We start from the raw sequence: 144,179 nt of genomic DNA, 5'->3' as shown, positions 1-144,179 counted from the left end.
CCTCTCATAGACAACCTGACATGCAAAATTCCAGAGGAAGCGAAGGACAAACTCTTGAGGGAGAAAGAAGAAGACATCATATGCCCTGAGAAACCGGGAGCTTCATTATTCTACCTTCGGGTGAAAACAGAACATGTCCTTGAAGGGGGAATAGTGAGGGTTATGCCTAACGTGGAAGGAGAACATGCACAGCCAGAGAGACCACCTCCAGTGATAGATAACCTCGAAGGACGCCATGGCGAAGAAAGACCAGAAATGAAGGAGGGAAGGTCAGAAAGAAAGGATGCAAGAGCCATCTACTGGGTACAACTAGAGCCATGGCCTGAGCCGTTCAAGGTGGAAAAGTGTCCTGACACTAGACTACGCCCCAAGGAAAAGAAGAAAATTCAGGAGACTTACAAGAATCACAAGAAAATGAGGGCAACCGTGAGGGTAATGTGCCCTTATAAAAATCGGTGGAGTGTAAGAAGAAAAGTGTGATCAGGATCCCCAAATGATGATTTTTCCTATGACATGTTGTCAATCTCTGAACTGATCAAGTTGGGAAGAAGCTAATCCCTAGTTAATCCAGTTAATTGTTTGGAGAGCAACAGAACCTAAGGATGGATGACTGTAAGGAGGGAAGGAAGCTGTCGGGGCAGAAAGTATTACTCCTCACGTCTTGGGGGACATCAAAGCAAGATGAAGACAATTTTCAGTTCCGCCAATCCACCACAGGGGAATCACAAAGTTTGAAGGGAGTATCCGGATCTGTTACTTCTTCACCTTAAAAGTTGAAAAAAATATAATCAGCAGTTTGTGAAGCGGGAGAAACCCCACTACGCATACCCAGCCTGATCAAGTAAATAAGTGTTTGTTGGAAAATTCTTGGAGATCTACTTACTCAACCAATACTCATTAGGAGCAAGGCACTTGACCAAACGAGTGGGAATAAATGTTTTTTAAGTCTCTTTAGAAAATCCCAAAAGAGTTTTATTTTCTGAAAAAAAGAATATATTATGTTTTAAGAAAGAAATTTTGGACGTATCTGAAAGGAGTTCTATTTAAATGATAAGCCTTTAATTCTCGGAAGGGAATCTCCAACCAGTACTCCACAAAATCTCTTATTTTGTTTATTATACTCTTGGGTCATAAATTAGCTAAATAAGTTAGGGGTAAAATTGAGGTAAAAATTGTTTTTAACCGAAAGAGGTAAAAAGAGGAGGAAAAGTGTAGAATTTTAAAATTCGAATTTGGCGCAGGGAGTTGAACGGTCGCTGACATCATGACAATCGTTCCTTCTCCTTCCTCCACCTCTATTAATTTTTCTTATTTCATCTCTCTCGCCTTTTCAAAGTCTCTTAGCAAACCCTTGACATTCCCAAATCTCCCATAGTTTTAATTACCGCTTCTCAGTTACAGGGAAACCGCTCCGACACAAGTGATGGCGAAATCATCTGCCTCAAACCAACCCCAGGAACCGTTGACCAGGCAGCAGAGGTCCCATTCGACACCCGACCTGAAGCCTTAACACCTCCAACCCCCCAATCCATGATGTCGCCAGCCAGTAGTCCACAGACGAGTCGTACCTGAAAATTATCAAGGATATTATGGGGAAGTTTAGCCCCACTGGAAAGGTGAGCGAGTTCCTCACCCATATGGCTGAAGAAATCAAGAAAGAAGAAGACCGTTCATGCCCACTCCCGCTAAAATTTGAGCTCGCAACGTCTCCCGTCGGAGATCCCACGAAACTGTGCGGGGAAGATGGAAAGAACGATGGAAACAACGACGACGAACAAGACCCGGAGATAGATATAATGGAGGAAGTGGAGGAGGCAGCGCAAAAACTAATCGAGGAGAAACCTGCCACACAAGTAAGAGAAGTGGTAGACATAGACGCAAAGGGGTCGGGAGAGGATGACGAAACCCTCAGCGAGAGGGCAGTAAGGAGGAGTTTCTGAGCACGGAGGAAACTAGACACAGAGGAACCCAGAACCCTGAGAGAGGAGGCCGCAATCTTGGCGGCTGCAAAGAGAGAAGCTGCAGAGAGATAGTAATCCGAGAGGCCGCTGTCGGCCACACCAAAACAACCCATCATCGAGAGGAGGAGCAATATATCGGGGCATTTGAAAGACAGGAGGTCGATCTAGACCAGAAACTTCTGGAGGCTATGGTCAAGTTCACGGACCCAAAGTTGAAAAGGAACTGTGCGGGGAGAGTGATGGAGTCGAGGCCGGTGCAATCCGGAAGAAAAATTCACATCCTGTCCCTTCGGATGATCGGAGTTAAGGATCAATTCCTCAATTACATCAGAGGAATAGGTTTTGGTTGGTTACTAGTGTACGCACCTTGTGAAGTGCCGGTAAATTCTGCGAAGGAGTTCTTTACATCCATCCATTTTGAGTACACGACAAATTTAAACAAAGTGTCCATCTATTTCAGAGTTTTCAATCAAGAAATGGCTATGAGTCTTAGGGAGTGGTCATTAAGAATGGGACTACTAAGTCCTGAGGAGGATAGTGAAGGAGATTGGTCGTTGCGGGAGATTGGCCAACCTAAATGCACGGTGGAGTTCAACACGGAAGAGGCATGGAATTTGATAAAAGCTGAAGGTGCAAACCCCTTCAAAACTAGTGAGTCCACCTGGGAGAAAATTGCTGACCCTGTCTTGAGGATGACACATCTATTTTTAGCCCACAACTTCCTTGGACACTCAAACACCACTATCACCACAATAGAGTGGTATTTCATGTGGTGCATGCTCAAGAAGGTTAAAGTGCATTTATGCAACTGGTTGGCTCACTCATGCCACAAAATAGCCCACCATCCAGTCCGTCATATGTATGCCTGCCATTTGCTTGGGGCATACTTAATACGGAATGTGATGCCCAGGATAAACGTCCCAGAATCCTCTATCGTTATGTGTGAAGATCCGGAATTGTTCAACATAACGTATTTCATCAACCTTGGCATTATTGAAAGGAAGGGGGAGGCCCTGGTGTTTTGTGATCAGAGGAGGAAGGTGAAGAGAGATCGAGCGAAGAGGACAGTCACCCAGTACTAGCACGGGAAAGGAAGACTGCCTCTGAGGAAAGGTCTGACCCTATGGAGGTGAACCCGGAGCAGTCTAAGGAGAAACCACATTCACCTATGACGAGGCTAGGGACTCCTGAGGCAAGGCCGCAGTCTACTAAGAAGGGACGAGAGGACACTGAGGAAAAGTGGCAGAGAATAATTGAGTTTACGATGAACAAATTCAGTGAGGCAAATTAGAAGAAGCATGAGTTACTCGAACTTCAGAACGAAAACATGACCAATGCCCTATCTCTGATCGAGAGAATGAATGATCTGGAGGAGTCGAACAACCATATCGCACAGCAGCTGTTGTCCTCAGCCTCGACTTCAAGGGGAAGCCAACCACAAGAAGCTAGTCCAGATGATGCCCTTGCTGGAACATCGAAGGAGAGGAAACCAACCACCAGCCATTTACCATCTGCACTTCCACCACATCGGCCAGGAGGGCCAAGTCAGCGAGGCTGTCTGGCTCCTCTGGGAGCCTGAAGAAGAACTAAACTAGTCAAACCAAGTAAATTTTACTTTTGGTTTTAAGTTCTTCTTTGTTTGTGCTGATGTTTATCCTGTATATATGTTTGCTTCTCTGTTTTGTGTGATCTTTTCACACTTAGACCATTGCTTGGTCAAAGTGTGAGAAGTTTATTTGTAAATATGTTTTTTATTATCTCTTTTTTTGTTTACCTTCTCCCACTTAGCCCATTGCACAGTCTAAGTGTGAGAAGTTTTTAGTACATAATATGTCTATATGTTTTTGGTTCTTATGTGTACTTCTCCCACTTAGCCCAATGATTGGTCTAAGTGTGAGAAGTTTGTATGAAACTTGATAAGCATGCTTGGTTTTGAATATGTGTTTTTGCCACCTTCCCCCACTTAGCCCACTGCTTGGTCTAAGTGTGAAAAGTTTGATTTTCCCTGTTGAAGCACTGACTATCCTGTTTTTCACTTCATTAAGTTTGCTTGAGGGCAAGCTGAGATGAAGTAGGAGGGGGGAAAGTCAATGTAGTCAGTTTTTGAAGCATGTTTGTTCAGTTGACCTTATATGTTTTGGATATGAACTGGTTTTTAAAAAAGAGGCAGGATTCCCTTAGTAAGAGTGATTGAAGAAATGATGCATGTTGATTTGTGAGTTTCCGTCCTTTAATAAACTAAAATCTGTTTGGATGAAGTAAGATCGATAAAAATGCTTTAATCTAAATCTTCTGTGAAGCCCTCTAAAATGTGAGTTAAAGGCCTAGAGTAGAATACTTTCTACTATTAGATGATAAGAGAGGCCGCCATTGATGCTTAGAGGGAAATGACACAAGCTACCAATGACTAAAGGCAATAGGATCAACCAGTTGAGCTTAATTCTTTCAAGCCAGATGGACCTGCCTCACTGTAAAGGCACCCCTAGCTACACCTTTTTGAGCCTGAATTGCAGTTACCCTTTCTTTTGTAAACCCCTAGCTTTCATGTCATGTGAACAAGGGGATAGACTGGGGCAACTCACCATCCGTGGTAAGAGATAGGGTGTGAAACAAGGGAGCAAAAAAATATATAGAAAGAAAAAGGGCAGGAAACCTTGTAACCTGACCTAGAAAAAAAAATTAAAGAAAAAGGAAATTAGAAAATGGGCAAGAAGAATGTATAACCTGACCCACAGAAAAAGAGAAAAAAGTAGAAAATAGAGGGCAGGAAATTATGTAACCTGACCCTAAGAAACAGTTAGATAAATAAGGCCAAAATGGCCAAGGGAATCCCCCGGGGTAAAAGTTTCAGATTGTATAAAGGGAAGCCATCCTAGTTTTGTCCCTAAGTTCACATGTCCTTCACACTTCTGCATACATCATGAACTTAGAACCCATAGGATCTCACGTTTATACGCTACAACCCCTACCCCATTACAACCTAAATAAAGACCTTAAGGAGTTAGCTGCTGTCAAAAGAAGTCTAGCATCAGTGGTATGACAAAATGAATGAGAGAACTGTCCTAACAATTATAGTGAGGATTGAGTGACTGAGTGAATCCAACAGTTGGAAGATAGAAGCTATCTTGACAAACGGACAAGCATGAATAGGTAGAAGAGGGAAGGGAAAGGAATCTGAGACTGTAGACAATTGGATTAACCTTACGCTTGTGGAGACAATCGCCAAACAACATTAACCAGTTCTGTCTTTTCTGTCTTGTCTTTCTTTTTACCTGTAAATGTGTTTAGCTCACTTACATGATTTTCCTTTCTAAGTCATGTACATATTTGTGTTAATGCTTTTAAATAAGAACCATGCTTGAAACTTGCCTCTTTTCTTTTTCTTTTCTTTCATACTTGAGGACAAGTATGGGTTAAGTGTGAGCAGTTTGATGAAGCTCGTTTCATGCATGTGTTTTATCAGAAAACTGCATCAAATTTTGTAAACTAACGTCTAATTTTGAGTCAGGTGTGTGTGTAAGTCCGTCATGTTCAGAAACTGAGTTGATCAACCGGGCGGATGAATGGATCAGGAGAAGGAGCCAAATTATTGCACAAATGGATCAAGTTGAAGCAAGACACGCAGCGAAGCACCCAATGAAAAGACTAATGTGTCGCACAAGAAAAAATCATCAAGGGCAAAGGGTAAAGATGACTATTCAAAGAACAAATGCCCTAAGGATCCAGACCTCATGCCTTCCTATAAATGGAGATAGAGAAGGAGGAATGAGGAGCTTGGATGGGTGTCACTCATTAGTTTTCAGCTCTCTTCTAGAGTTGGAGCTCCGAACACTTCATCTTCTAGTTTTCGCATACACACTTGGTCCTATTCTAGTTCAGTCTAGTTTAGTTAGCTTTTGGTGGTAGTTTTTTGCACTGTTATCGTTCTGTTATGCTATTCCACTTTGAGAAGAAGTGATGAAACAATTTCCTGCTTTCATAGTTTGTTTTCAGTTTACTTTTGGATGTTATCGACTTTTGATGTTTTGCTTTAGTAGATTTGAAGTTATGTTTTCATTTCCAGCTGATGTGTTCTGTTTCATGCATGATACTTCTGATCCGCCTTCAATTTCTGTTTTCTGGCTCATGTCTTAGCTAAGATTGTTTCGTTGTGCTTGATTGAGTCAGATCTGAAGTTTTATCTCTGAAGTTGCCTTAAGATGTTTATATCTGGGTGTTTGTGTTTCATTTCTGCATGATTATGGGTTAGTTTCTTGTTTACGCAGTCGCAGTTTAGATCTTAGGAGTGGATTTAATTCTATGAGTTGTTTGGATGTTTCGTCTTCCGTAACATTTTCAGATTTGTTCTTTGCTATGTTTTTCATGTTGATTCTGTGAAGAAGATGAAGTTGTTAAAAAATTTTTACTTTATTATACACTTTGCAGGGGACTGACAGACCCCCCGTTTATTCTGTTTGTTCATTTATGGAAAGTTCAGTTAAGTTGATCAAGTAGACTAGTTAAGCTTTTATGAGTTGATCAGTTTAGTTAGTTTTAATTTCTCAAGTCAAGCAGTTAACTTAACCCACCCCTAGAAAGCGTGGCTGCAGTCATTCCCATTTCGTGTCTCGCAAGCAAATGTTAAACGCGTCATCTCTGTGGGTTAAGGTTTTGAAAAGACGCTTTCGAGTTCTTGTTTTCATGTCACCCGAGTAGGAGTAGGTTGAGTTGATCAGGCCAAATCTTTAACTGGATCCATTAACCTATTCTCACATGTAGAAGGGCACACAATTGGCTAGCCGAATCAGTTTGACAATCCAACTTGAGCAAGCCACAATGATAATAGAATGAAGAGAGAATCAGAAGAAGCGAAGCGAGTCTTTCATTCATGCTCACGGTTGCCCAAGAGCTCCATTTCAAGGTGGGCATGGCATTTACTGAGCATGCGCTACACAATCGTGCGACGGTGATGAAATAACGATACACCACCTTCAAGGCCATCTTCCATCACAGGGGTGTATGGTGGGCTTCCCTACGAAGTCTATCGTCGCTCCTGAGGATGTATGGGTGAAGATCTTGGAGGTGAGCAAATGTTATGTACCTCCCTTATTGTGGTTGGATTATTGATATTTTGTATAACACATTTACTCGTATAGAAAAACCCTTTCGCCGAAGCTTTCTATCACAAGGAAGATCCGGCCTACTCAAAGCTTACATGTTTGTTCGGCCTTAAGGATGTCAAAGTGGAGGGTGCAAAAGAAGTGATCATCATTTCGAAAAACACTGAAGCTCTCCCAACTAAAGAAATTAACAAGACGGTCCTTAGTGATCAAGAAGAGGAGGTTACTCCCCTGCCGTTTTTCCACCCCCAACGGTCCGCCGTAAGCTCTTCGAAGACAACAACAAAGCTACCGACAAAGAGTCGACCACAAAGCTAGGCATTTTCCTCATCGACCTTGCTCCGGACGGCCAGTTACGGACAAGGGTCGAAAAGGGTAGGGACTTGCCAAAGCCGCAAGATGTTGGCCCCTCCGCGAGGTCTCCCTACGCAAGTTCGTGCGGATCCAACTCACTCATTGGGTGGTCACCGCACCTCCGCAAGTAAGGGGGCGCAATGTGTGTGGTCGAGACAGAATAAATAAAGTAAAGAGAAGGGTGTTTCCATTTTTAGTAATGGGTCATCTTGGTTAGGACAAACCAAAAAGGAAAGTGAGTCATCTTCAATGGGACAGAAGGGAGTACATTATATTGTGACTAACATTTAAACATTCACATTTCTAAGTTTGCAGTAGAAAATATCATCTGCACACTCAACAACATCATTGGAAACATGAAATTTATATTATTTATTGAGTTCTCACATATTCACATGAGCTCACAATTTCTGCAATTAGTAGGGTATTATTTGTAATAGTTAAACAGAATATGAACCATCAACAAAATACCAAAATAAAATAATAATAATTACACAACAAAGTCTATGTTTCCCGCCCAAAAGGGTATTACAGTAATTTCAACCAACCGCCATTTTTAAATAGTATAGATATCTTCAATAGCTTATACAGTGAGAGTAGATGTAAGTGTATTCATAGTGAATCCTGAAAATTTCAACCCATTTTTCAGCCCTTTTTCAGCTGCCAATGCTTTTAAATCTATAGTCCGCCTCAACTTTTAGTCATTTAAATAATTAAATTTTAGTTAAAATTATATTAATTGAATTCGTAAAATAAATATCAGTGAAAAATGCTACTCCCTCCGTTTCACCATAGTTGAGGTGAAACTTTTCGGCACGGAGTTTAAGAAAGGGATGTTGAGTGTGTTGAATAAATAGATAAAATAAGTAAGAGAGAGAAAAATGTGGAGAGAATAAAGTAGAAAGTGAATAAAGTAGAGAGGAAAAAGTAAGAGAGAGTAAAGTAAGAAAGAGAAAATAATTACTATATATGGAAATGACTCAACTATGAAGAAACTTCCCGAAATGGAAAAATGACTCAACTATGAAGAAAAGGATGGAGTATAATTTAAAAATGAAAAATTAGTAATGGGTCATCTTGGTGAAATGGGCTCAATATGGTACTTACAATTTTAACTTTTCTTAAATTATTATCAAGATGTTATCAAGATGACTCAATGTGTGTGGTACTTACAATTTTAACTTTTCTTAAATTGTTAACTTAGTAACTCATCAAAAAAGTGTTGACAAACTTAGAAATTTAAGAAAGTTAGCAACGGATCACACTTCACATTGTGATTATATAAAACTTTTTCTTGATCTCTTTTACTTTACTACTGTTATTTATAGGATCACCATCCACAACACTATTTCAACTACATTTTCTCATTTTTTTAAAAATTTTATCCCTAGATAATTTATTTTTATATGAAAGAGAGAATATCAATTTTTACATAATGCGTAGTATAGAAGTACTCCCTCCGTCCGCCATTAGGAGTCTCATTCCTTGGTGGCACGGGTTTTAAGAAATGTTAAGAAACGTGAGTGGAAAAAAGTTAATGGAATAAGGGTCTCACTTGTATATACTCCCTCCGTCCCGCTTTAGCAGTCCCGGTTGAGTCGGACACATGTTTTAAGGGGTATTAAAGTGTGTAATATGATGTAGTGGAGGTTGGGTCCCACTTTTAAACAACTTTTTTACTTTTTTGCTTTTAAGTGTGTAATAAATAAATGATTTAGTGGAGGTAGGGTCCCACTTTAAATGATGTAATAAATAAATTGATGTAGTGGACATCAATTTTTATGCACCGAGTTCAACCGGGACTCCTAAAGCGGGACACCCGAAATTGATCAACCGGGACTGCTAAAGCGGGACGGAGGGAGTATTAGTTTTAAGTGAAATGTGAGTGGAATGAGTTAGTTGAAGGTGAGACCCTGTTACCATTTATGGTAAAAGTTAACTGGGACTCCTATTCACGGACGGACTAAAATGGAAAAACGGGACTCCTATTGAGATTCCTTAACATTTCACTAACTCTCACATTCCACTAACTCTTTTCCACCCACTTTTCTTAACATTTCTTAAAACACGTGTCGCCGAGGAATGAGACTCCTTATGGTGGACGGAGGGAGTATGAACTAACTAACAAATTTAAAAAATTCTATAACTATGCATCAAATATTGAGATTTGAATATATAATAATTTTAAAGATAAACCTTAGAACCATCATTTTTACATCTTGGATAAAAAGTATAAGAAAAAAATTAGATGTAGTCAAGATTGAACCTGCATTCATGATTTGATTGTAAACTTGTGTAGTGACTATTGCTTTTTTAGTTCATTTAAAGACATCCAATAAATTGGAACTATATAGAGAATATTAACATATCTCATGCACAAGATAACATGCATAAATAAAGAATCTATTAGTGGCTAATTACCTAATTACATCTTAAAAAAACTAATTATATAAGGTGGGCTTCTGATGCGCCTGAGTTTGCAAAATGGCCCAATTGGAACTCATTTCAATCAATGAGCCCGGCCCAGCCCACTTCGTTTCACTGATGCCCGGCCCAATTAAAAACTCTACTCATAGGTCATGGCCATAGATGGGAGCCCTCATGCGAGTACAAATCTTCACGCACAGGATATATGATCATTTTGTTTGATTAATTCTACTAAAAACTTATATGAAAGGAAAAATATATGATAATGTTTTTTAAAAGTTGTTATTGTAGTTTGTTTTTTTAAATGCCAATTATAAAAAAAGAGAGGCAGCATAAATTATTGTCGGATTTGATTAAGTCATTGATATTATTTCCTTTCATCAACACAATACATCAAGAAGAGCTATGCATCTCCGAAAGCCATTCAAGGACTAGTGTGGGGTTCAATACATATGGGACCGACAAAATCGATTGCGATGACGAGCAGTGGGAACAAATTGTCGCGGTAAATCTAATCTCCTAGTACATTTTTTGTGTTTGAAATTATGAATACTCCCTGGTTTATAATAGGCTCTGTTCATAACCAACACACATTTGTAAGCTGACAAGGACACTAAGTTCATGCGCACTAAGTCGTGGCTCTTTTGGGTGACATGGAAATCCATATTTGGGAAGGATCGAGCTGGTGGTGTTGGTGCGGAAGAGATGGATGTTGCGCCTGCTCGGGCTAGAGCACAAGTCGCAGATGGGAGCTAGGTCAACGACAATTATTACAGCCCTAGCTTTGATGATTTTCCAGTAGATGAGAGTCAGCCTCTTGAGGACGATCCTGAGATCCAAGACAATACTTCTAGAAATAGAGGAAAACAAGCTTCCACAAACAAAGTTCACCAAAGGCCACAAACAAGGGTCAGACTCTTTTCTCATGGAGTTTCTATCTAACCTTCATGCCGAAACTAATTCAGAACTGGAAATGATACCTGCAAGGATTGGGTACAAATTTGATCTTGGCAAGGCGAGACGGGAGGTGTTTTATAAGCTAGGTGATGTTGATGGTTTAACACTCAAGTAGAGGTATGAATTGTGTAAGTGATAAGGCTCGTTTCATGCATTGGTTTTTGGTAATATTACATGCTTTTTTGGGGAGATAATGCGCAAATTTGAGATTAAGTGTGCAGATATTTGCTGGGTCAAGTAGATGCTGCAAATTGACCGAGCAGATGCAAAATGAGCAGAAAAGGAGTAAAAAGTGTCAAAAATCCGCTAGGTCAAGGAGAATTATCAGGAGAACAGGTGTGTGAAAAATCTGCCGGACCCAGGAACGCACACAAATTACTCGGGGCGGGGAAAATAGATCAGAAAAAGTGAAGAAAGGAGCATACTTAAAAGATTCTATTTTAAGGGTACAAACGTCAAATCATGAAGAACATACCCTAGGGATTCGAGCTTGAAGCCTCCCTATATAAAGGGACCAACATGAATGAAGAAACGGGCGCTTAACGCTATGGTAGTTAGGTAGGAAGTTCTCGGTAGCGCTTAATGCTATCATTCTCGTAGTTTAGGTAGGAAACTCTCATAGGCGCTTAATGCCACCGCTTTCTTAGCTTAGTTTAGTTTAGTTGCTGATTTCTTAGCTTAGTTCAATGGTTTCGATGATGGAATTGACAACTACGACATTGGATCCTTGCTTTCTTTACCGCTTTTGAGACGATGTAGTTAGATCTCGAGTTTCATCGGAGGAATTGACGACTCCGCCTTTGGATCTCGACCTATTTCTGGTTTTATGAAACTTTGGTGTTTATTTTCATGTTGATGATGCTATTTACTCATGTTTCTTGGATGCTTTTCGCAATTGGTGGCTTAGATGTTTAGATCCATGATGTTTACATGATTTCCAGTAGTTTAGAGGTTGAGATCTAGTTGTTCACGTATTCGATTTCTGAGATTTGTTAGTTTAGGTGATGCATGCAAGGTTAATCTGTGTTTATTCCGCTTTCTGCTAGACCTAGTAGCTTAGATATGTTAGTTTAGGCTTTAATTTCATGTTTAAATTTAGATTTGAGATTGCTCTGTTTTCATGGTGTTTAATGCTCTGTTTTGTTCTGTATTTCCCGTTGGATTCATGAAGATGATGAAGTTTGCTGGTAGTTAGAATCAGATCTGCTTTAGTTTGTTAGTTGCAGCTTTCTTGTCAGTAGCTATTTAGGGAAATCTGTTATGTTGCTTTTCTTACGCTCTGCTGTCTGGCTGTTTTAGGAAACTTATTTGCTTGACCCAGGAAATTCGGTGAATGTTCCAAAGTTAAATTCAGTTTCGAATCATGCATGCATTTATATTTCAAGCAATTTCCATTCTCTGGACCCAGTAGATAGAATAGATTAGGTTTAATTTCCCAGGTCTAGTAGTTAAAACTCAACCCTCTCGTTGTGTGGCAGTAGCCGATCATTTTTCCGATTGTGTCGTAGAAACAATCTCGAGTAGTTCCCTAGTCTCAGTGGTTCAACCCCGCTCTTGCCGCTTATACTTCGTAATATTTGTTGCATTAGTGCGAAATTATAAATCTTGTTGAAAGGGGGAACACGTGCATACGACACACGTGCAAAAATCCTCTCTTCAGTAAGCTAAAAATTTATTTTTAAATTATAGCAGATTCCACTTATAATTATTTTATGAATTCAATTAATATAATTTTTAACTTAAATTTAATTATTTAAATGACTAAAAGTTGAGGCGGACTACAGATTTTAAAGCTAGATTTGGCAGCTGAAATATGGGTTGAAATTTTCAGGATTCACTATGAATACACTTAGATCTACTCTCACTGTATAAGATATTGAAGATGTCTATACTATTTAAAAATAACAGTTGGTTGAAATTACTGTAATACCCTTTTGGGCGGGAAACATAGAGTTTGTTGTGTAATTATTATTATTTTATTTTGGTATTTTGCTGATGGATCATATTCTGTGTAACTATTACAAATAATACTCTACTAATTGCCTAAATTGTGAGCTCCTGTGAATATGCGAGAACTCAATAAATAATATAAATTTCATGTTTCCAATGATGTTGTTGAGTGTGCAGATGATATTTTCAACTGCAAACTTAGAAATGTGAATGTTTAAATGTTAGAAATCGTGTATCAACTCCAAATGCAGATGATGGTGTAAAGAGTAATGAAATTATTATCATGGAAATTTATATAGTTACCTTTCAGTTTCTCTACCTTAAATCCCTTTATAAACTTTGATGTTACATACTTTACAGATACATTGTTTCTCTTCCTTTAATCACTTGATAACCTATGCATAAAAATGGAGTAAAAATGGAGTTATTAGTATTTCAACTAATTAAAACTGAAATCCTAAATTGATAAATTTGACCAATATTTTCTGTAATCACAGAAGAAAGGGTACTGAGATAGATTCTGAAAATCTTTATCGACTATACAAATAAGAAGGGCTGAAATAAAATAGAAAAAAGGTGGAGGCTATTACTGCAAACATACAAATAGGACCGAGGAAATACTCAGAGCATCTCCAATAGTAATAGGTCAGCCATAGGCTAGCCAAAACTCCTCCTGTCACATCATCAGCACTAAAAACTCCTCCTGCCACATCATCAGGACAAGCAACTAGACAAGCAATAGGCTAACAATAGGCTAGCCACAATAAACAAAATTATAAAAAACAAATAATTAACAATCACACAAAATACGGAATTAAATTTACGACACAGATACGGAAAATTCAATAATAATAGTAAAATTAAAAAAAATACATTAATTTAAAAAAAGTACATTAATTTTAAAAAACCCCTCTTCCACACACGAGCCTCCGCCTCTGCCTCACTTCTCGTGGCCGTCGCCGTCGTCACCGCCGTTGTCGCCACCATCCGGGACCCCCAAATCTGCGGCATCTGAGCCCTCGTCAGAGCCCCCCAATTGTGCCGAGGCGGCATCCAAATCGACCCGCATACTCTCGAGCATTGAGTGAAGAAACCTCTTCTCCACGGGTCAGTTGCCGCCCTCCATTTAGCTAAGATCTTGTGCATCTGAGCCCGCGTTTGTTGACGTGCGAAGAAGGCGAGCTCGGTTGGCAACTTGCCAACAGGGAGGGATGCTGACTGGACCTCCTAGGACCCCTGGGCGACCCCCTCGCTACCCGTTGCGCCCGCCTTTGACCAATCAAGCGAGTGTGGCGAGTAAACGATGGAGGGGACGGGAACTCTTGAACATCCTCGGGGAGGTCGTGGGAACAGCCGCTGCTGCCGCTGTAATCACCGGCATAGTTCAGTCGCAGCTTCTTCGGCCAACCAGCATCGACACCTGCCCGAAACTTCTCGGAGTCCATCAGCACCTAATAGCAGTTCCAGTAGGTAAACTCCTAATAAAGCCCGGGCACGGGGAAGGCTTTCTCCGCTATCCTCCTACAGTCCTCGTCAGTTTGGCCACTCGTCTGCATGCTGAGGGCGTTGGTGTACAAGGCCGAAAATTGGGAGACCGCAGCCCTGATTCGGTCCCACCCCTTCCAGCACTCCTCTCCGTTGTGTGGCCTCCCCTCCAGGAAAAATGCCTGGTAGGCTGCTGATATTTTAGCCCAGAAGTTGACGATCCTCTGATTGTTCGATTGGAGGGGATTGAAGTGTGTAAGGAGAATAGCAAAAGTGCTCGTGCGTGCGTCTGGTGTTATACTAGGTCGAGATGCCAAGCCCTATGAATTCACTAGATCACTTGGTCTAGGAACTCAAGAGAACACAAAATGCTCTGTCGTTGGGCACACTAAACTCCCCTTCAAAGATCCCTCAACCCGAATACTATGGATTAGTATAGAGAAGCAGGGGTCGATCCCACGAAGATGGACACGTAAAAAAACATTTAGAAACTTTGGACAAGGGCGGCTGCTGCCACGCAAACTGGGTTGAGGTTTAACTATGACTAGACCTAGGCAAAAAATGTAAACACACTAAACTCCCCTTCAAAGATTCCTCAACCCGAATACTATGGATTAGTATAGAGAAGCAGGGGTCGATCCCACGAAGATGGACACGTAAAAAAGCATTTAGAAACTTTGGACAAGGGCGGCTGCTGCCACGCAAACTGGGTTGAGGTTTAACTACGACTAGACCTAGGCAAAAAATGTAAACACTAGACCTAGGAAACTGTAAACATGCTGAGATCAAACATTATCAAGACTACAGGATATTAAATTCCCTTCCAAGACCGTGCAAACGGCTACCTAATAGAACCAGACATGAAGCATATAACAGTGGGGACCATAATTCCAGAATTAGCAAGTACGGTAGAAAGGCTGCAAATAACAAACTGAAACTCTAACTAACAACGACATGCATTTTTTTAACTGAATCGAAAATGCAGATGAAGAAAACAGAGCACGTACCTAGACTCGAACAGAATATAAAAGTTGGGTCGTCCGAAACTTACAACAAATCGGAAATAACACAGATCTACATATACTAGACGGAATGAAATAAACACACGAAGGATAGACATAAATTTAAACCAACTCTGCTCAGATTTACGTCGGATGCTTAATCCACTCCTGATCCAAGCGATCCCAACCAAACAACAACCTCAATCAACTCCATATCTTCCGATCTAACAGATCTACTCCGATCAACACCGAATTCAAATGATTCCAATCAACTCAGCTACAACACCGAATTCAAACCTCCGGTTCAACCACCAACAAACTCTGATCAACCCGATCCAGCCATTACTCTGCACAGATTCAGTGAGCAATTGCGAAACGCATCCAACACAAGTAAACTAACTCAAACTCCAGAAAATCACAGGAGTGAAATAAGAAATCAACATCAACGACATAACAGAAAATTAAACTTGCATTAAACACAAAAAATATTCGGTAAAAATAGAGAGCAGAGCTCCGAACAGCGAAGCTCGGTGAAATCCACAAAATACGAGAAATAAACTGGAAATTAATTCTTCGCCCTCGACAGGACGGTGTTACACCAAGATGGAACTAATGTAAACAGGAAGTGAACCCCCGAATTTCCCAAAGAGAACCCAAGTGTGTAAGAGAAAAGTGAGCTCCTAGCTACAATGCGTAACGAGGCCTCCACCGAGAAGGCCCCTCTAGACTGCATGCTTCCTTCCTTATATAGGCGCGGACATAATCTTCTAGAAGCCTTCGTAGAAATCTCCATTCTACCCTTCAGCTCCGAGATATCCTCCGTCTTGCAATTTTCCTCCACAATGCTCACTTCTTCGCCAGTTTCCTCGGACATGTGATTGTCCTCTTCTTTTCCTGGACCTGGCGAAATTCTTCTACACACCTGGCTTAAAACGTGTGTTAGACCCAGTAAATCCACGAATTTATCCCCTAGACCTATGCATGAAATTAGCCATATCAAACTGCCCACACTTAAACCATGCTTGTCCTCAAGCATAAAAGACAAGAAAAAGAAATAAGGCGAATTTCAATGCACTGTTCCCAAGAACGACTCTACAAGCAAAACACAAACAAAGCACCGACTCCTAGACCTAGACAACTACAGACTCACAAAAGAAAACAACATACAAGGAAAAACAAAACACAACAGATAAGCATGAACTAGTTTCAACTTTTAGGCTACCGTCCCCACAAGCTTAAGTCCTATCCGATCGTCTACAGTCTTCAAATCCTCCCCCTTCCCTCTTCTACCTAAACGATCTGTCAGTTTGTCAAGATAGCCTATTGATTTCACAGTAGTTAGGTTTGCTCGATCACTCATTCCTCACCAGGGATGTTAGGATCGAAACGCTCCAAAGTTAAAGTTAGACCACTGATGCGTCGGGTTATGAGAGTTTCTCCTTCTTACTACTCTTTTTCCCTATTGATTTCCTGGGTCAAGTTGCGATTGCATTCCTGCCCAATTTTTTTTAATTTTTTTTTTCTATATATATATCCCTTTTTCCCCTGGACTTTGTCCAGCTTATACCTCCTTTTCCTGTTCTATATTTTTTTTCCCCTGGACTTCATCCAGCTTATACCTCATTTTCCTGGACTTCGTCCAGCTTATACCACCAGTTCCTGGACTTCGTCCAGCTTATACCTCCATAACCCATTTTTTCTCCTTTATACTCTACTCCCTAAGCATCAAGTGGCAGCTCATTTTTACATGTTAGCTCAAAGTGTTTAGGCTTATAACTCGCTCTTATAGTAGGGCTGCACAGCTAGGTTATCTAAGGCCTTTTCTATCATCCTTACTTCATTCAGACCGCTTTTAGTTTATTAAGGAAAAAGGCATCAAAGTTGACATGTATCCTATCTTCAATCGCTCTCACTAAGGGAATCTTGCCTTATTATCTCACTAGCTCATGCAACACACAAAAATGCTAGACCTAGAGACTCTAAGACTCCTATTTACAAAAACAAATACTGCACTTACTCCCTCCCCCTCCCACTTCACTCAAGCTTGTCCCCAAGCTAGCCTAGTGAAGTGGGGAAATAGGGAAGTATGAACAGTACAAAACAGACCAAACAACACAAACAAACAAACAACGTGCATAAAACAAAACAAACTTCTCACACTTAGACCGTACAACGGGCTAAGTGGGAGAAGGCGCAACAAACAAAATCAAAACATGAAAAAACAGAACAACCCATTCTCACACTTAAACCAAGGATTGGGCTAAGTGTGGGAAGGTGCAACACATATATACAAAATATAGCATGCTGGTCACAGACAAACATAAACAGAAAAGGAAGGAAAAACGAAAAAAATAAAAGAAGGAAAAGTAAAAGTTACTTGGCTCTGGGGGGTCAATTCGGGGTCTGGCCTCCGCGGGAGCCAGACTTGGGCGGGGCGGATGGTTGGGTCACTCTAGCTTCCTTCTTTGCCGGTGAATCCGGCTGTGCTGTCATATCCTCACTCTGTCTAGGCACAGACTTTCTCACGGTCAAAGGTTTAGTCGCGGACGGGGCAGTTAGAGGCTTTGTCGGCTGGGGAGGCTTCTGGAGAGATAGACTTCCTTGCCCTGTCGACTTAGAAGCGCTGCCAGGGCCAGGAAGCAACTTCGGTGCCTTGGGGAACCTCTCTTTAAACCACTTCGCCATCATCATCATCAGCGAGACGGCCTCTGCCATCCTATCAGTGTGCTTGGACGACGTTGCCACAAGATCAGTCATATATCCCTTGAGGGCCACGATCTCCTCTCTGACTTTCCCGACTTCCATCCTTACCTCGGTTACCTCCTTCCTCACTCCTGCGACTTCTTTCCGTACTTTCTCAACATCTTTATGAACTTTCTCAACATCGACACTGTCCTTGACATCCACGACCTCCGATTCCTGCTTCACCTGGACTTCTGACCTGTCGACCTCATAAAAGCATACCTCCTTCCCATACATGATTAGAAGCCCCTTGTTGAAGAAATATTCGACATTGAAAACCTCTGGGGGCATGCACATCTCCACATCTCGGCATGATTTGGCTATCTTCAGTATTATGTTGCGTTGAAGGTATGCCCCTAGGAGGTGGCATGTGTACATGTGCCTGGAAGGATTGGCGGCCATCTGATGGCAAGCCTGGGCTAGCCAGTAGCCCAGGTGTACACGGACTCCCTTGGCCATACACCAAGTGAAGTATAGGTCGGCTGCGGTCAAAGCAACATTTGCGGTTCCTATCAGATTATAACTGATGAACTTCTGAGCGAAACGCAGGATCTGGTTGTCAATGTGATAAGCCTTCGAACAACTTGTTTTAAACTGACCCACCTTCGGGTGGGTTATAAACTCCCACGCGCTTTGTGGTTTGAAACCCGGGGTAAACTTAGGCGGACCCACCATCCTGTCATTCCACAAGCCCTCATCATCCTGTGTGCGCGATAACAACCCCATGCGGAGCGACCACTCTCGGATGCTCATTTCGTGCTCCTCGTTGAAAAGACGGAAGGTAATAGAGTCAGCATCCAGATCAGTTGTAGACTTCAAACGAAAGGTTGAGAAAAACTCACGTGCTAATGTTGTTGGGACTTCAAAAGAGCTGTGCTTCAGCAACCAGTCGAAACCGATCGCGTCGATATACTCCCGGAATTCATCGTCGGAAGCAATCTCCTTCAGCTCCGTGGGATCATATCTCTTTTCGGACTTCGCATACTTGCCCCGGGCACTCTTCTCTTTATACGTTGCTGCACGCTTGGGGTCAGTGAACTTCCTCATTGCATCCAGTAATTTCTTGGTTAACCAAATTTCTGTAGGCTCGAAATTGAGCTCTTCTTCAAGTTCCTCTTCGGAGTCGCTAGATCCAGCAGGGCTATCAGACTCGGCAGCACATGGAACCTTTGCGGTTGGAGGAAGAGAGGTTTCAACATATTTCCCTTCCTTTTTCTTTCCTTTTTTATTTCAGACGCCTGGCGGCGTTCTTCCTCGTCACACTCCCCACCACTGGGTCTAGGAGAGATGTCCTGCTCACGGGCTGCAGTCTCTGGACCCAGCGCTTCTCCTTCCGTCTGCTGAACAGAGTCATCAATTTCATCAATCAGGCTCCAGCGAGCGTGCTCCGAGCTTCCCTTTTATTTACCGGTGAAATCGTCCCCTCGGGGACATCAGTCAAATCCACAATTAGATTTACCCTCTCGTCGACGGGTTCCTGTACATCTTTAGTAACGAGGGCCTCTCCCTTCTCAGACAGCAAAGGGGTTGCCCCCGTGATATAAACAGGGGTTTCCACCCTAACCAAATCTTGTTCATTGTGGGTCTCAGTACCCACAACCTTTTCAGGGGTCCTCCCCTCATCATCGTTCTCAACAGAGACTTGGGCCTCATCGTCCCCAACTTTTTCTAGGGTTTCCCCCTCAGGATTACTAGTAGAAAAAACAGAAGATACACCCACACTTTCTAACACAACACGGGTTTCTCTCTCAACGACATCAATAGCAGCAATAACTGGGGTTACCCCCTCAGATGCACCATCAGCAGTAATGGCAGAGGTTTCCCCCTCAGAAACATGGTCTAACCTTGGTTCACTGACCGCCAAAAGCTCCAAACCCGTAGCCAGATCCGCTTCCTCCTCAAGTACGTTTACGGCAGTTGTTCCGGCTACACTGGTGGCTGGTTCGGCCATTGAATGTACGGCCTCCGGTTGGGGTTTCGCAGTCTCTGAAACTTGTGGTGGTGGAGTGGTTTTTCCCATCATAGTGGTGAGCATGGCGAACACTGCGTTAGATTCGGCATATCCAGAGGTGCTTCCTGTGTTTTGTGTGTTCTCCATGGCTGAATCTGTAGAATTTCGCAAGAACTCGGAAGAAAAAATTCCGTCGATTAGGGTTAGAGAGAGAATTTGAGAGAGAAAATTTAGGGATTTTTTTTTTCGTAGAGAGAGTGAGTATGATATGGAAAATTAAAAAAAAGAGCACGGTTATAGCCTGTAGGTATGGGAAAGGACGATTTTGCAGGTGGTTGCAGGCGTGACGCGAGCGACCGTACTCCTCCCCATAAAGTTACCTTTTGAAATTCGAACCGGTGCTAACTCCCTCCAAAATTTTACTCCTCAACTCCCTGCCCCATGTCAATACTCTCTGCAATATCACACTTAGAAAAACATCAAACTAAAAATGAAACGCCAGACTCCCAGGTCAAGGATATGACAGTATAAAAAAATTCCCTAAGGAGTCTGCGATTTCGAAAATATTTTTGGAAGATTATTTTTTATGATTTGTTTGGGTTTTCTTGATTTAAGGAAATCATTTAAATATTTACACTAACCTGTACGGAGACATCTCAATAGGCGTCTTATATGCTGTCCTGTAAGCCCATAATGCGTCGTCAAGCCTCTTACTCCAGTCTTTCCTTGACGGATTCACTGTCTTTTCAAGTATAGCTTTGATCTCCCTATTTGATATTCCCGCCTGGCCGTTAGACTGAGGATGATAAGGTGTAGACAGCCTGTGGTGGACTCCATACTTCTTCATCAGAGCTTTTATCGTACGGTTCCGGAAGTGAGTTCCTTGATCCGAAATAACAGCCCTAGGAACACCGTACCTGTTAAAACTGTTAGCCCTAAGAAATTTTGCCACCTCACCAGCTTCGCAAGATGTGGTAGCTTTTGCCTCTATCCATTTCGAAACATAATCCACCGCCACAAGTATGTATGCATTCCCATATGAAGATGGAAATGGACCCATGAAGTTCATTCCCCAGACGTCGAAAATCTCACAAACGATGACAGGGACTTGCGGCATTTCATCTCTTTTGGAGATTCCCCCTGTCTGTTGACACCTTTCACAATTCTGACAGAATTCGAACGCATCCTTATGCAATGTAGGCCAGTAAAACCTGCTGTCTAACATCTTCCTCGCGGTCTTCCTTGGTCCAAAGTGACCTCCACACGCTAGAACGTGGCAATGATTCAGCACATCCCTTTGTTCCCACTGTGGAATACATCTCCTAATTACTTGGTCAGCTCCCATCCTCCATAGATACGGGTTGTCCCAAAAATAGTACTTGGCTTCGCTTTTCAGTTTCATCTTCTGGGCCCAAGAAATTTCTTGGGAACTGGGCACTTCTCTGGTGACCAAGTAATTTGCTAGGTCTGCGAACCACGGCTCAGCGTTTATCTGGCATTTTCCTTTTTCAGCATCTCCTGGACCTGTTACTGCCATTATCTCTTCCCAACTGATAGGTCTGGGCGAACTTTCCAGATAATATAGATGTTCCTCCGGGAACGCATCAGGTATTACTTCGTCTGTTTCTCCCTGGTAAATGCGACTCAAGTGGTCGGCTACCTTGTTCTCTGTTCCTTTCTTGTCTCTGACTTCCCAGTCAAATTCCTGTAAGAGTAAAACCCAATGGATTAACCTTGGCTTAGACTCCTTTTTCGCCAGTAAGTACTTTATTGCAGTGTGATCGGTGAAAACTATCGCCTTAGACCCCAGCGAGTACGGGCAAAACTTCTCAAATGAGTACACAACTGCTAACATTTCCTTCCCCGTGGTGTCATAATTTTTCTGGGCCTGATTGAGCATTTTTGACGCATAAAAAATCACATAGCTTTTCCCATCGACTCTTTGACCTAGCACCGCCCCTACTGCGTAATCACTTGCGTTGCACATTATTTCAAAGGGTAGATTCCAGTCGGGTTCTCTAATAATGGGAGCAGATAATCCTTTAACAGCTGAAAAGCCTTTTTGCACTCCTCATCGAAAACAAAATCGACATCGTTATGCAACAAGTGAGTGAGTGGCTGAGCAATCTTTGCGAAATCCTTTATGAACCTCCTATAGAATCCAGCATGCCCTAGGAATCCTCTTACTTCTTTCTGATTTGTTGGGTAAGGCAGTTTTGAGATCACATCAATCTTTGCTTGGTCTACCTGTATACCTCTTTCTGATACCACATGCCCTAGGACAATTCCTTCTGGGACCATAAAGTGGCATTTCTCGAAATTCAAAACCAAATGTTTTTCCTGGCACCTCCTCAACACTATATCCAAACTTGCCAAACATGAGTCAAATGAATTCCCGTACACAGTGAAGTCGTCCATAAAAATCTCGATGCAATCCTCTAGGAGATCCGAGAAGATACTCATCATACACCGCTGAAAAGTGCATGGCGCGTTGCACAGACCAAACGGCATTCTTCTGTAAGCATACGTTCCGAAGAGACACGTGAAAGTTGTCTTCTCCTGGTCCTCGGGATCCACGTAGATTTGAAAATACCCACTATATCCGTCTAGGAAACAGAAATATTGCTTGCCCGCCAACCTCTCCAACATCTGGTCAATAAAAGGTAGAGGGAAATGGTCTTTCTTAGTCGCTTCATTTAACTTCCTATAGTCAATGCACATCCTCCACCCAGTAACTAGTCGGGTGGGCACCAACTCATTCTTGTCATTCTTGACCACCTGTATTCCCGACTTCTTTGGTATCATATGTACTGGACTCACCCATTCACTGTCTGGTATGGAATAAATGATACCTAGGGAGAGTAGCTTCAATACTTCCTTCAGCACCTCATCCCTCATGTTAGGATTCAATTTGCGTTGATGATCTCTGCAGGCTTTTGCTCCCTCTTCTAGCCGAATATGATGCATGCACAGATCTGGACTGATTCCTATCAAATTAGAGAGTGTCCACCCAATAGCCTTCTTGTTCCTCCGAATTACCTTCAGTAGTTCCTCTTCTTGTCCCTCGGTCAAGCTACTGTTAATAATCACAGGGAAAGTTTCATTCTCCTCTAGATACGCATACTTGAGCACCTGGTGGAAGTGTTTTCAGTTCTTTCTTGGTGACATCTTTTTCCTGGGTAAGGGATTTTTCTCTATCGACTCAGTTGTTATTCCCTTCGTAGACTCAGTAGAACTTTCGATGCTCACCACATAAGGTGTCTTCCTTGATCTAGCTAGCTCCGGGTTCGTGCAGAATTCCAGAATTGCTTCGGCTAGCTCCTCATCTGATAACTCACTCGTGTTCATTGCTTGACACCATCCTGCTACTTCTCTATCAATAGCATGACTCATCTCAGAATTCGCAATCGCTCCTGCATTAATTCGGTCTCAAGATATTCCTGGACCAAGGGGTTAATAACATCTATAGCATGCAAATTTTCAACGTCAAGAGGTTTCTTCATTGCCTCATCTATGTTGAATGTATATTTCTCACCATTGTAATCAAGGTAAATGGTGTCATCAAAGACATCAATGATAGTCTTAGCGGTACGTAGGAAAGGTCTCCCTAAAAGTACTCCGCCAGACTCTGCAGACTCACTATCACTCATCTTAATCACATGGAAATCAGCTGGGTACAAGAAGTCATGTACCTTTACTATCACGTTCTCAAGCACTCCTTCAGGACAAATGCATGACCTGTCTGCCAATTGGATCACAAATTTTGTGTCCACCATGCTTACCCCTAACTTCTTGTATATAGAAAGTGGTAACGCATTTATGGATGCACCTAAGTCACACATAGCATGTTAGATTTTTACATCACCAATAAAGATGGGCAAAGTAAACATACCTAGATCATTGCATTTCGAAGGCATCCTCCGCTTCTGAATTACCGCGGACACATTCTCGCCTATCAGAATTTTTCCACTAGGTCTCGCCTTACCAGCTATAAATTCCTTGATGAACTTGCTAAACACTGGCAATTTCAGAGCCTGTAAGAATGGTAGATTGATTTCCAGCTTTCCAAAAATGTCCATAAAATCTACCTGCTCATCCTTCTTTTTCTTTACTCCCCTCGGCTTGGGAATGGTTTCGGTCGCTTCCCTATTCCTGTAGAGCTACCGGCCGAGAATTCTTCGACTTCTTTCTTCTCCTCCTCCCTTACCAACTCTGACCCTGGATCGAGGAAAAATGGTTCAGTTTCTCTAGGCAATGGTTTCTCCAAATCTCCTGCCCTGAGTTCATCTCTAATCATGGGATTGTTTGCAGCCAAGTTCCTCGGTCTAGAGGTTATACCCTCTGTCTCCTTGCCCTCGGTAGGATCTGTGACTTCCTTCGGTCTCATTGCTGGGCCTTCGTACCCCTTCCCAGACCTTAAGGTAATTTGGCTAATATTGGTCCTATCAGACGGTTTTACTGAGGCGGGAATTTTACCCTTATTACCTCGCATGTCACTCAAGGAAGTAGCAATCTGTGACAGCTGTCTTGCTAACATATCCATTGCCGCCTTTTGTTCTTGCTGAGCATCCTGAAGCTTGTGGACTACGTCATTGTTCGACTGTAAGTTATTCTGCATGTGCTGCTGAGAACTGATGAGGTCGTGCACCATTTCATCAAGATTCCTTGGTGGCTTAGAACTCAGTTGACTGGGGCCGGGTCCTGCATTCTAGTTTGCTCCACTTCCTTGGGTCAGGCGAATATTTCCTTGACCTGGGTAGGTGGGTTGGAAATTCCTTTGGTGTGGTGGCACATAAGAGTTCCCCTGATGGTTTTGATTCATGTTTCCCCAGTTCGAGTGGTCTCCCTGGTTCCGATTGTTCCAATTGCCTTGCCCTTCATGATTCCTCCAGCTGCCCTGCCTCTCGGGCTGAGGTGCAAACTGTATACTCTGTTGTAGTCCTGGCTGGCTCTGTTCGTTATCAGACCATTTAAAATTTGGATGATTCCTCCAGGGTGCATCTCTTTGTCTCCCGGGGTTCCAACTTCCATTGGGATTCCAACTCCCCATCGCATTCACCTGGGCCTGGTAATCTCTTTCCTGGGATCCGTAATATTGTTGAAATTGGGACTCTCTTGGACCAGGCGGTTTCTCCTTCTCCGCTGGCGTTGGCGAATTAGTTTTTTCGATAGCATTCAAAAGATCCTTCTCGAGTCTATCTATCCTTGCCTCTACCTTATCATCATCTTGTTCCCTCAGTGCATTCGCAGAACCTCTTCTCACAGCATTCCTTGGACTATCATATGCCTTCTTGGCATCTATCAATTTCCCCAGAATCTCTCGTGCCTCACTTCCTTTTTTTCGTGTAAAATTCCCTCCGCTTGAGGAATTCATCAAGTCCTTCGACTCAGGAGTCGCTCCTACATAAAACAAAGAATAGGTCTCTGCCTTTATCATCCGGTGATTCGGGCATGCATCCAACAATCCTTTGAACCTTGACCAGTATTGGCTCAATGACTCGTCATAGTCCTGTTTGCACTCCACTATCTCCTTCTTCAGAGCATTCGTCTTGTTGGATGGGAAGAAATAATCTAAAAACTCCAATTTAAAGTCTCTCCAAGTGCGGATAGAATCCGGGGGTAACCGTAATAACCATGTGTTGGCCTCCCCCTTCAGAGTGAAAGGAATCGCGCGCAAGCGATAGTCCTCCTCCGTCGCATCATTTGGCCACTTTTGGATGCTGCACAATTTACTGAATTCATTCAAAAACTCGTACGGGCACTCACTTCTTCGCCCATAAAATGTCGGTAAGATGCCGAGCACATTCGTCTTGATCTCAATGGACCTCTGACGTGGGTTCGTCACTATGGCCTATGCTGGCTCTCCATCTAAATGGGCAGTTAGCTACCCTATCTCCGGATCTGGGTCTACTACGTGCGCCATGACTAGTTCCTCTGTTTCCCCTGTTTCTGACTCTGTTTCCGACTCTGGTGGTGACTCCGGATCTTCACGTCCTGACTACGCCCAAGATTTGTCGCTAGTAAATCCACTCGGAAACGGATCTCACATGGTGAACCCTGATCTGGTGGTTACCGTGGAGGCTGTGTCCTTGACCTGCCAAATGAGTTGACTGTGCTCCCACCCAGACGAGTTACTCCCGTGAGTAGACCGTGAGCCTCTGCTCATAAACTACAAATAAAAGGAAAGAAAATAAATCAAAACTATATACGCCAAAGACTCTAAACACTAATACAAACTACGCCATCCATCCCCGGCAACGGCGCCATTTGAAGTGTGTGAGGAGAATAGCAAAAGTGCTCGTGCATGCGTCTGGTGTTTTACTAGGTCGAGATGCCAAGCCCTATGAATCCACTAGATCACTTGGTCTAGGAACTCAAGAGAACACGGAATGCTCTATCGTTGGGCACACTAAACTCCCCTTCAAAAATCCCTCAACCCAAATACTATGGATTAGTATAGAGAACCAGGGGTCGATCCCACGAAGATGGACACGTAAGAAAGCATTTAGAAACTTTGGACAAGGGCGGCTGCTGCCACGCAAACTGGGTTAAGGTTTAACTACGACTAGACCTAGGCAAGAAATGTAAATACTAGACCTAGGAAACTGTAAACATGCTGAGATCAAACATTATCAAGACTGCAGGATATTAAATTCCCTTCCTAGACCGTGTAAACGGCTACCTAATTGAACCAGATAGGAAGCATATAACAGTGGGGACCATAATTCCAGAATTAGCAAGTACGGCAGAAAGGCTGCAAATAACAAACTGAAACTCTAACTAACAACGACATACATTTTTTTAACTGAATCAAAAACGCAGATGAAGAAAACAGAGCACGTACCTAGACTCGAACAGAATATAAAAGTTGGGTCGTCGGAAACTTACAACAAACCGGAAATAACACAGATCTACATATACTAGACGGAATGAAATGAAAACACGAAGGATGCATAAATTTAAACCAACTCTGCTAAGATTTACGTCGGATGCTTAATCCACTCCAGATCCAAGCGATCCGAACCAAACAACAACCTCAATCAACTCCATATCTTCCGATCTAATAGATCTACTCCGATCAACACCGAATTCAAACGATTCCAATCAACTCAGCTACAACACCAAATTCAAACCTCCGGTTCAACCACCAACAAACTCTGATCAACCCGATCCAGCCATTACTCTGCACAGATTCAGTGAGCAATTGCGAAACGCATCCAACACAAGTAAACTAACTCAAACTCCAGAAAATCACATGAGTGAAATCAGAAATCAACATCAACGACATAACAGAAAATTAAACTTGCATTAAACACAAAAATATTCGGTAAAAACAGAGAGTCGAGTTCCGAACAGCGAAGCTCGGTGAAATCCACAAAATACGAGAAATAAACTGGAAATTGTTTCTTCGCCCTTGACAGGACGGTGTTACATCCAGATGGAACTAAAGTAAACAGGAAGTGAACCCAGTCGTGAACCCCCGAATTTCCCAAAGAGAACCCAAGTGTGTAAGAGAAAAGTGAGCTCCTAGCTACAATCCGTAACGAGGCCTCCACCGAGAAGGTCCCTCTAGAATGCATGCTTCCTTTCTTATATAGGCGCGGACATAATCTTCTAGAAGCCTTCGTAGAAATTTCCATTCTACCCTTCAGCTCCGAGATTTCCTCCGTCTTATAATTTTCCTCCACAATGCTCACTTCTTCGCCAGTTTCCTCGGACATGTGATTGTCTTCTTCTTTTCCTGGACCTGGCGAAATTCTTCTACGCACCTGGCTTAAAACGTGTGTTAGACCCAGTAAATCCACGAATTTATCCCCTAGACCTATGTATGAAATTAGCCTTATCAGGGATCATCGCAAACACTTACCCAAGCTTTGGACAGTGCGACGTTCTCCACATCTGTCCACTTCCTGTGTGCCGGGTTGTCGTCATCAACCGGCTGCGACGACTCGCCGACCACCCTTTTGCCCTTCCCCTTGCCCTTCTTCTTCTTTGGTGCACCCCGAACCCGCCCTACTCCCCCCGTTTGAACGGGAGTGTCCGCATCCTCGAGATCTATCCTCAATACCTCTAAGGAGAAAGTCTCACACCCAGTGAACTGCGTCTCCGATGGGTCGATGTGTGCGAAGAAGTAGTCAAAAAATCAAGACTGGGGCGATAGACATTGTCCCCCCCGGCGTCCCCTGCATCCCCGACTGCCACCCCGGCATCATCTGCATCCCGGCTGCCCACCCCGGCATCATCTGCATCCCGGGTTGCATCCCCGGTACCCCCTGCCCGCCCTGCATCCCCTGCCATCCCGGCATACTACCCCTTGCTGCCATCCCGGGCATCATCTGCTGCCAAGGGTACATGTTGTAGTACTCGGCCATCGGACCCCATCCACCTCCCACGGGTACCTTGAGAGTTTGTGACCCGCTCTTCACTGGAGTAGACTCGTTGTTGTTCTCCATTTTGCTTTATTGCTCTTATACATAAATTAAGTGAGAGAGAAAACTCGTTAAAACAAGCGGTGCGAATGAAAATGACGTGCAAATCACGTATATATAGTGTTTCAAAAATTAAAAAAAAAGTGTTGGCCGATCGCCCGCCTACAATGGCGGCCAGCCGATCGGCCAGCGCATCGAAAAGCGGCGTGCGCTCGCCGAAATTCTCGTCGTTTTTCCGCTCGCCGCCTATAATGGTTCGGCTAGCCGGTCCGCTAGCCTCCATTGGAGATGCTCTTAATATCTTATGCATTTTCTTGTTTAAATTTGTTGGTTTTTGGCAGGAAATAAGAATTTATCACACTTGGCTGCCACCTTACTAATCCGGTTGATCCGAACCCGTCGGCCGTCGAGATCGGCCACGGCCGAGCCTAAAAAAGAGGCCCTAAGCTTGGCCTTCCAAAATTGTAATAGGATAGGGTCATCCGTAGTTCTCTTCCCTTCTCTTTTTTTTTTACAAGAGTAGTCGAACATCTTAGTTCGGGAATGAAACTCAAGACATATTCACCTCGAACTTCTTATGTATATTCTTTCCTTTATTCCCGTCATTAGGTATTTTTTGTAATCTAACACATAGCTCGGAGTATTCAGCATTGTATTTCATTTACTTACGGAAATAAACGCGCGAGCATTCATTCTTAAATCGAACTTTGCTCCCTTTTCATTTATAGTTCGTAAAAAGAAAAAAAAAGGTCGTTACTCGAGCAGCCAAAACACACGAGCTATGATTTCATGGATTTAACGATAACTAGGAAGTGACATGAATTCCTTAGTTCGGTGAAAATCTTAAAAGCTACGTTAATTAAACAACGGGTATTACAATAAATTCGCTTTCGAACAACGATGACGGAGAAGTCGCGGTGGTTGAGGTGATGGCGGTGGAGGATGAATTATTTGACGGCATTGTTATTGCCGTCTAGGGTATTTAGGTTTGGTTTCGGTGATTTAGAGTACGAATTTGGCGTTCTCTGTGAAGGTGTGGTTGTGCCGCGAGTGGCGGTGGCGGTAGCGGTAGCGGTGGCAGTATTCAGCGGCGTTTAGGCGCCGCTAGGTTTTCCATCTCATTGTCGGTGGGTGTTTTTGAATAATGAGCATTTTTCCTTTTATATTTCTTAATGTTATATAATGTTTAAATGCCCAAAGTGTAGTTTACTTAATTTAATATGTGATATTTAGGTTATGGTAATTGATTATAAAAAAATCGTTTGGGCCTATTTTATTGTTATTGGGTTGCTATTTAATTTTCAATTGGTCCATGGTTTTCATTTATTTGGGCTGTTTTAATATGAGATTTTAAGTTATTTCATACTCCCTTTGGACCATTGGTTTTAATTTATTTGGGCTGTAGTTTTACTTCTTATATTTGGGAGGCATTTTTTATTTTTGGCCTGTTTTTACTTAATATATTGTATATAAGAATATTATGAGAAAATTATTATTTTTTGTTTGAAATTATTTGCGTTATTTTTAATGCAGATAGTTTGTTATAAATTTAATTATATATCACAAATTTTGATTATATTAACTTTGTGTTTGAACTTACTAATTTTAATTTATTTTTGTGTAGCTAATGTAGGTGTATCTGTTCAAACTTCAATAGCTACGAGTGGTTTTGTTCCTGATCAAACTAATTCATGGATGGGACCTGATAGTATCATTTGTTCGTCTATTGTTAATCAAAATGGAGGTATGCTTTTTTTTAAAATTGAATTTTTTTTAATATTGATCGAGAATGCTTTTATTTGTGTATATGAATGCTAAATTCTTTTAATTTTTTTAATATATTTCTGTTTTGTTAATATTTTCTTTTTACTCTTTTGTAGAATATTGGAATATTGGCAATGCTTTATTAAATTGAGACTGGTCGTCTACTGTTTGTTAGTAGAACCCAGCAAAAAAAATTACATGCTAAAATGTATAATGATTTGGCGGAGGCTGTACTGCGAGGTGAGACAGATGATTCGATGCATGGTAAACGAATCATTCTGCCTCCCAGTTTTGTTGGAGGTGCAAGATATATGATCCAGAATTACCAAGATGCGATGGCTATTTGTAGATGGATTGGTTATCCAAATTTGTTTATTACATTTATGTGTAATCTGAAGTGGCTAGAGATTGTTAGATTTCTTGGGGTTAAGGGATTAAAATTAGATGATCGTCTAGATATTGTACGTAGGATTTTCAAATTATTTGATTTTTACTTTTTGGTCTTTACTTACCGATATTTTTTATTTTTTCATTTTATTTTGTATTTATTTTTTTTTAAATTCTTTTGTCTCATGCATAGCATGGGTGTTAACACTAGTCCATACAAATGATTGAGAACGACAGGCATGGGATTTTGGAAGGAAAAAAAATTGAAGAAATTAAGGGGGGGAAAGAAGAAAAAATTATACACAAAATTTGCACTATGCAATTTTTTATATTTTTCATGACATTTATATTGTAACAATATTTGCATATAAGTTTAATCAGGATATATAAATAAATATTCACAATTGCAAATAATAAGAAATAAGTAACAATTAAATGTAAGAAATATAATATAAAGTTTTTTAATTGGATATAATTTTTTTATTATTCAGATAACAAAATTGCTAACTTACATTGAAAATGGGTTGAGTGAAATTAATGTGACGCTTCGAATTTTCGTTCCTTTCTTTCAAGATAAATCGGATTAATTAGTATTCCCTCCCTTCTATAGTAATGAAGGCATTTCTTTTCGACACAGAGATAAAGAAAAATTGTGTTAGGTGAGTTAAGTAAGGGAGAGTAAAGTGAAAAATAAAAAAGGTAGAGAGAATAAAGTAAGAGAGAGTAAAGTAGGTATGGAGAAATGTGTTGACTTTTACTAAAAATGAAAATTACTCTATTACTGTGGAACGTACCAAAATGGCAAAATGATTCTATTACTATCGAACGGAGGGAGTATTATTAATTTTCTAGTGGGAGCCGTGTGTGGCGTAATTGTTGGAAATTTTGTGGATGCAAAAGAAAAGAAAGTAAATTAGTGCACTTCCTTGTGAAATAACTTAGGAGAATATCTTTGGAGAGATAAATAGTAAAGGACTACACAATCTTAATGATATGTGTCAGATTTTGCATACACAGTAATTACATTTTGAAATACAAAAGTGGAAGCTACAACTTAGCATCCAAGAGATTCCAAACTATAAGTACTTGGATACTAGTCTATTGAAGCAACTAAATCAAGTAATGGAATGAAATCCTTCTCTTTCCCCCTTCTTCTCTCTATTTTCAGCCTCCACAAGGCTCCAAAGGGACAGCCCATAAACCTACAAAACCATCCCTACCCTGCAAGTGAAACACAAGAAGGGGTTAGAGGATTCTCACTAAAAAGCTAAGAAATGGAAGCTTCACAAAAATAGCAATGGGAGCAATGCAACATGTAATCATTCTGCCAAGTCCAAGGAATGGACAACAACTGAGATATTCCAAATTTCCCAACAAGGGAGTAGAGACAAATAGTGTTTAGAACATGAACTCATAGTAAGCCCAAATAGGGAGAGCTCATGCAGGAACACATGCATATACAGCCATGAAATCAGACAATCAAGGCTGGAGGACAGCCATAGAAACAGCCCCAATGTATACACCGAAATAGGCATAGATGGCCTACTTACAAAGCTCAAAAGAGAGCCAAGATACAACCCAAAATAGAAGGAACTTTTCCCAAAAATCTGCCACAAACAGCCAAGAACGGAGGCTATATAAACAGCCCCCTCACCACTCCCTCCTTCCCATATTTTCGACACTCAAGGATTGCACAATCGCAAGGAGTGCAGCGAGGGGGAAGGTAACTCGGGATCAATCCACAACCGAGAAAGGCCACCACGCAAGGTAACTCGATAATCCACCCTCTGTATCATGATAGGCAGCAGCCAAGTGCATAACTCCAAGAACATAGAATTTCACTAAGAACACCACAGGCATCTCAAGAACATAGAGTTGTAAGGTTGCCACAATACTATAGGATAGCTACTGCCAAAACCACAAACATAAAGTTTCCATCATAGATCACAAAGAGTAAATACAACAATCAAACTCTCTCCAATCAGAAAAGATTTTCACCCATAAGCTGTTAACCTAAGATTCTAAGTTTAACGGTATAATTAATGGGGAATGGACTTAGCTTTATTACGAAGAGGCGGCGACGCCGCTGGAGCGATAGCACGAATGGAGGTGGCGCGCCTTGAATCTCGCCCGAACAGCAGCAACAGCCGAAGCCCCGCAGGCAGCGGCTCTGCTCGCCGAGACTGACGGCGTGGGTGCGACGGCGGACCCCGGAGTTTGAAAGGATATGGGCTAGATTAGATTAATATGGATTAAATAATTATAGTTGGGCTATAATTATAATTAGTCCATAAGCCCAACAATCATGAAACCCTAATGACTCTTTGTCTATATAATGGTTATTTATTCTCCATTGTGGGGGATGAAAAATATCGTAACATTAGAGAGAAAATACGTAAAGCTTTGTAGAGAATTCCTAGCTTTCTCTATAGAGCGATTGTACCGATGAATTGTTCCTGCATCTGATCAGAATACACGTGGACCTCGATAGTAGTGGATTCAACTTGCAGGACACAATCGTAGAAGAAAACACAACAACAAGTAAGATTTAGTTTCGTTGTGTTTTACATGCTCAACTTGCAATATGATTATGAATCTAGATCTGTTATTCTTGTATGCAATTTCCGCTGCGCTCATTAGATGAACACAAGAATTCCTAACAGTGGTATCAAAGCTCGGGCTTGATTCATAATTTGTTTTGTAATTTGGTTATATGTGGACGATTTCAGAAATCAAACCTTTTGTAATTGGTTTAATTGTTTCGACAAAACTGAAATTGGATTTCATAGAAGATAAATCAGATTACAAACCTTTAGATTACATAAATTAGATTATGTCCGCTTCTTGCTTTGCTTGTCCGTTAGTATTGCTGAAATTAGATTTCAAAGACGATAAATTAGATTACAAACCTTTAGATTACATAAATTAGATTACGTCCGCTTCTTGCTCTGCTTGGCGGTTAATATTGATTTTGTTGCAATTTTCGTGTTTTGGAATAATTTCGTCTCCTGACAGATTCACCAATATTGACTCAAAATGGTTATGATGATTCACTAATATTATTTATATATTGATGAGAGGATGGAGCCTCAATTCTTGGCAAGAGACGAAAAATTGTACATATAATATTAATTTGGAATTAATATAGATCATAGAGTTAATAATTAATTAGATTAATAGATTGTGATTCATCGTTATTATTTTAAATAATGATATTGTGTTTCTAATATTGATTTTGAATTAATCATGTACAATTATTATAATATAGATTATTATTTAAATTCATTAGTTCGATTACTGAATACTAATAATAATAATTATATTATTAATATTAATTTGGAATTAATATTAAATATGTGATTATGTTAATTTAGAATTAATACATAAATCTTTAAGTCCACATTTAATTAGAGAATAAAATTTGATTTTATTCATTGAGCATTATATGATATCTTATGTGATAAGCATGCTATTTGATTTTATGCTTATTTATTTCAACTATAGTAGTTAGAGACTGTTTATTGTCTGGGTAGGCGGCGCCCAGTATGTGTAGTCCGTGTTATACTATGTCTGGGTAGGCGGCGCCCAGTATTTGTAGTCCGTGTTATACTATGTCTGGGTAGGCGGCGCCCAGTAATTGTTTGAAATTTAATATTGGATATTATATTCACAAAATTAGTATCACAAAATTATTCCCCACAAAATATAAGTCTTGTTTTGAAACAAACGCGTCGTCCATCACAATTGTTTGATGCTCCTAGCCTTTTCGACCACGAGTTTTACGCCCTCGCGTTTACTCTAAATCTACAAGGTTTAGGCTCATTCATAGATGCATGGTTGGCATCCTGTGATGGGGTTGACTTGCTTAAATTATTTTGAGTAGCCCTCGCAACCAGAATAATTTATGGACGTATATTAATTAGATTAATAAACCAAGAATTGTAAAATTGTTGTTACAATTGGCTTGGAGGCCTACCTGGTGATATTATTGTAGTCATCAGCCCTCGCAGAGGCTGCAATAATATAGACTTGGATCTTGGACCACTAAAATTTATATTAAATATAAATTCATATTTTTATGTTCGGGGGACATAATATATGTTAAAATTAGTGGGAGCTAATCAATACAATAAACTCTTGTTTGATTAGTGATGCGATTGTGATCTTTGTATGCTTTTCTAATTTGCTTTTCGTTTTATTTTCTGTTCAGATAATATGTCAAACTTATCTTATGAGTGTATGATGGAAACAAACAAATTGACTAGGTCAAATTTCACGAAGTGGCAGAGAGACTGCCCAAAACTCAAGGCACAAGGTGCAATGAGTGGGAGCTCAGCTATGTTTGTGTTCACAATCCTGGGTATTGGATACCGCTTGTGGTTCACACATTTGTAATAATGTGCAAGGTTTAATTGACAGCAGGAAAGTGAGGCCTGGGGAAGTAGACCTACGTGTTGGAAATGGAGCAAAAGTTGCTGCCGAACGCGTGGGAACTTATAGATTAGATCTTCCCTCAGGACATAGACTAGATTTACATAATTGTTATTTCATTCCAGTTATTTCAAATAATATTATTTACATTCCGATGTTGGACATCGAAGGTTTTTCCTTCCATTTTGCAAACAGCAGGTGCTCGTTTTCTAATAATGGATTGTTTTATGGAAATGCCTCTTTAGAGATTGGATTATATATGCTTGAATGCAAACAGGATATTCTCAATGTGCAAAATAAAAGACTTAAGCTATGTAATACGGATAATGCTACTTATCTTTGGCATTGTAGACTTGGTCATATCAATGAGAAAAGGATAGCGAGATTGAGAAAGTTAGACTATCTAAATTCATTTGATTTTGAATCATATGGTGCTTGTGAATTCTGTCTCAAAGGAAAGATGACTAATAAGCCACTTTCTGGGAAAGGGATGCGTGCTAATGATGTGCTAGAGTTCATCCACACAGATGTGTGCGGACCGTTTCCAACTCAAGCAAAAGGTGGTTATTCGTACTTCATTACTTTCACTGATGATTTGACAAGGTATGGATATGTGTATCTTATGAAACACAAATCTGAGGCCTTTGAGAAATTTATAGCGTTTAAGTGTGAAGTTGAGAAACAACTTGGGAAAAGTATAAAAACTATTCGATCAGATCGAGGAGGGGAATACTTGAGCCGAGAATTTCTTGATTACTTGAAATCGCATGGAATTCAGTCGGACTGGACACCTCCTGGTACACCACAAATGAATGGAGTATCTGAAAGGAGAAACTGAACATTATTAGATATGGTTCGATCCATGATGAGTTTAGCTAGTCTTCCTTTATTTCTCAGGGGTCATGCTTTATTGACTGCTATTTACATTCTGAATAGAGTTCCATCTAAGTCAGTTGAGAAAACACCATATGAGTTATGGAATGGCAAAAAGCATTGTCTTAACTATATGCGGACATGGGGTTGTCCTGCTTTTGTTAAGAAACAAATGACTGATAAGTTGGAATCTAAAAGTGAGAAGTGTTACTTTGTGGGATATCCTAAACAAACTAGGGGATACGATTTCTACTGTCCTGAAAATCACAAGGTGATAACATCAAGGAATGTGACGTTTCTTGAAGACAGTTATGTCTGCAAGGAACAAGGTCAAAATACAGTAGATCTTGAAGAAATTCAAGAATCACAAGTTAACAATGAGGATGATGTATTGTCAAATGGTTTGAACAATAACTCAGTGGGAGTTTTTGATGATCTATTGGGAGGGGAAAATACTATTAGAGGAGACCTTAGAGGGACTCTCGAAGAACCTCCTCAAGACAATGAGATGCATCAAATACAAGATGATACAATAGTTGCATCACCTCTACCTCAAAAAGATCATAGTGATATTCCTGGGCCTACTCACAATCAGAATGAACAGCCCGAGCCAGAAGAAAACCAACTCAATTGGCCTAGAAGGATTCGTCGTGCACCTGAGAGACTGAATCTAATGGTTGAGAACCAAGATGATGAAGTTGATTTAGATGATGATGAGCCTAAGACCTATACCGAGGCGGTGTCGGACACCGATCGAGAGAAGTGGCTTGAAGCCTTGGTATCTGAAATGGACTCGATGTACTTCAACTTAGTCTGGGAACTAGTTGACTTGCCAGATGGGGTTTACCCCATAGGTTGCAAATGGATCTTCAAAAAGAAGAGAGATGCAGATGGCAAAGTACAAACCTACAAGGCTAGGTTAGTGGCAAAGGGTTATAGTCAGCGCGAAGGCATTGACTATGATGAAACCTTTTCGCCAGTTGCTAAGATCAAGTCCATTAGGATATTACTTGCAATTGCTGCATACTACAATTTCGACATTTGGCAAATGGATGTCAAAACCGCATTTCTCAATGGAGAATTAGAAGGCGATGTCTATATGACACAGCCAGAAGGTTTTGTATCGAAAGAAAGGCCGAGTGCAGTGTGCAAGCTAAAGAAGTCCATCTATGGACTTAAGCAAGCTTCGAGGAGTTGGAATATTTGTTTTGACAGAACAATCAAATCGTTTGGTTTTGTCAGAAGCAAAGAGGACCCATGTGTTTATAGTAAACGCGAGAATGGAAACGTTGTCTTCCTCATCATATATGTTGATGACATCTTGATTATGGGAAGCGATCGTTCCATGATGCAATCCGTGAAAGAATGGTTGTCTAGTTCCTTTATGATGAAGGATCTGGGTGATGCTTCCTACATCCTTAGAATCAAGATCTATCGAGATAGACCGAATAGGATGTTGGGATTATCACAATCCACTTACATAGACAAGTTGCTAAGGCGCTTCTCAATGGAGAATTCTAAGAAAGGTTTTCTTCCTATGGGACATGGCATTGTATTGTCAAAGATTGTCCTTCTAATGACAAAGAAAGAGACAACATGAAAAGGATCACGTATGCCTCAGCTATAGGATCTATTATGTATGCCATGATTTCTACTAGGCCAGATGTGGCCTATGCGCTTAGCATGACAGGCAGATTTCAGCAAAATCCTGGTGAGGAAAATTGGAAAACCGTTAAGACTATTCTTAAGTACCTTAGAAGGACTAAAGAATATTTCTTAGTCTATGGTGGACAATCAGAGTTATCAGTTACTGGGTACACTGATGCTAGTTTCCAAACAGACCATGACGACCATAAGTCTCAGTCTGGATATGTTTTTGTCCTCAATGGTGGAGCAGTGAGTTGGAATAGTTCCAAACATGGTACAACTGCCGATTCCACCACCGAAGCCGAGTATAATGCTGCATCTGAGCTGCCAAAGAAGTTGTTGCTTTGTTAGAGTTCGTTAAAGAACTGGGTGTCATTCCGAGTGCCAATAGTGCAATACCTTTGTATTGTGACAACACTGGTGCTGTTGCGCAAGCAAAAGAACCCAGAACTATGAACAGGAACAAGCATGTTCCCAGAAGATATCATCTGATCAGAGAAATAATTGAAAGAGGCGACATAAAATTAGAAAGAGTACCCACTGATGATAACTTGGCTGATCCTTTCACCAAATCGTTATGTATAGCAAAACACAACAAGCACTTTGAGAGTTTAGGTGTTATGCATGTTGGTAGATGGCTTTGAATCAGTGGGAGTTACAGTTTTATATGTCTTAGAAACATTTTGTGTTGAGACAATATTACTTGATCACATTATATGAAAATTTTATTTCCTATGGGTTTTGTGCACTTATTGGAATAATTGTTTTAAATGTTTGATTTTATTCTAAATATTTGTTCCCTTGAATTGTGACTGTCGTTAATGGTGTGAGACATTAATGATATAGTATAATTCTAAAATAGCCCTAACCAATGATCATCAAGAATGGGATATTGGTGATATGTTATAGGTTAGCATGTGGTTTGCATCACATTCTTCGAGAATGTAGTTGTTCTCACAACTATGAGATATTAGATACTCGTGATGGACACATGGTATACTTTGGAGAGTATTGGTATACCCTACTATTAAAATGTTTTGTTGAGTGTCTACAGTTTATTAGTACATGAAGTATGTAATAGTCCTTGGATCTGAGGTCATTACACATTTTGTTTGTTGAGTGGTGTGCTTTGACCTTGTACAACGTTTTGCCTCCCCTCGGAGGATTAAGACACGGACTTGCGTTGGGTACATCATAAGATAAATGGAAATGGTAGTTGAGCCAAGAATGAGATTCATTCCTCGATTAGAATTTCGAGAGAACACTCAAATTCTCTATATTACTTGACCATTAAGTCATTGGCCAATGCAAAGATATATTCAATTAAAGCAATTGAATATGATCGAATGGGTCATTTAATGAAGATGAGATAAAGTGATTGAGCTATTTGGATGACACATGACAAATCTTAGGCTCAATCGGGTGGTTCGTGAATGAAAGGATATTACTATAAACTTTGTGTAAAGGCTTGTTTACCGAATTCACGTAAACATCCTTCATATATCGAGCTACGCTGCCAACGCAGTCTAGGAGTTTTGTGCACACTTCGATTAGATCGTCGTCGATAATGAGGGCATAAAGGGTCACACTATAAGTGTATTTTGATCCGCTCAAGGGTACAAAGTTGGAACTGCGTATTATATCTAATGCTAGTCCAAGTGGGAGATTGAAATGATATGGGCTAGATTAGATTAATATGGATTAAATAATTATAGTTGGGCTATAATTATAATTAGTCCATAAGCCCAACAATCATGAAACCCTAATGACTCTTTGTTTATATAATGGTTATTTATTCTCCATTGTGGGTGATGAAAAATATCGTAACATTAGAGAGAAAATACGTAAAGCTTTGTAGAGAATTCCTAGCTTTCTCTATAGAGCGATTGTACCGAGGAATTGTTCCTGCATCGGATCAGAATACACGTGGACCTCGATAGTAGTGGATTCAACTTGCAGGACACAATCGTAGAAGAAAACACAACAACAAGTAAGATTTAGTTTCGTTGTGTTTTACATGCTCAACTTGCAATATGATTATGAATCTAGATCTATTATTCTTGTATGCAATTTCCGCTGCGCTCATTAGATGAACACAAGAATTCCTAACCTAAGATTCTAAGTTTAACGGTATAATTAATGGGGAATGGACTTAGCTTTATTACGAAGAGGCGGCGACGCCGCTGGAGCGATAGCACGAATGGAGGTGGCGCGCCTTGAATCTCGCCCGAACAGCAGCAACAGCCGAAGCCCCGCAGGCAGCGGCTCTGCTTGCCGAGACTGACGGCGTGGGTGCAACGGCGGACCCCGGAGTTTCCACGCGCAACGGAGAAAAAGAGCCGGAGAGAGTACGCGCAGCGCCAGGAACGCCTCGGCGCCTGCCAAGGAAATTAATTAGTATGGGCCATTTCATTGTTGGGCTAAGTCCAATTTAATAATTTTAGCATATTAGACTGCCTCAATTAAATGGTTGGCCCAAATTAATAGTTGGGCTGCTTATGATTAAATCTTGGGACTACTTTTTAGTTGCACTAATTAAAAGTGCTTTGGGCCGAGATGTTAATGGTTGAGTTGGAATTAATTTAAGGATTTGAGCTTGGAGCTTGAGTGAGTGATTAATTAATTCCCGGATAAGTTAGTAAGTTTCCGAAGATGGGAAAATGATGAAGTTGGGGACGCAAAAGCAGACCGGCGTCGCCCCGCGACGCCATGGGCGGCCTTAAGAAAATTCAAAGAAAAGAACTAGAAGGGATTTTCCAAGAGTCCATATTAAAAATAAGTGCCCAAGTAATTGTGCTAGAAAAAATAGAATTTCTCAGATTTAATTAAAGTAAATAATTAAATCCTGCAAAGTAGTGAAGCCGGGGTAGAATTAAGAAAATCCTATAAGCCGAGACTAAGATGTAGGTGCTATCCAATAGAATGCATGCATTCTTTTCTCAAGAGAAATAGTTCAAGTACTAATTAGCGTGCTACACTATTTATTTTCAAAGGATAAATTGCTCAAGGGCAAGTGAGGCCAACGCGAGTATTTGAGTCGAGGATAAGCATTCTAGGTGAGCTTTCGTTTAATATCCAGCACATTAGTGTGGATATAAAACAAATACTTGTGAAATCATGAAATATCATATTTTCTCAAAATGGAGCTGTGATTATTTTCAAGTTGTTGTCATGCCATAAAATGTTTGTTTTGAGGCCTATCTGTTGGGGCTATATGCCTGCGGGTTTCGGCAACGCCAAAACTATGTAACGAATTCGATTCCCAATGGGACGACAAATCCTATTCGGAATAATGTGCACGAGGGCTGTGAGCCATCCAAGAGGGGTTGGCCGGCTATAGTGTCCGTGGAAGGTGGCCACCTTCACGGTACACGACTTACGGATTTGGTATGAATTTGAAGAACTTACACTACAATCGGACTTTTGAGATCACAAAAGAATTTAGTATGCTCGGGCTTTTTAAGAAAAACCCGGGTGTGATACTGTTGATGGATGACAACTATATAATGTATGTTTTGCTTTTCAGCACGTGTCCACTGAGTACTCATGTACTCAGCCCTGCATGTATTTATATATGTGCAGGTTGAACGTCAAGAGGAAGGAGTATTGATTAGAGTCGATGTTATTCAATAATCAAGTGGATTTTCCAACGATTTGTGTCTTCATACACGAAGCCGTTTAGTAAGGACTTATTCCGCTATGCTTTTGCGAAGTGAGAATTGTAGAATCTCACCATCGAACTCTGATTTATTTGGTGAGAAGTTTATTCTATTTTCAAGACCATATAATTGAATACTTGACTTCTATTTCATGATATCAATCGACTCGGCCTTTGTGCAAATTCTCAAATTCTACCCCTTTTCTTCCCCGCTTTTTTAAAATCCTTATTATTAGTCGCGATTTACTCGCTTTTGCCATCCTTAGCAAAATGCAGTCGTGACAATTAAATACATCCTCCCCCCACAAAAATAGTCTACCTGTATTTTAGAAACATTCAATACATTTTTTTTTTGAAACATTCAATACAAAATTTCCGTGTGGTTAAAAAAGTTTGTCCCTTAAAATTAGTTGACTTTTAGTTAAAAAAAAGTTTGTGTTACTCCCTATTAACATTATTTCAAATACTCCCACCGCATCTCAAGGTAGTAAAAAATTATTTTATTCTTTTATTTACTTTACTCTACTCTATTTTAGCTATTTAATAATCCATTCGTCCCACTTTAGGAGTCACAATTAATCATATTTGGCTGTCCCATAAATAGTAATAGACTCCACATTCCACTAACTTTTTTTCACTCACATTTTATTATAAAACTAATATATAAAAGTAGGACTCATATTCTATTATATTTTTTCACCAATTTTCCTTTATATTTCTTAAAATTCATGTCGAACTCAAATGAGACTCCTAAAGCGGGACTGAGGGAGTATCATTTTCTCAAAATACGTGCACAAAAAAGTAATTCAATTACCTTGGGACGGAGGGAGTACTTACTTTTTTTTTCTCACATACTTTACCAATTATACAATAAAAATCATATTAACCTAAAGTCTATAATTTTTAAGAAGGTTCATTACAACAAAAATATTACTTTACAGGTCTATTAAAATAAAAACTAACTGGGACTTATAAATTTGTTTTGCCTTAGTTTTTAAGTTGGGAATTTTTATTTATGTGTTGATAAAAAATTTATTTTAAATAAATCAACTGGAATATTCATTGTTTTGTGTTTGCAGTAAGCTTCGATATTATATTGCTCATACTACTACCGTTAGAAATTCTTGTATTCATCTAACGAGAGCAGCGGAAATAGCATACAAAAATAAAGATCTAGATTCATAATCATATTGCAAGTAGAGCATGTAAAACACAACGAACCTAAATCTTAGTTGTTGTGTTGTTTTTTTCGATTGATTGAATCCTGTAAGTTGAATCCACTACTATCGAGGTCCACGTGTAATCTAATCCGATGCAAGAACTATTCCGGTACAATTGCTATGTATAAGAAAGCTAGGAATTCTCTCTACAAAGTTTTACGTATTTTCTCTCTACTTTTCCATTGTTTCTCATTCTCCACAATGAAGAATAAATAACAATTAAATAGAGGAAGAGTCACTAGGGTTCCATGATTATTGAGCTTATAGATTAATATAATCATAGCCCAATTATAATTACTTAATCCATATTAATTTAATTCTAGTCAATTTCCTTTCAACTGCTAATTATAATTTTATAGTAATATTTTTTCTTTGAGAAGTGATAAACTTCTTTAACCTGCTAGTTCAATACCTTAATCCATAATTTCTTTTCTCTTATGTGAACGCTTGATTTGTACTACTTCCTTCGTCCCGCTTAAGATGACACATTTTCCATTTTAGTTTGTCTCAACTAAGATAACACATTTCCTTTTTTGAAAACATTCTCTCTTCAATTAATACACCAACCACTTTTTGCTCATTTCTATTAAAATATTCATCTTTCTTTCTCTCTCTATTTTAATACTTACACACATCTTTTCTCTTTCCAATTGAACACTTTAACCAATAACTCCTAAAATCTCGTGTCAGTTAATAAATGTATCATCTTAGCCGGGACGGAAGGAGTACTTCATAGCTGAATATATGAATCTTTAATAAATTCTAGTTTTGCACATGAAATAAAAACATGTCTCTGAATATACGGACTTTCATCTGTATTCATACTTTACGTGGCTGCCAAATAATTCTAAATTAACGATATAATATTGTGAGATTTGTACTTCATAGCTAAATATATGAATCTTTATGAAATTCTAGTTTTGCACATGAAATAAAAACATGTCCTTGAATATGGACTTTCATCTGTATTCATACTTTACGTGGCTACCACTTAATTCTAAATTAACGATATAATATTGTGAGTGTTAAACGGTAAACAGAAAATTAGATGTGAAGTAGGGATGGAAGTAAGTGCATAATGTTGTAGATGTCCTTAATTACTGAATAAATTCATTAAATGAGTCCATTGACATTTACAATTACTGAATAAATTCATTAAATGAGCCCATTGACATTTACACATAATGAAGTAGGGTACTAATTAAATACAAACTGTAAATATTGTATAAGTTTCAAATTATGATCTGTAACGTTAGAAAATGTCAACAGATGAAAAAATCACAGCAACAAAAATGTCAACATATTATCAACACAATATCAACCATAACATTGTGTTGGTATTTTTTGTTGCTATTATTTTGTCATTTGTTGATATTTTCTAATGATCCAAATCATATGTTGAAGTTTATACAATATTTAGAGTTTGCATTTGATTACATTTTCTAATGGAGTATAGCATAATTATAAAAAGTCAGAACCATTGGCTACGATTAATGTCTTAAAAATGTACTGGAGGGGCTAGATTCAATTAGTTCGGATGTAAACAAGTGATTGGTCCGATCCAGTTTGTATGTAAAAATAAGTGATTAATCTAGTTGTTTAAAGTTGAAAATATTGGCTGATTTTTCATAAACACATTACTTGTCCCATAATATCATCTTACGTAAAGGTGCCTGATTTTTTATTTCAATTACGAGTTAATTAATGCTAGTGTAAGTAATATTTAGTATGTGTAAGCTATCAAACAATGAATTGGAAATACAATATATATTGGAATGAATTAATTAGCCATTTATAATTTAGATCATTTATGAATTTCGCTATCTGTCTCACTGAAAACAACATAAAAAAGAATGGTAGAATTAAGGGGTCCACAATTATTCAAAATTTTTGGGCATTTTCCAATCTACTTGATATTTGATGGAACTAATTATGTAGGTCACCAGACAAATTGGAGGCCATTACCAACTGTATTTTGAAACACTATCACTTTCTTCAACACAATAAACTAAAAATTAAGCATCTTTTCTTGTTGTTGTTGTTGCTCTATATTAAAATCTAGAACTATCTGATTCTATAACAACCCATTTAATTTTCCTCCTTAGTGCCATTAAATATTTTTTTGTGGGCGCTAGGTAATGATTAGAAGCTCATGAAGACTGACAAAATAATACAAGTTTAATAGTTTGATGCAGGTGACTGTATGGAGAAGTAGAGCGACAATTTGCCAGATTTAAGTAAATTAGAGTTGAGATTATTCATTGGAGTGTGTTTTTATTATTTTAATGTTTGTGCAATTATTGTGTTTATAGTCCAAACTAGAATTTTAACGTGATACACTGCACCTGGAGAAAAAGCTAATGTTATTTCAACTTCAACAGAATACCTATCTCATAATTGTGCATGAATTTGGTTTAATTTGTTTTTATTTAATAATTAAGCTGGAGTATAGTGAATTCCAAGGTTAAAAATAACGCCTTTTTATGTCTCTTCGTGTTCATTTGTAGCCAATCAAGCTCTCTTCTTATTAGGGTCTGGTTTATAAACTGTTGAAGTAAATAAATGACGGGAAATAATTTTAAATAAATCACTTCTTTTAATAATTATATTTCAGAAAAAACCACATTTGATCATGAATCCATGGAAATTGGACCATTACAATTGGTTTTCTAACAGATTCAGTGTAAGATGGTTGCAAATAGTTTTTAGAATAATTGGTCAGTAATTTATTGTTTGTCGAAGTCAACTAGAATTTCAGCATGAATTTTAATTCTAAAGATGTGGATACTTCATTTGCTAAAACAACTAATGATTTTTCTACCTCTAGATTTTGCGGAAAATCTTCACACTTTTGTAGTTAATGCATTGATATCCTTCCTTTAACTAAAAGCATGCATTGTCTAAAATTTTATGTCTTTACCATAGCATGTCTTTACAATAATAGTAATAATATGCATATTTCTTACTTGTTTAACTTTATAAGTAAAATTGTTGAAAAGAAATCACACAATCAATGTGATTGATTCAAAATTGATTACATTCCTTAACTAGAATAGAATCACCAATGATCTAGTTACCATATGTAGCATTTATATATTTTATAAACATGTAACCCTAGCACATATTGGATCAATCAATGAGAATTACCTCCTCTAGATTCCCTTAAACGTTTCTTCATGGCATCAAGAGCAGGATGATCCTTTGGCTCAGAAAAAAAATTCATCATAGCCGTGTAATACCCTTCTCGGCCTTTACCTAAAACCAAAACCCAAATCTCATCGAAAATGTCAGACACAGACGAGGAAAAACCAACAATCGAATCCTCAAAATTGAGGACAAGCAAGAGCGTCACAGTGGCGTTCAAATTAAACGGGAAGAACTACCCGTTGTGGTCGCGATTGATGAAGGTCGCGATAGGAAGCAGGAGGGGATATTCGCATATCCAAGACGCACCCCCCGAACCAGGCAGTAAAGGATACCGAGAATGGGAGGAGACTGATCTCGTAGTCTTTTCGTGGATAATAGACAATATCGAGCACGATATTCTCTCCGACTTCGCTCACCATCAAACGTCCAAGGCATTGTGGGACAACTCGACCTTGAAACATATTACCGTCGTCTCCACGGATTGTGGGTGAATATCGATCGAACTCAGAAGCAACCGGTCACGTGTTGTGACAAGGGAGTCGGGCAGTACCGACAGCACGCGAGTGACAAGCGGCTTATCAAGTTTCTCACGGGTCTGAACCAGGAGTACGACCACATCCGACGGGAAATCCTTAAAGAACAGCCATACCCCTAAGTCGAAGAAGCCTACGGATGGGTGAAGAAGGAGGCGGCTCGACAGAAGATCATGCCACCGGCATCCTCTCCACCCACCGGAGACTCCTCTGGCTTAGGAAGCGCCGATGCATCATCGGCGGAGATAGGCTACGGATTTGGAGCACAGAGGGACCGACCGAACCATCGGGGAAGCCAACAACCCCCGCCACCAGCCAGAAACACATACCAGACCGCCGGAACCGGAGGGAGAACGGACAAAAGCAAGTTGTGGTGCTCCCACTGCGGGAAGAACAAGCATACAAGGGAGACGTGTTTCCTCCGAGTAGGGTTCCCCGAATGGTGGGACGAGAAACAAAAGGCACGAGCGCAGGGAAAGCTCGCCGCGGTCGGAATTGCGGAGAACAATCCGCGACAGAACCCATCGAACCAGAACAGAGACGGGGCAATTAGAGGAGGGAATCACACCAACAACCCTCCCCAGCCAGAAATCAACGGTGGTAGTGGTGGCGGCGGCGGAGGGGGCATCCGAATCGGGAATTTCGTGGAGCGGACTGGAGCGACGACGGAGGGTCAACCATGGAACAGCGGCGCCATTACAGAAGGTAAAGGGTTTGGTCGATTTCGATCAAACCCTAACAAACCCTTCACCTTGCATTTTAACCCTCTAACTTTCCCGAAATATCATAAAATACCCCATGCTATTAAAAAAGGAACCCCAGACTCCTCATATTTCAAAATGCCGCCCATACCTGTTAGAAATTGCAGTTTGACCCCAAAAGTTGACCCAATTGATACTAAAAACCGTTTTGCACCTCTGATAAATATTTCCGCTGCATTAAACGTGCAAAATAGTGATAGAATTGATAAAAGGGGGTGGATTTTTTATTGTGGAGCCACAGATACCATGACTCCCGAACGGACAGATTTTAGTGATTTTAGTGAAGTCACCAAAACCTATATTAGAACTGCAAATGAGGAATTAATTAAAGTAGCAGGGGCGGGAACCATAGAAATTTCTCCAACCCTTCGATTATCAAACTGTTTATTTGTACCAAGCCTGTCTCAAAGATTGATGTCAGTTAGCCATGTCACACGAGAACTAAATTGTACTCTCCTGATGCACCCAAATTGTTGTGTTCTACAGGATATTCGGACGAGGAAGATTGTTGGGCGTGGCACTGAGAACCAAGGACTCTACTACGTGGATGGGGTAGCTAAACATGGCAGTGCAATGCTAGCTCATGGATCTGCGAGAGAAGAGGCTTGGCTGTGGCACAGAAGATTAGGGCATCCTTCCTATGGTTATTTTCAACTTTTGTTTCCAAACTTTAAAATTCCTAAAGATTTTTCTTGTGAGACATGCGTTTTGGCCAAGAGCCACAGACAATCTTTTAAACCTTCCAATACCCGTGTGAAATTTATGTTTGAACTTGTGCATGCTGATGTGTGGGGTCCTGCGCCCGTTATTGGGGGAAAGGGATTTAGATATTTTGTTACTTTCATTGATGACTGCACTAGGATGACTTGGGTTTATTTTTTGAAACACAAATCTAAAGTTGCCGATAAATTTGCCCTTTTCTTCCAAATGATTCAAACCCAGTTCCACACCACCATAAAAGTCCTTCGGTCAGATAATGGGAGGGAATTTGTCAATAGTGATATGTCGGAATTTTTTAAGAAAAATGGTCTAATTCACCAAACCTCGTGTGCCTATACACCCGAACAAAATGGGGTCGCTGAGAGAAAGAATAGAACAATCCTAGAAGTAACCCGGGCCATTATGATTGACTCCAAGATCCCAACCTTCCTTTGGCCAGAAGCCGTGGCAACCTCCATCTATCTCATAAACCCATTGCCCACAAAAATCCTCAACAAAAGAACACCCCTTGATATCCTCTCCCAACAAGCCAAAATACCCGAATCTCATAGCATGTTACCTAAAGTGTTCGGATGTACAGTCTATGTCCATATTCCCAAGCATGAAAGAACAAAATTTTCTCCGTGTGCTACTAAATGTGTTTTTGTGGGATATGGGATAAACCAGAAAGGTTACCGATGCTTTGACCCAAGCACCAAAAAGATTATCACCACTATAAACTGTTACCTCTCGGAAAATGAGTTCTTCTACCCTCACCACCTTGGCAGCCAGGGGGAGCAAAATCCTGAAACTAATCATGGGGACTGCCTAAGTTGGTTTGTGTCACCTCCAAGTCCTTCAATTGCGGAACCTCCAGAGACTATAGCTGTCGCTGCCGCCGAGCACGCCTTTCCACCAGGGTCTCCTCAACCACCTCAAGATCAACCTCAACCGATATCCCAGGTATCTCCTATACCAATGTCTGAAGGAAAAACTGTAGTTGATACTAACACCGCAGAAGAAGAAGAGGGGGAGGAAGAAGATAATACTATTGATAGTGACACTGGGAAGTATGTCCTTCCCAATCGGAGTACTCGTGGCATACCTCCAAAACGATACTCTCCCGAGAAGATCGGTACAAAAAGCAGATATGGAGTTGCAAATTTTGTTCAAGGAAATTTGAGCAAGATGGCACGTGCATTTGAAGCGGCGCTATATCAGGAAGTGGAAATTCCCCAAACTGCCGAAGAGGCAATGAAACACAGGCACTGGAGAGAGGCCATGTTTATAGAGATGAAGGCATTGATGAAAAACAACACATGGGTGAAAGGAAAACTGCCAGAAGGAGTCAAGGCCGTAGGGTGCAGATGGGTGTTCACTATCAAGCGAAGACCAGATGGTTCAGTCGAGAGGTATAAGGCACTACTGGTAGCAAAGGGATACACTCAAACATACGGAGTTGATTACGCCGAGACTTTCTCCCCAGTAGCAAAGATCAACACAGTCAGGGTACTATTCTCAATCGCGGCAAACAGAGACTGGCCACTCCACCAGTTCGACGTGACGAACGTTTTTCTACGTGGTGAACTGCCTAAACCAATCTTCATGATTCCTCCCCCAGGATTCGGAAATGAATTTCAGCCTGGAGAAGTGTGCAAGCTCCAGAAGACGTTGTATGGACTCAAGCAATCTCCAAGGGCTTGGTTTAGTCGATTCACCGAGGTGATGAATAAATATGACTACAAGCAGAGCAACTCAGATCACACATTATTCATCAAGAAGAAGAACGGGAAAATCACGTGTCTCATCGTATATGTTGACGACATGATCATCACAGGAGACGATGAAGAGGAGATCGGTGAATTGAGGAAGAACTTGTTCAAAGAATTTGAGATGAAGGATTTAGGTCCTCTTAAGTATTTTTTGGGGATTGAAGTTCTGAGGTCAAAAAGGGGGATCTTCATTAATCAGAGAAAGTATATCCTCGATCTTTTAGCAGAAATAGGAATGGTAGACTGTAGACCGGCAGACACTCCAATGGTACAGAATCACGGACTACAGATAGTGGAAGGAGCAAAGCTCACAGACAGGGGGAGATATCAGAGGCTGGTAGGGAAGCTTATTTACCTGTCTCACACTAGACCTGACATAGCGTATGCTGTGGGAGTAGTAAGCCAGTTCATGCACTCACCACAAGAAGATCATTGGGAGGCAGCTATCCGAATTGTGCGATACTTGAAGGGTACTGCGGAGCATAGAGTGTTATTCGAGAAACATGGGCACTTGGAAATCAACGGCTTCACTGATGCAGATTGGGCAGGAACCCCAAATGACAGAAAATCCACGGCAGGGTACTTTACGTTGGTAGGAGGAAATCTGGTCACTTGGAGGAGCAAGAAGCAAAAAGTGGTCGGCACTCTCAAGTGCAGAAGCTGAATTCCGTGGAATCAAAAGTGGCCTCACTGAGATACTGTGGCTAAGGAAACTCATGATAGACCTTGACCTATATGTACCAAGACCGTGTAGACTGTTCTGCGACAACAAGGCTGCGATTAGCATCTCCGAAAATCCAGTTCAGCACGATAGAACTAAACATGTGGAAGTAGATAGACACTTCATCAAAGAGAATATTGAAGCCCATATTGTTGAATTTCCATATGTGAAGTCGGAAGATCAGTTGGCCGACATTCTGACCAAGGCAGTAAGTTCCAGATCATTCAAGGAAGTATTAAGCAAGTTGAGTATCGGAAACCCCGTTACTTAACTTGAGGGGGAGTGTTGGAAAGAAATCACACAATCAATGTGATTGATTCCAAATTGATTACATTCCTTAACTAGAATAGAATCACCAATGATCTAGTTACCATATGTAGCATTTGTATATTCTATAAACATGTAACCCTAGCACATATTGGATCAATCAATGAGAATTACCTCCTCTAGATTCCCTTAAACGTTTCTTCAAAAATGAGTAGAAAAAATTAGTTGAATGATGCCTACTCTTATATATTGATTTTATAATAAAATATGAGTTTAATGAAAGTGAATTAGGACATTTAATGAAGGACGGATGGTAAAGGAAAAATGAGACATTTAGTGTCCGACGGAGTGAGTATTTTTTATTAAACATGAAATATATAGTATTATATCTTAGACATTCTTAACCCCTTACAAATTAATTTGAGTTTTAAATGTCTAATTTAATCTATACTGTTTTTTAATCTACTAGGATTTCTTACCCTAAGAATTCAATTGATATGTTGGATATTCAGAATTAGGGACGTTTAGGTCAGTCGATTTCTTTAATAATATTTTCTTTTGCTTTATTTTCTTGAGTACTTCTGATCTCGGAGGAATTATTTTAGATGGATTAAAAAATGAAAGGAAAATTTTAAATTATTCCACCTAATAGAAAGCGTTACTAGTCATCCACTATACAGTGGCAGATTGCTGCAAAATGTTGAAACGGTAAAAACATGTATAAACCTTGCCAATAATCAATAATGTTGAATGGTTGCATAATGTTGGCTCACCAAGCTATGATGTGATGTTCATGTAAGTAGACGTATATATTTAAATTTGTTAAAATGCTACAAATATGTGAATCTTGGATAGATTTGTATATTACTTTAATTTAATTTTTATAATTTGATCATATATCTACATTAAAATAGCACTAGGATATTAGTTAAAATATAGAATATAATTAATTAACAAAAAAAATAAATAAGAGCATTATGGATCAAAGACATTGCATCAAAAAATCATTTTCCTATTTACATGAATAGGTAGTAGCATTAAATTAATAGACATTGTGTCAAAAATTAATTTCCTATTTATATAAATACTAGCATTACATTAATACCAAAAATCATTTTCCTATTTATATAAATAGGTAGTAGCATTACATTAATAGCAGGAATAAGACATGATAGAGAGAAAAGGAAGATCTCGTGGGTAAATGATGAATTATGTAGCGCAGTTGGCAACGGAGGGGCAGATCTTGCTGCAATTAGCCTGGGTTCGAATCCCACAACTATCGTGTAGTTGCTTCCATCTCTCAGGCACAAGTGTGAGGCATTGGGAGATGGACTTCTGCCAGCCAGTGGGTTAAGGCCTCCCCTTAACGGACTACTGCTTATCCTGATTAAACCGCTCATATGATGTCGGGCCGGAGTGTGGGGGCCGCCGAGGCGATGGAATCGCTTTTTTTAAAGTTCTTGCTGCAATATAATGGAGAAGTAGAAGTAGAAGTAGAAGTAGAAGGAGCGCATTTGGACGCACAATGTCACATGTCATTTATATATCAATACCCAATAACAGACATTGTGGTATGTCTGGTAATAAATGCCTACATATCTGCGCCACATGCATCTTACTATCCAGGACCTACAATATTTCCTTATATAACATTTTTGTCTTGCAATAAATGTTGCTACAAATTATTGTAGATTATTAACATAAATATTGCTACTACAAATTATTGTTGAGATCGTCCCAATCCCTTTCGGGACAGTATAGTGATAACACAATGTTGTACCTATAATATAGTGATGCGAAAGCTACAAACATAAAATTTTAAAACATAGTTATGCGAAATTCAATATTGGTGTTTAACATAAATGCATATCAACTCATCAAGTTATTCACGAGGGAATTACATGAATTGTTTTCAAACACTACAATGTGTCATGTTTGGACACTATCTTGTCTAGTTTTTCACATAATAAATTAATAATTTCAAACTATAGAAACTTTTATTATTGTAACGAAGCACCATTTATAATCTATAAATCCTAACTAATCCAAATTTTTATTAAATTAATATTTGAATTTCACCACGTCGAAAATATTCTCAGAAGTCACAAAACTTCCACAATACTTTGCAACTGCGGCTTAGGCAGAAATAATTGCTTATATTCTGAAAGTGGTAGCCTTGGCAAAAGAAGACGTGCCTAATAATTACTACTCCTTCCTTCAGTTCATTAGGATTGAACTTTTTTTTTCACTCATTTTAGAAAAATTATATTTCATCCGCCCGTTAAAAAAACCTCATTTTACTATTTTGATATCCGCAATTTAAAGTCTCACTTCTTTTTTTTCCACTTTAGGTAGGTGGATCTCACCACTCAACTAAATCATACACTCACGTTCTATTATAAACTAAGTGCAAAAAGTGAAACTAAAGTGGGACATACATTCCACTAACTCATTTCCCCATTTTTCTTCATAAAATCAAACAATTTCTTAAAACTCGTGTTGAATCAAAATAGGACTATAAATGGCAGACGGGGAGAGTAATAAATAATTAAAGTGGTGAGAGAGTAAAGTAAGAGAGAGAATAATATAGAAAAGAGTTTTAACTATATTAAATCTCTACCTTAACAATGTATTTTTTTCAAAATGAGTTAAAAAATAAAATGTGTAATGGAACAGCTAAAGAACATCTTAATAAATACTCTATCCGTCCCACAATAGGCGTTCTATTTGGTTTGGACACGGATTTAAAAAATGTAAAGAAAAGTGGATTGAATAACTTAGTGGAATGTGGGTCTCACTTATATATATAATAATTTTATAATAAAATATGAGTTAAATAAGTTAGTGGAATGTCTGGCCTAGCTACTATTTATGATAAAAGTGAATAAGACTCGACGGCCAGGACTCTTATTATCTGATGGAAGTGCTTATGTTTTGATGTTTGTTAGTAGTAGATTGGGAATGATATACCAATGTATAAAATAAAGTCAAAAAAAATAAATGAGTGGAACTTGAGGCAACACTCATTTTCTCGGATAAATTTGCTTAAATATCTGAGTGCGGATACACATGTTTTGCGAAAAGTCTGAATGAAGATGTGGTCCCCCAGTGTTTGCCACGTAGCACGCAGCATCATCTGGTATTCCACGTGGGTCCAGCCAAAGTCAATATGGCGGTTAAATGTGGCCCATCTTGTGGGGGGCCCACTAACATAAACCTTTCTTTCGACGGGCCCTACAAAGCTTTTTTCCTGAGTCTTTACTGAAGAAAGAGCCAATTATCCCACTAACTAACAGAAAGCGAGTGGAAAATGATATTGTAAAGTAAGAAATAAGTTAGAGAATTATGGTTAAAATAGTGTTAATGGATAATGAAACTTATATTATTAAATTGATATAACTTTCTAAAAATAAAATGCACATATTTTTGTGGGATGGACAAAAATAGAAAGTCCACATATTTTCATGGGACGAAGGGAGTACTAAATTTTACAACCCACTATATTTCATAAAATCCGAGCCAAGTCAAACGACTTCAGTTAATATGAGATAGAGAACCGGTATTGCTTTGTGCACATGCATAAATGAAAACACGAGACTTTTACTCAAAGAGGGAGTACAATCACAACATTGCTAGTGAGTTTCTGTATTTCAATAATAGATTCAACAAATTTAAAAGTAAATGTAATATATTCTTTCAAAAAAAGTAAATGTAATATACTTTGGTAATGTATTTTAGAAAAAATAATTAAATACGTGGCTTAATTACCACTTCTTATGTCTTGCCATAAATGATGTGTTTCTTTTGGACATTAGGTGTAGAAAAACGATGTTTAGAGAATTAAAGAGAGAGATGAAAGTCGAAGAGAAAATAAAATGTGGAGTTTAAAGAGAATAAAGTAAAAATATGAATAGTTATAATATATTTTTGTAAAAAATGAAATAATTCATTTTAGATAGGACGTTCTAAAAATAAATATGAGTCGTTCATAATGGAACGATGGAGGGAACACTATTAATTGCGTTCAATGATATTATTCGTTCAAAAGGAATCTCTGCAACGTGGTGTACAAATTATGTTATACTCAACAAAGTACTAATGATATTGTTTTAATTGGTTATTAAGAAGACAAGTACACATTAAACTATAAAAAAAGGGTCATAACTATAAATTAAAAAGTCGCATAAAATGATCTCCTTAGATTCAAATTATGACAGTATATATTGATATTCGCAATAAATTATTGATAAGAAGAGACATGTATAGATTTTGATACAAGAAAGTGATAAAATGCAAACTCTAATGATCAAATTATGATTTGGACCGTTACAAAAATGTCTACAGATGTCAAAGTAACATTAACAGAAAATATCAATACATTTTCAACACAACATCAACCGTTAATACCGTGTTGATATTTTTTATAGCTATTATTTTGTCATATGTTGACATTTTCTAATGGTCCAAATTATAATTTTGAATGTGTACAATATTTAGAATTTGCATTTGATTACCTATCTCTTTCACAATTTCATAATTTCATAAAAACAATAAATAATGATATTCACAATAAATTATTTGTTTATACATTTTGATATATATCTCTGTCACAATTACATAATTCCTTACAACGGGATGTGACAAAAAAATTGTACATTTGCCAATTGTGCATAGGAGATATACAATTGATTCTTAATAAACCTCACTCAGTGTCATAATTATAGTAAATAGTATAACTAAATGGTTGAATTATATATTCCCTCATTTCTATAGAAATAGTTCATTTAGGATTGACACAAATTTTAACAGTAATTGATAAAGTAAGACAATTAGAAAAAATAGTTGAAATTGTGTAGTGAAGTGATTAATGTTTATTTTTTATATATAAAAAAATGACTTTGCTTTATATATCGAAAAAGAATACAACTTCAATTTGATTAAAAAAAGAATTATGAAAATACTTCTACTTCTTGTTTTGCAAAAATTGCGGGACCCAGGGCCTAAGTCAAGATACAGAGAATGCATTTAAGTTGGTGCATAGGAATCGGTCAAAATATGTAAATAAATATATTTCTACAATTAAATCTGTATATATAATATGACTACGGCGGAATGGCATCATCGGAGAATGGCCAATTTCTGCTGAAAACGAAATCTTCAATTTAAGTCCTGCCGAATGCAGACCGGCGACTCCCCTATGATTGAAACTTGACTCATAAAGTCATAAATATAATTCAGATATGCATCCGTATTCTTGTGTTATTAATAGTATTCTGAAAATGATAAATTTTTTATTTAAAAAAAATGACCCAACTATCTTGTAATAACCTCACATTCAATCTCATCTATATGAAGACACGAGGTAGTATATAAATTAACGTATGCACGTATAGAGCATATGTATTGAATGCCTCTATATTTTATTTTGTCTTCATTAATTTACAAAATAATAGTACATAAAATCCCGTGACGAAAGCAAATGTTTCATATTTAATTGGATGAAGAGAGTATGCGGGAGTGGTTCTAATGAGAACTTTTTAAAAATGAGAATTTTAAGAATTGAAAATCATATCAGTTCTCTAATACACTAATATCAATTCACATTACAAAACATACCGGCTACTGATATTCAAATTAGAAACCGATATAGAGATAGAAACTGGCTTCGTGAATCAACGAACTGATATAGAGTAAAAAACTGATATGTTTTGTTATGTAAAAAACTTTCAATGTATTTGCAAACTGATATAGTTATGTGTTCTGACTTTAAGAAAAGTTTTGTCATGATCTACTTCCGAGGAGTGGTTAAAAAGTACTCCTTCCATGCCACCGGATGTTATTGATTTCTTAGATTTAGAAGCAAAACCGAGAAATACTTCCATGAAACTTAATGAACCACGAAGGACCACTCTTAATGAAACTTAACTCTCACAAGTTAGAACTCATAGCCATCAGACCAAGATCCAAGCAAGTTCTAAGCAGTTTCCATAACCATTAGGTTATCACCGCACTGACTACACACTCCACCGACACACACAATGTATACACTAGAAGAAGATGGGGAGAAGAACACTCGAGCTCATATAGAGAAGAAAGGTTTTTAGAGAAACCTAAATTGCGAAAAGAGGTAGAGCATCTCGCACATGAAAGTGAAGAGATAAAGAAGGATAACTATCGACTTAGAGCATAAGGTGAATCGAAACAATATCAAATACCTTCTTCATCTCACCACATAAGCTCTAATAATTGTTTATATGCAAAGCCATTGATAATATCTTTTTCTATAGTGTTTGGAGTCACATATTAATTTAAAAATTAGAAAATATATAACCCAAAAGATAACTATAGACCCTAATTGAATTAATTAACATCATACTACAATAACATGCTTCCTTCGTCTGACATTTATAGTTGCATTGAATCGGCACAAGTTTTAAGAAATTATTTGACTTTGTGAAGAAAAATGGGGAAATGAGTTAGTGGCGTGTGAGCTCCACTTTTTATATACTCTATCAATCTTACAAAAATATGTGCACTTTCCATTTTCGTCTGTCTCATAAAAATATGGGTATTTCCATTTATGGAAAGTTGCCGCCAACTCTTTACCAATATATATCAATTTAGAGTAAAGACCAAAATTGGTCCTAAACATATGACCATTTTACGATTTTGGTCATAAACACTACGTTTTAAATTATTGCATCCCACATAGGGCCAGACTCAGTCCAAAATGGACAGAGCCATCAAATAGTAAAAGTCAACGTGTGTTAAACCAATTTTGACCCAATTAAAATCTTAATTTATCATCCTCAATCACTGCTATCACTGTTATTAGTCTCGGGCTGCCTATTCTTGAGTCGTGATAGCTCTACCTGCGTTTTCATGAAGCACTGCATTCTTTGCAACTCTAACTCCTTTGCAAACTTCATCCTATACTTCTTCATCTCCACCAACTACTGCAGTTTTGCAGTCTCGGCTTGCTCATACGCCTCACCAAATTTCAAGATAGCCCGAGTGAGCTCCTTCATTGAATTCCCACTCCCATCATTCCTCATATTCATCAAACTAGGCCTAATTGCACGCACATTATTCACCACTCTTGGCATCATCGACCTCTTGTAGCTATCTGGAGGCAAACCATCGGATGAATAAACTGAATTATCCGGTTCAGATTCATCATTGGAGTCGACAATAGGCCTTTTGCGATTAGGCTTCTGCTGTAGGGGCTGCTGAGGATGAAACCTCTCCGGCTGGGCAGAATTTGACCTAAATCCTACTCGTATTCCAATTGGAACTATTTGATAGGGATTATTGGCTTCGGGCGGCGGCATGGCAGCGGAGGTCATCTCCGCGGTGGGGCCAATCAATTCGTTGAGCTTGTCGTAAAATCGCCATTTGCTCGGTCGGTGCCGGTGGCGATCTTGGCCTTCTCGGCCTTGTACTTCTTCTTAACGGTATCAATCCAGTTTTGCACTGGATGTCGGTTTTGGGAGTTTTAGAGTAATCCCTGCGGTTGCTAAAAACGTCGGCGATGCCTTTCCAATGCTGCTGCTTGAGATTCGCGCGGCTAAGCTCCAAATACCTCTCTTCCCAGGCCTCGATTAGGATGCGGTAGCGCCATCGCTCCAGCAATCCTCACGGCCACCGCCGGAGCCGGGGGTTTGTTGAATGAAGTTTGCTGACTCATAATTGACAACTCAATCTTATCGTGACTTGGTCTTTGTTAGTTTTCAGCATTCCTGTTTCTTAGCTAGTATTTGGTTAGATAGTGTTCCTTATTGTTAGCTATTTTTCAGTTAAGATATTTTGCACGTTGTGTTCTTAGAGGGCTTATAAATAGCACCTCATTTCAATGGAATAAACAAGTCACTTTGAGTCATTCTTCTAATACACACAAAGGCTACGTATATTTCTTTCTTCTTGCTGTTCTCTGCTTTCTATTTCCAACATTTGTGGCATCTAGAGCCAGGTTCTGTTACGATGGCCAGCAACGGGAGTTCGATGAGTGCTACACAACCACTCATACCAGTGTTCAAAGGAGAAGGCTATGAATACTGGAGTATCCGGATGCAGACTCTACTGAAGTCTCAAGATCTATGGGACTTCGTAGAGCAGGGATATGCAGATCCCGACGAGGCGAACAGATTGCGGGAGAACAAGAAGAAAGACTCGAAGGCGTTGGCGATCATCCAGCAAGCGGTGCACGACAACGTCTTCTCCAGAATTGCAACGGCGACCACCTCGAAGCAAGCCTGGTCAACCTTGCAGAAAGAATTCAAATGAGATTCAAAAGTCATCGTTGTGAGATTGCAATCACTTCACCGTGACTTTGAAACGCTGATCATGAAGAATGGAGAATCTGTGGTTGATTTTTTGTCGAGGGCAATGGCAACAGTCAGTCAAATGCGATCTTGCAGAGATAAGATCACGGACCAGACCATCGTTGAGAAGGTGCTCAGAAGCTTGACTCCAAAGTTTGATCATGTTGTAGCTACAATTGAAGAATCAAAGGACCTATAGGTTTTTTCATTTGAAGAACTGATGGGATCTCTGCAAGCTCATGAGTCAAGGATTAACCGATCATTTGAAAAGTCTAATGAAAAAGCTTTTCAAGTGAAAGGTGAATCCTCCAATCAGAAGGATTTCTCTACAGCAAGAGGATGAGGCAGGGGAGATTTCTGAGGTCGCGGGCGTGGCCAAGGTCGTGGCGGTCGATCTGATGCAAAGCAATCTTTTGGCGGACAGCAAGGCGACAAGAGCCATATTCAGTGCTATAATTGTGGCAAACACGGGCACGTGAAAGCAGATTGCTGGTCCAAGGAAAAAGAAGCAAATTATGTCCAAGAAGAGGCGAATGATAACAAGTTATTCATGGCGGTTGCAAACACCGTGGATGTGCCGAATGATGTGTGGTTCGTGGATAGTGGTTGCTCAAATCACATGTGTTCCAACAAGGAGATGTTCAAAGAGCTTGTTGAATCTCGCAAGATTCAAGTCAGGCTAGGTGATGATAAATCTATTCAAGTTGAGGGGAAATGTACTGTTGTAGTGAAGGATGGCCATGGTAACACCAAACTCATTTATGATGTCTATTTTATTCCACACTTGGCACATAATTTATTGAGTGTTGGGCAATTGATATCTACTGGATATATGGTGGTGTTTGATGATCGTTTCCGTGTCATCAAAGAAAAGAAATCTGGGCAAATCATTGCAAAGGTTTGCATGATGGAGAATATAATGTTTCCGCTGCGAATGCCAAATGTGGAGAAATATGCTCTTGTTTCTGGCACACAAGAGGCGTCGAGGCTATGTCATATACGATATGGGCATCTCAATACCAATGGGTTAAAGCTTCTACGTGAGAAAGGTATGGTTCATGGGCTGCCTAAAATTGATGATTTTGATTTATGTGAGGGATGTATCTATGGGAAACAGACGAGGAAATCCTTTCCTACTGGTGTATCTTGGAGAGCTTCTAATTGTCTTGAGTTCATTCATGCTGATTTGTGTGGGCCTATAAATACAGAGTCGATTGGTGGAAGTCGGTATTTCTTTCTAATTACCGATGATTATAGTCGCATGAGTTGGGTTTATTTTATGAAAAATAAATCGGAAGCCTTTGAGAACTTCAGGAATTTCAAGGCCATGGTGGAGAAGCAAAGTGAGAAGCGCATCAAGGTTCTTCGTACAGATAGGGGTGGTGAGTTTTGCTCTAATGATTTTAACCATTTTTGCGAAACTAACGGAATACGCAGGGAATTGACGGCACCATATACGTCGCAACAGAATGGTGTGGCGGAGAGGAAAAATTGCACCGTTGTAGAGATGGCGAGAAGCATGTTGAAGGCGAAGCATCTCCCAAACTCTTTGTGGGCAGAAGCTGTTGCTACTGCCATATTCTTGCTGAATATATCTCCTATGAAAGCTGTCCAAAATCGCACTCCATACGAAGCTTGGGGAGGTACGAAGCTGACGGTGAGCCATCTAAGGGTTTTTGGATGCGTAGCTTATGCTTTGGTGAGCTCTCAACGTCGTCGAAAGCTTGACGAGAAATCTGTAAAGTGTATCTTCATTGGGTACTCTTCTCAATCCAAAGCATACAAGCTATATATACCTCTTAGTGGCAAAGTTATTATCAGCAGAGATGTCGTTTTTCATGAAGATGCTGGTTGGGATTGGGAAAGCAAGCAAGATGATTCATATACTCTCTTCCCACTGGACTCGACTGATGCAGATTTTGGAGTGAATTCACCGCACAGCAGCCCTCCGAATTCACCACAAAACGGCCCCACAACCTCACCAAATATTACTCCAAACACTAATCCTCCACATACGCCTCATATCTGTCACACCTCAATCCCTCTGACGTATACTCTTATAATAAATAAATCCCTTATCATAAACGCAATCAATACATTTATCTAATTCGTAGAACACACATATTATACAAGTTCAAACCAACACTTATCCGACACATATTTCAAAATATCCTGTAAAGTAGTGGAACCCTCTCGACACTCTATATACTATACATTTATCTACATGCAAAAATATGAGGAGGAGAAGGTTGCCAATATGCGTCAGCCGCCGAACCTGATAACACGTGGAGTTCCTATGACTCATGTCAGTCAAAACTTTACTGTTATCTTATTCCTGAAAAATTTAGTGGTTTATATGAGCCACAACTCAGTATATATAAATTTCCACCTTCAATCTCATATGATACAAACATCAAGCATATTATTTTATCAATACATATAATCATAAACAATATATATATATATATATATATATATATATATATAACATAATTTAAAAACAAACCATTTCATATTCATATGCATATGCCACTCTATTCAGTTTATTATTCTGTAACAGTCAAGTCTGGTATCTGCCCGGGATTCCTCTATGACCCGAAGGTCCCTCTGTAATTGGACTCATAGGTCCCTCTATATTTGACCCGAAGGCCTCTCTGTAATTGGACTCATAGGTCCCTTTAAAATTTCAGATCCAGAACAAGGCTGTCAGAGATCCTCTTTAATCTAATGATTCACATAATCGGTATCATAAACATATCTGTTGCACCAATAACATATCCATTTCATATTCCATCAAATTATCCAATATATCTAAACAAACATGTCCATTTCAGCAATCAAATATGCATATCATATTCGACCATCAAAATCAAATAATTCATAATCATATCAATTTCACACCATATAATCCAATAATTCACTCCAATTCAACATATACCAATCAACCACATAACACATGTAAAACTAAAAGTGTGATTTATACACATCTGTTTATGATAGATGATCTAATCAAACTCCCGACTGTCTTCTAATTTACCACCCTCGATCCTATTAATATGAATTGTAAAATTTTGATCGGTTAAATATGCAAATATACATAAGTACATAGTTGGTGATCAATTGTAACATAACATATGTACGCATACGTTTATCTCATGAATCTACTCTTCTCAAACCATGTGCTTTCTGCTCTCCTGTTCATCCCTTTTCTTTTTCTAATTTACACCCTTTTCCCTTTTTTTTTTTATTTGTTTACACTCTTGTATGTGTATATATATATGAGCATACTAATGGCAGCCAATTAATCCACTTGTATATGGTTTCAATAATCCACCAGGACACAAGACATGGAGTAATTCATGGAATTACATGTGCCCTTATCTATTTTACATATACATTATATACGTGTAGTTTAATGAAATTTTACACGCCCTATACTCACCTTTTGTTAAATGGATTCACGTTTTTGAAGTTAAAATAGAATATTACATATATCTTTGCTATAATTAATTATACAAACAAGTGTAAACAAAAGTCATAGTAAAATATTATTAAAACAAATACATAAAGAAATTTAGTTAGGCTATTAGTACGTATACATTTATAAATACATGCACACATTATTACACATATACATGCATTTAGAATAACAATTTAGTATTTAAAGCAATATTACATAATATATGTAATTGATTTTATTACTATACATATTTTTCTTTTCAAGAATCATAACCTTAAGTACTACTATCTATGGTATCCACTTAATATTCCATGACACATATAATTAACTAAAATAAATATGTTAATATGCAAAATGATGCATGTTTCGGGTTAGGGATGTCACAATATCAGCCCGATAAATCCTCCAAATATAAATACACCACCTTCATCAAGTAGCTGCTCATCCCTTGAAACACCACCTCCACGAGGCTATAGGTCTCTAACTGAAGTTTATGAGAGATGTACTTTTGCTCTTATGGTTGCAGATCCAACTCGGTTCCATGATGCTGCTGGAGAAGAGAAGTGGCAAAAAGCAATGAACGAGGAGATTGGAGAAATCGAAAAAAATAGAACTTAGATTCTTGAAGACTTGCCGGAAAATAAGAGTGCAATTGGCTTGAAGTGGGTGTTCAAGACGAAGTATAATGCAGATGGGAGTGTGCAGAAACACAGGGCTCGTTTAGTTGTCAAGGGCTATGCGTAGCAACAAGGCATCGACTATGAGGAAACATTCTCTCCGGTTGCTCGCTTCGAAACCGTGAGAATGTTTTTGGCATTGGCTGCTCATCTTAAGTAGCCTATCTATCAACTTGATGTCAAATTTGCGTTTCTGAACGGAGACTTGGAGGATGAAGTCTATGTCGTGCAGTCGGAAGGATTCGTTGTTGAAGGCATGGAGGATAAGGTGTATAGGTTGAAGAAAGCTTTATACGGCTTGAAGCAGACTCCGTGCGCGTGGTACAACAAGCTGGATTCATTTTTCCAGCAAGATGGATTTGAACGAAGTGCTAACGAGCCTACATTGTATGCAAAGAAGGGAAGTAATGGTAGCTTGCTCCTTGTTTGTGTATATGTTGATGATATAATATATATGAGATCTTCTAACTCTCTTGTTATTGAGTTCAAAGAGAGTATGATGAATATGTTTTAGATGACAGATTTGGGTTTGCTTAATTATTTTCTTAGATTGGAAATTAAGTAAGGAGAAGATGGAGTGTTTGTCTTCCAGAAAAAAATATGCTGAGGATCTTCTCAAACACTTCAACATGACGAATTGCAAAGCCGCAATTACTCCCATGAACTTGAATGAAAAGTTGCAATCAAGGGGGAGTGTTGAATGAAGTTTGTTGACTCATAATTGACAACTCAAGCTTATCGTGACTTGGTCTTTGTTAGTTTTCAGCATTCCTATTTCTTAGCTAGTATTTGGTTAGATAGTGTTCCTCATTGTTAGCTATTTTTCAGTTAAGATATTTTGCACGTTGTGTTCTTAGAGGGCTTATAAATATCACCTCATTTCAATGGAATAAACAAGTCACTTTTTGTCATTCTTCTAATACACACAAAGGCTACGCATATTTCTTTCTTCTTGCTGTTCTCTGCTTTCTATTTCCAACAGAGTTTTCTTGTTCTGGAAGGGGAAAGGGAGTTGGAGGATGGCGGTGGGGCTACGGCGATAGTGATGATGATCCGCCCGTTGGAAACCGGAGAGGGCTGGGACTTAATTTCTTCGCCGTCTTCCATAGATGAATGAGATCTGGGTGATTGAGAGTTTAATTGGGTCAAAATTGGTTTAACACACAGGTCCGTTCATTTTGGATTGGGTCAGGCCTGAGTTGGAATATGTGGGATGTAATAATTCAAAACGTAATGTTTATGACCAAAATTGTAAAATTACCATATGTTTAGGAACAATTTTTAGCCTTTACTCGTAAATTTATTACAACTTATACCACTATAACCCACTATTACAATTCATTAAACACTAATAATAATATGAGTCACACTAAACACTATCTCTACTTTAATTACCATTATCATCTTCTCTCTTACTTACCAATTGTGCATTAATTTCCGTGTCATTTCAATTTCCCGTATTTTATGGGACGAATGAAGTATTGATTTTATAATAGAGCGTGAATGTAATAAATTAGTTGAATAGTTTGGACCACATAGCTAGAATGGAGAAAAGGCAAATGAGACTTTAAATCGCAGACACCACGAAATGGCAAAACGAGATGTTTTTCACGGACGTAGCGAGTAGTTAAATAAAATTAATACTCCATCCGTCTATCATTAAATGTCTTATTTTTCCTCTTTTGTCAATAAATGTCTTATTTCACTTTTATTATATTTGTCTATATTCCATTAGCTCATTCCCTTTTATTATAAAATTAATATATAAAAATAGATTCACGTTCCATTAACTTTATATATCTATTTAATTTTATAAAATTAAATAATTTCTTAAAATTCTAATCGGAAAGAGGTGTAGAGAAAATAGACAGAATTGTAAAAAGCTGTAAATGAGCAAAAAAAAGTGGGGAAATATTTAATGTGATTAACTGAATTTGGCATCTTCCAATGAAACGACGCGGTAAGTAACAAAGTCATCTCATTAATTATAGTCAACCTAACTTATCAGTTAAGTAGTAGTATCAATTATCACACCCTCACCTCGTCAACTAATTACGCCATAATTAATTAATTAGACGAGTAGCATCCAATCCAATTGCCTATATTTACCAACCCTCAAACCCAACCAAACCTACAAACCCTCAAAACAAAAACATGGATCAAGAAGACTCCCTCTACTCCTACTACCTCCCCACCGACTCCGACTTAGACCTCAGCTTCACCTCCGCCACCACCCTCTCCGCCCGCAGCAGCCTCACCCTCAGCTTCAACGACCGCCTCTCCACCGCCTCCACCTCCCACCCCCGCCCCCACCGTCGCCACGACAACCCCCACTGGGCGGCCGTCGACGCCGCCACCACCCTCTCCGGCGACGGCGCCCTCCACCTTCGCCACCTCAAGCTCCACCGCCTCGTCGGCGCCGGGAACCTCGGCCGCGTCTTCCTCTGCCGCCTCCGCGACTACGACCACGCCAGCTTCGCCCTCAAGGTCGTCGACCGGGACTCCCTCAGCCCCAAGAAAATCTCCCACATTCAAACCGAGGCCCAGATCCTCTCCTCCCTCGACCACCCCTTCCTCCCCACGCTCTACGCCCACATCGAGGTCTCCCACTACATCTGCCTCCTCATGGACTTCTGCCCCAACGGAGACCTCCACGCCCTTATCCGGAAACAGCCATCCAACCGCCTACCGCTCCACGCCGTCAGATTCTTCGCCGCCGAGGTCCTCGTCGCGCTCGAGTACCTCCACGCGCAGGGGATCGTGTACCGCGATCTAAAACCGGAAAACATCCTGATCCGAGAAGACGGCCACGTCATGCTCTCTGACTTCGACCTCTGCTTCAGCTCAGAAATCTCGCCGAAATTGGAAAGCAAGAAACACAACATGGCAGGCTCCAGGAGATACGCCTGCGTCACGGAGTTCACAGCCGAGCCCACGGCCGCGTTCTCGAAGTCCTGCGTGGGGACGCCCGAGTATCTCGCGCCGAAGCTCGTCGGCGGGAACGGCCACGGCAACGGCGTGGACTGGTGGGCGTTCGGCGTTTTGATATACGAACTCTTACACGGAACGACGCCGTTTAAGGGGTCCACTAAAGAGTCGACGCTCCGCAACATTGCTTCGACTAGTGGGGTCAAATTCCACGTGGCGGAAGGGGAGCCCGGGATGGATGATGCCCGGGATTTGGTCGTTATGTTGTTGGTGAAGGACCCGAGGAGGAGGCTAGGGTGCGCCAGGGGGGCCACGGATATTAAACGGCACCCCTTTTTCGACGGGATTAAGTGGCCGTTGATCCGGACGTACCGGCCGCCCGAGGTCCGCGGGCTGGCCGTGAGATGGATGACGAAGAGCAAGGCCAACGTGGCCGGAGCCATGTCGCCGAGGCGGCAGCGGTGCTTGTGGAAGAAGCTGAGGAATTTGATGAGGATTAAGAGGTCTAAACATAGATTGAATTGCAATTCCAACTATTACTCATATGTTGAGTACAACATTCATTAATTAGCCAAGGTTTAGAGGTGTTTAATTAAGTTTTCATTATTTTTGGATTTAGATGTAATTATTATGTTGTACAATTTGTCTGGAGTTAGGTCGCCAGAATATACATCAATTTTGGAGAGGCTGTAAATCACAAAGCAAAAGGGGGCATGGAAATACAGAGCTTGTACTTGTTCATTAATTTCTTTTATGTTTATTCTTGGAAATTCATTAAATTCTTCTGCGATTTATCGCTGCATCCAGTAACAATTTATTATGGAGTAATAAATTACTCTTCAGAAGCTGCAGCAAACAGATGATAACTATTGACTTTGCTTAATACTCCTATAAAAGATACATTTCAAATAATTTGAAGAGAGGTGGTGTTCGATCATGGCCGGCAGAATTTAAATAAAGATATCATCATAAATCTGTATTAAAAAACTGAATGTCACGTTAAGTAATTAAGGATTGAATAAAGATATGTGAAAATTCTCATATTATTGAGTGCAAAGTTAGAGATTAATGTGGCATATGCATGGTAACATGTGGGAGCAACATGGGTCCTCGTTTTACGGATGCGAGAATGGATTTGACTTTTGATTATCATATTGGTATATGATGATGAATATTAATTAGGCTGATTACCTAACAAATGTTAGTAGTTTATTAGTTCTCATTTGTCAATCCACAGCTCATCTACATTACTAATACCAGCCATTTAACGTAATTGAAAATAAAGAGATTCCACAACTTGCAATAAATTCCTGTCTTGGCAGTCACTTTTAATACCATTAGCTTATACTCCCTTTGTTATTAATAATTTATCACCCTTTGATTCGACACAAGTTTTAGAAATGTAATAAAAAATGAATTTAAAAAATTAATGAAAGTGAAATATGAGTAATAACGGGTTAATGGAATGCGAGGTCTATTACCAAAAATAGTAAAAGTGAAAGTTGATAAATATTTAGAAACGGACAAAAATGAAAATAAGTGATATATTTTCAGAGACGAAAGGAGTAATTTTAAAGATATATTTTTTCAATTTTCATAAGTATATATAAATATAAACTACATTAAAGTAATGGCTTGGAAATATATATAATAATGAAATTAAGAATTAGTTAGGATGTTGCAAGTGGTGACAACACAGCATCAGTTTCGATCTAATTAATTTTAAGCAATCGATCTCAACAATTTGGATAGCTACAGATGGCGAGAATGAAGTAGAATAATACATTCCTTAAAAGCGAAAATCTATAAATAAATCTATATAGTAAATATAATACTCCTTCACCTTGCATTTAGTAGTAGCTCACAAGGAAAGAGGGTTGGGCAAAATTATAAAAAATGAGCCAGCTTTAACTATCATCTTAAAAATAAAACCTTTAATTATCCATTTTTCGGTAGGCTTGCTGATCAAGTATTCGATCAGCATGTGAATTCAGGTAACCTTATACCCTACGTTATATTCAGATTCATAAGCTAGATAGTGTTCAAAATTAAAATACTTATAGTCCATTGGATCTTGTGATTCAATGGTTAAATTAATGTCACGTGTCATCTAATAATATAGATTATTAGTTTAATAATGTAACTTGGCTAATAATGTACTATTTTAGTCAAATAATGTAGCATTTTAGTCGAATAATATAATATCTTAGTCTAATAATGTAGCTTATCCCAACCATCCAATCTAAAGATTCAAAGGTTGTGATCTGTTTGATGTTTAACATTAAAGAGACAATAGGACCGTAATACACCCCGAATCTGATCTCCGAAAATAAAAAATTACTCTAATTATTGATTAGTATAAAAATGATTGAAATTAATTTAGTGACTACTGTTCAAAGTTCAAACTTCCATTTTAGTGCTTCAGTTTTCTCGTTAGTATGATACTACAACTGTACATATATAGCCTTCTGTCACACTTAGCCCATTCCTTTTAATTTGTAATATGGCCTTAGAATTCACAAATTCCAACCCATAAATCCTTATAAATTTGCTGGCCCAAAACTTTAACTAAAGACAACAACCCAACAATTTAAGCCCAAAACTAAAATGAAACTCAATAACTCTCTCTTCCTTCTCAATTTTTGGTTTCTTCTCACTCCCTCTTTTCTCCTCCTACACAATTCATCAACTAAACAATATTAGTTTTATAATAAAATATGAGTGTGAAAAAGTTAATGGAACGTGAGTCCATAACCAAAAATACTAATAAGCGAATGAGATATTTATTGTTGAATACGATAACAGTAAAATGAGACGTTTATTGATGAACGGAGTGAGTACTACTATATCTAAATTATCAAAAATAATTAAAATACAAACTATTGTATCAATCCTGTCCCAGTACAGTTTTTGGCTTCTTGACATTTAATCCTTAAATATTTTAAAAAAAATTTGTTTATCATACGATAATCCTCAAGTCACGTTATATTTTTAAAGCTGAGGCATGGATAAATTGATAGTTCAATAGTTACAACATATATTCGATGATTCATGATTTGATTGATATTTACCCATTATTTTTATGAAAATACATAGTACTACTTCTTTATAAGATTTTAAAATTACCAAGATTTAGATCTCATATATCTGTATAAATTGTAGGTGTCCAGAGCGAAAAATGCAGCGATTAGATCGTAAAACGTTAGAATTTCGTAAGTGCTATGTTTTTTTACGTCATACCAGTATCTAAATGAACTACTACTAAATTTTTAACTTGAGTGATAACTTTGTCTGCGTTTTTTTATTTTTCACTTATTTATTTTTAATTTCATTTTCTTTTACTAATTAGAAAAGATAATTGTAAAGCTAGGATGGCTTCCTACTTTCTACAATATTCGAAGTAGTGCGAAAATCCTTGACAATGGCAACAGAATGGAAACACACTAATGTATCCATAGTCAAAGTCAAGAGCCTAGCTATCTTGCATTGTTCAATTTCCTTTCATTTGCTTACGCGATGTTTTTCATTAGAATATTACAATTAATTTGAAAAGATCTTTGTGTTTATAATATATTTAATTGGATATTTATTCTACTGTAATGAAGTCCTTTTAAATAGGGTGAGCAAATACAATTTACATGGTAGGTTTCTTTTTGGAAAATAAATCATCTTATTCTATACAATATATTCTAATCAATCTCCTTGATTAAGGTAATTGCTTTTAATCAATATTTTCCTTCTCAACATATACTAGTTCAAGTTAAATTTCATAAGTAAATCATAATGAAATTACAATTAATTTGAAAAGATCTTTGTGTTTATAATATACTCCATCCGTCCCCAAAGAATATGCACTTTGGGGTCGACACGAGTTTTAATATAAAATAGATAAAATAAGAGAGAAGTAGAGAGAAAAAGTAAATAAAGTATTGTTAGTGGAGAATGAGTCCCACCTCATTAGAGAGAAAATACTTTCTAAAATTAGAAAGTGCATATTCTTGTGGTACGAACTAAAAAGGAAAGAGTGCATATTCTTGAGGGACGAATGGAGTATATACTAGTTCAAGTTAAATGTCATAAGTAAATCAAATACTCCATTCGTCCGATATTAAATGTTATATTTTTCCTTTTTCGATCGTCCGCCAATAAATGTCTGATTTCACTTTTATCATTTTTGGCAAGTGCTATACACGTTCCACTAACTTACGCTACTCCCATTTTATTATAAAATTAATATAAAAAATAAGACCCATCTTCCACTAACTTTTTTTATACTTTCATTTACAAAGTCAAACACTTTCTTAAAACATGAGAAAGTAAAATATAGGACATCTATCGGCGGATGAAGAAAGTACCAATTATGCGTCATGGAATAGATGAAGAAAATATCCAAAGTGTTAATACAACTACAATTTCATACTCCCTACGTCCCATCTCAAGTGATTGACTGCTTTTTGGCACGTGTTCGGGGAAAATTATAATAAATAGTTAAAGTGAAGAGAAAGAAAAGTTAGTAAGAGAATAATGTAGATACGACTCTTTTCAATATTATTCTCTCTCTTACTATACTTTCCCTCCACTTTAACTATTTATTATCATCTTCGCAAAACAACGGCCAAAACGAAATCAACAACTTGATCTGGGACATAGGGAGTATGAAATTATTAATTCATTCGGGAGGACACCTTTTTTTTTATAGAATGATCTATATGTTTAGTCCCTAACATTTTGAGTTCTCACACCATAGACCCCCTAGCAAAAATACATTAGCATGATTAACCTCTAGCATTTACATTATTCACGTATGGGGTCATTTTTTTAGGGTTTTTATAGACGAAAATGCCCCCCTTAGAGCGCAGTTTTCTCCATTCCAACTCCCTCAACCTGCAGCAAACTGTAGCACTATGTATTACACTAGGATATTCTCGGTGTAGAGGGGGCAGTGTGGCGACCAGAGAGGAGCCGACGTGAGGGAGCTTGGCGGCGGGATTTAGAGGAGGATGGTTAGGGACAAAACTTGCTAAGAGAAGTAAAAGAGAAGATGAAGAAGTTAATTCCAATTCTTTCTTATTTCACAATGAGTGAACAAGAATTATTTATATGACCCTAGGAGATTCGACTCTAATACGATCCTGGAAAGAACCCTCACCTAAAAATACTAAACTTAACTATCAAGTGAATACCATAAGTAATAACTTGACTACAAAAGAATTAACTTAACAAAATCCCCATATTGTTGTGGTGGACCACATGTCCGTTGGGATCGGCTCTTGCGCGCTCGCTGTAGGCTGAACATGCTGAGGCGGTGACTCGATTCGCGGTGGCGACAAAGATCCGCAGTCAATCTCCGTTGGGTCCGTATCAAGTCCCGCTTGATAGGAACAACCTTGTCCTCAAGGCGGTGATCAGGAAATTTATATCGGTGGTGATTGAACGATTCCCTTTTCCTGTCGCCATTTGGGTTGTTAGACCAACGCACTGGTCTTGAGCTTGAGGTGATCCATCGACTAGCACAGTTTGAGAAGCTGAAGCCGAGAGTGGGATTGAAATGGGCCGACTATCTAAAGCCTCACGTGACAATATTACAGGGGTAGCACAACAGAGGTGGTGAGAAACGGCTGCAACAAGTTGACCTGAAAGAGGCAAGTTGCGCAGGGTGCATCAAAACCCAAAGGAAAGGCCCCAAAATGTGCATACTTAGACAGTTTATCGACCACCACCATAGTAATTGTATATCCCTTTGAAGAGGGAAATCCAGTGATGAAATCTAACATTGTCGCGTCCCACACTTGGTCGGAAATTGTAAGTGGTTGAATGAGACTTCCAAGCTACTGAGTCGACATATTTGGTGACTTGGCGGGTGCGACGGGCGGCGACAAACATCTCGCCGCATATTTGGCCAATAAAAAACCGCCGAGATGGTATGAAAAGCTCGAACAACGCCTTGATGACCCCCTAAGGAGCACCATGAAACTCTTTCAACAACTTGTAGTGCATCGAAGAGGACAGACTAATATAGTTGCGTCTCTTGTTGTAAAGTAGTCAATCGTCCGTGGATATGTATGATACTCCCTCTGTTCCATAGTAGTAGAGTCATTTTGCCATTTTGGTACGTTCCACATTTGTGGAGTCATTTCCCTTTTTAGTTAAAGTTAACACATTTCTTCTCACTTACTTTTTCCTCTCTCTTACTTTCTTCTCTCTACTTTTTTCATTCTCATACTTTATTATCTTTTTATTTAATACATTACACACCTTTTTCTTAATTTCTGTGCCGGAAAGAAATGCATCCACTACTATGGAACGGAGGGAGTAGCATTTTTCATGTGGATACGACCGAGTGGAGGAGCCGCATGTCATCAAGGTCGGAGTTCTCAGCCCGAATATTTGCAAGAATTGTAGGCACTGGACATGCCACCATGATGAATAGGGTTGTCGCTGAGTGAAGAGAGGGGTTTTGCACGTGTGTCGTGTACACGTATCCCTCCTTTCAACAAGATTTATAGTTTCCCACTTTTGCAACAAATATTACTAAGTATAAGCGAGAAGAGAGGGGTCGAACCACAGATACTATGGACCTACTCGAGATCGATTCTATGACACGGGGTTGGCTGCTGCCACGCTTTACTAATGTGGGTTAAATTACTACTAAGGTCTGGTCTACTCAAGTCACGGAATTAACTTGATCAACTAAACTAGGCATGATAAGAACAACACATCGCAAACGGATCAACTCAAGTAGAAAAACAGTAAAGTAATCGGGACCACTGAAAAGCATGTAAACATCATGGATCTAAACATCTAAGCTACCAATTGCGAAAAGCATCCAAGAAACATAAGTAAATAGCATCATCACCATGAAAATAAACCAAAGCATCATAAAACTAGACATAAGTGGAGATCCAACATTGGAGTCGTCAATTCCTCTGCCGAAATAAGTGTGAAGGAGCTTCTAAGATGGAGGCGTCAATTCCACCGTTGAAACGTGATGGAGACACACCCGAGCTGATCTACAAGGACAAGAAGATGGATCCATTGATCATTCAAAGTGGGCCAATTACAAGAGCTAGAGCTAAGAAGATAAATGAGTCCATGTTGCTTTTAGTTGCTGAAATAAAAACCCAATTCCAAGACCATTCTACATTGGGCCAAGTGGTGAATATTATTCAAGTTAGTGGGCAACCCAAGGCATAAAGTTTGGAGGCACTACATATCACATTTTGGAGGCCCAAATTGATGATACATGATGCATTTTCGTAAAAGTTGGAGTAGTCAAAATGAAGGGTCTTTTTTAGTTACATTTTATGTTAAATAAGTGACTTTAGATGTCCTAGAGTTACACCAAAGGTTTAGGAGTTACTTTCTTTTATTATGAGTCATTTTAAGTGTCTTAAGTTGTATTAATGATGTGAGACATTCAAGAGTCCATTCTAGCCTATAAATAGACTTGTAAGCATGTCATTTGAACACACCAATACGAAAATAGACTTTGTCTTGTGAGTTGAATTATCTTTGTAGAGTTTTTCACTTGTTTGGAACTTATCAAGATACTTTGAGCAAGTTCTTGTGGCGTTCAATCATACCGAGGTTCTTGGCTGATCATATAGCCAACGGGTCGAGGTTTTCCAAGCTCTGGAAGTGGATCAAACCGATTATCAATCAAGGGAGTCCGCTGCCAAACCTTATATGTGGGGTTCTTGGATCAATATATCCAACGGGTCCTTCGTCGTATCCCAGTCTATATCATTTGGTATCACGAGCCTACTGGTATTGATCTATCCTTAGCTTTATCTTACATTGTTTATCTTTCATATCCTTGAAAAAAAAATTAAAAAAAATTAAAAAAAATTAAAAAAAAATTAAAAAAAATTAAAAAAAATTTAAAAAAAAAGAAAAAAAACCGAAAAAAAGAAAAAAAAAACGAAATACATATTTCACCTTATATTTTCTTGACCATTTCCTTTCATCCTTCATTCAAGGGCTGAAGTTTGGTTGGTCGTTATTAGTTCTTGTTTGTTCTTGATTTGTTTTTTACTTGTGTTATCTTTGCAAAAGAGAAAGAGTGGTAAAAGGCTTGAGTGGTGAGATTATTTGAGGGGAGGTAAAAGCCAACGAGTGATATACACGAGTGTTTTGTGAGGTTTATTTTTGTGTGATACACGAGTGAACTGTGAGGATGGATTCTACTGATGAAAATCAAGTTGATCCTACGTTGCAAGCCATGCAACAATATTTTAGAAGGCTTGGACGTGTTCTGGAAAGTGTTTCAGAGCGCTTGGAGAGGCTAGAACTTCAAGCAAATGCAAACAATAACGAGGAAGAAGAGAGTGGAGGAGAGGATAATGCTTCACATAGGCATCGAAATGAGAGGCATGGAAACGGTAGAAGATGGCGTACAAATGAAGTTGATGGTGATTTGAGAAGCATCAAACTGAAGATCCCAACATTCCAAGGAAGGAGTGACCCCAAAGCTTATTTGGAGTGGGAGAGAAAGGTGGATCTCATCTTTGAATGTCACAACTATTCCGAGGAGAAAAAGGTTAGGCTTGTTGCTATTGAATTCACTGACTATGTTATAGTTTGGTGGGATCAATTGACAACTAGTACACGGCGATATGGAGGAAGACCAGTTTCGACTTGGGAAGAAATGAAAGGCATAATGTGTAAGAGATTTGTACCTTCTCATTATTTTCGTGAATTGTATCAAAAATTACAATCTATGAAACAAGATACTAAATCTATTGATGAGTACTACAAAGAGATGGAGATTGCTATGATTAGGGCAAATGTTGAAGAAGATAGAGAAGCAATCATGGCTCGATTCTTATGTGGGCTGAATAGGGAGATTCCAAACATTGTGGAGCTTCAACACTATGTGGAGTTGGAGGACATGGTTCATATGGCCATGAAGGTGGAGGGACAATTGAAGAAGAAGAGAACAATCCAAAAGAATTTTTCAACAAGTTCTCATTCTTCAAGGACAAAAGAGTGGACCTCATCCAAATCCAATTTTGGGTCAGCTTCTAAACCCCAAAATGAAGCGTCGACATCCAAGTCCAAAGAATTTGAGAAGGGTAAAGGTATTTCTACTTCTACTTCTACTCGAAATAGAGATATCAAATGTTTTCGTTGTCATGGTGTTGGACACATTGCATCTCAATGTCCAAACAAAAGGGTGATGATTTTGACGCCAAATGGAGAGATAGAATCTGAAAGTGAATGTGAAGATGATGATGATGAGGAGGAGGATAAGCAATTGGAGGAGATTGGACTAGAACATGGAGAACTTTTGGTGGTTCGAAGGGCTCTAAACATGCAAAACAGAAACGATGATCAACAAAGGGAGAACATCTTCCATACAAGGTGTTTGGTCCAAGGTAAACTTTTCATAATGATTATTGATGGTGGTAGTTGTGCAAATGTTGCAAGTTCTGAAATGGTGGAAAAGTTGAAATTAACAACGGAAAAACATCCTAATTCATACAAGCTACAATGGCTTAATGAATGTGGAGAAATTTGAGTGACTAAGCGAGTTCTAATTTCGTTTTCAATTGGCAATTATAAAGATGATGTTCTTTGTGATGTTGTGCCAATGCACGTAAGTCACATTCTTTTGGGAGGCCATGGCAGTTTGATCGTAGGGTGATTTATGATGGATTTCACAACCACTACACCTTCAAGCACAACAACAAGTCTATTATGCTTGTCTCATTGACACCTCAACAAGTTCAAGAGGACCAACAGAAATTGTCACAAGCAAGGAGAGCTCGTGAGGTTGAGAGAAAAAAAAAGTGAGGGAATTGAAAAAGAGTCGAGTGAAAAAAAGAGTCGAGAGAAAAGTAAGAATGAGAGAAAAAAATGTGAGGGCATTGAAAAAGAGTCAAGTGAAAAGAGTTCGAATGAAAAAAAAAAAAGAATTTTTATGTGGGAGCAAAAGAAATAAAGAGTGCGATAGTTGAAAAAAGAGTGTTTTCATCTTAGTGTACAAACAGTCTTTGTCTACCACTAACGAATTAACCACTTCTTTGCCAAGTACTTTTGTGTCTCTTTTACAGGAATTCGAAGATATTTTTCCAGTGGAAGAATCAAGTGGATTACCTCCATTAAGAGGTATTGAACACCAAATTGTCCTTGTTCCCGGGGCAGTTCTACCAAACCGACCAGCCTATAGAGCCAATCTCGAAGAGACTAAGGAAATTCAAAGGCAAGTGCAAGAGTTGTTGGACAAAGGAAAAATCCGTGAGAGCATGAGTCCATGTGATGTTCCAGTAATTGTTGTTTCTAAGAAAGATGGATAATGGAGGATGTGCATCGACTGCCGATCAATCAATAAAATCACGGTAAAGTATCGCTATCCTATTCCTAGGCTAGATGATATGCTTGATGAATTGCATGGATCTGTTGTGTTTAGTAAGATCGATTTGAAAAGTGGTTATCATCAAATTCGAATTAGAGAAGGAGACGAATGGAAAACAGCCTTTAAAACAAAATTTGGTCAATATGAGTGGTTAGTAATGCCTTTTGGTTTAACTAATGCACCAAGTACTTTCATGAGATTGATGCACCATGTTTTGAGAAAATTCATTGGAAAATTTGTGGTTGTTTATTTTGATGATATTCTTGTCTATAGCAAAAATGTGGATGAACATCTTAACCATGTGCGTGCAGTTTTGGATACCTTACGAAAAGAATCATTGTACGCAAATATCAAAAAGTGTTCTTTTTGCATGGATAAAGTTATTTTTCTGGGTTTTGTTATAAGTGCTAATGGGATTGAAATGGAAAAGGAGAAGGTGAAAGCTATTTTAGAATGGTCAATTCCTCAAAATGTAGCACAAGTTAGAAGTTTTCATGGTCTTGCAAGTTTTTATAGGAGGTTTGTCAAGGATTTTAGTACAATTGCTGCACCTTTGAATGAAATTGCGAAAAATGATGTTTGTTTTTATTGGGGAGAAAAACAAGAGCATGCTTTTAATCTCCTTAAAGAAAAACTTACAACTGCACCAATTCTTTCTTTACCTAACTTTGATAACATGTTTGAGCTTGAATGTGATGCATCTGGAGTAGGCATAGGAGTTGTTTTGTTGCAGGATGGAAAGCCAATCGCTTTCTTTAGCGAAAAGTTGAAAGGAGCTCAATTGAACTATCCAACGTATGAGAATGAGTTATATGCTTTGGTTAGAGCTTTGGAAACATGCAGCATTACTTGTGGCCTAGAGAGTTTGTAATTCATACGGATCATGAATCTCTCAAGTACTTGAAAGGTCAAGGTAAGCTTAGCAAGAGACATGTTAAGTGGGTGGAATTCATTGAATCATTTCCCTATGTAATCAAATACAAAAAGGGAAAAGAAAACATTGTGGCTGATGCATTGTCTCGGAGGTACATTTTGATCACTACTTTGAGTTCTAAGTTGCTTGGTTTTGAGTTGATTAAGGAAATGTATGATAATGACCCGGACTTTTCTTCTATCTATTTAGTTTGTGAGCATGCTGCATTTGACAAGTTCTATAGGCATGATGGCTATTTGTTTAGAGAAAATAAACTGTGCATTCCTAAAAGTTCTATGCGTGAATTGCTTGTGCGTGAAGCTCATGGTGGTGCTTTAATGGGGCATTTTGGAGTCCATAAGACAATGGATGTTTTGCATGAACATTTCTTTTGGCCTAAAATGCGTGTGAATGTTGAAAGAATTTGTAAAAGATGCATAACTTGCATGCAAGCCAAGTCTAAATCACACCCACATGGTTTGAACAAACCGTTACCAATTCCTAGTGCACCTTGGGAGGATATTTCAATGGACTTTATCATTGGTTTGCCAAGAACAAAAAGAGGTAGAGATTCAGTTTTTGTGGTTGTTGATAGGATTTCAAAAATGGCACATTTTATTCCATGTCACAAAACTGATGATGCATCTCATATTGTTGATTTGTTCTTTAAAGAAATTGTCCGTTTGCATGGTGTTCCTAGATCAATTTTGAGTGATCGAGATGCTAAATTTGTGAGTCATTTTTGGCGTGTGTTGTGGAATAAGTTGAGAACTAAACTCTTGTTTTCTACTACTTGTCATCCACAAACTGATGGACAAACTGAAGTAGTTAATAGGACTTTGTCTCAATTACTACGAACTTTAGTTAAAAAGAACTTAAAAAGTTGGGAGGAATGCTTAACTTTTGCTGAATTTTCTTATAATCGAAGTGTTCATTCTGCTACTAACTTTTCTCCATTTGAAGTTGTGTATGGTTTTAATCCATTGAGTCCACTAGATTTGATTCCAATACCTATTGATGAACGTGCAAGTCTTGATGGAAAAACTAAGGCTGAAGTGGTGAAAAGATTGCATGAAAGGGTAAGACTCAACATTGAAAAGAGGACAGAACAATATGCAAAGCAAGCCAACAAGGGTCGGAAACAAGTCATATTTGAGCCGGGAGATTAAGTTTGGTTGCATATGAGAAAGGAGAGATTTCATTCGAAAAGAAAGTCCAAGTTGCAGCCAAGAGGAGATGGACCATTCCAAGTGATTGCAAAAGTCAATGATAATGATTACAAACTAGACTTACCTGGTGAGTTTAATGTAAGTGCTACTTTCAATGTTTCTGATTTATCTCTTTATGTTGGTGAATTAGATTCGAGGACGAATCCTCTTGAAGAAGAAGGGAACGATGGAGACACACCCAAGTTGATCTACAAGGACAAGAAGATGGATCCATTGATCATTCAAAGTGGGTCAATTACAAGAGCTAGAGCTAAGAAGATAAATGAGTCCATGTTGCTTTTAGTTGCTGAAATAAAAACCCAATTCCAAGACCATTCTACATTGGGCTAAGTGGTGAATATTATTCAAGTTAGTGGGCAGCCCAAGGCATGAAGTTTGGAGGCACTACATATCACATTTTGGAGGCCCAAATTGATGATACATGATGCATTTTCGTCCAAGTTGGAGTAGTCAAAATAAAGGGTCTTTTTTAGTTACATTTTATGTTAAATAAGTGACTTTAGATGTCCTAGAGTTACACCAAAGGTTTAGGAGTTACTTTCTTTTATTATGAGTCATTTTAAGTGTCTTAAGTTGTACTAATGATGTGAGACATTCAAGAGTCCATTCTAGCCTATAAATAGGCTTGTAAGCATGTCATTTGAACACACCATTGATCAATACGAAAATAGACTTTGTCTTGTGAGTTGAATTCTCTTTGTAGAGTTTTTCACTTCTTTGGAACTTATCAAGATACTTTGAGCAAGTTCTTGTGGCGTTCAATCATACCGAGGTTCTTGGCTGATCATATAGCCAACGGGTCGAGGTTTTCCAAGCTCTGGAAATGGATCAAACCAGATTATCAATCAAGGGAGTCCGCTGCCAAACCTTATACGTGGGTTTCTTGGATCAATATATCCAACAGGTATGGACCTACTCGAGATCGATTCTATGACACGTGGTTGGCTGCTGCCATGCTTTACTAATGTGGGTAAGGTCTGGTCTGCTCAAGTCACATAATTAACTGGATCAACTAAACTAGGCATGATAATAACAACACATCGCAAATGGATCAACTTAAGTAGAAAAACAGTAAAGTAATCGGGACCACTGAAAAGCATGTAAACATCATGGATCTAAACATCTAAGCTACCAATTGCGAAAATCATCCAAGAAACATGAGTAAATAACATCATCACCATGAAAATAAACCAAAGCATCATAAAACTAGAAATAAGTGGAGATCCTACGTCGGAGTCGTCAATTCCTCTGCCGAAATAAGTGTGAAGGAGCTTCTAAGATGGAGGCGTCAATTCCACCGTTGAAACTGCCAACACACTGTAAATCTACACTAGAGTCTTGAAAACAAGAAATAAAACGTAATCCCGACGTCGGAGTTGTCAATTCCTCCGTCGAAACCACGGAACTAAGCTAAGAAAGCGGTTAACTATCTAAACTAAGCTAAGATAGCGGTGACATTAAGCGCCTATGAGAGCTTCCTACCTAAACTACGATAGCGTTAAGCGCCGCCTCTTCATTGTGGAAATCTTCTATTTATAGAGCGGCTTCAACTTCAACCCTAAGGCAACTTCTCGTCTGATTTGACCATTTTACCCTTGCAGTAATTTAGGATCTTCATGTGGTGAGCTCCTCTTGATCAACTTAGTCTTCTCATGTCTTCATGTGATGAGATCCTCTTGATCAACTCAGTCATCTTATGTTTTCATGTGGTGAGATCCTCTTGCTAGCTAGCCAGACTCCATTGCTCTGCTTATCTCCAACTGATCAACTTGTCTTCGGTTCTGGCCATTTCTCGCTTCTTTTCCGAGTTGATCAAGTTGGTCATGCACTCTGCCGCTTCAGCACTTTTTCGCACACTATCGCCCCTGTTAGTGTAATAAACTCCTATCATTGAGGCTGCCAGCTCAGTATCATGCTGAGAGAGAGTGTCCACCGTGAGGTTCGGGGCACCGGTCTTGAATTCGATACAAACCTTGTACCCTATTAATTTCCTGATGTAGAACTAACAAAAGATCTGAATTATTTGCAACAAAATTCTTTCAAGCTTCGTTGATTGCTTCAAATGACAAACTCTCGGACCATGAGGTATAGACGCCACTTCTGGACCTCGTCTACTATTGCGTACAGTTCCCTGTGGTAAATGGAAGCAATACGATGTTGTGAGTCTAGTTTCTTGTTGAAGAAACCTATATAGGATGGCCCTTTTAGATCAGTATTGCGCCTACACCCAAGTCCGAAGCGTCTCCAAGTAGAATGTCTTCTTGAAGTCATGGAGTCGCAAAACCGGCGCGGTTGTTATCACATTTTTCATAGACTCAAAAATGTTCGTCTCAACTTGTATCCATTGAAAGTCGTACTTTCTGAGCAAATACGCCAGAGGGGCTGCCAACAACGCGTAGTTGGCGAAATATCTCCTGCAATAGCCCGTGAGGTGTAATAAATCTTTGAATTGCTTTACTTTATGGACTGGCCAATCTGTCATAGCCTTAATCCCCGTCTCGTTTGCTTGGAGAACACCATTTATAATGATCTGGCCTAGGTAATCAATATTGGTCCTACAAAAGGAACTCTTTCCCAACGTCACAAGAAAAGAGTGCGATGCAAGTATGTACAACTTGAGAAAGAAATAGTATTATATGGAATCAAGGTTCCAACTATTCTTATACATGTAATTAATATATATACTCCCTCCGGTCCCCATTAATGACTCATATTTTTTATTTGGCTAGTTCTCAATAAATGTCCTATTTAACTTTTCTTTTTTTGATAGTGGACCATATATTCCACTAACTCATTCTCACTCACATTTTATTACCCCATCTGTCCGTTTAAAAATGAAACGTTTTTATTTTTAGGTTATTTCATTAGAAATGAAACATTTCCTAAAATAGAAACAACATCATTTCTAGTTTTTTTATCTCTCTTACTTTATTTTCTACTCATTAACTCACAAAACAACACTAGATAAAATCTCGTGCTGAAAAGGAAATGTTTCATTTATAATGGGACGGAGTGAGTATAAAACTAATACTCCCCGTCCACGAAAAATAGTCACATTTTGCCATTTTGGGATGTCCACAAAAATAGTCTCATTTCTATAAATAGAAAGTTTCTCTCTCATACTTTATCCATTTTTTCTCCTCTCTCACTTACTTTACCTACTTTTTCTGCATATCTCTCGTACTTCACTTACTTTTTCTCCATATCTCTTTTATTTTACCTACTTTTTTTCATGCTCTGTTACTTTACTTACTTTGTCTCCATATCTCTCTTATTTTACCTACTTTTTCTCATTCTCTCTTACTTTATCAAATTTCTCATTAAAACTTGTGTTGTCCACAAACAGGACTATTTTTAGTGGATGGATGGAGTATATATATGTAGGACTCACATTCGACTAACTTTTTCTATCTACTTTTACTATCAAAATCAAATAATTTCTTTAAAATCCGCACATATTATGAGTTATTTAATAGAGACTGGAAGGAATATCATTCTCCCTCGTACCCGTTTATGTAAAATTGATTATATTGGTTTAATATAACTGCATAAAATTGATTATAGTGGTTTAATTCAACTTGGAGTGGTCATTTTATCAATAAATTTAACAATGTCTACTTCTCAACTCATTTAATTCCTTCCAACAATTTTTAGGTGCAAAGTGCAAACTAAAGTCCGCGTTCTAGAAATCAAATAGTATCAAATCACATCGTAGTCATTAAACCATATCTTTATCCTTACCAAGACCAGTTACAGTTTTTCTTGTTTATTGGCTCTTTTAGTAAACTCTTTCATGGAATTATGTTTTTTAAATCACACTATTTGATACTTTTGATCCTTAGAATAATTATAAACTTTAAATATTATTTTATCAAGAATGAATATCATTTTAACATTATTAGACCCCATCTCCTAACAACCATCATTTGGCTTGCGTTAATTTTTACCTGATGCAGTTATCTGTATTTAAGTTGCTATTAGCAAGATAAATGGATTTAACTATCAAAATTACAATTGAAGTCTGATCAAAATTACTCAATCTGTTTATACTAAGTTTAAAAAAGAAGAAGAAGGTGGATTAGGTTTTGAAGAGGGTCAAAATTTGTAAGCTAATTATCACTTTAGTTTGAAATAGCTGCTATGTGAATACAATAATAAATGCATTATTCTTGCCATCATTCAAGGAGCACGTTGGCGTGGTTGATAATTTGTTTTGAAACAGTATTCATTCCAAGTCTGTCATAAATGTCTTTCTTTCTTCCAAATTATATCCACTATTTTTATAATCCTTGAGTTTGAGTTTCATTTCTTGGCGATACGATTTTTAGAAAATATTAATAATAAAAATTGGTGAAAAATTAGATAAATGTGAGACTATTATTTATAATAAAAATGATCTGAGACTGTTATTTATGGACGGACTAAAATAGAAAAACGTGACTCCTATTCACACACGGGGGAGTAATTAAAAAGGCCAATTTGTAGTCAAAGCTCATCAACCAATTGGACGAACCAAAATAGAAAGATGTGAGTATTTATGGTGGACGAATGTATTTATTCATTGTTAGTTTAAGTAATAAGCGAACATCAAAAGAAAAAATAATATAGTGAGTCAACTCATCCGATGAATGTATTAATCCCCAACTCCCTTCATCCAGATTTATAAATGAGTCATTTTGTTATCGTTGGCGGAAGGGAGTAACAGTGACCAAGTTTTTCTTGACAAAAAATAAACATATATAATTAGCTGCTGATAATGATAGTATTGACAATAACAATTTCACCAATAATTTCAAACGAACACACAATTATCAATTTTCAATATGATATGCAAAATCTCCCATTTCAATAAAAAATTAAAAATCAAATATTGCACCGCAGCCATGGCCGATTTCCGAAACCGAAAGCATTCATCACCATTCTTACTCGTCTATTTCCTGCTAATCCGCTCTCTGTTTTCCACTGCAGCCGACACCATAACCGCCTCCGCCAGAATCAGAGACGGAGAAACGCTCGTTTCTTCAAATGGAGTGTTCCAGCTCGGCTTCTTCAGCCTCAACAATTCCACCAATCGCTACGTCGGAATCTGGTACAGCAACATACCCGTTCCCACTTACGTGTGGGTCGCCAACAGAGAATCACCGCTCACCGGAAAAAACGGCGCGTTAACGGTAATGGCGCCCGGCGCCCTCTCTATCCTTAACGGCACTAACGGCACCGTCTGGTCGTCGACGTTGACTGCTCCATCCCCAATTCCGAATCCAATCGCGCAATTGCTCGACTCCGGGAATCTCATCGTGAAAGATGTAAACGGTGATAGATTCACATGGCAGAGCTTCGATTACCCCTGCGACACGCTGCTGGCCGGAATCCGCCTCGGGTGGAACTACGTCACCGGCGTGGAAACCTACATTTCGTCGTGGCGAAGCGAAGAAGATCCGGCAAAGGGCGAGTACTCGTCGCACGTGGACCCCACGGGGTACCCGCAGATGGTGCTGAAGAAGGGAGACGCGTTCCGGTACAGGATCGGGCCGTGGAACGGGCTCCGGTGGAGCGGGGCCCCCGACACGAGCAACGACCCGACCTACTCCGTGTCGCTGCAGATGACGCGGGACGAGGTGCGCTACACGGAGGGCAGGGTCGGGGACTCTGTTCTGTCGATATCCAGGCTGGACCCGAACGGGGAGGGAGTTCGGTCCACGTGGAACGATCGGACGAATTCGTGGACAAGGTACACGAACGTGCCGGCGGATAACTGCGACAGCTACGGGCTGTGCGGTCCCCACGGCAGCTGCAATGTGGGGACGTCCCCGTCGTGCGGGTGCCTCGACAGGTTCGTGCCGAGGGACCCGGAGAGCTGGGGGCGGACGGACTGGTCGGACGGGTGCTTGAGGAGGATTGCGCTGAGCTGTAATGGGGATAAGTTTTTGAAATACTCCGCCATCAAGCTCCCTGATGCTCGGAACACTACTTATAATGTCGAGAGGAGGAGCCTTGTGGAGTGCCAGGCGGATTGCGCGAGGGACTGTTCGTGTGTGGCGTATACGCAGCTGAATATCAGTGGCGACGGGAGTGGATGCTTGTTCTATCATGGCGAGTTGATCGATATCAGGGTGATGGCTTCGGCCGGCCAGGATCTTTATATCAGGATGGCTGCTTCTGAGCCTGGTGGTAAGTTAGAAGCTTCTGTTATGATGTGATATAGATTAGTTATGATGTTTGGTTTTGTTTGGTTGAAGGTGTGGCGAGCACGAGCGGGAATGGCGGAAATAGAGGGAGGACAAGGACTATAGTTATAGCAAGTGCTACGTCGGTCGTGGTGGTGGTTTTCGTGTGTGTTATCCTCGTTTGTGTCTATGGGCGGAGGAGAAAGAGCGATCCGAGTATGAATGATGAAGGTGTGTATAATTATGTGGTTAAGTTGTGTGGAATTTTTGTGCTTGAATTTAATGATGATGTTGTGCAGTTGTAGGGCTGTTTAGTGCAACAACTCATGTGAAAGAAGCAGAGCTGCCATTCTTCAGCTTGCCTACAATTTTGAAAGCTACTGATAATTTTTCAAACAAGAACAAGCTGGGTGAGGGCGGATTTGGACCTGTCTACAGGGTAAAGACACTTCAATTTCTTAACAATTTCACCTTGTTTGTATGGCATTTCACATTTGCAATATTGTGTGCAGGGCGTGCTGGAAGACGGGCAAGAAATTGCTGTGAAGCGCTTGTCAAAGACGTCGAGGCAAGGAGTGAATGAGCTGAGAAACGAAGTGATGCTGATAGCCAAACTTCAGCATCGTAATCTAGTGAGAACTCTGGGATTTTGCGCTCAAGGAGAGGAGTACATGTTGATCTACGAATACATGCCTAATCATAGCCTCGACTTAACGTTATTTGGTGACACCCTTCTCCCGAACTCTTAATTTAAACTCACTTTGGCTCTCTTCTAATCGTCTGTATTTGGACAGACAAGGAAAAGAGTAGGCTCCTTGACTGGCAAAAGCGCTTCGATATCATCAACGGAATTGCTAAAGGGCTACTCTATCTTCATCAAGATTCGAGGCTGAGAATCATCCACCGCGACCTCAAAGCTAGCAACATATTGCTGGATGCTGATATGATTCCCAAGATATCCGACTTTGGATTAGCTAGGAGCTTCGGAGGGAACCAAACCGAAGCTCAGACGCGCAGAGTTGTTGGGACATAGTAAGAAAATCAATCTCAAACAATCTGATTTTACTAAACATATGTATCCTAACACGAATTACTCTTTCACAGCGGCTACATGTCTCCAGAATACGCTATAGACGGCTTGTTTTCAGTCAAATCCGACATTTTCAGCTTTGGTGTTCTCGTGCTGGAGATCGTTAGCGGCAACAGAAACAGAGGATTCCTCCTTAAAGACCACAACCTCAACCTTCTAGGACATGTAAGAAGTACTCTCACTTCTTTTTCTTTATACTTGTATTCTCAGATATTGACACGGGATTTTAGGAGGAGTTAGGTGGATAATTAGAGAGAAAAAAAGTATTTGAATATTTTAATAAAGAGAGAAGAGAGAGGGATTTATTTCCAATTATAGAAAATGTACATCTTGAATGGGACGGGGGAGTACTTTATAATCTGAATCAACTTGAACTATGTGCAGGCATGGAGGCTTTACACGGAAGATAGTTCGAGGAAGCTACTCGATCCTTGTCTGGATGAGGCCTTCGACTTGGGACAAGTGGAACGTGCGATCCACGTGGGGCTGCTGTGCGTGCAGAATAGCCCAGACGACAGGCCAAGCATGTCGTCTGTGGTGTTCATGCTGGGGAATGACGTGGCGCTGCCGCAGGCGAAGCAGCCGGGTTTCTTCACGGAGAGAGACATATCGATTGATCACAGCTCTAGCAGCTCTAATCCCACAGCTTCTTATAATGAGCTTACAATCACTTGGACACAAGGTAGATAGAAATCAAAGTAATTAAAATTGAATAGAGAGAAAGAGAAAGAGATGTGTGTAGAAATACTGCCATTTATTTGAAATTTTGATGCCAAAAACCTTGAAGAATGATGAACAACTTCATAACTCTACTGAATACATTTATTTGAAATTTTGATGCCAAAGAAAGCAGTATTTGATCCTATAATATCAAACAAATAAGGTTGTAAAGTAATACAATTTCATAGTTTATTTACGCACTAGAAAATTATTGGATAGATTCATAAAATTAAAAATTACTGGCCAAATTCAGAAAATTAAATCTAATTAATACTCCATCTGTACCCCAAATATTGTCCCACTTTGACCTGACACTGATTTTAAGAAATATAATGAAAAGTGAGTTGAAAAAATTAGTGGAACATGAGTCCTACTTTTATATATTAGTTTTATAATGAATTGTGAGTAGGAATGAGTTAGTGAAATATGAGGTTCACTACAAAAAATAGTAAAAAGTGATATGAGAAAATTTTTGTGGGATGAACGAAAATAAAAAATGAGACAAACTTTCAGGGACGGAGGAAATACATGGGAAGTTAGAAAGTTGCACCTAAAAAAATTAATACGACCAATACAAGATTATTGGATAGATTCAGAAAATTAAAAATTAGTGGCCAAATTCAGAAAATTAAATGTAATTAATACATGGGAAGCTAGAAAGTTGCACCTAAAAAAATTAATACGACCAATACAAGATTATTGGATAGATTCAGAAAATTAAAAATTAGTGGCCAAAATTAAATGTAATTAATACATGGGAAGCTAGAAAGTTGCACCTAAAAAAACTAAAACGACCAATACAAGGTGGAATTGAAAATCTTAATAGGAGTAATTAAGGAGAATCTAGCGAAAGTAACTTATATTTTATTAGCACTTTAAAAACATGAACTAATTTTTAAATCCGTCCCTTAAAATTATGATAAATGAGCTAACTAATAAGCTAATTATTAGTTTTGTTAATAATTTAATCTCAAAATTTTGTCTCTTACTTTCTTTGTGAGAAACAAAACATCTTCGCACTATGAAACACTCCTTCATTCACACTTCACATCTAGGCAATAGAGGCGCTCCTTCCTTAAAAGTTCTTTGCCATGAATTTTATATTGCGCTCAAAAAAAAAAAATAACTTGCTTGACTTTGCCATGGTTAATAATTGCTAGTATAACTAGACGTTGTCATTGTGGGAAGACCCTCTATTATTTTATTTCATCATATAGAAGATCTTAAAAGCGAAAGAGCATTTTCAATTATGTAGAAATTATAAACTGTAGTAAAGCAACCAAGTTTTATCACGTCAGAAATTTAATACTCCTATCAACAATTTGTGATCATCTTAGAAACAACTTTACTTACTACTCATACATTAACATAATAATAAAATTAAGTTTTTTCCATAGTTAAATTATTTAATCGTATCTAATAGAAAATTTTGGTAAATTTATTAATATTTTACAGATAATAAAGTAATTTAAACTGGAATACTACAGTTTTTACAAGTCATCAAATTAATAACATCCCTGTAAACTATAATCTTTAAAGTAAATTAGTAATTAGTTTTTCAATATACTATTGAAATTACAATAGTATTTTTCAATATACTAGTATTAGATTGACAAAATAAATTTAAATGTATGGAGTAGTATGTAATATGAACTACTAAAAAGTAAATTGGTTTAGTAATAATGTAAACTATGCTTAGTATTAATAAAAGTCATTGATAAATATAGCACATCTCGAAAATTAATTTGACAAAGTATTTTATTTGTAGTAGAGTCAATATTTAAGAGTGATATATATTCAAAAAGTTGGGCTTGACAAAGTATTTTATTTAAGTGCATCAAATATTTTTAAGAGTTATTGTGTATACATATTCAAAAAGTTATGCTTGAGCAGTTGCCCTAAAGTCAAGGAGGAAGACCAACTGCACTCCTCCCTCTGTCGAAAATAGTCTCTTTTTTCTATTTTACGATATCCGGAAAACATAGTCTCATTTCTAAAAATGAAATTTTTTTCTTTCATACTTTACCCACTTTTTTATCCTTTCTTCCATACTTTACTTACTTTTTATTCATATCTCTCTTACTTTACCTACTTTTTCTCATTCTCTCTTACTTTATCAATTTCTCATTAAGGCCCATTGGCCCCCTAGCCCCATCGTAGCTCTGCCTTGCCTGCAACAATGGAGGTCGAATCGGAGCTGTTGTGGGGGTCAATGACTGCTTAAAATCCCTACTCCGGTGGTACTGATGGCATGAGGGAGTGTTGGTCGACCCTCTCTCCCATCCCAAATCCGTCAATGTTTATGTCATAGTGATATCACAACATGGTAACTGTAGCTAATGATGAATTGAAGATATGTTGTGTTTTGTTATAATTTTTATGGTTAGTATACATTGGATTGGTTTTCTTGTTTAGTCCCGAGGAATCGCGAGATATATGAACAAATCATTCTTTTTTTTCGTGCGTCCGGCGAAATTAGTCTCATACTAAATTTGAAAAGTTACTACAATTTATTATTTGTATTTTATATTTATGTGCTATTTTATTTATACTTTATCTTTCTGTGGACTATTTTACTCATGTTATATTTTTTTTCCCATACTACTATAACTATAATACTTTTTAATATCGTGGATTAACAAAGTTACTACTCTTACGTTTCTTACCATTTATAATACTAGTACTACTATTTAATTTAAATGAAATGTTTTGCTTCAGTTCATTGTGTATTGTTAACATGCATATCGATACATAGGATTGTATTAACAAAGATCAAAACAATCTTAAGTGTTTTCAAGATAAGGTAATTATTCAGTTGTTCGTTTCATTCGAATGAAATGTATTGCTATTGTTCATTGTGAATTGTCAAATTCCATAGTTCATTGGAGAGCAATATAGTTGGAGACATAGGAATTCTTTTATGCTCTAAGAGCATCCACAATAGCGCCTAGCGCACCGCCTAGCCGAGCGCCGGCGCTAAGCGGTGCGCTAGGCGGTTCCGCGGCGCTAGGCGGTGCGCTAGGCGATCCGATAGGCGCTATTGCAGCGTCCGGATCGCCTAGCGTACCGCCTAGCGCGAATTTTTAATTTTTTTTTTGTTTCCGAAACACTATATATACGCGACTTGCCCGTCATTTTCATTCGCACCACTTGCATTAACGAGTGGGCGCGGAGGACTGCACGACGTTAGTTTTTTTTTAATTATGTAATTTTTTTTAATTAATGTACTTTTTAAATTTTATTAATATTAGTGAATTTTCTCGTTTTTGTGGCGTAAATTTAATTCCGTATATTGTGTGATTGTTAATTATTTCATTTTGTATATATTTGTTAATAGTGATGTGGATAGTATTATTAATGTTTCCCGTATATGTCTCGTAAATTAAATTCCGTATTTTGTGTGATTGTTAATTATGTCATTTTATATAATTGTTATTAGTGATGTGGCTATTGATGTGGCTGGGCTATTTATGATGTGGCAGGAGGATTTTTAGTGCTGATGATGTGGCAATGGCTGGGCTATTGCTGGGCTATTCCTATTGTGGATGGCCTAAATAGGTTACTCCTTTTGACAAATCAGTACACGCTGCAATGCACCTAACTAATGCTTTTCACACACAAGTCATGTGACAAATTTGAAAATAATAGCCACCGACCGTGTATGTTAATTATGGGATTATTATACAAAATATTGATTTTCTATTATTAATATAAAAAATTTAAAGCTTGCATAAAAGTTGTACTCCCTCCACGTCTCATATTACTTGAATCGTTTCTTTTCGCCATGTGATTTAAGAAAATTGTGTTTAGTGAGTTAGATAAAATAGATGAGGGAATAAAGTAAGAGAAAGAAGAGAGTAAAATAAAAAATATGTGTGATTAGATGTTTTATTTTTAGCCAAGAAAAGAAATGACTCAAGTAACTTGGGACAACCAAAAAGGAATACGACTCAAGTAACTTGGGACGAAGGGAATATTAGACAACGTCATCAACTTTTTTGTTGGTATAAACGTTTGATCGTTGTTTCATGTTTTGTGCATCACGTAGGGAAAAATTAAAAGTGCTTTAAACATATACTCCCTCTGTCATTTTAAGTGACGCATTTTTCTTTTTGGGATGTCCCACCTGTAAATGATATACTCCTATTTCTTAAAACAGAAACATCATTTTCTTTATATACTTTCCTCTTACTTTATTTTACCCCCACTTAACTCTTCCCTTAGACTAGGACATATGGAGTATGTCAAAATGTATTGAAATAATAACAAAATCATTTTGTATGAATGTTGTAAATACCATATACAACAAGTTACTGACTAATCATGCTATATAGCCAGGCTGTCATGTGATGCAGTGGAATTATACTTATATCACTCCGTCTCACAATAATATGCATTTTTAATTGAACATAAGTTTAATTAACAATTAGTAAAATAAGTGAGAGATGAAAAAAAATAATTGAAATATTATTAAGGAAGAATGAGTTTCACATAATCAATATTTGAAAATGACAGGAATAAAAAGAAAACAGTATATACTCTCGTGAGTATGTGGCACTCGTATCTCTTGGTTGGAAATGAGCAGTTGGTTTGAGTAGCACCCCATGATGACGTGGCATCCTAATCGATAGCTACGTAACCCTTTCTGACGTGGCACAAAGGGTTGTTGACGTCGTCGTTTCGGTGGAGTTCTTCATTTCCTCTCTAATTGGATTGGTAGTCCAGTTAAGACGCCGTTAACTTACAATAAACCTCGCACTCCAACTCAAGCCACTTTCCCCAATCTCACTCCTCCGATTACATTCACCTTCCTCTCCTTCTCCAATTTGATGAAATTCAATCCCTAGCTCTCTCTGTCGGCAGCCATGGCGGATCGGTATACGAATTGGATGAAGGAAGAATTCAAAACATACGCCTACATTCTCATCTACATCGCTCTCTCCAGCGGCCAGATATTCTTCAACAAGGTCCCCTCATTATCACCATTAGCTAACATTTTTATCTCATTTCTGCGCGCGTTTTGCCTGCCTGTGTTTACCGCCACGGTTATTCATGCAAGCATTTTGCCGAACGAGTGGCAGGCATGTCTGGTTGATCTGTTAAAGCTTTAGATCTGTTTAATAAGCTGAGAGTGAAGTGGTGCAAATTTGATTTTAGGTGCTCCGTTTTTGCTGCAAGTTGTCTTCCTCTGTTTGTGATGATCAAGTAATATATGTTGAAGTGATTCACTGCTGGAAGCAGAATCTTCCTTTTTCATGAATAGAAGTTGCAGAATTTAGATAATAAATATGCGAATCAAACTACTGATTTGTACCATAGCAGAAAATAGCTACATGATAGTATTAAAGTGTGAAAATAATTTGCTCAGACAGTTTGACATATGGGGTTAATCTACTTGCATCAATATCAAGTAAGTAGGGAAACTGTTCGGTATATTTCGATGTACTTAGACTTTTAAAAAGAACAGATACTAGTGATATTCGATGATCAAATACTCCTGAGTCATGGTTCATTGGCATCATTGTCATGCCATGCTTCTACTCCTACAAGTATACTCCAGAGTGTTGCATTGCTATTTTATAGCCAATCAGATAAACAATGCACATACTGAATATACTTATAAGCATGCCACTGTTACAATTCTTAGCATGGACAGACATCTCATGTACGGAATACCTTCTGTTGTTGGCTAAATTTTACTGTTTTCTAGGATTTGTTTATATTGGACTGAGAGGAGAAAAATTATGTATATGTTCTGTAGTTTTGCTTGAACATACATTGGTATGTGTAACCTCTTGATCAACCCTTTTCGAATGCAGTGGGTTTTGTCATCAAAGGAAATGAACTTCCCGTATCCCCTTGGATTAACGCTGCTTCACATGGTGTTCTCATCTGCTCTATGTTTTTTCGTTACCAAAGTTCTCAAGGTAATTATTCACAACCGAAGCTTCTTGATTTGGATAGTTCACACTGTATAGTGTTAAAACTCTACTCAATTTTTACAGGTCATGAAAGTTGAGGAAGGGATGACTTTGGATATGTGAGTTCTCTAGATTTTGATGGCTGTGGTACATTTCTTTTTCTCGATTTTGTACAATGTCCAGAACTTCTTCTGTAGTTTTGTGTACAGGTAAAAAACACAGAAATTTATCATTAGAATGAGTAATATGCGAAATAAACAAATCTACAATTTTATTCTTCTAATTATTGTTTTTTTATAATTTGGTACGGAGTATTTGTTTTATATCCTTTGGAAATCCTAAACCTACCTGTCATATTGCATTAATCTTGAAGTCCCATGTTTTACTGTAATACTCCTATGTTCTGTTGAATTCTTCAAACGATGTTCTGCTCTGAATATGCAGATACATATGGTCTGTTGTGCCGATTGGTGCGATGTTTGCAATGACACTTTGGCTTGGGAACACTGCTTACCTCTACATATCGGTTGCATTTGCTCAAATGTTAAAAGCAATAAGTAAGAGAATGTTCATTTAATGGTGTAATAGTAGTTTGATATCAACATAACATATTTTGCAAACAACTTTTATCAATATTCTTCAAGTAATACTGCCTAACACTTGGTTACAACTACAGTGCCAGTTGCTGTATTCATTCTTGGGGTAATAGCAGGACTTGAAGTGATGAATACTAGGATGCTTCTCATAATGTCAGTTATCAGTTTCGGGGTACTCGTAGCATCTTATGGAGAAATAAGTATCAGTTGGATTGGTGTCGTTTACCAAATGGGAGGTGTGGTTGGTGAAGCCCTAAGGCTGATATTCATGGAGATTTTTGTGAAAAGGAAAGGATTAAAACTAAATCCTATTTCCATGATGTACTACGTTAGCCCCTGCAGGCAAGTATTATACTACTATCATGATGATGGAATTTTTTATTTAATATCCCTTTCAATTCTAAATGAGGAATTCTTTCATATTTTTTTAAACATAATTTGGTCAATTGTCCAGTGCTGTTTGCTTGTTAATCCCGTGGATCTTCCTGGAGATGCCTAAGATGGATGCATGGGGCACATGGAGCTTCAAACAACCCCTTATTCTCACACTAAATTCTCTCTGCACTTTTGCACTCAATATTTCGGTGTTTCTCGTCATTTCACATACAAGTGCTTTGACCATTCGTGTGGCTGGTGTTGTCAAGGACTGGGTCGTAGTTCTACTCTCTGCACTCATCTTTGCAGATACGACGTTGACACCTATCAATCTCTTCGGTTATGCTGTTGGTAAGTACAAAAATTTCCATTTTAACTCAATCCACTTTAGTTAAATATTTTGGCATGCATTAATGTTGTCTTCCTCGTAAGTGAAACTATGTTACTCAACACTCATTGTTTGTTTGGTTCACAACTATGTAAACTAATAGGCTCTTTTTCAATTGTGAATGAAAACCAATGTCTTACTGCAGCAATTGCCGGGGTAGTAGCGTACAATAACCACAAGCTGAAGAAAGAAGCTACCCGAGTGTCACCAGCCGAGCCTGCTGAATCAGTCCCGCTAGTTTCAACACCCGACTCAAATAGGTGAGAAACAGGGGAGCGTATGGTCTTTACGAAGTCAGATTTTCGGGCACAGCTACGGCCTTCAGTTCTGGATACATGTCTGTTCGGAACAATGTAAGCTCAGCATGTCTGTGTAGCTAAACCCGGGGTTTAATACAGTGATCATTGTATCATTTGTTTGTTTTTTTAGTCTCAAATCAGTTTTTTTTGCAACATATTGTAATCTGACCACGTGTAAAGTAGAGATATATACACATTCATTTTGTGTTGTGCAGAAAGGTACAACTGCTTTAAAGAAACTTAGCAAACTGCTATGTAGTTTTTTCCTTTTCACCTCCTTCATTTTTAGCTAGATTTTAACTTATCTTCATTTTTTTAATCTCTTATTTGCTACTCAATTATTTAGTCCGACTCCTAATTCTTCAAAATTGAGGCCCAATTCTAATCGTTCAACACATGGAATATAACAATACATGTATTAAATGAAGTTTGCTCACAAATCAAGTTGAATTTGTTCATGTAGATAACATACGACAGGGACTGCATTCTGCATACCACCAACCTAATCTTCAAACACTGTATTATCCTTAATAGGAAAATGACAAAGCATTGGTAGAAAAAATTAGCACACCTCAAATCAAGAAAAAAATGGAATTAATATGTATGCATATGCTAGTATACATTCAAGTTGATTTTTTTTTGGATATTTTTGCTCACTGGATAATGAAGGAAAGGAGTGTGAAACACACAAGAAGGGTGTGGCAAAGACCATCCCATTGATCGGATGTGGTTTGGAATTCTAACCTCCAAAAGCTAATCCTGAATTTTGTGCCACTCCATCCATTCTAGACCACCACTATTTTTCTTGGCTCACTGCCAAGAAAAATTGTACTAGCACTCTCTCTTTGTATTCACTCTGCTCATTTGTCTTCAGCCTTCAGGTTTGCTTCCCACTCTCTGCTTCTTGTTGGTTTCTCTTTGTCACCCAACTTTTGATTTGAAAATCTAGTTAATTTAGTTAAAATATTATTTTAATAACACCTTGCTTGATTAAGGAATCTAGTTACTTCATCTCTATTCTTACACTAATGATGTTCTTAGATTATACTAATATATAGGAAAAGCTATTTTTTAACCAGTTTTGTGAGTTTATTTATTGGTTCCTTATCTATAGTTTCTCTATTGTTATGCTGCGGTTGATTAAAATGTTGGTTTCTGGGGATTACAAGAGATAAAAGCCGGGCGTAATACAACCCAAAAGAAGGAATACAAAAGAGGAAACTGAACTAGAATGAGATTACAAATGTAAAAACGAAACAGTAACCGTGAATAATGTTTGAGCCGAGTCGAGGAGGCCTCTTCCCGCAAGACGAGATACGCCCCGGTAGTGCTCTTCGGTTTGGCGTGTCCTCCCCAAAGGTAAAACGGCTACGTCTCTATTGATGCAGCACCGCAATCAGTAGAACTCCGGCGAACTGAATGTAGGAGAGGACAGAGCTTCGACAGAAAGACAATGCAGAGAGAGAGAGAGCTTATGCTGTAATGCTGTAATGCTTGTGAATGATATATTGTAATGCATGGAGTGGCTAGCCTATTTATAGGCTCAGTCCACTGCTGTGGGTCAACAGCCATGAAGGCTCATCATGGCAGATTTGTAACCGCCGACGGTTACGAGCGTGTGGCAGGAGTGTGCCATCCGTGTGTGGAGCGTGTGGATTTCTCACGTGGCAGCCGTGACTGTGTCTCGCTTGACGACGTGTCAAGCCACTTGGATTGCTGACTCGGCGGTGGTCCAAAAAGAATAGTTTGGGCCAAGCCCCAAGCCCAAAGACCACCCAAAGACCAATTGCCAAGATCCAAGTCCAAGTCCAAGATCAAGATCAAGATCGAGATCGGGATCAGGCCCGGGCTCAAGGCCCGCGGCCCGCGACCGCGAGCGCGGGCACGAGCTCGGCGGCGGCGGCGCGCGCGTGTGCGCGCGTGTAGGCTCTTTCACCCATCTTGGTCCACTATAATTATTAAGTAACATAAAGTCACTTAATTTATACACATTAAAAGATGTGTTAATCCTCCAATGTGGGATAATTAACACTAGTTAATTATTCCCTAAGCTCCAACTTCAAGCTTTAATAAAAGCTAATTATGCCCAACTTTAATCCACTATTTCTCACTCACCGGAAATTGGATTTGAGAAAGTGAATATACTACATTTATCTACGTAAAATGTAGATCGACGCTATGTCATTTAATTTCACAAAATTAAATGTCTCGTCACATTTATTATTTGGTCAAAATCCATTGACCGGGCATATTTAATACCATGATTTCTACAATCCCCCACATGAGTGGAAATAGCCGAATGCATATGCATGCAGACACAAGCTCAACCCTCGAGAGTTATATAAGCATAAGGATAGGTAGTTGTTGACTTTGAACCCTCCATAGTCGACACCATCGGATACACAGGCGGCTTAGTAGCGCGATGCTTTGAACTAATCCCCCACGGTGTGCACCGAGACAATGGTGTTAACGCTTAAACACCTCAACCTCATCCGTTCTCACGTTTTGTGTCCATTGCGGTCTTGGACACCACTTTGGATTCATAAGTGCGTTTTTTATGAAGCGACCACACTTCGCACTTACATAGGTGATTCTTAGTCAAGTACCTTGCCATACTTGGTCTCTTTGAGAATTCCATCTCTTTGAGATCCTTAAGAACCATTAAAAGTCATAGACTTAGCCTTTACCACTAGGCAAGCTCTCCAACACTCTATTGCTCTCTAGGGAATAGATATAGTTGAGTGTTTCTCATGAACTCTCATAGCTTAGTTGTCCCTTTGAACCAAGTTCTTGGGATATCCAGTCATCATGGTTGGGTTACCACTATGATAATTCTTTAGTTTGTGGATTTCAAACCCATTCCCTCTAGCAACTTATTCATTTGATCACGGTTTAACCCTTTGGTTAGCGGATCCGCTAGATTATCTATTGACTTCACATAGTCAATTGTAATCACCCCTGTTGTGATCAAATGTCTCACGGTGTTATGTCGTCGACGTATATGTCGAGACTTACCGTTATAGAAGCCATTGTTTGCCCTTCCAATAGCTGCTTGGCTATCGCAGTGGATCAACACTGGTGGCACTGGCTTAGACCAACATGGAATGTCTTCAAGGAAGTTCTTAAGCCACTCGGCTTCCTCACCAGCCTTATCCAAGGCAATGAACTCCGATTCCATTGTTGATCGGGCTATACAGGTCTGTTTTGTGGATTTCCACGATACAGCACCACCCCCAATAGTAAAGACATATCCACTTGTTGAAAGTGAGTCTCTATTATCGGATATCCAATTGGCATCACAGTACCCTTCAAGTACCGGGGGGTATCTCGAGAAGTGTAGCCCAAGATTTTGAGTGTGTTTTAAATATCTCAAAACCCTCACAAGAGCTCTCCAATGCTCTTTGCTTGGATTGCTCGTGTAACGACTCAACTTGTTCACGACACAAGCAATGTCAGGTCGAGTGCAATTAGTCAAGTACATAATGCACCCGATGACCCGTGCATACTCTTCTTGTGCAACGGGCTCGCCTTTGTTTTTTCTCAAGTGAACGTCGAGTTCAATTGGAGTCTTAACCGGCGCGCCATCATAGGCTTTGAATTTATTCAATATCTTCTCAACATAATGTGATTGTGTTAAGATGATTCCATCATTCGTTCTTAGAATCTTCATTCCAAGAATTACATCGGCTAGACCCATGTCTTTCATGTCAAAGTTTCTCTTTAACATGGCCTTTGTATCGTTAATTACTTGAGTGTTGCTACCCAAGATTAACATATCATCAACGTAGAGACACACTATAACATGACCGTTATTAGTGCTCTTGATGTAGACACATTTATCGCACTCGTTGATTTTAAACCCATTTGATAACATCACATTATCAAACTTCAAGTGCCATTGCAATGGCGCTTGTTTCAATCCATATAGGGACTTTACGAGCTTGCATACCTTTTTCTCTTGTCCAGGTACTACAAACCCTTCGGGTTGTTCCATATAGATTTCATCTTCTAGTTCACCATTTAGAAACGCGGTCTTTACATCCATTTGATGAATCTCAAGATTGTGCAATGCAGCAATAGCGAGAAGCACTCGTATAGATGTAATCCTTGTTACAGGTGAATAGGTATCGAAGAAGTCATGTCCTTCCTTTTGTTTAAAACCCTTTACTACTAATCGGGCTTTATACTTATCAACTGTTCCATCGGCCTTAAACTTTCTTTTAAGAACCCATTTGCATCCTAAAGGTTTAGTACCTTCGGGCAAATCAACCAACACCCATGTGTGGTTTAGCAAAATTGAATCAATTTCGCTTTGAACAGCTTCTCTCCAATGCAGCCCGTCTGGGCCAGCAAAGGCTACTTTTATCGATGTTGGTTCTTCATCCAACATGAAAGCAATGTAGTCAGGACCAAAAGTTTTTGGTGTTCTGACTCTATTACCACGTCTTAGTATTGTATCTTTTGGATCGGTCCTTGCACGCTTGCGCGATTCAGGTTCCGCATCTGCTGATTTAGAACTAGTGGCTTCTTCTTCCACTTGTTTAGAACTAGTGGCTTCTTCAATTCTTGTCTCAGAATTGGTTGAGACTTTTTCCTTGTCTTTGCAAGGAAATGTATTTTCGAGAAATACAACATTCCTCGACTCAATTGTTGTTCCTAATGTGATAGTTAATATTTCAGACTTGTGAACAACAAATCGATATGCACTACTGTTAAGTGCATATCCAATGAAGATGCAATCAACCGTCTTAGGTCCGATTGTAACTTCTTTGGGCGGAGGAACCATCACCTTTGCCAAACACCCCCACACTTTGAGGTATTTGTAGGATGGCTTCCTTCCCTTCCACAACTCATAAGGAGTGACATCTTTTCCTTTGAGATGGATCTTATTCAAGATATAGTTGGCTGTCAAAACAGCTTCCCCCCACATGTTATGTGGTAATCCTGAAGTCAGAAGCAGTGCATTCATCATCTCTTTTAGAGTTCGATTTTTGCGTTTTGCAACACCATTAGATTGTGGTGAATATGGTGCAGTCGTTTGATGGATTATACCACTTTCGTTGCATAATTCCTTAAATGGGGCTACATATTCGCCTCCTCTATCACTTCGAATCGATTTGATTTTACAACCAAGTTGATTCTCAACTTCGTTCTTATAATTTTTGAACGCTTCTATTGCTTCATCTTTACTTCTTAAAAGATAAATGTAGCAATACCTTGTGCAATCATCTATGAAAGTGATAAAGTACTTTTTACCACCTCTAGTTTGCACCATCTTTAAATCACATACGTCCGTGTGAATTAATTCAAGGGGTTTTGTGCTTCGTTCAACCGAGTGAAACGACAACTTAGTTATTTTTGCTTCAAGACAAATTTCACATTTATCTTGGATATCCAATTCATTAGCCTTTAGTAAATCTAAATTTACTAATCTTTTAATGGCTTTTGAATTTACATGTCCCAATCTACAATGCCACAAATTTGAAGACTCGGTCAAATAAGAGGAAGTAGATGATTTATTATTATTAGCCAATGGCTTTGGAACACGCAGTGTTGCTACACTAAGCTTGAAAAGTCCGTCGGTTACATAACCTTTTCCGAGGGATTTTCCAAACTTATACAATGCAAACCTATCGGATTCAAATACAAGTTTAAAACCCTTATTCACTAGTATTGATCCTGAAACTAGGTTCTTCCGGATGTCCGGAACGTGCAGCGCATCCTTCAAGGTGATTGAGACGCCAGACGTCATCTTGATGATTACATCACCAACTCCGAGGACTTCAGACGAGGCTTGATTCCCCATGTTTATCTTTCTCCCTTCAACGTTGTTGTAGGTGGAGAACATGCTCCTATCTGCGCAAACATGTGCAGTAGCGCCGGTATCAATATACCAGCCACCCTTGTTGTTGTTAACAAGGTTGACCTCTTCGTGACCACAGCAATGAGGTCGTTTTCATCCCAGTCCTTGAACTCCTTCTCAACGACGTGGGCAGCCGGCTTCTTCTTCTTGCTGCGGCAGTCTTTTGCAAAGTGGCCTTGTTTGCCACATTTGTAGCAGTCGCCTTCAAACTTCTTTGAAGGCTGCTTTCCCTTCCATTTGTCGTTTGGACGGTTTGGGCGAGGGCGTTTGTTGGAGGGACCGCCCCGCTCCAACAGGTTGGCTTTGGCTTCATTTGGGGTGAAGCCCTTAGCCTATTGATCACTTTTGCGCACGTCGGCCTCAATGCGCAACTTCACGATCAAGTCTTCAAGGGTCATCTGCTTTCGCTTGTGCTTGAGATAACTCTTGAAGTCCTTCCAACTTGGAGGGAGGTTGTCAATGATCGTGCACCTTAGGAACTTATCGGGCAAGGTCATCCCTTCAGCCACTAAGGAGTGGATGATCATTTGGAGCTCTTGGACTTGCTCCATGATGGGTCGAGAGTCGACCATTTTGTAGTCCATAAACTTGGATGCTACAACCTGTTCAGTCCCTGCAGCATTGTCTATGCTATATTTCTTCTCTAGGCTCTCCCACATTTGTTTAGATGTGGTTACATTGGAGTATACATTATAAAGGCTATCATCTAATGCACTTAAAATAAAGTTTTTACATAGATAATCCCCTTTTCTCCAAGCCTCATAGTCCGCCATGACTTCGAGCCTAGTCTCTTGGTCGCTTGGCGCGGGCGGCTCGTTCTCCGTGAGGAAGTTGGCGACGCCCAATGTTGTCAAGTAGAACAACATCTTTTGGTACCACCGCTTGAAGTCAGATCCTCCAAACTTTGGTGGTTTCTCGGCAGGTGGCATCATTCTTGGTGCCAAAGGTGCCGCAGTTGGTCCTTGGAAGGAACCAATTCCGTTGCCCCCGAAGGAGCCAACAACGTGGTTGGGCATAGAGCCCCCACCATTCACGTTAAGCATAGAGCCCGCCATGAACGTACTATCCCCGAAGGGACTAGCACTCGCATGAGACCCGAAGGCCCCAGCATTCGTGTGAGGCCCGAAAGCCCCAACACTCGATCCATTAAAGGATCCGAAGGAACCACTAAAAGTGGAACCAACCGATCCACTCGAGGTGGATCCACCAGTGAGCCCAAGGGGGTTAACGAACTCCCAAGGGGTTGTTGATGAAGAGGGATAGTGCCCGGGAGTGGGCATCATCGTCGGAATTGACGATGTATTGACCGGTCCAGTGGTCGCCATGGTGGAGGGAATGGCGGCGGTGGTGGCGGCAGCAGTGGTGTTAGATTCAGTCGACATCTCCAGCAAAGGTTTTAATTGTTTCGAAAGTTTAGTTCAGTTTAGGAGGTCCAAATCCCTTCAAAGGCAAGTTATCTCGTCTTGCGATTGTTGGTTTCTGGGGATTACAAGAGATAAAAGCCGGGCGTAATACAACCCAAAAGAAGGAATACAAAAGAGGAAACTGAACTAGAATGAGATTACAAATGTAAAAACGAAACAGTAACCGTGAATAATGTTTGAGCCGAGTCGAGGAGGCCTCTTCCCGCAAGACGAGATACGCCCCGGTAGTGCTCTTCGGTTTGGCGTGTCGTCCCCAAAGGTAAAACGGCTACGTCTCTACGTCTCTATTGATGCAGCACCGCAATCAGTAGAGCTCCGGCGAACTGGATGTAGGAGAAGGCAGAGCTTCGACAGAAAGACAATGCAGAGAGAGAGCTTATGCTGTAATGCTTGTGAATGATATATTGTAATGCATGGAGTGGCTAGCCTACTTATAGGCTCAGTCCACTACTGTGGGTCAACAGCCATGAAGGTAACCGCCGACGGTGCAGGAGTGTGCCATCCGTGTGTGGAGCGTGTGGATTTCTCACGTGGCAGCCGTGACTGTGCCTCGCTTGACGACGTGTCAAGCCACTTGGATTGCTGACTCGGCGGTGGTCCAAAAAGAATAGTTTGGGCCAAGCCCCAAGCCCAAAGACCACCCAAAGACTAATTGCCAAGATCCAAGTCCAAGTCCAAGTCCAAGATCGAGATCGGGATCGGGATCAGGATCGGGCCCAGGCCCGGGCCCGAGGCCCGCGGCCCGCGGCCCGCGAGCGCGAGCACGAGCACGGGCACGGGCACGGGCTCGGGCGGGCGGGCGGCGCCGGCGGCGGCGCGCGCGCGTGTGGGCTCTTTCACCCATCTTGGTCCACTATAATTATTAAGTAACATAAAGTCACTTAATTTATACACATTAAAAGATGTGTTAATCCTCCAATGTGGGATAACTAACACTAGTTAATTATTCCCTAAGCTCCAACTCCAAGCTTTAATAAAAACTAATTATGCCCAACTTTAATCCACTATTTCTCACTCACCGGAAATCGGATTTGAGAAAGTGAATATACTACATTTATCTACGTAAAATGTAGATCGACGCTATGTCATTTAATTTCACAAAATTAAATGTCTCATCACATTTATTATTTGGTCAAAATCCATTGACCGGGCATATTTAATACCATGATTTCTACATAAAAAACACTATATATGATCTCTGTCTAGACTGAAATTCGATTATCACACATTTGTATTTATTGGTTTCCTATTATATCAATCATGATCAAAGGGAGAGAAGTTTTGATAAACCAAGTGCATAGATGGGTGAGATCACAAACGTATCCGAGTACCAGGCTATTGCCAAGGAAAAATTGCCAAAAATGGCGTACGATTACTATGCTTCGGGCACAGAGGACCAATGGACTCTCGCCGAGAACAGAAACGCGTTTTCAAGGATTCTGTAAGTTGCTTAAGAATGATGTCGGAAGAGCATGATTATTCGTGTTCTGATGACATCTCCAAACCGTATGCAGGTTTAGGCCCCGGATTCTGATTGATGTGAGCAAGATTGACATGACTACCACTGTTTTGGGCTTCAAGATCTCCATGCCTATCATGATTGCCCCGACTGCTTTCCAGAAAATAGCTCACCCTGAAGGTGAGCAACGCACGTCCCACAGAGCCTTATGGACAGGGCCGTACTAATCTTTTTGTTCATAGAATTTCATCCCTAGACGAGTTATCTACCCTATCAAACATGGCCTTAATCTGTTGTGAAAAGAATCCTTGAGAAAAGCAGTTACTTATTAATGAGTTTTTGATATTGACCGTCATCGCCCTTGGCAGGTTTATCGACGTGGCAGTCGGAAGGTAGCAAACTATGGTCAGGCAGCCAGCCAGCTGGAAGGGGAAAAGGAAGCGTGAGAATTGGAAGAGAGATTCTGCATTATCTTTTTATTATTTGATAAAAGATTTGATATTATCTTTAGATTGGTTATTATTCTTAGTTTAGATTTGATCGTATCTTTTAATTATTAGATGGAGTCTTTGTAATCCTATAAATATCGCCTTGTATGATACAAGAGATATCAACTAGGAAAATATATTGTGGACGGATTTATTCCGCGGCCTCGAAAGAGGATTTTGCTACTGCGTTTATATATTGAGTCATTCAGTTCTTCCATCAAACACCTTGCCCGCGTTCAATTTCTTTGTGCCAATCGAGTCTGACGCTTTCACTCCTTATCAATTGTTGCATGAACATGCTTCAGAATCATGGTAACACTCGCTCGACGGAATCTAGGATTGACGGTTTGGAGAAAGCAGTGGAAGGGCTCATGTCGTCACTCGACGATCGTATCTCCAAGTGTTTGGATGTAAGATGGGCTCTCTGTTGGATATCAAGCTGGAGCCTTTGTTTAAGAAATTCCAAAAGAGTCGGGGATTCCGGAGGATCACACACTCCGCCTCACGTTGACTCCACAGATACAGCAGAACAGCAGCACACAGATTCTGCCACACTTGGCCCTGTTGTGGTTGCAGCCTCTGGTCAACCTCCTTCCAACTCGCCTATGGCCCTTCCATCGTATGATGGAATCGATGCGCTGGGATGGTTAGCACGGGCCGACCAGTTCTTTATGGTGAACAAGACCCCTGATGGGCAGCGGCTGCCTTGACATCGCCATCATCGCCCTTGCTGGGCCTGCCCTGCCATGGTTTCAAATTCTGCGGCGCCGTCGCCCGTCTATTTGTTGGGAACAGTTTGCATCTGAATTGTTACAACGTTTTGGTGACGACAACGCTCGTAACAGTTACGAGGCGTTTAGTGCTACTAAGCATAGGGGTGCACTCTCAGATTATATTAGGGAGTCCGAATCAAAGCTCGCTCAACTTCCCGATCTCACAGATATACAATATATGGGTTTCTTCCTTGCAAATCTCAAACCGCAGCTCCGCGCTCAGCTCCAGGACCTGAGTATCCACACTTACTCAGATCCTGTCCACCTGGCCAAGCGATCACCTGCATCCTATACTAATAAATCTTCGTCAGGTACTTCCTTTACTCATCCTATTGTGACTCACCACTCATCTTCACCAGTGCAAGGCCCTTCACACCATCAACAAGCACAACATTCTTCGACCTCGGCAACCTCAAGAGGCCGCGGGCCGAATCGTTTCCTCAACATGTCCTCAGATGAGTATTAGAAGCATCTTGCCACTAGGACGTGCTTTAAGTGTGGTCAATGGTACAACCCCTACCCATCGCTGCCCACCTAAAACATTGCAGGTTATTGTGGGCAACGATGATGAGGATGATTCGGATGGGGAGTTCATGACGGAGGAGACTCCAACTGTCATTCCCGAGGGCCTTGACTCGGCTGTTCTTCAGAATCTACAGTTCTCGGAATTATCTTCTAAAGGATTCGACAGCCCTCAAACAATGAAGATGTTGGGTTTTATTGGCCAGGTTCATGTCACCATGATGATCGATAGTGGAGCGAGTCATTGTTTCATGTCAGAGCATGTATCACATCGTTTGGGCCTTCATGTCTCACCCACAGCCCCTTTCTCAGTGCGCCTTGGAGATGGTTCAAAAGTCAGAAGTGGGGGATTCTGCCCTAACATATCACTACAATTAGCATCGGAGGTATTTGTATTGTCGTGTTATGTATTTCCATTGAGGGGTGTGGATATTGTTTTGGGAGTTTCCTGGCTGGCTTCACTAGGGGATGTCAAAGCTAATTGGCGCTCCATGACGATGGAGTTCATGTTCGCGGCGCGTGCCATCATCCTTCAAGATCCCTGTTAGGGTTTTGTATACTAGAAATCACATTTTCGAGTGATTGAATACTGTAAAACTATATATATTCTTTTCCAATGAATACAACAGATTAATTTTGTTATAATGTTGTTATGTTTTACATTTAATGGATGTTTATTGCATATTTAAATGTATAAGCGAACGTAACAAAATCTAGGTCTTTGTTTTAGTAGACCGGTTGTAGGCGTCGTCCACTTTAAGGTAACACGGTCAGTTCTGAACAAAGAAAAATAAGAATTTCACAACCTAGATAGGCCTAGACTACCTATCGCGAAAGGTTGCAATGTCAGTCTGATTATTTCTAAGCCTTATTGAAATAAGATGACGTTGGTGTGGTATAGCACTGAATTTGATCTAAACGGCAAGACGAGTCTTTATGTTATCTACTGAAAGACGAGGTCTTGATAATTAATTTCTTAATCAATGTACGTTAGCATTGAGCATACGATATTGATTATAGGGCTGACAATTTTTGACACGACACGAACCGGCACGAAATTAATGGGTTTGAGTCAGAGCTTATTGGGTTCGTGTCCTTATCTGGTCGACCCGTTAAGGACACGAAAATTTTGTGTCGTGTTCGTGTCGTGTTCGTGTCAGGTTCGTGTTATCCGTTAACAAAACGTGTTCGTGTCGTATTCGTGTAGGGTTCGTGATATCCGTTAACAAATAATATTTTAATATTATTAATTCTTATTATTTTCATTTTTCAATATTTATTAAATTGACTCTCATAGTCTCATATGGTCGTATCTCATTTAAATCATTTAAATATTTAATCACTTTCCAATACGTATTGTTATCGTGTCGTGTTGACCCGAAGTGGTTCGTGTCGTTAATGGGTTCATGTCGTGTTCGTGTCTGAGGGTAGCGGGTCGTGTTTGTGTTCGTGTTTGGGGTTTTCTTAACAGGTCGTGTTCGTGTTTGTTGTTATCGTGTTCGTGTCGTTATCGTGTCGACACGATAACGACCCGACATGCACGATTTGCCACCCTAATTGATTATGTACTACTTTGACTTACCAATAGATGCTAGTTTTTCGTAACCCAACGATCCTGGTATCTTGGGTAGTGGCGATTAATATCTAGCGGTGCTAGGATTGCTATTATATTGAATCGTGTGCGAGGTGAGTCTCGTTTGATAACATCCACAAGAGGAGCTCGAAACAAGGTTTTATTATTCGGAACCTAGCTAGTTGGAGTTTGATCACTCTATGAATAATAAATAAGCGTTTCTTGCTAAGTCCATTCTTGGAGTTTATAATATGTTAATTAATTAAGTCCATAGCAGACATTGATTAATTAATGGATGTTTCTATCTTAAGCACAGGAAATAAATGACAATCAAATAGAAACCCAGAATACTTGTAATTTCGGATTTGGATGGGCAGTGCAATATTACTTCTTTAGTGGCTGATTGTAATATTCCAATATAAGCTCATATTAAATTGTGGGTTCAATTTAATTAGTAAAAAACTAATTGAGGGAGACCATATCCAAACTCCTCCTTAGATCCCTGACTGGGCCTAATATGTGACTTAATATAAATAGAAGAATAAAGGAGACAGAAAATACACTTGTTTTATTTTACAATTTTCGTCCCCCTATTTCAAGGAGAGGAACGATTTTTGCTCTCCTTCGGTAAGCAGGATTCTGTCTTCTTTATTTAAATCTTAGTATTCTGGTGAGATTTGTCCACACAAATATCAGATTACAGTCCGGGATACCAGTCAGAAGATCTGAGGTCGAGTACTCAAGATCTTCACGTGGAGAAGAGCAAAGCCATCTTCGATTCTTAAGTGAATCAACGAGGTAAATTGGCTAACTCCGTAGCAAGCATGTTTTAGGGATTATTTGTGCTAAAGCATATTTAAATTCAAGTTGTGAGCATGATACATGTGAGAATTACGCGAATAGAGTTTATCTAAATAATCTGCTAAATAGATCAGTTTTTATGTGATCCGTTAGAACGCACGCTTCCGCAGCAAACCCCTTCAATTGGTATCAGAGCCAGTCTTTGGCTCTGATTATTTGGATTTAAATTTCATGAAATTCATGTATGCATGTGTTATTTTATTACAAAGGATGTTCTTGTTGTTTCTTTTTGTTTATATTTTATGCATGTTGAACTCAAGAACTATCGAATAAAACAACTTGAATTATTCGTTCGCACCATGCGCGATCGAGAAAGGGTCATCGATTGAGTGGGAGCCCGGGGCTCATGATCACATGGCGACGAGCAGACAAGCGTGGGGTTGTGCGCGCCACCGGCTGAGACCGCGCGCCCAGACGTAACCCGCGTCGAGGTCGACAAGGTGGCTGTCGCGGTGCGGCGATTCAACCGAGAATCCGCCGAGACACCGAGAAGCCGAGAGCTACAACCCTAGGCGGAAGGTCCGAGACGTAGCTCCAAGCTACTGGCTGAGACGTGCATGCCTCACAGCGCAACGTGTGCCGGAGACGGCGAGTCTCGGATGGTTGAGACGGGCGAGTCTCGGATGGTTGAGACGGGCGATCGCCGCTGGCCGAGAGGAGTCGCGCCACCGTGCGATCTCCTGGCCGAGATGCTGGCGCCAACCGACGAGCCAGGTGGCCGAGAGCAGGCGCGCCACCACGCGTCCTGCTGGCTGAGTACTCGCGACGCCCGACGAGCCAGGCGGCCGAGACGCAGGCGTGCGACACGCGCGCTGCTGGCCGAGATGCCGTGCGCGTCGTGATCCGACGACGAACTCGTCGGATCTTCATCGTTCATCGTTATTTTAATGATTATTTAATTTTTAATTAAAAGATATTATTAAAATATTATTATTTAATGGAAATAAAATATTTTGGGAAGATTTCCCTATATTTTAGGAATATTTATATTATTATCCTTATCTATGGAAATAAATAATATTATTTTGATTCCTAGAGGATATGGACAAGAATAATTTAAGAATTTCCTAATATTTATATATCTAGAATCCTAATAAGGATATATATGTAAGAACACATTAAATAATAAAAATATCTCTTCCTAATCTTGAACATGGAAATAATTTGAATTTAATTTTTCATGTCTTATTAAGAATTAAATAACTTGTTTATTTTAGATATATTTTATAGTAGACATGGATAAGAATTAAATTCTAGAACAATGGTTTCCTAAAGGAAGATACCAAAGTAAATGAAAGATTTAATTATCCAGCAAATTAAATACCAACAAAATTTAATCAAGCCTTAGTTTGCCTCAAGGCTTAGGATAATTAAAGGAAAAACCATAACTCAAATATCTAAGCTATAATTACGAACTTAATGTTTGTATATGGTCTCCATCAATTGGTCTGCAATTTATGAAGCTTATTTCCAATATTATCGCCACCCATTATGTGGGGACAATAATCCTACGAAATAGCAAGTTCACTAGGGCGAACTTCTCAAAGATAAATAGTATGAACTAGAATGTGGTTTCCAACATTATCGCCACCCATTATGTGGGGACAATAATCCTAAGAAACTACGAGATTCAGAAGTTCACACAGGATTTATGAGATAGCTTGATCTTGTTAGCAGCACATGAGCATTGTTATGAGAGTGTGTTGTAGAAATGAGACTCTGTAATGCTAAATTTGGTGGTCTTGCTTAGGCAACATTAGGTGGCCATGCCATTATATGGTCTCTGGACTATTCATCGGTGTTGTGACCAGTAAAATTGTAGAGTTTTAATGCGTATTGACTTCTTATTGAAGGTACAAAATTTTAATTTTACAGTTCTAAGATTTTGAAAAGTTTTATGGTTAATCTGATCTAACTTCTTACATAAATTTATGACAAATAGTAAATACTTTGTTTTGCATTGCAAATCAAATCGTCAAGATGTCATTCAATTCTTAAAGAAAACAAACTCGAGGGCCAAAATTACATAGAATGGAAACAAAACTTGGACATCGTTCTTACAGCAGAATAGTACAGCTTTGTACTCACAACCCCGCGACCTCCAGTGCCGCCGGCTAATGCTGCGGCAGGAGTCAGAGATGCACACAGACGGTGGCATAAGGCGAATGAGATGGCTAAGTGCTACATGTTGGCTTCTATGTCTTCAGTACTCAAGCATCAGCATTCTGCCATGGAGACGGCCGCCGAGATCATGCAGAATCTCAAGAATCTTTTTGGTACTCAGAATCGAACGGCTAAGTCTCAAGCCTTTCGGAGTATCATGTCGAGGACAATGAAGGAAGGCTCGTCAGTGAGGGACCATGTCCTCGAGATGATGGGCCACCTCAACCAAATTGAGGTTTTGGGACGTACGATCGATCTCGAGTCCCAAGTAACAATCATCCTTCAAAGTCTTCCTCCTAGCTTCCTGCAGTTCAAGCTCAATTTCGAGATGAACAAAAAGAATCACACCTTGGCGGAACTGTTAACTGAACTTCAGTCAGCAGAGGACCTTATGGTTCAGGCTAAGGCGACCATGATGACTTTGGGGCCTCGTTCCTTTGGCTATAGGCCTGGCGTAGGAAAGAAGTCGACACTGAACTCAGGAGCGGCCAAGATGGCTAAGGGAAAGAAGAAGAAGAGGGCAAACAAGAAGCCCATGGGGAAGTGTTTCAAGTGTGGTGAGAAGGGGCATTGGAAGCCAGACTGTCCTAAAAGGGCAAGGCTACAGGTATGCCCCAAGCTCTAGTAGTCGAGTCTTGTTTGACTTCGACATCTACTTGCACTTGGGTTATTGACACAGGAGCGACTGATCATATTTGTTTTGATCCTAACTTAATGTAGGTGACAAGACGGCTACATGATCGTGAGATCAAAGTCCAGCTGGGCGACACTACAAAAGTGGCGGCCGTTGCAGTGAGAGACATTTATTTGCATTTTAGTAGTGATAGAATTTTAATTTTGAAGAATGTTTTTATTGATACCTTCTTCTAGAAGAAATTTAGTTTCAGTTTCTAAATTGGTTTATGATGGATATTCGATTTCTTTTAATGACAATTGCGTTACTAAGAAAGATGGTTCTTATATCTGTCGTGGTATCATGGAAAACAATCTGTACACAATCACATCTACACAATTTAATAATCGCAAATCAGAATTCAATACAACATCAAAAAATTTAAAGAAACGAAAAAAAGAACCTTCAAGTTCAATGAATGAAACGTACTTATGGCACCTTAGACTTGATCATTCCAATGAAAGGAGGATCCATTCTCTTGTGGAACAAGATCTTATTAAAGGTCTAGATGAGGAACCTTTTCATAAGTGTGAGTCATGCTTAGAAGGCAAGATAACCAGGAGGCCTTTTCAGGCTAAGGGTAATAGGGCCAAGGAAGTACTTGAGCTCGTTCATACCGATGTGTGTGGACCAATGTCTACCGAGGAAAGATGTGGTTTTTGATATTTCATCACTTTTATTGATGACTTCTCGAGGATTGGATATGTCTATTTGATGCGCCACACGTCAAAATCCTTTGACAAGTTCAAAGACTTTAAGGCTTATGTGGATACGTATCATGGAAAGAGTATCAAATGCCTGCGATCTAATCGCGGAGGCGAGTACCTCAGTGATGAGTTTTTGGACTACTTATCGGAGTCGAGAATTGAATCCCAACTGGCTGCGCCGGGCACGCCCCAGCAGAACGGCGTGGCTGAAATAAGGAACAAGACCTTGTTAAGCATGGTCCGGTCGATGATGAGTTATGCACGGCTACCTATTTCGTTTTGGGGACATGCCTTGCTTTCTGCAAGCCATATTTTAGACAACTTACCGTCAAAATCCGTGCCTACTACTCTTATGAGTTGTGGACTGGGCGCAAGCCCAATCTAGCACATCTCAAGATTTGGGGTTGCCCGACTCATGTATTGGAAAAGGATCCAACTAAGCTAGGATCAAGGACAGAAGTATGTTTGTTTATAGGGTACCCTAGAGGATCGAAATCTTATGAATTATTTAGTCTCCGAGACAAGAAAGTCACTGTGAGTACTCACGCGACATTCATAGAGGAAGACTATGTAATGAATCATAAACCCAGCAGTGAAGTGGCTCTAGATGAGCTAACTTCAGTCACAAGTTCCATTAACCAAGAACCCGTACCTAGTGTACAAACAATTCCAGAAACTTCAACTTCTACTCCAAGCATTGTAGTGCCGCGCCGCAGTGGGAGGGTCTCTCATAAGCCCGATAGATACATTGGTTTGGGGGAATCTATGGATCACTCCTCGGACAGCAATGTATTAGATCCCTGGAACTTAGTAGAGGCACTGGCAGATGTCGATCATTGCGAATGGGTGAAAGCAATGGATTCCGAACTACAATCTATGATAGACAAAGACGTCTACGATTTGTCCGTCCTACCCAAGGCTGTACTGCCATTGGGAGCAAGTGGATATACAAACGTAAAAGTGGACCCGATGGACGAGTTAAAGTCTTTAAGGCAAGACTAGTGGCGAAGGGGTATACCCAAAAGGAAGTTGTCGACTATGACAAGACTTTCTCCCCGGTGGCCACGCTCAAATCGATCCGGATACTATTGTCTATAGCAGCTTATATGGATTGGGATGTATGGCAAATGGACGTTAAGACTGCGTTCCTCAACGGCAGTCTTGAGGAGACCATCTACATGGAACAACCCGAGGGATATGCCATAAAGGGCAAGGAACACATGGTTTGGAAGCTTAAGAAGGCTATTTATGGCCTTAAGCAAGCATCTAGATCATGGAACCAGTGTTTCGATCAAACTGTTCGCAAGTTTGGATTCGAAAAATGCCCAAATGAAAGCTGCGTGTATAAGAAGATTGAAAAAGGGAATGTTGTGTTCTTAGTTTTATATGTAGATTACATTCTTCTAATTGGAAACAATAAAAAGATGTCGTCATCAGTAAGAACTTGGTTGTCAACTAGTTCGAGATGAAGGATATGGGAGACGCGGGACACATCCTCGGTATCAAGGTTCTTCGGAATCGAGAAAAGAAGATGTTGTGCTTATCTCAAGAACCTTACATCAACACAGTACTTAGTCGCTTTAGCATGCAGGACGCCAAGAAAGGTTTCTAACCTTTTAGACATGGCATCCATCTATCTCAAGAGATGTGCCCGAAAACGCCGTCTAGGATACAAGAAATGAGAAGGATTCCATATGCTTCGGCAGTTGGAAGTCTCATGTATGCTATGCTTTGTACGAGACCTGATATTTGCTTTGTTGTTGGCATGGTGGCAAGATATCAGTCGAATCCGGGCCAAGGACATTGGACTGCCGTAAAGAACATACTCATGTACCTTAAACGGACTAAGGACTATGCTCTAGTTTACAATGCAGTCGAGCACTGTCCTTTGGGATATACTGACTCAGACTTTCAAGCTGATCAGGACTTGAGAAAATCTACTTCATGATATGTGTTTACCTTAGGATGTGGAGCCGTAATTTAGAAGAGTATGAAACAGAAATGCATCGCGGACTCGACCATGGAAGCCGAGTATGTGGCCGCTTCGGAGGCTGCTAAAGAGGCAGTATGGTTCAAGTACTTCCTTATGGATTTAGTGCAAACTTGAAAGAACCAAGACTTTACAAAGTGAGCAAACATATAGAGCGGAAGTATCATATCATTAGAGATATAGTGCAGAGATGAGACATACAAGTGATCAAGATTGCGCCATAGAACAACCTGGCAGATCCTTTTACGAAGGTATTGGCGGTGAAACCGTTCGAATGCCACGTTGAAGGGATGTGAGTTCGACTCATTCAAGACCTCAACTCACTTTCAATATAAGTGGGGGAAATTTTAAGACGTGTGCACTACCATTTTGTATACTCGAAAGCTATTTTGAGTATAAGTGAGAGACTGTTAGGGTTTTGTATACTAGAAATCACCTTTAGAGTGATTGAATGCTGTAAAACTCTATATATTATTTTCCAATGAATGCAACAGATTAATTTTGTTATAATGTTGTTATGTATTACATTTAATGGATGTTTAATACATATTTAAATGTATAAGAAAACATAACAAAGTCTAAGTCTTTGTTTTAGTAGACCGGTTGTGGGCGTCATCCACTTTAAGGTAACACGGTCAGTTCTGAACAAAGAAAAATATTAATTTCACAACCTAGATAGACCTACACTACCTATCGTGAAAGGTTGCAATGGCAGTCCGATTATTTCTAAGCCTTATTGAAATAAGATGACGTTGATGTGGTATAGCACTGAATTGGATCTAAACGGAAAGACGAGTCTTTATGCTATCTACTGAAAGACGAGGTCTTGATAATTAATTTCTTAATCAATGTACGTTAGCATTGAGCATATGATATTGATTATCTACTACTTTGACTTACCAATAGGTGTGGGTTTTTCGTAACCCAATGATCCTAGTATCTTGGGTAGTGGCGATTAATATCAAGCGGTGCTAGGATTGCTATTATATTGAATCGTGCGCGAGGTGAGTCTCGTTTGATAACATCCACAAGAGGAGCTCGAAACAAGGTTTTATTATTCGGAACCTAGCTAGTTGGATTTGATTACTCTATGAATAATAAATAAGCGTCTCTTGCTAAGTCCACTCTTGGAGTTTATAATATGTTAATTAATTAAGTCCATAACAGACATCGATTAATTAATGGATATTTCTATCTTAAGCGTGAGAAATAAATGACAATCAAATGGAAAACCGGAATACTTATAATTTCAGATTTGGATGAGCAGTGCAATATTACTTCTTTAGTGGTAGATTGTAATATTCCAATATAAGCCCATATTAAATTGTGGGTTGAATTTAATTAGTAAAAAGCTAATTGGGGGAGGTCATATCCAAATTCTTCCTTAGATCACTGACTGGGCCCAATATGTGACTTAATATAAATATGAGAATAAAGGAGACAGAAAACACACTTGTTTTATTTTACAATTTTCATCCCCCTCTATTCCAAGGAGAGGAACGATTTTTGCTCTCCTTCCGTAAGAAGGAATCTGTCTTTTTTATTTAAGTCCTAGTATTCTGGTGAGATTTTCCCACACAAATATCAGATTACAGTCCGGGATACCAGTCAGAAGATCCGAGGTCGAATACTCAAGATCTTCACGTGGAGAAGACGCAAGCCATCTTCGATTATTAAGTGAATCAACGAGGTAAATTGGCTAACTCCGTAGCAAGCATGTTTTAGGGATTATTTGTGCTAAAGCATGTTTAAATTCAAGTTGTGAGCATGATACATGTGAGAATTACACAAATATAGTTTATCTAAATAATCTGCTAAATAGATCAGTTTTTATGTGATATGTTAGAACCCACGCTTCCGCAGCAAACCCCTTCAATCCCACCCTCACTCAACGCGTCTGTTCCCAACACGAGCTTCAGTTGTTGGGGAACTCGGCAGATGGTTGGCTCCTCTGGCCACTTGAAGGAGATACACTCACAACACCCTTTGGGATATCTGATACACTTTCGACCGCAGCCCAACACCAACTCATCAACGTGATGCAGGCTTTCCCTTCGGTGTTCTCTGCTTCCTCATCCCTTCCCCCCCCTATCGAGCCACCGATCACCGAATAGTCTTGCAACCCGGCACACAACCCATATCAGTCCGACCCTATCGCTACATTTATATGCAAAAGGATGAGATGGAGCGCCTCGTGGCTGAGATGTTATCTGGTGGGATTATTCAGCCTAGTGTCAGCCCTTATTCGAGCCCAGTTTTGTTGGTTCGCAAGAAGGATGGGTCTTGGCGATTTTGTGTAGATTATCGAGAACTCAACAAGAAAACAGTGCCAGATAAGTATCCTATACCCATTATTCAAGAACTTTTGGATGAATTACATGGTTCTCATTGGTTTAGTAAGTTGGACTTGAGAGCTGGTTACCATCAGATTCGAGTGGTCTAACTAGATGTGCCGAAGATCGCTTTCCGAACCCATTCCGGGCACTATGAATTTTTGGTGATGCCTTTCGGGTTGACCAATGCTCCGGCAACCTTCCAATCCCTTATGAATGAGATTTTTCGCCCACATCTTCGCAAATTCATCCTGGTATTCTTTAACGACATCATAATCTACAGCCGTTCTTGGGAGGATCATTTAGACCACCTTCGCCAGGCGTTACACATTCTGCGCGACAACTCTTTGATCATCAACCCGAAGAAGTGCATTCTGGGGCGGGAGCAGGTTGAGTATTTGGGACACGTGGTCTCCTTTAATGGTGTTTGTATGGATCCCTCAAAGGTTTCAGCGGTGATGCGATGGCCGACACCAACCACGGTGCGTAGAGTTCGTGGATTTTTGGGAATTACGGGATATTACTATCGATTTATTCGTGACTATGGAAAAATCGCTGCTCCATTAACATCACTACTAAAACAAACAGAGGTGCGCCAGTTGGTCAGGACGAAGGAAGCAGAGGCGACATTTATGGCACTAAAATCAGCCCTTACTACTGCACCCGTCCTCCGGAAGCCTGACTTCACCAAGGAATTTGTGGTAGAATGTGACGCCTCGGGCCGGGGCTTTGGCACTGTTTTGATGCAGGAAAAGCAAGTCGTTGCCTACTGTAGCAAGACTATCTCGTCTCCACGGCTACTGGCACAATCAGCCTATGAAAAGGAGTTAATGGCTTTAGTCCTCGCCATTCAACAATGGCGGCCGTATCTTCTTGGCCGCAAATTTGTGGTTCGCACTGACCAACGGAGCCTACGTCACCTTCTGTCACAACCGCTCACCACCCCGGCGCAACAAAACTGGGCTGCTAAACTTCTCGGATATGATTTTACGATAATATATAAAGAGGGCATACTAAACCGAGCAGCAGATGCACTATCCCAACAGCAAGAGGAGGATGATTTAGGGGATCAAGCAAGTGTTGATATGGGGGCGTCTTCGACGTAAGGAGCATTTCGAGAAAAGAGGGTTGCGGAGCAGGCTGATGACAACACCAATTTAGAAGCTAATGAGCTGGTCTGTGCAGCCATATCCCAGCCCATCTGGGTAGATTGGGCCTCGGTGCAAAAGGCAGTCCCCACCGACCCCCCACCTTGCAGCCATCAAGACGACACTAGAGAAGGGCGAATCAACGGAAAAATATTATACCTTGGTCCAAGGAATACTATTCTATAAAGGACGACTAGTGGTTCCCCAAAATTCAGAATGGATCCCGAAGCTCATAGCAGAATTCCATCTGACACCCAGTGGAGGACACTCAGGTGCATATCGTTCTTATCGTCGTCTCGCCGCAAATGTGTATTGGCTGGGAATGATGAAGGAGGTTATCCAATTTGTAGCAGCTTGTGAGACGTGTCAGAGGAACAAATACGACACAAGGTCACCGGCTGGCCTGTTATCTCCTCTACCTATACCTTCTCGTGTATGGGAAGACGTGAGTATGGATTATATTACAGGTTTGCCGTGTGTAGGAGGAGTGGATTGTGTCATGGTGGTAGTTGACCGCATATCTAAGCATGGGATTACGCCACCCCTTTACTGCCAAGTCCGTAGCCGAGCTATTCACGAGAGAAGTGGTACGTCTTCATGGTTTTCCCTGCTCTATAGTATCAGATAGAGACCCTATCTTTGTAAGTGTATTCTGGCGTGAGTTGTTTCGGGCAGCAGGGACGACGCTTCGCATGAGCACGGCATACCATCCGGAGACTGATGGCCAGACGGAGGTTTTGAATCGTTGTTTGGAAACATACTTGCGTTGTTTCTCGTTAGAAAGGCCAAAGCTTTGGAGTCGATGGTTAGCATGGGCAGAATGCTGCTATAATACTAGTTTTTAAACTTCAGCAGCAATCACACCATTTGAGGTAGTTTATGGTCGACCTCCGCCGACGATCCGTGGATTCCTTCCTGGGCAAGTGCGCGCGCAGGCTGTGGCGGAGGAACTACAGGCTAGAGACGATGTCCTTGCCCATTTGAAGCACCATCTCGGCCGAGCCCAACAGAAAATGACAAGGGCAGCAAATCAGCATCGTCGAGAGGTTGAGTTTAAAGAGGGAGATTTCGTCTACCTCAAGTTCAGACCGTATAGGCAGTCAACGTTGTTTCAAATGCAGAATCGGAAGCTTGCACTACGATATTTTGGACCATTCCGCATTATATCACGTATTGGACCAGTGGCTTATAAGCTTCAACTGCCAGCTGAGGCGAGGATTCATCCAGTATTTCATATCTCATTGTTAAAGAAGTCCATTGGAACGTCTAGTGTCCAACCTTCTTTACCAGATGACCTGCTTCCCGAGACTCCGCCTTATCTTCCAGAGAGGGTGTTGGACAAGCGCTCAGTTATGCAGGATGGTGTCGAAGTTGAGCAAGTGTTGGTGGCATGGGCGGGTTTAACTGAGGACGACGCCACGTGGATTGATGTTAACGATATGCGCGGCCAATTTCCATACTTTAGCCTTGCGGACAAGGCTGTTTCCACCGAGGGGGCAATTGATATCGACCGTCGTCGCCCGTGGCAGGTTTATCGACGTGGCAGTCGGAAGGTGGCAAACTATGGGCAGGCAGCCAGCCAACTGGAAGGGGAAAAGGAAGTGTGAGAATTGGAAGAGAGATTCTGCATTAACTGTTTATTATTTGATAAAGATTTGATATTATCTTTAGATTGGTTATTATTCTTAGTTTAGATTTGATCGTATCTTTTAATTATTAGATGGAGTCTTTTGTAATCCTATAAATATCACCTTGTATGATACAAGAGATATCAACTAGGAAAATATATTATGGACGGATTTATTCTGCGGCCACGAAAGAGGATTTTGCTACTTCGTTTATATATTGAGTCATTCAGTTCTTCCATCAAACGCCTTGCCTGGGTTCAGTTTCTTTGTGCCAATCGAGTCCGACGCTTTCACTCATCAGTTTTTGGTTACATACTGATCATATTAAGCATGCCTATGTATATCATAACTTAATTATTTGCCTTCCAATCTATTAATTATTGGAATCGTGCTTGGTCAAATGATTTTTGACTAATAATAAATATTACAAGACATTTAATTTTGTGAAATTAAATGCAATAACGTCGATTTACGTTCCGAGTACATGACCGTAGTATATTCATTTTCTCAAATCCGATTCCCGGTGAGTGAGAAATAATATATTAAAGTTGGTCACAATAAATCTAGACATGAGCTCTGTGAGAAGACTAAGAGATTAATTAACTAGGTGTTAATTATCCCACATCGGGGATGATAAACTTCTTTCATGAAGTATTTAATCAGATTAATTATCATGTGTAATAATTATCGTGGAATAAGACGGGTACAATGCCCACACGCGCGCGCCGCCGCCCGCCCGTGACCCGCGCACCGTGCAGCGTGCACCATGAACCGTGTCCCTTGCCCCGTGCCCTGTGCACCGGGTGCCTTGTGCCTTATGCCTTGGATCTTGGCAATTGATCTTTGGGTGATCTTTGGGCTTGTCGTTGAGCGTGGTTCAAAGCTCGCTTGTTCTTTTTAGACCACCCCAAACTCCACGCTATCCCTGATGGGTCCTAGTCCACGTCATGGTCCCGCTGGACCCCGACGCATGACGGGAGACAAAAGGTTCCCGCTGGACCTCGACGCACAACGGGAGAAAAAAGGTCCCCGCTGGACCCCGACTCACAACGGGAGTCAAAAGGTCCCCGCTGGACCCCGACGCATAACGGGAGACAAAAGGTCCCCGATGGACCCCGACGGTCCGTGGTGTATCCCGTCGTGTAGCATGTCCAGGTGTATCGTGTCTCTTCAGCTCCCACTGGCTAGTGCACCAGTCAATAACCCCCGGCGGTTACAGTCAAGCCATCATGGCACACATAATGGCTGTTGACTCCATCAATGCCCTGCAGGTGGACTTGGCCTATAAATAGGCATGCATTCATTGCATTCTAGACAGAATATACACAAGCATCTTGCATTCACGCTATCTGCATAATCTTCCCCGTCGAAGCTCTGCCCCCGCCTTACTCCCGTTCGCCGGAGCTCTGTTGCTAGCGGTGCTGCTACTTCCGAGACGAAGCCGTTTTATCTTTGGAGACGACACGCCAAACCGAGAGCACTACCGGGGCGTATCTCGTCTTGCGGAAAGAGGACTCCTCGACTCAGCTTACCACTTTCCACAAGTTTTTCCGTGTAATTTTTGTTTTCAGTTGTTTCCGTGTAATTTTCTTGATTTATTTTCCATTGTAATTTCGCCCGGCAAGATTTGTATATCTCATTTCCACAACATTAATATGCAGGAGAGTATGCAACAGCTAGAGCATTAATATGCAGGAGAGTATGCAACAGCTAGAGCTGCATCAGCAGCTGGAACTATCATGGTTTGGTTTCTCTCTCTTGAAATGCTTTACAAGTTAGAATTGTTCAAACATAGCAATTTCTTTAACTAAGGTGTGAGGAAGTACCAACTTTGTTTCAGACTCTGTCGTCATGGACTACTTCCAGTGTCGAGGAAGTAGCTTCCACGGGACCTGGTATTCGATTCTTCCAGCTTTACGTGAGTCTGCAGCAGTTCAATTCTAATAGGATGTTTGTCGAGATGGCTATCTGAGTCATTGCTTATGTCTCAGGTGTACAAGGACAGGAACTTCGTGGTTCAGCTTGTGAGGAGAGCTGAGAGGGCCGGTTTCAAGGCCATTGCACTCACTGTCGACACCCCAAGATTGGGACGACGCGAATCTGATATCAAAAACAGGTTCGAGCGTTGAACTCATCATCATCACATCTAGACAGATATACTGATCTCTTGTTTTGTCCAGATTTGTTTGCCACCTGGCTTAACACTGAAAAACTTTGAGGGTTTGAACCTCGGGAATATGGATGAGGTAAGTAGCGCGATTTATCGTTTACTAGCTAGTCGTTGCTCCTTCTCACATAGTCTTCACTTGACATAAACGCGATGTATGTAGGCTAATGACTCAGGACTTGCATCGTACGTTGCTGGCCAAATCGACCGTACATTGAGCTGGAAGGTAATCTTTCTGTTCATCATAGATTGATCAATTTGGTATTTGGATTTATGAGGTGTTAAATTGAGTTATGATGTATATGGTGACTAATGAAGGATGTTAAGTGGCTGCAATCAATCACTTCAATGCCCATCTTGGTGAAGGGTGTGCTAACGGCAGAGGATGGTAAGAGCATAAAACCTTTGAGTTACTGCTTTGTGCGTGTGTGTATGAATACTAATGTAGTAAGAAACATATGTGCAGCAAGGATTGCTGTCCAGAGTGGAGCTGCGGGTATCATCGTCTCAAACCATGGCGCTCGCCAGCTAGACTATGTGCCCTCGACCATCATGGCTTTGGAGGAGGTACTCGCACAAGACAAAAAAATTGAGGCGCAGTTAGAAAATTTTAAAAAATAACAACAATTTATGATAAAAAGAAAGTGTTCCTAAATGAAGAACAAATTAACTTAATCTTTTGCTTTTTTAGCACGCTTGCATTTGCGTCATTTAATTTTAGTTGGGACAATAACAATGAAGGACAGTTTTCGAAGCGTGGATGATATATTTGGAAACACAAATTAGTGTCATTAATTGCATTAAAAAATATCATTAACGGATTTTTTTGTTGTAGTATCGACTTCATAAACCCCATCAATCACTGTCCATGCATTGGTGAGCCAATGTGTTGCCCTCTTGGCTTGTCCAGTCTCTAAAGAGCAGTGGTCTTTTCAGGTTGTAAAAGGTGCACAAGGTCGGGTTCCAGTGTTCTTGGACGGAGGTGTTCGGCGTGGGACCGATGTGTTCAAGGCATTGGCATTAGGAGCTGCTGGCATCTTTGTAAGTTAAATATAGCCCAAACTAACACAGACCATTGTCTAAGTAGTGAACACGAATTTAGTTCACTATAAGAGTGATTTAGTTCACTATAAAGGCATTTTAGTTCACAACGAATTTGAAAACACAGAGTGAGCCAAAACGCCGTTATAATGAACTAAATCCTTCATGAAGTAAATTATAGTGAACTATATCGCTTATATAGTGAACTAAATTTGTATTCTGTAGTTATGCGTTTAATATTAGTTATACTTTGATCATCTTCATACCCTTGTTTTATTTATTTTTTGAGAAAGAGTCCGTTTAACTCGTATACATATAATTGCCGGATTAGGCGACCGGTGGTGTTTTCGTTGGCCGCTGAGGGAGAGGCCTGTCACGACTGCCCATACTAGGGGTACTACAAATGCGGCGATCGTGATACAACTTGCAAGGATAGCCTTTTATGAAAACTTAATTAACTTAAAGGATGAAAAACTTTTTTTTTGTTTTAAAAAAGCAAAAAACCTTTGAGTTACTGCTTTGTACTTGCGTAACAGTGACACATGGAACACGTTGTGCACGTTCCCAAAGCTGGGAGGTAACGCCAAGTGGTAAGCTACAGGACCTACTTCATCGTTAATCTCGTACGGTCCTACAAAATGTGGTTTCAGCTTGCCTTTCACTCCAAACCTCACAACTCCTCTCGTCGGGGATACTTTCAAGAATACTTTGTCACCAACGTCAAATTTGATTTCCGTTCGACGCACGTCAGCATACGACTTCTGCCTATCTTGAGCTTCCTTGATCCTTGCGCGGATTTGATGCACAATCCCTTATTTGATGCACACTTCCAGCCATACAAGGCTTCATACGGAACCATATCGATCGTCGCTTGGTAGCTATTGTTGTAGGCGAATTCAACCAACGGTAGAACAGTTTCATAACTTTCCCCTCGATCTAAGACAACGGCTCGCAGCATATCCTCAAACGTTTGAATCGTCCTCTCTGACTGTCCTTCCGATTGCGGGTGATAAGCAGTGCTGAAGTTCAGTTGATGTGAACTCATCCTCCTATTAAATAGGGGATTTTTTGAAATAAATTAAATCTCCAAAATAAATTAAATCTCCAAGTAGGAAAAATAATGAGGGGGCCGAAAATTCAAGGAGTGTGCACAAGAAAATTATTTAAATCCTCAATTAAATAGAATAGGATTTAAATTTGGTAGTTTCTTTATAGGAAAAGACTCTCATAAATTAGGTAACAATTATAATCTCCTCTACAAAATAGAGGGGGGGCGAAAATTGGCTTAATTAGCCACAAGGAATAATTCAACTCTTAATTTAATTTGGGTGAAGAAATAAAATGTGACATGATTTAATTGGATTTAATTAAAAAGAAGGGAATCAATAAGGCACCAATTAAATCAAGGAAAAATAATTCATCCTCCTATTAAATAGGGGATTTTTCGAAAACTCCAAAAGAATAGGTTAGAGTTCGGATTCCATGTTGTACAAATTAGGGATAATTTGGTTTGGATTTAATTTGGATAAATATCTCAAAATAATTAATTAAGTCCAAGAAATGTAATACTATTTCCAAAAATTAGGAAGGGCCGAAAATTCCAATGAATTTACTCGGAAAAATATATGCATGATCCTATTAAATTATTTCCCCACATTGGAAAATATAAAAATATCAACCACTTCATTCCACATCACCCACGATAATTATTTCACATAATTCACTTAATCGCATAGAAACAAAAGTTTCATAATTGAAATTTCAAATCAACTTATTAAATAAACATCACAAATTTTTGGGATGTTACAAGGCCGGAGTTAGGAAGGTGCTCAAGATGTTGGGCGAGGAGTTTGAGCTGACAATGGCGTTGTGTGGTTGCCGCTCACTCAGTGAGATCACGCGCAACCACATTGTGACAGAGTGGGACGCCCCTTGGGGACTCCCATCCGCCAGATTATAAGAGATGCATCGTGCATCAAAACATATAGATGGATCCATGTGGCAAAGTTTGATGTTGTGAAATATGGTTAAGTTCTTCAATCTACTCATTTGTGACAATGAGTCTTTACATTAGATTTTGAATGATGATGGAACACTTATATATTCTTGCTTGCCTCATTGTATATTCTTACATAAACACCAACTCCTTCGACCTTTTGTCCCATTTTATGAAATCTTCAAGTATACACTATATAGCATAGCAATGTTGAGCTTTTGTGGGTGTGTATATGTTTCTTTTTCGATTTTGTTAGTTAGATAGAGTCTCTGTTTTTATTACTAAGTAGTACGCCCTTCTTTCCACTCGTCCACATTTTATTTTTAGTTTGTCTCACTTAATATGTCCACTTTTTGTATATGGAAATAAATCTCTCTCTTCTCTCTCACCATATTCAATTGCGATTATTTTTACGAATGAAAATGAACTGGAACGAACCGTATATGTAGAGTTTTTATAAAAAAAAATTGAAAAATTCGGTCGTCCGTGCGCTCGTCCGTCGGTTGCCCACAATGGACGAGCTGACGGACAGCGCGACTGAGGAGCGCCTTATCCGCTCGTTCGTTTCGCGCTCGCCGATCACATTAGTGGACGAGCACGACGGACGAGCAGCTCGCCGGTCGCTCGTCCGCCGACTCGTCCACTATTGTGGATGCTCTTAGTGTGTTTTGTTTTGTTGTATTTTTTGTATATTTTTTGCTAGCTCGTTTATAAATAAGAAGCTTGTATGATGCGGAATATTCCTTCTTTAATTATTTCCAATACTGTTATAGTTTCCGGCTACCGTGCGTCGCCCATTTTATTAAAATAACAAAAGGAATCAAATAAAAAACTTGTTACTAGAATTTGAAGATTTTTTGTCCTTTAAATGTTTTGAAGATCGAAAATAATAAATATTTCATTTTCTTCAATCTTTTTAAATAAAACAACCATTATAATTAACAGTGCAGTGATAATTTTAAATAAACGAATTATCTGATTCAAAATAACTAATTAAGTCTTACAAAGTGCACGAAAATATTTTCATTTTTGTGAATCAACTTCTATATATATAAGATCCGAAGATAACAGAAATGGAATGAACAATACGCAAATATTTACGTGGTTCAGTCGAATGACCTATATCCACGGAGAAGATGATCCCAGAATTTTATTCAAACACTCAGAAAGTGATTACAAGAGTCAACACTTGATCGACACGATCAAGAACACTCAAACTCACATACAAACGGTTTTCCCTCGACAATCACAGCCGATAACGATGTGAATCTCACAAAGATAGTGTATCTCTTTAAAATAGATCTCGATAATTTGTTGTTACTCGGTCATCCCTTTATATAGAGCGTCGCGCACAACTGCTGTGCGTCTTGCGACCGTTCCGAACTGATGCAACGCTTGGTCAATCGTCACCCTCAACCGCTAGGTCAATTGTCGTTGCTTGATCAAGCCATTGTTACTTCAACCGTTGCAATGGTTAGTTCCAAACAACACCATTCTTCTATTCATTTAGCTTCACTTCCAACAATTTTTTATACACACTAACTCCATATTTTTAAAATTTGAATAAAAAGATATACACTGGCTGACTCGCATTTTCGCATACATATACAAGTACTACCCTTTCCTACTTAGCTTTTTTATTTTGTTTTTTATAGTACACTTTCCACTATCTACGATTCTACATGCAGGTTTTTTTATATTTCCACATGCATATGAGTTGTTTCATTTTTTACTTTTTGTATTTATTATTGAATATTGTCCACAATTAAATAAATTTCCAGAGTTAATTAGGAATTAAATTCTTCCATTGATTTTTTTTATTATCATAAAAAAGAAGCACTATTATAAACATTAAAATATCATTACACAATTACTATGGGCAAAAATAAAAATTTATACTCGATTAGTGCCGTATGTTAGAAATAGTGAGTGCCGACTGCCGACTAGTTGTTGGAATAATGAAATATCCCCACTCCTACCCCCTCAACAAATTATTATTATTATTATTATTATTATTATTATTATTATTATTATTATTATTATTATTATTATTATTATTATTATTATTATTATTAGTCATAATGGGAGCTTTTCACTATGAAAAATACTACACGTGATATAACAGTAAAATATTTTTGAAAATTTAGTCGGCAAATATCCCTTTTTTAATTAAGAAAATTAGAATAACATCTTAGTGGCCGATATATTTGTGCAACACTACACGTGGCAATTACAATCGATTCCAAGGTCATGATATCTTTTGGATTCTCTTACTAGTCCTAACATGTGTCATATTCAATTATAATTGTCTAGGTCTTCATAATTGCAAATTTATATACCTCCGCCCATAAGAATACGTACTTTTGGTTGGCATAAATATGTATTTTTGATAGAACATGAATTTTAATACGCAATTAGTATAGTAAAGAGAGATCGAATAAAAAATTATTAAAGTATTGATATTCAACTGCTCTACATATGCGGCTCCTTGCTTCACCAAACAATTCTTCCTAAAATCTCGTGCCACTTAAGAATATAAACATCTTGAGTGGGATGGAGGGAGTATTTGTTTAGATATTTTATGGATTTGTCATATATTTTCTTATGCTGTCTAAGATATGATTTGACTTGTACCACCACATATTATAAATATGTGTGGAGTCTTCCATCGTAATCGAGGAATGAATTCATCCTCTCAGCAGAGCTTAACCGCCGCCAGATGCCGATAAGGGAACACACCCTTATCAAACTGAGATTGGATGTAAGAGCACCTGCATCGGTGCTCGAAGCATCGGCAGGCGCCGTGCCGACGGCGCGGCTCACACCCTGCTCGCCGCTGTGCTCTTGCCGACGGCACGGCCCTGCTCAATGCATTGAGCACCGCTGTGCCGAAGAGCTGGGCAGTGTGGCGGCTTCTGATTGGCCAACGACAATAGCGTTGGCTATTTTCATTCTTTTTATAAAAAAATCGAAAAATATAAAAAAAAAATAGTTTTAAATAAAAAAAAATTCCCACTTCCTAATAAAATATATCCATTTTTTCTCCACTTTTAATATATTTTTCATTATTTTTACCTCCAAAATTCACATTTTCATCTATAAATATCCCCATTTCAACACAAAAGTTTTTACACCACACTACACAACAATTCTCTTATCAATTCTCTCTAAATTCTCTCATCAATTCTCATCTAAATTCTTATACTTTCACTCTTGCAAAAAATATCCGGCACCGGTGATCACCCTTCCGACTCCCGCGGATAGAACCACGAAAGGTTCGGCTCATTGTCATTCCCTTATCCGAGTACGGATTTCTTGCCCCCTCCTCAAACCCAAGGTTCGCAAGTTTCGGGTTGCTACTGACCTTACCCGGTAGACGAGCAAGATGCCACCGAGGGGCCATACTGGTGGGATCCCGAAACAGGCACGGGAGGGAGCGCCTCGACGCCACTGTTGTCCCAAATTCTGGAGGGCGGTTCCGACCGTCCCGACGCTCCTTCTCCGCGTAGTGTGCGTGTTCATACGCGTGGCAATACCGGTGACCCCAACGTCCGCACCCCATACACTCCGGATGAGATGGAGAAATTATTCAAAGCCTATTTGAGAATCTCCGAAGGACAGATTTTGGTCCCGCGTCGCTCTCCGGTACAATGCCAGCCGACCGAAGGGAACCATCGAGCGCAATGAGAATATGGTGCGCAATGCCATCGGAAGAGCCAACGAAGAAATCCAAAAGTTATAGGGGTATTACCTCCAGGAATAGCGGTCGGCAGGGAGCGGCACAGGCAAGGTGGCCGCCATGTCGACCTACCACTCAATGCACTACAAACCATTCAAGTATCTCAAAGCTTGGCACGAGGTGCGTTGTCACGACCGCCCTTCTAGGGTATAATAAATGCGGCGATCGCGACTTAAACAGACTTAAATATAACAAGAAAAATAGGCTAGGGTTTCATCAAGAAGGTTTGACCAACATATTAAATGAGATATTAAGTATAAAAAAAGATGAGGACCCGGGTTTAAATAATGAGTTGGGCCGGACATTAATATTCAAGGAAAAGATTAAGATATAGATTTTGACATTATCCAACAAGACTTTAAAGAAGTCAAATAACCGAACAAAATCAAGTTCAAGCCCAAAAGCAAATAGGTAAAAGAAAATATCGCAGCGGAAAACGACCAAGAGAAAGAGTGACGTCATGTGTGAAGACACGACGACACTCGGAGTTTCAAGACAATACTATCAATTTATTTAATTTGCTCAACACTGCCAACCGCTCGTCGCCGCTCAACCTGCACATAAGGAAAACACCTGCATGACTGAGTACTTATAAAAATACTCAGTGGACTTATGCCGAAAACATTTTCATGAAGATTGTTATTTATCATGCCGTACGTAAGTAACCATCGGGGTTTAGCTTTAGAAAGGCCTGAGGCACTCAAAATCATTTTCCATTGTAAAAGTCGACTGATCAGTCATTTTCCCATAGACGTTAGCCATACCTGCCAATACATGACAAGGAATGCGGTCGCAAACCAGGTCACTAGACCGGCCAGCCCGTACGCTAGCACACGATCTACCATAGGTGTACACTAACCCAAGTAGGGTTTGCGGCCATACGAGGTCCCGAATTCGATTTATATAACAGTGGCAAAAGCCACATCAGATAGGCACGTTAAAACAAATCACGGCATGATAATCATAGAAATTTTCATCAATAAAGCATTTAGGACATCGTCCTTATTTAAAAGAGAGCCCACCTCGACTGTTTAAACCTTAAGTACTTCTTTCCCTTTGTTATCACGCTTCGTGCACGAGTTATCACCTTTAGATAATATATATTATCAATCAGTCACAAACATCGACTTAATATTATGCATGTCCCTAACGTTTCCCTTTTTCCCCATCTTTGAATAACACATCACGTCATCACATATATAAATCATGTATATCACTTATAACAACATAGTTGTTTTTGTAAAGATAGAAATCTGGCAGTACTGCGCAACCATTTTATAAAAATTATTAAAAACTCACCCGACTTCCGTTGGGGCTAAATTTTTACCACAATGCAGTAGACTTATCAAATAACTTCAAGTTAAAAATTCATGTCTAAATAACCTTTTTAGGTCGGTCAAATCGAAAACATAACCTACTGGTCGAGAAAATATTTTCCGGCAGAATTGCGCAGTCAACTTCAAAAATTCACCAAAATATCATCTTATGTCCAAATGAGTGGAAATTCACACACAACACAGAAAACATCATGAAGTTTACTCAGAAATCCACAGTTTTCAATGCTTAAAAATTCGAATTAGGGTTTTATCCCCATTCATTCAAACACAACCTTTTCATTGTTTTAACACACAAACATGCTTAAAAGAGTCCTCACGCTCATGTTTTCATATAATCATACATCATTCACCAATGATTCATTAAATCTTCATACAATTTCATTCAAAACGCATACACACATACAAATACAAATTCCCACCGATTAAATCCTTAGATTTTAAATCCCTACACTCACTATATGCATGAGGAAGTCAAAAGAATGTTTAGATGGAGAGAAATGAAGAATAGAGGTTTGATTGTACCTTTCTTGAATGAAACAATCGGTTGAAACGAATATAACTCTTGATTCTTCAACAAACTCTTGGTGAATCGAAAGGATCTTGAGTAGCGTAGAAGAACAAGTGTGGGAGGAGTGGGGAAGAGAGAATGGGCGTGTGAGAGAGAGTGTAGGCGTGTGGGATTGGGTGGCTAGGGTTTAGGTTTTAGTTTAGTCTCTATTTATAGAGTTGAAAATAAAATATCCCACAATTAATTTGAAGATTTGGGAGAATAAATTTAATAAAGATTTGAGAGGATTTGAGGAAGATGATTGGCGTGAATTTGAGGGAGGAAATAAGGAGGAATTTTCAAAAATCTTTGCTATTTAATTAGCCTTTGATTTAATTTGGTATTTTCACGGAGCAGAATAAAATAATACGAAGCAGAAAATTAATAAAAATCCTCCCAAATTATATGGTAGTAGGCGTGTGATTTATTTCTCCCACAAGGAATAATTTCCAAATCTTTAATAAATTAAGTTAAGGTATGATTTGCTAAGATATTCCAATTAAATCATGGAAAGAAATAAATAAGGGATCAAAATAAATAATGAATAATTCCCACCTCCCAAAAATTGGGAGATTTCGAAATCCCCCTTAGAAAAATCATAGGGATCGATTTTTCCTCATGAAGAAATAGGATAATTGGGCTTTGGATTTAATTTGGATAATTATCACAAGACAAATAATTAAATCCAAGAAAAATAGAATCCCTCTCCAATAATTAGTAGTGGTCGAATTTCTCAACAAAAGGGCAAGGTAATTATTGATGATCCTATTTAAATCTGACTCCCCAAAAAAAATATAATTTACTACAGTATATATTTCATTCCGCATCAATTAATTAAAGCCACGTCATAAATCGACGAATTTGACTCGGTCAAATCAGAATTAGGTCACCAAAGCAAATACAATAATTCGTCATTTAATTGCGGCAATCAAAGATATAAATGAAATCGTCTTAGGGTTCGAAAAGTGGGGCGTTACATCCTACCACTCTTAAAAGAAATTTCATCCCGAAATTTGGTATCCTCAAGGAAAGAGTTCAGGGTACAATTCCATCATCTTGTCCTCAAGCTCCCACGTGGCTCCTTCGTGCCCGTGGTTTCTCCAAAGTACTTTCACGTAAGCAACCGGTTTTTTCTCACATTCTGGACCTTTCAGTCTAAGGTCATTTGGGGTCTCTCCTCGTAGCTCAAGTCCGGGTTCAACGTGACTTCTTTGTGGTGAATCACGTGCTTCGGGTCGAACACGTATTTCCGTAACTGCGACACATGAAAGACGTTGTGCACATTTCCAAGACTTGGGGATAGCGCTTGACGGTATGCAACAGGACGTACTCCTTCAAGGATTACACAAGGCCCAATAAATCGCGGTTTTAACTTTCCCTTGACACCAAAACGCGCTATCCCTCTCGACGGGGATACTTTGAGGAAACTTTGTCGCCGGCCTGAAATTGTAAGTCGGTTCGTCGTGCATCCGCGTATGACTTCTGTCTGTCTTGAGCTTTCTTTATCCTTTCACGAATATGTCGGATGATTCCAACCATTTCTTCAGCTGCATCGGTTCCAAGTATTCTTCTCTCGCCAACTTCGTCCCAGTAGAGCGGGGATCTACATTTTCTCCCATACAAGGCTTCATATGGCGCCATGTTTATGGTTGCCTGGAAACTGTTGTTGTAGGCGAACTCAATCAGTGGTAGTGCAGACTCCCAACTTCATCCTTGGTCTAGCACCACAGCTCTCAGCATATCCTCGAGGGTTTGGATCGTTCTTTCAGACTGCCCGTCTGTCTGCGGGTGAAACGCGGTGCTGAAGTTCAGTCGAGTGCCTAGCTCATGTTGCAGGCTGACCCAAAATCTTGATTTGAATTTTGGGTCACGGTCAGAAGTGATCGTCACTGGGACTCCATGCAGTCGCACTATTTCCTTTACATAAATTTGAGCTAGTTTATTTGATCCATAGGTCATGGGAATCGATATGAAGTGTGCACTCTTGGTGAGTCGGTCTATAATTACCCATATCGCAGTATTCCCTTTTTGCGTCTTTGGCAATGCTGTCACGAAATCCATGGCGATGTACTCCCATTTCCACTCGGGGATTTCTAATGGTTGCAACTTTCCGTATGGTCGTTGATGTGGAGCCTTCACCTGTTGGCAGGCCAAGCAGCGCTCCACAAATGCCGCTATATCTCTCTTCATACCGTTCCACCAGAAGGACTTCTTCAAGTCTTGATACATTTTCGTACTCCCTGGGTGGGTGGTGTAAGGAGTCTCGTGTGCTTCGCTCATCACTTCATTTTTGAGCTCCTCGTTGTCCGGTATGCATAGTCTTCCTTTGAAGATAAAAGCGTTGTCACCTTCTTCACTAAAGTTTCCAGATTCGCCGGTTCGCACTTCTACACGAATTTCCTCTAGTTTCGCATCCATCCGTTGTGCTTTGATAATTCTCGTCCTTAGATCAGGTTCAACAACTAAAGTGGCGATCCGTGCTTCACTGTTTCAGGTGCTCTCATCACTTCCAACCGCATCTTACTAAACTCGCGTATCAAGCTTTCTTCTTTGGTGAGGAAAGTGGCCAGTTGGGAATGGTCCTTCCGGCTCAATGCATCTGCCACTACATTTGCCTTGCTGGGGTGGTAATTGATGCCACAATCGTAGTCTTTCACCAACTCGAGCCATCTTCGTTGCCGCATGTTCAAATCCTTTTGCTCGAAAAAGTATTTCAGGCTTTTGTGGTCTGTAAAAATTTCACATCGTACTCCGTAGAGATGATGCCTCCAAATCCTTAGGGCATGTACGGCCGCTGCTAGCTCCAAGTCGTGGGTTGGATAGTTAAACTCGTGTGGCCTCAATTGTCGTGATGTGTAGGCAATCACTTTGTTGTTTCGCATCAAAACACATCCAAGTCCCACTTTTGAAGCGTCCGTGTAGACCACGTAGCTCATTCCAAGCTCTGGTACAGCTAAGATTGGTGCAGTGGTCAGTTTCTCCTTCAAAAGTTGAAAACTTGCCTCACACTCTGCGGTCCAATTGACTTTTACCCCCTTCTTGAGTTGTTGGGTCATTGGTCTCGCTATCTTGGAGAATCCCTCTATGAACCTTTAGTAATATCCTGCCAAACCCAGGAAACTTATAATCTCGTTTGGTGTCGAAGGTGCCTTCCATTGTTGTACCGCCTCCACCTTGGTGGGATCTACTCGGATTCCTTCTGCCGACACGATGTGACCAAGGAAGTTGACTTCTTTCAGCCAAAACTCACACTTGCTGAATTTGGCGTATAGTTTATCACTCCTCAACGTTTCCAAAGTGATTCGCAGGTGTTCCTCGTGCTCCTTCTCGTTCTTCGAGTAAACGAGTACGTCATCTACCAAGACGAATTTATCCAAGTATGGGTGGAATACTCGGTTCATCAAATCCATGAATACTGCAGGTGCATTTGTCAATCCGAACGGCATTACAACGAACTCATAGTGACCATATCTCGTGCAAAAAACGGTCTTCGGTATGTCTTCCTTTCGGACCCTCAATTGGTGGTATCCGGACCTCAAGTCTATCTTTGAGAACACACCGGCCCCTCGAAGTTGGTCAAACAGGTCATCTATCCTCGGCAGTGGATACTCGTTCTTGAGAGTCAATTTGTTCAACTCTCTATAGTCGATACACATTCTCATCGACCCGTCCTTTTTCTTGACGAAAAGCACCGGTGTGCCCCACGGTAAGACACTAGGCCTAACGAATCCTAGGTCCATGAGCTCTTGAAGTTGTATCTTGAGTTCCCCCCACTCTTTAGGCGCCATTCGATACGGTGCCTTAGACACAGGTGCGGCTCCTGGTTTGAGGTCGATCGTAAACTCCCCTTGTCGATCCGGCGACGGTCTAGGTAACACTTCGGAAAAACGTCTGGAAATCCTCGCACAACAGCGACGTCTTCCACTTTCCTTTCCTCCATCTCCTCTCCGTGTTGAGATCGATGCTGACTCGACTGGTACCGTTTTCCGTCGTATGGAATCCTAGAATCATCCCACTTCCATTTCTCCCAGGAGTGGTGTGATGACGAGGTAGTGATTTCCTTAGCTCTCTCCTTAGGCATCGCTGCCTCAATATCCAGTGCTAGAGCCAGTGCTTCCGCGTAGGAAAGTTTCCCACGGCTCGCCAATGACATCTTTATCTCGTACCTTAGTCCCTTGCGGAACTTATCAGACAGCTTCTCGTCTGTATCGACTTGATCAGGTGCATATCGTGTCATGCTGTTGAGTGCACGGTCATACGTCCTTGGGTCAGATTGTAGAATTCAGACGCCTTCGCCTTCCGGTAGCTCTTTGGCACGTACTTGCTATACACTTCTGCCTTGAAGCCTTCCCAAGTCATTCCTTCTGCTTGGTCTCGGGGCATTGTCTTCATCCTGGTGTCCCACCAGAAGTCGGCAGCGTCGGTCAGTTGGTAGTTCACACAACTTAACCGTTCTCGATCATTGCATCCTAGGATTGCGAAAATTCGCTCCAGTGCGTGTATCCATGATTCGGCCTTGGCCGGTTCTCCCATGAAAATTTCTATTAACTCTCCTCGTTTTGTCTTCCAACTCCCACACAATTTTCTAATATTCATGGTATTATCACACATTTCTGTTCTCGATCGTCTAGTCGTCTCGTGGCCCTTTCTCGTCACCTTTCATATGTTCTCTCTTGTTGACGATATTTATTTTGTGCAATAAACTCTATGATGGGGCTAGTACTCCCTCTACAATTTCCTCGCATGATGGTGACCGTAAATACATCTTCTCATATTCATTATTCGCTTATCGTTCGATCGATCGTTCACTCATATATTATCTCGTCGGTTACGTCGACGCTTCTGGTTGGTGTGTCATTTTTGAGCATGTCTGACTATAGAAACTTATTCCTTGTGTATATCCGAGTCAACTACTGCATTTCCCTACCGTCTAGTATCAAGGATTCGAAATTTGACCCAACAGTCTTACTTGGATATGAACAGATTTCAAATTGTTGCAACATTGCTAAGGATTTCTTTAGTCAGGAAGGCTCCAAAATTAACCAAGGAAACAAGAACAACAATGCAATGATTGAGTTTCATTGGACTCAACCCGTCCATTTGGAGAATTAAATGGTTTAGAGGTATCAAATAAAACCCATAGAGCTTTGAGAATTTACTTCTAATGAGAGCTTTGAAGAACATGAGATAGGTCATGGAAACAGGATGAAACTGCAAAAATTCTCAAATTCCATAGCCGACTGCTAGATCACAATTTGCAAAATTCCGGACAACAATGAAGGATATCGTTCAAACATGCCAAGGCTTAAAATAATCAGTCGCGGCAGGATTTAGAAACATGGACAAATGTCATGAAGTAGTACAAATGATGGTTCAACAGCATCATGTTATTGGAAAAGATGAAATCACATCAATGGGTTCACGGGTTTGTTAAAGACAACTCAAAGTGAATGGAACTTTTCAGAAGTTTAACACGATCAACCCGTTAAGGAAGAAGATAACAGGATAGCCTTAACTTGGTGTTGCAGAAAGAAAAATCATTGAGTATGAAACAATATATGTAGTGAAACCGAGCTAAAAAGAATTTCACTTCTGTAAGAAAGAACTTGTCACATACATGGTTACAAAATAAAGAGGTAAACCAGTAGTCCAAGAATAATATTCCATTCTTTGAAGAAAACATGTCTGGAGGTGTGATCATACTGAAGGTCATAAGCAAACAACCTTAGGAATGAAGTTCAATGACGGAAGTTCATAAGGTCAAAATATTGTCCTTATGAATGATGAATCAAAGGAGACTACTCAATCAAGCTATCCAACGTTACAAAGGCAAACACAAACTTTCGAGACAAATGAGTCATGACTCGATATAGGGAAAAAATATAATGGACATTACTTACAAATTGGGAGTCAACCAATGTGTTTAAATAGTCAAGGTCTCACGTTTATTCAAAACGTCCCGAAAGGAACTTAGAATCCAAGTAAGTACTGTTGAAAGTAAAACGTTCATTCTAGCAATGAGGGTCGCACTCCCTCGCACATTTTCACGAGCCTGAACATGGTAACATCGTTCTATGAAATTGTGGATTCCGAGTTGAGATTCATCATATCGTCGAAATTAATAACTATTTTTGATGGTCGCATCTTCAAAGTCTTCTTGCCATGCCACGTAGTTTTCGAAATGCATTGCCATTGCACACGTGGTCTTAAAGTGTCGTAAACGTCGTCGTACTTGTGTCGCATCGCCACTTTGGCATAGTATGCAAGACTGCATAGTTTTATTAGATCTTAGGTATGATCTCGCCATTGTGAGGATATACCAAAGTTCGAAATATATTTTTTCGTTGGTTTTATCACTCAGGAAAGTGATATTGCAGTTGTCAACTTACAACTAAGTTCTAGCACGTTCAGTCTGGCCTACCTCTTAGGCACTCTATAATTTCAAACATAGCTTGAAGTCTCGTACTTCAACATATATTTGATCAATACCTAACTCAAGCTTCATATGACTCCTACGTTCGCAACAAAGTTCAAAAGTTCCACATTTCACTTTAATAGTGGTTCTATACAATACCTCGTAATTCATCGGTCATGAATTTTCACCACATATACGTCATCCATATATTGCACAATCAACACATTTATTCGTATAAGTCATTTGGTGTTCCATAGCATAACAAACATCGTACATTAATATATGTGAATAGCAACACTCAGTCAATCAATCATCCATGGAATCGCATTTCATAAACCATCATGCTCATCTGTATCACAAACACAACTCGCAACTACACGCGTATCACTCACAGTTTCTTGGTCATGAAATTTCAACCGCCTAGGCATAAAATTTTGTCGTTCATGGAAGCAACATGTATTTTCTTCAAGTAAATTTTGCAGTTTCGTGGACGTAATAGCAAATCTCAACATCAATCAATACAAGTTCACAATCATACTTCAATATCCAGCACATTCAATGCCACCATGCCTCACTGTTAAACAAAAGCAATTGTATAATCTCATAGTGTCTCCCGGTTCATATCTTCACAACATTTTCCAAAAGCCATAGTATTTACTTATTTCCCACATGTGTTGTTTCATAGTATAATCAAGTAATCACACTTATACTTCACGTTTCACAATTCATGTAATATCAATCATTTAGAATTTCATCTATCCAAACTCATAGAAGTCCAATCACATATTCGCCGATTTTCCCTATCGGGATGTGCACAACAATATTCATCATCTTTGGCATAGTCCTATTAAGCAATTTCATATCCATGTATTTTCATCATCTCACACTTCCCAGCAACATTTTCAAAGACGTCATATTAGCTTCGATTCCCATAGAAATATCTTCATTCTCACAAGAGTAATATTCCCATCGCAATTTACAACATTTCACAGTTTCAGATCAATATTAATCAAGATACTTATTACCTCATTCTTCGTTGTTGGGCGGGGACGAGTCGTGGTGTTGAGCCTTCGACGATTTTCAACTAGTCAATTTACACATGAATAGATTTTGACTCAACAAGACTCTTGGGTCCAGAACAGAAAGAACTGAGGCTCTGATACCAAACTGTCACGACCGCCCTTCTAGGGTATAATATATGCGGCGATCGCGACTTAAACAGACTTAAATATAACAAGGAAAATAGGCTAGGGTTTCATCAAGAAGGTTTGACCAACATATTAAATGAGATATTAAGTATAAAATAAGATGAGGACCCGGGTTTAAATAATGAGTTGGGCCGGACATTAATATTCAAGGAAAAGATTAAGATATAGATTTTGACATTATCCAACAAGACTTTAAAGAAGTCAAATAACCGAACAAAATCAAGTTCAAGCCCAAAAGTAAATAGATAAAAGAAAATATCGCAGCGGAAAACGACCAAGATAAAGAGTGACGTCATGTGTGAAGACACGACGACACTCGGAGTTTCAAGACAATACTATCAATTTATTTAATTTGCTCAACACTGCCAACCGCTCGTCGCCGCTCAACCTGCACATAAGGAAAACACCTACAGGGCTGAGTACTTATAAAAATACTCAGTGGACTTATGCCGAAAACATTTTCATAAAGATTGTTATTTATCATGACATACGTAAGTAACCATCGGGGTTTAGCTTTAGAAAGGCCTGAGGCACTCAAAATCATTTCTCATTGTATAAGTCGACTGATCAGTCATTTTCCCATAGACGTTAGCCATATCTGCCAATACATGACAAGGAATGCGGCCGCAAACCAGGTCACTAGACCGGCCAGCCCGTACGCTAGCACACAATCTACCATAGGTGTACACTAATCCAAGTAGGGTTTGCGACCATACGAGGACCCGAATTCGATTTATATAACAGTGGCAAAAGTCACATCAGATAGGCACGTTAAAATAAATCACGGCATGATAATCATAGAAATTTTCATCAATAAAGCATTTAGGACATCGTCCTTATTTAAAAGAGAGTCCACCTCGACCGTTTAAACCTTAAGTACTTCTTTCCCTTTCTTATCACGCTTCGTGCACGAGTTATCACATTTAGATAATGTATATTATCAATCAGTCACAAACATCAGCTTAATATTATGCATGTCCCTAACGTTTCCCTTTTTCCCCATCTTTGAATAACACATCACGTCATCACACATATAAATCATATATATCACTTATAACAACATAGTTGTTTTTGTAAAGATAGAAATCTGGCAGCACTGCGCAACCATTGTATAAAAATTATTAAAACCTCACCCGACTTCCGTTGGGGCTAAAGTTTTACCACAATGTAGTAGACTCATCAAATAACTTCCAGTTAAAAATTCATGTCAAAATAACCTTTTTAGGTAGGTCAAATCGAAAACGTAACCTACTGGTCGAGAAAATATTTTCCGGCAGAATTGCGCAGTCAACTTAAAAAATTCACCAAAATATCATCTTATGTCTAAATGAGTGGAAATTCACACACAACACAGACGACATCATGAAGTTTACTCAGAAAAAAGAATCGAATAAAAAGGAGTTCATTTGTTTGGTCAAAAATGTGTCGGAATCTACTGTCCGAATCCACAGTTTTCAATGCTTAAAAATTCGAATTAGGGTTTTATCCCCATTCATTCAAACACAACCTTTTCATGGTTTTAACACACAAACATGCTTAAAAGAGTCCTCACACTCATGTTTTCATATAATCATACATCATTCACCAATGATTCATTAAATCTTCATACAATTTCATTCAAAACGCATACACACATACAAATACAAATTTCCACCGATTAAATCCTTAGATTTGAAATCCCTACACTCACTATATGCATGAGGAAGTCAAAAGAATGTTTAGATGGAGAGGAATGAAGAATAGAGGTTTGATTGTACCTTTGTTGAATGAAACAATCGGTAGAAACGAATATAACTCTTGATTCTTCAACAAACTCTTGGTGAATCGAAAGGATCTTGAGTAGAGTAGAAGAACAAGTGTGGGAGGAGTGGGGACGAGAGAATGGGCGTGTGAGAGAGAGTGTAGGCGTGTGGGATTGGGTGGCTAGGGTTTAGGTTTTAGTTTAGTCTCTATTTATAGAGTTGAAAATAAAATATCCCACAATTAATTTGAAGATTTGGGAGAATAAATTAAATAAAGATTTGAGAGGATTTGAGGGAGATGATTGGCGTGAATTTGAGGGAGGAAATAAGGAGGAATTTTCGAAAATCTTTGCTATTTAATTAGCCTTTGATTTAATTTGGTATTTTCACGGAGCAGAATAAAATAATACGGAGCAGAAAATTAATTAAAATCCTCCCAAATTATATGGTAGTAGGCGTGTGATTTATTTCTCCCACAAGGAATAATTTCCAAATCTTTAATAAATTAAGTTAAGGTAAGATTTGCTAAGATATTCCAATTAAATCATGGAAAGAAATAAATAAGGGATCAAAATAAATAATGAATAATTCCCACCTCCCAAAAATTGGGAGATTTCGAAATCCCCCTTAGAAAAATCATAGGGATCGATTTTTCCTCATGAAGAAATAGGATAATTAGACTTTGGATTTAATTTGGATAATTATCACAAGACAAATAATTAAATCCAAGAAAAATAGAATCCCTCTCCAATAATTAGTAGTGGTCGAATTTCTCAACAAAAGGGCAAGGTAATTATTGATGATCCTATTTAAATCTGACTCCCCCAAAAAAATATAATTTACTACAGTATATTTCATTCTGTATCAATTAATTAAAGTCATGTCATAAATCGACGAATTTGACTTGGTCAAATCAGAATTAGGTCACCAAAGTAAATACATAACAATTCGTCATTTAATTGCGGCAATCAAAGATATAAATGAAATCATCTTAGGGTTCGAAAATTAGGGTTCGAAAAGTGGGGCGCTACATGCGTCATCATCCGAAGTATAAGGGAGGCGTCGGATCCTCCTCCAGCTCCTCCAGCAAAAGGTCGAGGTCGGTATCCCTATCCGAAGTCGGCGAGGATGAGGTGGCTAGCCAGCTTGCCGGAGCTCACTTGGATAGCCCCAACGCCGGCTCGAGCAGTTCCCAACGCCGGCTGCCAGGAAGGAAACAGGCGACGGCCAAGCGCTGTCGCGCTGCGACCCCAGCCGCACCGCGACCTTCCGCTCCCGCTCACTTTGTGCCGCCTCCACCCCCCACCAGCACGTTGTGGGCCCTTTTGGGGCTAATATGGCTGATATGTCTCGAATGACTCCCGAGCTACTTGATTCACATCACTCAATGATACGAGCTCTCCGAAAAACATTGGGGATACCGCCATCGGGCTACTCTTCTTTAAATTTCCACGGATGTATTTTTTAGGATTTAATTATGTAATTTTTATTGTAGGATTTTAATTATGTAGTAATTTTTAAGATTTTAAGTATGTAATTTTTATTTTTTAGGATTTAATTATGTAATTTTTAATTTTTTAATTTGTAATAGTAGTTCGCGTATTTTTAATGCATTTAATATTGCGGAAATGTTTTAGTAATTGAAGTATTTAAATTGAATAATAGAATGGTGAGACCCCTTGAGCATACTCTTGCGGAAGAGCATGGATGTGGGTGTTGTGCTCTTGCGGAAGGACATTGAGTAAAAAATGAATAAAAGTGGATCCATGTCCACATCTATGCTTTTGTCAAAAAGCATGAATGTGGATGTTCTAATCCAAGCATGCCGCTCTTTTTGAATTCATAACTCGCAGATCTGGGTTGGATCCGAATCGTGTATTTGGGTAATGGCTGCTGGGCTGCAATTTGAATGGGCTACCTTGTTTTGGGCTTCATTTTATGTACTGGTAATATAGCCATAGTGACCTAAAGTAGTTAGGCTACTGTTGACTAAATATGAGGCGGTTTTGGTCATTGATATCTAATTAAAGTATACTATTATTAATTTAGAATTAATAATGTTAATCCAATAACAAAATACTATATTAATCAAGTTAATAAATTATTAACTATCATTATTTCTGAAATAATAATAGTAAATGTGTATTTAATACATCATTCATCCCAATAAATATGAAACGTTTGGTTTTCGGCACAAAATTTTATAGTTATTTTGATAGTTAATGAAAAGAGATGTAAAGTAAGAGAGAAAAAAAGTAAAAATTGTATTATTTCCATTTTAGAAAATATTTCATTTTTAATGAGACAATTCAGAAAGAATTGCGTTATCATTTTTAATGACATAGAGGGAGTATTAGTTTTGAATTAATACGAGTATTAAATATCTATTTATATTAGTTTGGATTTAATATGAATTACTCCCTACAATACAAGATATATTTGCTCGGGCACGAGTTTTAAGAAATTTGATCGGGCACGAGTTTGGAGTATGTAGAAAATGAGCTGTAAAGGTTAAGGGAATGTGAGTCTTAGTTTTATATATTAGTTTTATAGTGAAATGTGAGTCAAATAGTTAGTGAAATGTGGTGTCCATTACCAAAATAGTAAAAAAGCAAATGGAACATTTATTGGTGGACATGCGAAAATGACAAAATGCGACATGTATTGATGGACAGAGGGAGTAGATGATAAATTCAGTAATTGGAATAATGAGTTGTGATTTATAATTAATACTTCTTCCGTCCCTCAAGAATATCCACTCTTTCCTTTTTAGTCCGTCCCTCAAGAATATGCATTTTTTCCTTTTTAATCTGTCCTACAAGAATATGCACTTTCTATTTTAGAAAGTCTTTTCTTTCTAATGAGGTGGGAGCCATTCTCCAATAACAATACTTTATTTACTTTTTATCTCTACTTCTCTCTTACTTTACCAATTTTACATTAAAACTCGTGCCGACTCCCAAAGTGCATATTTTTTGGGACAGAGGGAGTATTATCTTTTCAAAATAATAATAATAATAATAATAATAATAATAATAATAATAATAATAATAATAATAATAATAATAATAATAATAATAATTGTGCTTCACGATGGTTTGGAATTATTATTTGATTCACATAGAATTAATAAAAATGGGTAAATTTCATTAATTAGATTAACAAATTGCGATATATTTATCATTTAGAAATGATAATATATACTCCATACAATATTAATTTGGAACTAATATTAAATATACAATTGTATTAATTTGTAATTAATATAAATTTTATCCTACGTTATTTTAAATAATAAAATTTTAATTGGATTAATGTTTTTACTCGTTGAACATTGTGTGATTACTTATGTAATACATATGCTATTTGATTTTATGCTAGTGATTTAACTATAGTAGTTAGAGACCATTTTTATTGTTGGATAGACGGCATACAATATGTGTAGTCCCGTGTTATTATGTTTGGATAGGCGGTTTCTAATATGTTTGGTCCGAATTTTATGCATGGGTAGGCGGCGTCCAGTAATTGGTTTAGAATTTAATATTAGATTTTAAATTTAACAATTTGTATCACAAATTTTCCCTACTAAATATAAGTCTTGTTTTTGAAACAAATGTATCATTCATTATAATTGTTTGATGCTCCTAGCCTTTTCGAGCTCAAGTTTTATGCCAAAGCATTTACTCTAAATTCGTAAGGCCTAGGCTCATTCTATGCATTGTTGGCTTCATGTGATGGGGTTGACTAGCTTAAATTATTTAGAGACTCCAAAGCAGCCTAAATAATTTATGGATGGATATTAATTGGATTGATAAACCAAGAATTGCAAGAATAGTCATTGCAATTGGCTTGGAGGCATACATCGTGATATTGTTGTTGTGATTCAGCAAAAGCAGGAGCTACAATAATAGAGACTTGGATCTTGGACCACTAACATTTATATTTGACAAAAATCCGTATTTTATGTTTGGGGAATAAGATACGTTAAAATTAGTGGGAGTTAATCAATATAATAAATCCTTGTTTGATTAGTAATTCGATCTTTGTTGCTTTTTCTAATTTGTTGTTTTTTCTAATTTGTTGTTTTTGTTAATAATTATGTTCAGATTAGATTGTTTTATTGGCTTATAACTGTTTAATTAATGAATACGAACAAGATGGCTTGGTCAATTTTACGATTAATTTTGTTATTTGCACTTGGTGATAAGGATGTAAAAATCCTATGAGACTTTTACTTTCAAAGGCAAATTTGTGTTCAAATTAAATTACATGAATTTCGAATCCATAGTATTTTAGTTCCAATACAATTGCAATCTTTTCATTCATAATGGCCTCTTCAGGATTTATCTCTTTATATGTTCAGGAACACCCACATGTATAATTTTATCAATATCAATGACAATGGCTATCTTAAATACATCCCCCTCATGGGTGTGGGTGTGTTATAATGCTTACTTTTCTTAAATTGCTAACTTGCTAACTTATCAACATAGTATATTACAAATGTCAATACGATCACATTAAAATATCAACACATATTTGTGTTGACATTTTACTATTAATGTCAACACAATGTATTAAAATAACAACTTAATTTTATGTTGACATTTCATTATCATCGTATTGACATTTTTAATACAGTATATTGATGTGTTAGCGAATTAGCAACTTAAGAAAAGTTAGCAATGGATCAGATTCCTCCCCCTCCCCCTCCCCCTCCCCCTCCCCCTCCATATAAATATTGATTTATCTAATGAAAAACAGAAAGCTCTTGATTATTAATTCTCTTCTTCCCACTTTTTTGGCATCTCTCGTGATCCATATGATGTGAGCAGTAATGCATGACATTTCCAGGTTTCAGGCTAACAACTCTTCAAAGAATAATATACATATGATGCATAATAATTTACATATTTATGATTCGTTGAGTGTCTGCATGTGTAGCAATATATATTAATATACATTATACTTCAATTGTTAATGGGAAATTGCATCATATTGGCTTTATGTTCACCAAAAGGGCAAGAGAAATATATGTTGGTAAACAATTGGCAGACATTCATTTGTTACTATATATAGAAGGATGGATATTCTATTTTTATGCTCGACCTTTCGAATTAAATTTAATTTCCTCATATGGTAACCGAGCTACCAACATTATTTGTTGCAATTCAGCAGTCCACGTGTTGAAAGTACGTAGTTTTTTCATTGTTTTTCTTCTGTGGTGATCGTTATGCAGGTATCCTGCCATTTAAAAGTAGAAGTCGGAAAATCATATTTATATGCTTGTGCTTTAGGGCTACATTCGTCCCACAATGGAAATCATATTTGTGGTAGGTACAAATTTTAATAAGTGGAAAGAACAATGGATTAGAAAAGTGAATCGAATATGAGGTCTATTTTTATATTAATTTTATAGAATATCAGTCAAATGAGTTAGTGGGACGTGAGACCTACTATTTATGGTAAACGTGAAATGCGACTTTTATTGTGAGACGGACCAAAATGATAAAATGTGACTCTTATTATAGGACCGAGGGAGTAATCAATATATTGAATGCATTTACCATATTTATAGTGTCTTACTCAAATATAACCATCATAACCTTGTGGTACCGTTGGCTTGTTCAAGTTCTTTGCTATGAAAAAGTAACAAATAAATCTGGATGGGTTTTGGGCGTGTAGGGTCCACATATATTCCATCCATATCAAGGTGTTCAATGTTGCAAATATAGCTATTGAAGTAATCAATTTTGTATTTTATATAATATGTTTATAGGGGTCTAAAAATCATTGTGACCAAAATATCCACACTGAGACTTCTGATTTTGGGGAGAAACAAATTTAGGAGGGATAAAATTGTCAATTCATTTTCATTTCTTGGTGTGGACTTCAATGCAACTTCATTTACCACCAAATGACTAAGAATTGATTTATACACATATCATAGAGGAACAGTGCGGGCCTAGAATTCTAACTAAGGCTCTCCACATTAGAGACATGGAACTTGAACACTAGAATTGGGGCAAAATTGAACCCATATCTGGGTGTAACATAAAACTTGAACAAGTTGTTAAACCTTCCGATTACCTAGGCATATGAAACTCATTTTAGCATTCCTAATCATAGGAAAATCAAAATGTTACAATTTTAAATAATAAACTCTATTATTTCCATGAAACATAATGGCGGGCTGGCGAAAATGCGGTTTTTGATTCAAGTTATATGGAAGAGATAACTGAACAAGATGGATCAGTTAGCAAATGTCTTTGCCACTTGATCAAGTTGATCTCACTTTCGCACGCCACCAATGTAATTTATAAACTCCCAATTTTGCACTACTTTAACAATAAAGAGGCAAGTTCGGGGTCGATCCCACAGAGAAGCTAGTGTATCAAGTGTGCGAGTAGTGAACAGGGGGTTGGCTGCTGCCACGCTTTACTTTTGGGAGTTTTTAACTACTGATTTTAACTTAGCCAGAAAAGTAACTAACTACTTGCTCAAGAGAACTTTAACTACTGGTTCAAGTAAATCTCAGACTAGAATGAAAATTAACTACTCAGAACAGTAAACACGATGATGAAAACGAAAGCAACTTTGATTAAAACTAAAATTCAGAACAGTACAGCGTGAAATTTAAACTAAGCTAACACTTCTGAACTACGAAAGCAAGTAAACCGAGGAGATCCTCGGCGGGAAACTTAA

The 144,179-nt window shown here is 39.3% G+C and overlaps 3 protein-coding genes and 2 pseudogenes across 5 annotated transcripts; 4 read left to right on the top strand and 1 right to left on the bottom strand.

Annotated features, from left to right (window-relative positions):
* Positions 1-57,045: 57,045 nt before the first annotated feature.
* On the bottom strand, positions 57,046-63,801 carry LOC121787126 (annotated as a pseudogene).
* A 1,044-nt stretch (positions 63,802-64,845) lies between these two features.
* On the top strand, positions 64,846-66,367 carry LOC121785900 (serine/threonine-protein kinase WAG1-like). Its single transcript, XM_042184373.1, has one exon. The coding sequence runs from the start codon at positions 64,849-64,851 to the stop codon at positions 66,187-66,189; it is 1,341 nt and encodes a 446-aa protein (XP_042040307.1). The 5' UTR covers positions 64,846-64,848; the 3' UTR covers positions 66,190-66,367.
* Positions 66,368-82,922: 16,555 nt separating this feature from the next.
* LOC121787195 (G-type lectin S-receptor-like serine/threonine-protein kinase At4g27290) lies at positions 82,923-86,232 on the top strand. Its single transcript, XM_042185859.1, has 7 exons — positions 82,923-84,292; positions 84,361-84,519; positions 84,588-84,727; positions 84,801-85,011; positions 85,083-85,320; positions 85,393-85,543; positions 85,763-86,232. The coding sequence occupies exons 1-7, from the start codon at positions 82,945-82,947 to the stop codon at positions 86,066-86,068; spliced, it is 2,553 nt and encodes an 850-aa protein (XP_042041793.1). The 5' UTR covers positions 82,923-82,944; the 3' UTR covers positions 86,069-86,232.
* A 4,589-nt stretch (positions 86,233-90,821) lies between these two features.
* On the top strand, positions 90,822-93,965 carry LOC121787196 (probable sugar phosphate/phosphate translocator At3g14410). Of its 3 annotated transcripts, none has more exons than XM_042185860.1 (7): positions 90,822-91,065; positions 91,918-92,025; positions 92,104-92,138; positions 92,464-92,576; positions 92,696-92,957; positions 93,070-93,341; positions 93,524-93,965. In XM_042185860.1, the coding sequence occupies exons 1-7, from the start codon at positions 90,964-90,966 to the stop codon at positions 93,640-93,642; spliced, it is 1,011 nt and encodes a 336-aa protein (XP_042041794.1). In that variant the 5' UTR covers positions 90,822-90,963; the 3' UTR covers positions 93,643-93,965. The 3 variants fall into 3 exon arrangements, with proteins under 3 accessions (XP_042041794.1, XP_042041795.1, XP_042041796.1); XM_042185861.1 differs by lacking the exon at positions 90,822-91,065 and adding an exon at positions 91,076-91,179; XM_042185862.1 differs by lacking the exons at positions 90,822-91,065; positions 91,918-92,025 and having other exon boundaries at positions 92,137-92,228.
* A 198-nt stretch (positions 93,966-94,163) lies between these two features.
* LOC121787197 lies at positions 94,164-122,450 on the top strand (annotated as a pseudogene).
* Positions 122,451-144,179: the final 21,729 nt, after the last annotated feature.

Source organism: Salvia splendens, chromosome 22 (assembly GCF_004379255.2).
Source record: "Salvia splendens isolate huo1 chromosome 22, SspV2, whole genome shotgun sequence".
Lineage (NCBI taxonomy): Eukaryota > Viridiplantae > Streptophyta > Magnoliopsida > Lamiales > Lamiaceae > Salvia > Salvia splendens.
Note: the sequence above shows the minus strand (reverse complement) of the source record. Positions and strands in the feature narration are given on the sequence as shown.

Coding starts and splice junctions, on each gene's coding strand:
- LOC121785900 (XM_042184373.1), top strand. CDS start 64,849: ATGGATCAAGAAGACTCCCTCTACTCCTACTACCTCCCCACCGACTCC.
- LOC121787195 (XM_042185859.1), top strand. CDS start 82,945: ATGATATGCAAAATCTCCCATTTCAATAAAAAATTAAAAATCAAATAT. Junction 84,293..84,360: donor GGCTGCTTCTGAGCCTGGTG/GTAAGTTAGAAG, acceptor GTTTGGTTGAAG/GTGTGGCGAGCACGAGCGGG. Junction 84,728..84,800: donor GATTTGGACCTGTCTACAGG/GTAAAGACACTT, acceptor TATTGTGTGCAG/GGCGTGCTGGAAGACGGGCA.
- LOC121787196 (XM_042185860.1), top strand. CDS start 90,964: ATGGCGGATCGGTATACGAATTGGATGAAGGAAGAATTCAAAACATAC. Junction 92,026..92,103: donor TCGTTACCAAAGTTCTCAAG/GTAATTATTCAC, acceptor CAATTTTTACAG/GTCATGAAAGTTGAGGAAGG. Junction 92,577..92,695: donor TCAAATGTTAAAAGCAATAA/GTAAGAGAATGT, acceptor TTACAACTACAG/TGCCAGTTGCTGTATTCATT.